Source organism: Natrix helvetica (assembly GCF_964273705.1).
Source record: "Natrix helvetica genome assembly, chromosome: 13".
NCBI classification, from domain to species: Eukaryota; Metazoa; Chordata; class Lepidosauria; order Squamata; family Natricidae; genus Natrix; species Natrix helvetica.
The window spans coordinates 17,347,227-17,489,771 of NC_138557.1; the positions used below are offsets into that span (position 1 = coordinate 17,347,227).

General features: G+C 49.7%; 1 protein-coding gene across 2 annotated transcripts; it reads left to right on the plus strand.

Moving 5' to 3' along the window:
• The first annotated feature begins 8,025 nt into the window (after positions 1–8,025).
• On the plus strand, positions 8,026–104,543 carry LOC309398476 (heparan sulfate glucosamine 3-O-sulfotransferase 4-like). Of its 2 annotated transcripts, XR_014176412.1 has the most exons (4): positions 8,026–8,809; positions 100,762–101,438; positions 102,825–102,969; positions 103,625–104,543. XR_014176412.1 is itself a non-coding variant. In XM_081965406.1 (3 exons), exons 1-2 carry the CDS (start codon positions 8,241–8,243, stop codon positions 101,399–101,401), a joined length of 1,209 nt encoding a protein of 402 aa, XP_081821532.1. In that variant the 5' UTR covers positions 8,029–8,240; the 3' UTR covers positions 101,402–101,438; positions 103,625–104,543. The 2 variants fall into 2 exon arrangements, 1 of the variants encoding a protein (XP_081821532.1); XM_081965406.1 differs by lacking the exon at positions 102,825–102,969 and having other exon boundaries at positions 8,029–8,809.
• Positions 104,544–142,545: the final 38,002 nt, after the last annotated feature.

Genomic DNA, 142,545 nt, shown 5'->3' on the forward strand with positions numbered 1-142,545 from the left:
GGGCGGCAAACGGGATCCGGGTCTCCCCCCAGGCCTCACGTGACTGCTCTGCATTAGGTGACTGTTCTCGAACTCGGGATTCTCGTAGTCGGGGCTTGTGTCCTCGTAGTGAACTCTGGTTTGCCTCGGTGCTGGCTGGTTTACGCTGGCCCCTCGTTGTATGGTCACCGATGATTTCTCCGCTGATTCTGACGCTCTTGCTTCGTTTAACGCTGTCTGTAGGGTTAAACTCGGGTTTGCCAACAGCTTCTTTTGCAACGAAATGTCTCTTATCCCACAGATGAGCCGCTCTAAGATGTGTTCTTCCAAATCCCTGTATTCGCAGTGAGCTGCTGCTTTTCGTAGGGCTGCAACATATTGATTAATGGATTCTCCCGCCTTCTGGGTCCTCATGTTGAATTCCTTTCGGCAGACATGGCGGGAAGGTTTTGGCGCGTAATGAGTTTGCAGAGTTTGTTGCAACGTCGTCCACGATACTGCCTGTATTGGAGTAGGCGCAGTGAGGTCTCTGGCCGTATTGAAGACTTCCTTTCCGCAGTAGCCGAGGAAGATGTTTTTCTTCCTCGCATCGGTGATCCCCGTGTATTCGTTTGCTTCGAGGAAACACTCGAAACGAATCATGAAAGCTTCCCATTCGTCGTTTTCTGGGTCGAAAGGAGCGGGGGGAGCATGCATCGCCATCTTCTCAGTTTGAATTTGCCGCGCTGCGGTGATCTGAGATGGCTGTCGGAATTGCTGCCGAATTCCTGGGCTGGATCAAATCCGGAGATTCTGGAGGTAGCGTTCTTCGTCCTATCTGTCTCTCGATCCCACCTTCGTCGCCAATGTTAGATCTGGGCAACGAGAGACAGACTGCGGACACGAAGTGACTTAACAGCTCTTTATTAGTAATAATAGTGATCCAGCTTGTTTGGTAGTCGGAGGGTTCCCCTTTTATAGGGATTGGGCACGCCCCTCGACCAATCAGAGGGATACCTGTTTCCCGCTGTAGGAGCGGACCAGAGGGAAGACTTATCCCGATATATGTTAATATCTAACAGCTGGAACCACCTGCAGCCCTCCAGGCCTCTAATCAGAGAGTGGTGCCCAGGCAACCTTGCACATCCGCAGGACCTGCAGGTGGGGAAGGGGCTCAAGCCAGACCAGCCAGAGCAGGGAAGGAAGCCACAGGAAGCAGGATCGGGATCAGTCCCATGGAGTGTTACCAGCCCCCCAGGAGGAGATCCATCTCACTTGTGGAAGGAAGCTGGTAGGGCTGATGGGGACGCAGGAAGGCCCACAACTGAACCAGAGAGAACTTCAGGGACCACCTGCTCCCTTTAGCCAGACCCTGCTACCCCCTTCCCCAAGCTCCTTCTGCCCGGCTACCTCTGGCAGCAGCACCCATCTGCTGGAACCCTACAGCCCAGGGGAGAAGTGAATAGAGAAGAGGGGCTACAGGCTGGATAGGACCCCCCCCCGAGTTGGAGAATGACCCCCATCCAAGCCCCAAGAGCTCAATGGGGTGCAGCCCCATGGTGGTTTGGGGGGGGGCTCATTGAGCAGTGCTGCTCCCCTGCAGACAAGAGCTGGCCAGACAGCAGCTTTGCCAGAACAGCCCCCCATCCTGCGAGGGAGGCTTTGGAACCCAGCTGTAGGCAGGCTGTGCCAGCTTGGTCATGCTCTGCCCTCTGGGATTGGAACTGAAGCATGGAGGGAGTTGGGGGGACAGGTGCTGGGAGAGAGGCCCTCCCTGGCTCTTGCTGCCAGGCGCACTCGAGGGAGAAAACGGCCAAGGGCTCCCCAGGACAGGCTGATCAGGGCAGCTCAGCTTCCCCCACACCTGCTGGCTGACGGGCTGGCAGTGGAAGGGCTCTTTGGCCCAACTGCCCTGGCACATGGGTGGCACACGGTTCTGGGCCAGCCCTGCAGAATAAGGCTTCCCCCCAAGCCCCCCAGAGCCTGCAAGAGATGTGGGGAAGGCAGCGGGGTGGGAGATGTCTTTCTTCACTGAAGCTCAGCTGGGTTCTCCCGCGGGGCGCAGGGTCTCAGGGCGTCAGGCGGGGGCGCTGTTGCCAGGAGAGAGGAAGCCTCTCCCTTCCATGCTGTACCACGCAGCGACTCCTGAGATCTCCAGAGATGTTTAAATTACTGGCTATGTCATAAATCAGCGGCAGAAACAAGATGAAGCAAGACTCCTGCCTGTTGCTGAGCTGCAAAAGGCTTCATTTATTTACTGCAATGGCCAAAAGAGCAGGCAGCTGCCACCGCAGTCAAAAAATTAATCGGCTCCCGCCTTGTCTTGTCTGCCGCCCTCCGTAGCCTCTTGGGGATGAAGTGGCGAGGTGCGCTTGGGGGCTCCGCACCAAGACTGTCCCCTCCCCCGAGGCTGGGGGTCGTCCCTCCCCCTGGGGCAAGGGGCTTTTGGCAGCCACACAGCACAACGGGGGCAGGCTGCTTGGCTTCGGCTTCAGACCCCTTATCCCACGGGGGCTTCGGGGAGAGAGTGGGGGGGCACCATTGGGCCTTGCCGTGCTCGGGATGACCACGGGGGGGGGTTGCTTCACAAGCCCTGCACCAGACCTTGGTGGCCGCCCTTCCTCCAGGTCTCTTTACCCTTTGACTGGCCAAAGGATGAATCTGCCAGCACTGAGGGGGGGGGGTCCCAAACGCTGCCCGCTTGGAAGGCACCACTGGGCTCACCGACAGCTCTCGCAGTGCCCGTCAGATGAAGAGGCGTTCATGTATAATGCTGGAGCATGGGGGAGCTGCATGAAGCAGACGGTTGTGCCAACTGCCAGCCGCATTTCCCTTCCCAAGACCACCCCTGGCGTGATCAAAAAGGCCACGGGCTGCTCGTCTGCCCACCTCGAAGAGCACCGGTGGCACCCAAGACGGGCCGTGGCTCCAAGGGCTTCTTTGGGCTGTGCTGAAATCGGAGAGGGATTTCTTCAAGGACCTCTTAGCGCCTGCAAAGGGTTGCGCACATGGAGACGGTCTTCTTTTGCTGAATTCGGGCAGGAAGCTGGGTGCCCCCAACCCTGGTGGCCACCTGGCCATCTCGACCTGTCCTCATGGCCCCCCCAGCTTTTCTGAAGGTCCCTCGTTGCCTCAACTGTCTCGATTCCCTTGGTCTTTGCGTGGACGTCTGCGACCCACCACATGTTTATTGGACCCGTGTCCCTCCTGGCTTGTACTGGCATCCTGGGAGGTCACGCGTGACTGGCTCCTGGGCCTGGTGAACGCCTCGTTGGGTGAGGGGTCTCTACCGGCCGCCTTGAAAGAGGCGGTGGTGAGGCCCCTGCTCAAGAAGCCTTCCCTGGACCCAACGGACCTAGTCAATTATCGTCCAGTCTCCAACCTTCCTTTTTTAGCGAAGGTTGTAGAGAGTGTGGTAGCACAGCAGTTCCCACGTCACCTGGAGGAAAATGATTATCTAGACCCGCGCCAGTCCGGCTTCCGACCCGGGCACAGCACGGAGACGGCCTTGGTCGCATTGGTTGATGATCTCTGGAGGGCCAGAGATAGGGGTTGTTCCTCTATCCTGGTCCTATTAGATCTCTCGGCGGCGTTCGATACCATCGACCATGGTATCCTGTTGCACCGGCTAGAGGGGCTGGGAGTCAGAGGCACCGTTTTACGGTGGTTTGGCTCCTACCTCTCTGGTCGGATGCAACGTGTGTTGACAGGGGAGCAGAGTTCGACCCGGAGGCCACTCACATGTGGAGTGCCACAGGGATCGGTGCTCTCGCCTCTCCTGTTCAACACATATATGAAACCGCTGGGCGAGATCATCCGTGGTTTTGGAGTGGGATATCATCTGTATGCTGATGATACTCAGCTATACATTTCCACTCCGAACCACCCCAATGAGGCCGTCGAAATGATGTCCCGGTGTCTGGAGGCCGTACGGGTCTGGATGGATGGCAACCGACTAAAACTCAACCCTTCCAAGACGGAGTGGCTGTGGCTTCCGGCCTCCCGGTTCAACCAGGTGCTTCCATCTCTGGCCATCGGGGGCGTCCAACTAGCCCCCATGGAACAGGTGCGCAATTTGGGCGTCCTCCTGGATACCCGGCTGTCCATGGATAACCATGTAACAGCCGTGGCAAGGGGGGCGTTCCATCAGGTTCGCCTGATGCGCCAATTGCGCCCCTTATTGGACCGGGATGCCCTACGCACAGTCACCCATGCGCTAGTGACGTCTCGCCTGGATTACTGCAATGCTCTCTACATGGGGCTTCCCTTGAGATGCACTCGGAGACTACAATTGGTCCAGAACGCGGCCGCGCGGGTGATTATGGGGAGGACTAGATACTCCCCTGTAACACCTCTCCTGCGCGAGCTGCACTGGCTGCCTGTGGTCTACCGAGTGCGTTTCAAGGTTTTGATTATGATCTTTAAAGCGCTCCATGGCACAGGGCCTAGTTATATGCAGGATCGCATCCTGCCCCACACATCCCTACGACCAATTCGCTCACACAGAGAGGGACTTCTCCGGGTGCCGTCCGCCAAACAGTGCCGGGGGGCGACACCCAGGAGCAGAGCCTTCTCTGTGATGGGCCCAGCCCTATGGAATGACCTCCCCCGTGACATCAGGATGATTTCCGATCTCCGCTCCTTCCGTGTACAGCTGAAGACCCACCTCTTTCAATTATCCGGCCTGGCTCAATCGCAACCGTAATTTTCCCATTCCTCCAAACTGTTTTTAAATTGTTCTTAAATATTAATTTTATTGGGTTTTTACAATTGGGGTATTTTAAAACAGATTTTTAACTGTCTATTGATGTAATTTGCTTCCTCCTCCGTGTATGTATGTGTGTTGTGTATGTATGTACGTTGGGTGTTGTTATATATGTTTCATGTTATATGCTCCATTGTACGCCGCCCCGAGTCCTACTTGGAAAGGGAGCGGCTAATAAATCCAAATTTATTATTATTATTATTATTCTTTCCTTCTACTTCTGGTCGTCAATAGTCACATGTCGTTTTTCTGTTATAAGGGCTGCTCCTTCTTTCCTCTTCTGAACCTTCTTTTTCCTCCACTCCAGCCTGTACAATGGGCTGTTCTTGTTCCCTCTACAGGCTCTTCAGAAGCAGAAGCAACTATTCCGACGGTCCCGTTAACCCTGATGTGTTCCAGATGTGCCCAATCAAAGGCCTGAATGAAAATGGTCAATTCAAAAGGAAAAATGAACTGTTTTCTATCTCTGGCCCTCCTCTCCACTGGGGCGGACGGTTCCCTTGGTCCACATCTTCTGCCCTCCCTAGTCCTTCTTGCTTTTATCTGCTACCTTTCGATACTTCCCCCCCTTCTCCCCCCCCTCTGGGAAGGGTTTGGATGCCAGCTCCCAACTTAAGGAGAACTGGGATGGTAGGTAACAGCCTCCTTTCATTTCTCGGGGGGGGGGGTAACCTGCCCTCTGCTTTCTCCCCCAGCCTAAAAGCTGCAGACCAGAGTTGGAAGCAACTCAGTGGCAAGTGCCGCCGGGGCTTCCAGGAGCCACAGAGTCAACTCGGCTTAGGCAGGCTGCTCCCTTGGATGGGCTGCTCCCTCCTGGCCTGGTTTGTCCAGAAGGGCTTTCTGGGAGGTAGACCTACCAGGCTGACTTGGAGGAGGCGGATTCTGAACAGCTCTGTTCATTCAGGCTCAGGCCCAAAGCCGGCCTTGTCCTCAACTGGTCCCTCTGTGGGACTTTCCAGACCCTGCAGGGGGTGCGGCCCTTTGGTTCCCCCACCCCACCAATCCAGGCATCCTTCTGGAGCAGCTCTTCAGGGCAACCACGGTGGGATTGATTGGCCGTGTTCTTCTCTTTGAGGGAGGGGGTGTTTGTATGGGACAATTTCTATATCTGGCACCCCACAGGTTCTACCTGCCCTTCAGGCAACTGGGGCTCTTCAAGAAACGGCTGAACAAGGATATTGAGGCCTCTGGACATTAACAGCACCTGGATGACTCCCAGCAGTGTTTGTCTTCTCTCTGGAAGCAGAGAAGATTGTCCAAGTGCCAGACAGCTGCCTAAGACTCCATAATGGATGGGATGATGATGGACAGGCTTGTCCTGGATTCAGGCACCAGCCTATTGGGAAGATGTTCCTTGGACAGGCTGAATCGGTCCAGCTCGGGACCTGCTCACATCTGTGGGAATGAGGGGAGTTTTAAAGCCAAAGAAGCCATCCCAGGGCAGGAGAGCTGAAGGCCCTGAAATATTTTGCCCTCTTGATGGGACCAGCTCCATTCATGCTTTTTTCGGGAACAAACCATTGGGCGGGTGTGCTTGGCACAAATCCCTCGGTTTCTGTGGCCCAATGGGATTGGCGGGGAGGCAGAGGGGGCCAGGCACCTGGGAAGTTGCAGGCCCATCAGGAATACTGGCTAAATTACAAAATTAACCCCCCCCCCTTGATCTTTGGGAAGGAGGGAGTGTTTGCCCTCTCTCTCATTTCTAGAAAAGGAACTTCCTGCCAACACAAGTCCTTGGGGCTGCTGATGAGAGGCGCTTTGAGCGAAAGGGTGGAAGACCCAGGGGGGATCCGCTGCCTGGAAGCCTCCAGCTCAAGCCAACCCCTGCTGGGCTTTTCAGAGGAGTCCCAGGCTGTTTTTCGTCCTGACCTCTTTTGCACGTCAGAGGAGATAATCAAAGGGGAAAGACCTGCAGAGAGCCTGGAGCAGCGTCCTTGGTGGGGGAGGAGGGAGCGGGTGGGACTACTGAGCCCCCTCCTCCCCACTCAGGCAGTATGGGAAGGGGAAGGAAGAGCCGGCCAGGGGTGCTCCTGGGCCACCGCCAACCCCCCCCTCGCCTGCCCGGGGAAGCTCTTTGTGCCACCCAGCAGCAGGAGGCAGGCCTGTCCACTTCGGCGACTCCACAATCCGGAGGCTTCCAGTGACACCAGCAGCTCAGAAGGCCTCCGGGCTGAGCAAAGGGCGGCTCGTGGCTTGCCCACCCGAGAGCAGCGCTGACTTGCATCCGCAGGCCAGGAAAGCAGCCAGCAGCCCAGCCAGGGACCCGCCAGCCCTTCCGCCTGACGCGCCTTCCTCGCCGGGCGCTGCGTGGATCCAGCGCAGCATCCCGGACACTGGGCTGGGAGGCGCCCCATTCGGCCAAGCTCTGCCCGCCAGACCCTCCCGAGGCCGGGGCTGCTGCCAGCCCTCGCACCTCTCGGGGAAGGCAGGAGGCGGCCCAGCGCCGGCGGGGAGAGCGGCGGAGGGGAGGCTGGCCGAGATCCCATACATCCCTACGACCAATTCGCTCGCACAGAGAGGGACTCCTCCAGGTGCCGTCCACCAGACAGTGTCGAGGGGCGGCGCCTAGGAGTAGAGCCTTCTCTGTGGCGGGCCCAGCCCTGTGGAATGACCTCCCTCTGGATATTAGGACTACGTCTGACCTCCGTTCCTTCAGAGTTAAGCTCAAGACCCACCTATTCCAAGTAGCTGGCCTGGCTCATCCATGATCCAACTATATCGCTCCTGACGGGTTTTTTATTAATGTAATTCAATTGAATTTATTTTTTGGGGTTTTAAATAATGTGACTTTTTAATTGTTTTAATTGTTAATTGTTTAATTGTTTTTAGCTATCAGCCTACCTCCTCCTTGTATATGTCTTATATACGTCCTTGTTATATGTATGTCCTGTCCAGATTTGTATTGTATTGTATTGTACTTTGTATTTTATTTGTTTTGTTGTACGCCGCCCCGAGTCCTTCGGGAGAGGGTGCGGCTTAGAAATAAATATTGATTGATTGATTGATCCCCGCGGGCAGCTGGGCAGGCTTTGCCCTTTGCGCCAGGGGGCACAAGCCGCGCGGGGCTTTGCAGCTGCCGCCGCACTTTGCACGAGCCCCGGAACCCGTCGCCCGCCTCGGCTTCCCGCGCCGCCCGCAGCCCCGCCCCCCCAAGGTTGCCTGCGCAGGGTTGGCGGAGCTCGGGGCGGGGCTTCCCCTCGCCAGCCTTTCAAGGAGGCGGCCAGCCAGCCGGCCGGCCCCCCTCAGCAACCGAAGCGCCGCCGCCGCCGCCCAGCCCCTACCCCGGGCCAAACTTTCCCTGCTCGGGCAGCTGGCGGGGCGCGGAGCCTGGGCCGGCCGGCGGTGTGGCTGACTGGCCAGGGGCGCCCGGGCAGCGGGCAGGAGGGGGCGGGCGGCTGTGCCATGCGGGGCTCCCCTCGGGCGGCGGCGGGGCGGGAGGGCGGCAGCGGCCCCTGCAGCCGGGGGGGCGGCGGCCGGGCTGACACGATGCGGCCGGGGCTGGGCGCGGGCAGGCGGCATGGCCCCCCCGCCTAAGGGCCCCCCCGCCCGCAAGCTGCTCTGCATGTGCAGCCTCTCGCTCTGCCTGACCTACGCCTGCTACAGCCTCATGGGCGGCCCCGGCACCCTCCGCTCCCCGCTGGCCGCCCAGGGCTCGCCCAGCCCCGCCGCGCCCCCGGCCAGCCGCCGCCCCGGCCGCCCCGCGCAGCCCCCGACCGCCTCGCCGCCGCCGCCGCCGCCGGGCTCCACAGCAGCAGAAGCGGTGCCGGCTCGGAGCAGCTCGGCCGCCGCCGCCGCCGCGCAGGCAGCCACCATCAGCCCTCCCACCGCCGTCCCCGGGCGACCGGCCGAAAGCCCCGGCGGCGGCGGCAACGCCAGCACCTCCGCCCCCGCCGACGAGCTGGCGGACGCCACGGCCACGCCGGCCTGTGGGGAGAAGCGGCTGCCGCAGGCGCTGATCATCGGGGTGAAGAAGGGGGGCACCCGCGCCCTGCTGGAGGCGCTCCGGGCGCACCCCGACGTCCGCGCCGTGGGCACCGAGCCCCACTTCTTCGACCGCAACTACGGCCACGGCCTCGACTGGTACAGGTGAGGCGGCGGGCGGGCGTGGGAGGCTGTCTGGGCGGCAGGCACGGAGCTCCGCGGCGCCGGTCGCCCTCCAGCCGGGCCGTTCGAGCGCCGCCGCTGCCTCCGCGCGCAGCAGGAGCCGCTTGGCGCCCCCGCCCGTCCGCAGGTGTGGAGGGAACCGCCGGCCGGCTGGGAAAGCGAAGCGGCCCCGCTCGGCTCTCAGCCGGCTGCCGGTCCGTCGGGCGCGCGGAGGTGGCGAGGCTTCCCGGCTTGGTCGGGCACCGCCGATTGCACCCGCAGCTGCCTCGGCACCCTCGGCGCGGCGGGCGGAGGAGAAGCGGGGCGCGGGGCGGGGTTGGGATCGGTGCCTCTGGAGGGAGCAGCCCCGGGTGGGCAGGAGGCTCGCCTGCCCGAGGAGCCTCTTCGTGTCTTAAGGGACCCCCGAGGGAGCGGCTGCTGGGGGAGACGGGGGGCAGCAGGCAAAACTCGGGGCTGAGGAGCAACCTGGCCGCTTTGGGACAGGCTCCCCCCCCCCCGCGACTTAATGCCTTTGCCCACCGCTTGGAAATCTCCCTCCCCCCTTGCAGAGTGGCCGCTGCTTGGCTTCGCGACGCTCCGCCGCCCGGCTTCGGCCCTGAAGATAACGGCTGCCTCTTCCCGGATTCCCCGGGGGATTCCAGGGCAGGGGTCTGGGTCGAAGGTGTCGTCTCTGGGGCTGGCAGCTGCTGGAAAAGGCTGCCCGGCTCGCTCCTGAGCCTGTGGGGGGAGCTGCACAAGGCTCTCCTGGCCCTCCCCAAGTTTAAGGCTCTGCTGGGCCTCTGAAAGCTCAGGAAGGAGGGGGACCCCAGGAGAGCCCAGCCTCGAGGAGGAGGAGGAGGCGGATAGTCTGCACCCTTAGGACTTCTCTGTCTTGGGAAGTCTTGGGCATTGCTGAGCAGAGGGGCCCAGGGAGCCCCTGTGGGGTGGCCGTTGGTGCTGAGCTTTGCTGGGGGGGGGGCATGGCTGCCTTCCTTGCTCAGCTGCCTGCTCACTTTCTGTGCCTATCTTTTAGCCCTCCCGAGGGGCACCAGGGAAGACGTTAGAGATGCCCTGAAAACAGGGGCTTCCCCAGAGCCGGTGGGTGACAAGAGGCAGGAAGAAGTCCCTACTTGCATCCTTACACACTTGCTTCGGCTACTTTGCTGTGTGTGTGTGTGTTTAGTGTCTGTGTTTGCTGCCTGGAGTCTGAAAGAGTCCCTGTGGCTCTTTGGGGTGGGAGAGGCGCCTCTTTGCCCTTCTGATGTGCAGTTTGCACCTAGCCGCCTCCAGCGTGGCTCCTGGGACGGAGGCTTCAAGCCAGGAGCTGCCTTGCCTGTCATGTGCAGAGTCTGGAGGGGCCAATTCTGCTTCCAGTCCCTTTGCACTGTGGGGGAGCTGCAGCCGGTGTGTGCTGCAGGGAGAGGCTGCTGGCCACCCCTGGGACAGCTCTCTCTGCTTCTGGCATGGTTTGTGTCACTCATGTGGCTTAGTCCATCGGCTTTGGCTTCCCTGAAATGGGGCTCAGTGTTTTGGGTGTCCTTGGGGCTGGAAGCCTGCTGAGGGCAGCTCCTGTGGCCCCTGACAAGCCCCTCATTCTTCAGTGGTGATGGGGATTCTCCTCTGGCTGGGGTCTTGCTGCCCGGAGTGCTTAGTCTTAGCCCAGCCCAGGGATTTGTGGCTGTGACTTTCTGGGGGAGCATTGGAGCACCCAGAAGGGGCTTCCTGAATGCAGCTCACCCCCCCCCCCTTCTCTCCTGGCTTCTAGGAAGTGCGTCAGGAAAGTCCAGGGCGTTTTGCATTGTGTGATGGCTCCAACAGAACTGAGATGATCCAGGATTCTAGGAAAGGGGTTGCCAGGGACTCTGTCCAGCCAATTCAACAAATGTGGGAGGTCTGAAACTGATCTGGTCCAAATTATTAAGCTGCCATAGATGGCCATCCGGTGCCAGGGAAGAACCTAGCCGTCCCGTCCCGTCCCGAGGCAGCCGCTTCATTGGTCAACTGCTGGCCCTGCTCCTTGCCTTCCGCCCATGCAGCTCCCCCTCCCCTGCTTTGGCTAGTGCCAGAAAGGCAGGTGGCCGAGGGGCCTCTCTGGCCAGAGTGGAGGCTTCCTGCAGAAGCAGCTCTTTCTTGGCTCATTTTTGCTGGCCCTGTGGCTTCAGCTGAATTGTCAGCTCCGTGGTCTCAAACTCAGGCCTGGGGGGGGGGGGGCTTTTGGATTGGTTCCACTCTGACATTTGCTCCGAGTGGCATGGCTGTGCGTGGGTGTGCATGCCCAGTTAATGGCTCACACAGCAAGAGGTGACACTGCTCATTCTGGCTTCGCCTCAGCCCTCCGTGGCCTCTTAGCACTGCCTGCTTCGGAAGATGTGGGCACAGGAGCCGCGATGCGGTTGGGGCGGGCCAAATTCCTGGAAGATTCCTGCAGCTTTGCTATTGAAGCTCTGCTTCTCAGCCAAGAGGGGGTCCAACTTGGCTGCCCGTGATGGCTGTGGGCTTTGTGCTGCCCCTCGAGATTGGGGGGGGGGGGGAGGCAGGATTGCTGTAAAAAGCTGGGTGAAAAGCCGGCAGGAAACGGGGGAACTTCCTGGCTGGAAAGGGAAGATTGAAGGTGGGGAGCGACGTGTTTGGGGAGGGGGCAGGTGGGGCTGCTGCGAGGGTGTGACCAACCAACTGACTCATGCTGGAGAAAGAGAGAGAGGGGAGTGGATGGAGAACACCTGGCCTGGCTGCTGCCCCCTCAACACAACACACAACCTCCTGAACCACAAATGCATTGAACACAGCCATCTAATCACCTTGGAGTGCTGTGCAGATGCCATGCTGGGTTTATGGCTGGCTGGCCAAGTGGGTCACATAAGCACAGCCCTCGTGGAAAACGGGACCAGAAAGTATTGGGGGGGGGAGACACCAGGAGATCCTCCTCTCGCTCTCAGATCATCCAGAAAAATGGATTGGTGGAAGGACCCCTCCCTTCGTCCACCCATTTGCTCTGCACCCGCCAGAGCTTTCAGCAGGAATAGACCCCAGATGGGTGCAGCCAAATTGGGGGGGGGTATTTCTGGGCCCAGGAAAGCAGCTGTGGCCTCCTTGCAGCCTCCCCTGGCTACGGGGCTGGCTCCTCTGGCCCAGAGCCAGCTTGGGAGAATCAACCTGAAGTGGACCTCTACTTTTTTGGGGGGGGGATTTCTGGCGATTCAGTGAACTTGAAGAGCTCTGGGCTCTGCCAAGGCAATGGGGATGGCAGTTGCTGCCGCGCTTCTTGGAACCCCTGACATTGGCAATAATGCAGCACATGGTAGAGGCGTGGGGGGGGGAGGCGAGGGGGCAGCCAGCTTAATTGCCTCTGGCGCTGGATGCAGGTTAGCATGTTCAGCTCCTCTGCAGTTAAGGGAGTTGACGTCTATCTGGGTGTTTCCCGACTGGCCGATTGAATTTTGTAGAAGAAGCAGCAGGATTGGGTGGCATCCAGCTGCCTCTGGGGCAGAGCAGGGGGTCAGCCTGACAAAAGCAGTGTTTTACTGCGATCTCCCCCTTTCCTGCGAGTGTCATGCTGTCACACAGAGGGCCTTAACTGGGGAAGCTGCTGGGAATTCACCAAGGTGATTCTCCAATTCTCCAGGTGAGGACAGCAGCAGCTGAAGTTTGCAGTAGTCTGAATGTGTCAGGAAGGCCTTCAAAGTACAAAGAAGGAGTCTCCCAAGAGGGAAGAGCAGCGTTTGAGCTGGGTCTGCAGGAGAGAGAAAGGCAGGCTGCTCCTGCGTGGCTCAGCTCTTCTCCTGAGAGGGGGATGGGGCTGGCTTCAGGAAGAGGAGGGGGAGGCCAGGAGTTTCCGAGATAGGTCCTGTTCGCTTGATGTTGGTCCTGGACAAAATCTGGGGACAAATTATTAAGCAGTCAGCATTTGGAAAAGAATGCGATTGCTTAGCAGATGTCAGCATGGATTTATCAAGAACAAATCGTGACAAATTATATTTGCTGCTGAAACTTCAGTTGACCACAGGAGAATTGTGGATGTGGTGACTAAAGAAGTTTTTGGTGAGTTTTTGATGGAAAAACTGGCAAAATGTTGCTGGATTATCCTGTGATTAGCCGGACCCAGAACTGTCTGAGCAATGAGTGCCGTTCTTTGGCTCTGCGAGGGTTTCTTTTGGCCCTGGGCTCTTCTCCATGTTTGCAAATGGCCTGGAGGAGGCATTACAAAATATTTGCGGACAACACAAAGATGGAAGAGTTCCAGTAGAAGAACAAATATAGCCCAGGGTTGAACTGTGGAGGTAGAAAAGAAAACATCTGAGGACGGAATTGGAGCTCAGGAGCATCTTGACAAGTTGAACAAGAGGCCAAAGCAGGTGGGGGGGAGCCCAACAGGGACAAAGGCAGCATCTTGCATTTGGGTGGGAACCAACCAGAGCAGAGAGAAGGAAAAGTGGTGCAACCTGAGGCTCCTTCTGTGTGTCAGCAGCCAGAGTAGCCAGAGGTGCTCTCTCTTTTACCTTGGTCGGGCTACAGAGAGGATGTTGTGGGCAGCTCTAGGTGGGCAGCGGTCCCGGGCTCAGCGGAGGGTGGGCTGGGGGTCCCAGAGATGATCTGGAGACTGGAAGGGGGATGTGGAAGCTCTGGGTTTCTTTAGCCTGAAGATGAGAACTCTGCAGGCAGGAAAGAATTGTCCAGGCCTGTTCAGAAGACGAAGGAGCCAGGGCTTTCTGATACAAAGAGTGGTTTTGGGTTGACTGTGAGATCTGTTTGCCAGTAGGACAGATCCTCAGGAGGTGGTGGACTGTTCTTCCTCGGGGGTGTCTATAAAGGTGCCCCCCAGAAAACCTGCCTTAGTTAGAGTGTCTACAGTAGACGCCTCTGCTGGGATTTTGGCTGAAGCTGTCACCAAGGACGTCCCAGGTCACTTCCTGCCTTGATGGATCTGTGATTCTCTGCATGGAGTAAAGATGGAGCCCCAGGCCCTCTCTCCCCTGGGGGGGGGGTCCTCCTTTTTCCCTAGTCATTATACTGTGCACTTCAGCAGATATTTCATGGTTTCAGGACTGGTGGGGTTCATGTGGGACTCTTCCCACGGCTTGTACGTAGCGGTCATTTCTTTCATATGATTTTTGCCTGGGAAGGTTTGCATGGATTGAGAAGGCTTGGGGTAGGAATAAGCAGCCACCGGCCTAGTGCAAAGAGCTGCGAAGGGAGGCAGATCAACATTTCACCATAGGAATTACCTTTGGGCGGCTTTACATACCGACAGTAATCCTGGGAACCGGCTTTGGTGATTGATTACTTGCAATCCCAGCGGACCCTAAAGCTTCCTTGGCTTTTTATTTTCCTATCCAGCTGCTTTCCAAAGTTGTAACCTTCATCCCGCAGAGCTCCTGGCAGGAGCTGCAGATGGAATTCCCAGGCAGATTGCAGGATTGGCTTTGAGAGTTCAGTTCCCCAGAAGTCCCGATCGAATTGCTCCGTGTTTCCCTAGAACTGGGAGTGTGAAAGACAGAATCATGTTGCAGTGTTGGGGGGGGGGGTGTTGGGGCTCTGAGCAGGAAGGCAGGAGGGCTGATTGGTTTCCATGGCTGCTGGAGAGCGGCTCAGAGGTGCTGCAGCGGCCGCTGCCCCTCCATACTTTTCCCTAGCCCCACAGCGGCCCCATGGCCTCACTAAAAGAGCCACTTGGTAGTGCAGATCCCAAGCTGCCCTGAAGGGGAGGTTGGGGGAAGGCAGCCCTGGACGCTGCCCTGGCCTCCTTCCAGATGTCCTGTGTGCAGAGGCTGCTCCCCCCCCCCCGTTCACCTCTGTCCAGGAATGAAAGGGAGAAGGAGGAATCGGAGGACCGGCAGGTTTGCTTCTGTCCACATGGACAATACTTTAGAGATGGTGACCTACACATCAGCCACGGTGCACCTCTGGAAAAGGCCAGGCAGCCTCTGCAGTCCCTGGCCCTTCCCTGGAAGGAGCCCGTTGCTTCTTGTGCAAGGCTGGAGTGCGCAGGGGTGCCGAGAGAGGGCGCCTTAATACGGCCTTTGGAGTGGCTTGACTCCTTTGTTCAGAATTATTGATTGCATTTTAATAGGGAGTTGTGCATTTAATTTAATTGGGTTTGGATTTTATTCCTTTTGCTTGAGGCCTCCCAGGTGTTTCCCCGAAGGAGAAAAGGGGAACGTGTCCCTTAAGAGCGAGGCCAAACCTCCCAGGCAAGTGGGGCGAGGAGGGGGCTTCCCCCCAAGGCAGCCCCTTTTCTTTGGCTCTGCTGCCAGGACCCAAAACCTCCTCCACGGTTGCTTTTCATCCCTAGCTACTGGGTGGGTTCAGGGGGGCAAGAGTCTGAAAGTCCATAGTGGGCTGGTCTGGATGATGTTTTTGCTGCTGGGACTGGATTTCCTTCTCTCAGGCTCCCTATAGAATTGTGGATCCCACTGTGGCAGATGGCCCTGTCCAAGAGACCGAGGGAGTCTGGAAGAAGAACTGCAGAGCTCAGGCACTTCAGGTGTATGGTGTTCTGCGAACCTCAGAACCTCGTTTGGTCTGGAGGTCCAGAGACCCGGAGAAGACCAAAGGCTGTTCCTCATCCAACTTCCCAGCTGGTCTCCTCAGTGGAGAGAGAATGAGACCTTGGCTATTGGTACCCTGTTCCTTGGAGACTATCCAGTCTGTTCCCCTGTGTTGCCTGCTCTCCTAGTGTGTCTTTGTGGGCTGTATGTGTGACACTTTGCCAGATCATTCTTCTGTAAGGGTCTTTGCACTAAAAATAGTGTCAGACTGGTGTCTGGCTTTCCTAAGCAGGAAATGGCTTCTTGGTTCTGGGACCTTTTTATTGGTGGTTGAGCTGTGGCTGACAGGGAGGCTGCTGCTGAGGTCCAGAAATGGTGTCCTTGGTGCTACTTCACCAGCATGTTGAGGCTGAAAAATTAGGGTGTGCATGTGAGAGAGGGAGAGGGGAGAGAGGAATGCCTTGCAAAAATTGGGTGAGCAGGGTGGGCGTTGCCGCTTTTTGTTTCCAAGCTTGGCGGTTTTATTCACTGATTCATTTTATGTCATATGTAAAAAAAAGAGGGGGGGGGAAGAGCGAGAAAATCCTTTTAAATATGCAGTGCTTGAGAGCGGAAGAAAGAGTGTGTATATTTGAGGAAAATTAGCTGTTTTTCCTTCCATGCATGAAAGTGTCCAACTTAGAGAAAGCATTCCTGTCCTGACTCACACCAGTTTTTACATGCTGCAGGCATTGAGGATGGGTCATAAACTTCTGGGCTCTTTACGACTTCAACTATTACTAACACCACTGCCCTTATATAACTGAAGGCATTTACCTTGACAAACTGTCCTGTGAATTCTTTTAAAAATCGTAATATGGGAGGTGGGGGAGGGTTAGGGTGGAGGGTGGGGCAATATATATATATGAATAAATTAGAAGATGGGATTAATGAAACATTGTTAGGCTAGGAGAAATTTATATTAAGAGTTATAGATGTTAAATTAGCTTAGAAAATGATCAATGTGTTATTATTAATTTAAGAGAAATTTATATAGTGTTTGTTGGGAGGAGAGGGGTTATGAGTAATCTATTTTAAGATGGGGGGAGGGGAGGGGGTAAAGTGTTTGGTATAATATTTGAATGTGAATTTTTTTGGGGGGGTTGGGGGGGTATAGCATTTGTATGAGATTTATATTGTGTGGAGGGGGGGTGAAAACGGGGAAAATTTGTTTGTACAAAACTCTTTTAATTAAAAAAAAAACGTAATATAAACAGAAGCAGACTACACCTTAAATTACTGTTCACCTCCAAGGTTACAGGATGGGTAGGTTGATAAGATGAATAAGATGAGCATGGAAATTATCTGAGGAGCAAGTATGGGAAGGAGGAGGGCAAGGGGGAGCTTGGAGCTGATGCAAAATCTTGAGCAAAGGGGAGGTGGCCAAGGGGATGCGTGGCTCCACAAATGAACATCCAGTCCCTGAGTAGATTCTTTGCAATTGGGGAGGTCTTATTATCCGGACATGAGCTTCTGAGTGAGCTGGATCAGAGACCAAAAGTCAAGTCGGTTGGGTCAGCTCGAGGGACCTTTCATTTGGTCTTTAGCTTTGTTGATAGGCTTTCAGGTGCCAATACTGGTGATAGACCAAAGTTGACCCATGATCTGATCACCGCTGGTCTCCCTATCCACGACTTTAAGTCGTCCTGACCAGTGGTGAAATTCTATTTTTTTACTACCAGTTCTGTGGCTTAGTGGATGTGGCAGGGGAAGGTTACTGCAAAATATCCATTCCCTCCCCACTCCCCACACTGGGGCCAGCCAGAAGTGGTATTTGCCAGTTCTTCAAACTGCTCAAAATTTCCATTCCCGGTTCTCCAGAACCTGTCAGAACTTGCTGAATTTCACCCCTGATCCTGACTATTTGTTCTGGAGGATCTGTTTCCAGGCTCCAATTGCCCATTGGAAGCAGCGAGGAGACTCGGCGAGAAGATTGTTCATTGCCAGTGGCTTTGCACTAATCTAGAAAAAAGTTATTTATATTTTCAAAGACCGAAAGCATCATATTGGATGAGTACAGTACATCCCGCTGAAATAAGGCTTAGTCAAAGACTATCTTGAAACTTCAGCAGTTCTAAAATATGATTGTTGATCCTAACTACATGAAACATCTTTTTAGTTTCCTGTAAATTTCTAGGTACATGTCCAAATGCCATGTCTGATCCATGAAATGATGGCAGCTGATGCCCAATTAACGTATGCAGCTGTTCCAAAATCCGAAGTTCTTTTTTGGATGCCTCCGTCGGTCATCAAGAGATGAAGTGGGTGAGATTAGCCAGAGGACCTTCACTGTAGGGGCACCCAGGAGGGCATATCCTCCTCTTGAGAGGCTCTCGGACACTGAGAGGGAAAAGGAAATATGTCAAAACATGGACGTTTCAGTCCGTTGTACTTGCCAAGAGGCCTGATGGTTCTTCACTTTAGCAGTTCTGAGAAACAAAATCAAACGTTTCCCAGAGGCTCCGTCTCAATTATTTCACTCAAGATTAGGGCTGGCATTTTGCTTATTCGGTTTTCAGGATTCTGTGTCCTGACACCTTTTTCCTGCCATTAAACCTGGTTTATAAATCTCTGTGTAAATCTTGTTTGGGGTTTGACAAAGAGTTGGCTTGCTACATTTTGAGAGCCATGTTATATTGATCTTCCCTATCTAGATTTCTGATGAACAGAAATTCAGCTTTTATTGTTGTGATTAATGTTCATGGCCAGGTTTGTTTTATTCCCTCTATTAATGTCAATACTTTGCAGCAATTTTCAATTTTTTTTCAGTGCAAGGAGATTGTCTGCTTTTTTTTTGGCAGAGTTAATCGGTAGCTTACAAGAATCAGGAACATGCGCACCCCCCTCCCTCCCTCTCTCTCTCTCAGCTCAACATTCCTGGATGGCTCGTCCCTCATCCTTCAAGCCAGGAATGTGTTTCCATATTGCCAGAGGCCTTTTGTAGAAACTTAAACCAGGAACAATCGATCCCAAAACAGGACCTCAGAGCTCTGACTAGTAAGGTTCATTTGAAAAGAGAGTGGGGATTATGACCAAAAACTTCCAGCAAGAGCTTTTCCTTTCCAATGAGACCTAGTTATTTGCCGTAGGAGCTTTCGAGGGTGGCAGACAATTTACTGTTATCAAGAATCTGTTGCATCTTTCCTTAAAATGCAGGTGGGCATCCTCTGATATCCTGAGGTTCAGCCTGTGGTTGAAGGTGAAGATGGATGGATATCAGTATTGCAAAGGATGAAAATAACACTTGGCCGCAAGTGATTTTCCAATGTCTCGTTTTTCTCATTCCGGGTCAGTCATAATTCAAAGCATCCTGCTTGCTGTAGCTGCCCAGAGCTGTCAATTTTCAGACAACCCCAGGGTGTCCTCTTCTCAGGCTGAGCCCAGCTGTTTGTTGCAGCTCTCCATAATTCAAAGCATTGAGATTCCTCTGGTCTGATTTCACCTTTTGTGATGAATTTTGAGCCCATCTGAATGCAGAGTAAAAGGACAGGACTTCCCTTCTCGGAGAAGGAGGCTGCCTTGCAAGCTGCCCTGTTCCCTGCTGGCTTCCTGAGATGATAACTAGGCAAAACACAAAAGAGGCAACGTAGAGGATGAGGATGATGCTTCCATTGGGCAAACTTTTTTGTGTGGAAAGAGGATTTCCAAAAAATGGGTTACGGTTGATGAGCAGGGGGGGAGGGGCATGATGAAGTTCCCAGGTTAGAAATCTTCTGCTGAACTTTCTGGTTCTTTGCTTGCCTGCAGAGCCCTAAAAGCTAATAGTAACTTTTAAATAGCTTCTTAGGAGAAATAAAAGCTTTTTTTGGAAAACCCCTAACAACCTCTTGGTCTTCTTTCTGCTCTGAAAATAACATGTCTGCCTCCCCCCACTTTTTCCCCTTGACCATCTGAAACACCCAGCAAGCAGTTCTGTTGGGAGCAGACTCTGCAGGTGTGTTTGTTCAGAATTTATGATGTATCCTCAGTCTGTGCTGATCACTGAGGAGCAGGTAACACAAGTGCTTTGGGTGTTTGGCTCTACATTACCCACATTTCTGAACCTTGACCCTGGTGGCAGTGGCTGATGGAAGCTAGGACCTAAAACAGCTGAAGAGCATCTAGCATTTTGGGGTAGTTTTCTTGTATCTGAGGGGATGAATTGGTACTTCCATCCCATGAGAAGGGAATTCTCCTTTTCTTCAGGTGAAGTCAGGTGCTTCTCTTCTGGAAAATGTCCCAACTATAGCATCTGTTGGAAAGGAAGGAATTCCTTCAGCTTCTCTTGGCACTACCTAGAGCCAATACCTGGTTTTGCCACAAGCCGCCTGGTGGGCTATTGGTGCAGGGCTCAGGCTTCCTGGCCGGACTTCTGGGCATCCAATGGGTGGGTTGGACTGCCAGGCCCCCAACCACAATGTGGCAAGCTGGGGAAGTGTGTCTTCCCTGCAAACTCGGCCAATCAGGAGATGCTCTTTCTGGGCACCAAGAAGACCCAGATGCTCTCTTTCCCTGGCAGCAGTTCAGGCCAGGCCCTCCTTCCCACTGTCCCTTCTGGGCTCCATGGTCCTGAAGCTGTGCACCCGTTGCAAGCAGGATCTGGGCCTGGGAGCCCCTGGCGCTCTGCCTTGGAAAGTCTTGGGGTGCCCGAAGGGGGAAAAGAACGAGGCTGAATGTGGAGTGTGGCAGTGGCGCTTGAAATGTCTCTGGACTGAGGTGAGGAATTGGATTTCCCCTCCTTTGTCCTTCCCCAAAGAAGAGAATTGCTGCCTTTTTACGAGAGGGATCCCAAGGAAAGGAGGCCATGGGTGGGGTGTCATCCTATGCCAATCAGCTGCCAGGCTTCCTTCCTCCTCCTGCCTTGTTCTTAGGAAGAAGATCCCCCCCCCCCCAATTGGGCCCTGAGCTGCTTCCAGATGGGCTTGGTTGGAACCGTCCCTGGCTGCTTCATCCTCCACTCCCTCGTCCACTCTGGGGCGTAGTCCTACAGGTAGAGAGGCGAGGGTGTTATTCTCACCCCAGGTCAGGAAGAGATGGAGCCCTGATGGGAGGGGGAGGCTGCTGTCAGGCAGCCTCAGACAAGCAGGACCCTCTTCGCTTGGGGCTGTTAAGCACCGCAGCGAGTGGGAAAATTGGATGCCACCTTCAAACTCCAGATGCCCCTTAAAAGCCATAATTGAAGCTTAATCCTGCCTGATTGGGGGTGGGTGGGGTGCTGATCTACACACACACACACACACACACACACATTCTCTCTCTCTCTCTCTCTCTCACACACACACACACAGACAGACAGACACTGGGGCAAGTGTTCCCCTCCACCCCACTTGGGGGAGACCAGGAATATTTAAGGAAAGCAGGAGTGTTGGGGCCCCCATTTGTGATGCTTTGGGGGATTTTAAGAGGAATGAGAACAAAAGGCTTCTGGCTGCAGCTGTTTCTTCTGTTTCTGTGTTTTTCAAAGAGAAAAGATTGGTTCTGAGGAATCCCTAGTTTTTAAAAAGATAGAATGGAATTATTTGCTGGCACTCCTTAGAACCAACAAAGAAATATAATACTGTGGTCAGTGACCAAAATTAAATATAATCTTTAAACAATTCAGATACGTGGACTATTATTAAGTAAAATAAAACAATTCTAAAATCTACCCAGATAATTTGGTGGATTACTAAAGCTATTAAGCAACCATTTAATTACTAAAAAATAAAAGAAACACTGATAGTCCTTGACTTATAACCATTATTTAATGACCATTTGAAATTGCCACTGAAAAAATGATTTATGACTGGTCACACTTATGACCCCTGTGGCGTGGTCATATATCAAAATTTGGGCACTTGGCAACTGGCATGTACTTATGATGGTTGCAGAGTCCCAGGATGACACGATCACCATTTGAGGCCCTCTGACAAGCAAAGTCAAAGGAGCAGGCAGGTTCACTCAACAACCGTCTTACTAGCGGTCTTTCTTTGCTAACTAACTTAAGTGGGGTGGGTGACAACAAGAAAAGTTGCAAAATGGGGCAAAATTTACTTAACAACTATCTAGCTTAACAACAGAAATTATGAGCTCAATTGCAGTCATAAGTCATAATACTTAGATCTGAATTCAGTAGGGACTAAAGCTTTGAGCTGCTTAAGTGGTGATTAAGGTTGGTCTGTATTTGTGTAGAAGCACTTGCAATGCTAACCAAAGGCTGTGTCTGTGTTGAAAGGATTGTTGGTGACAACACTGTTGCCCAGGGGAACACTTGTTCACCAAAAGTAACACAACCTCCGGGAAGGCTCCTTTCGTCCCCCCCCCCCCCCATCAGTAAGGCAGGCAAAAAGGAAGGCATTCCTTCCACTGTGGCTGGCCGTTAAAGAAATGCAGGAAGTTCCCGAGTTATGACACAACTGGGAACAGGTTTGCTGTCTCTAAGTGATGCAGTCATCAAGTGGCATTACAGTTGCCATGGTAACACCAGGATGCCTGGGTCATTAAGTGGGAAGCAGCAGAGTCCCAGGTAAGGCTATTGGGTGCTGGGGTCTGTGTGTGGATGGAGCTTGGGGGGGGCAGTGCAGGCTGTGTCCAAGGTCAGGGAAGCCATGGGGGGGGGGGAGCAGGGTAGCATGCCGCATAGGAGGCGAGGGAGGTTCAACCCGGCATCTTGCGACTTTCTCTGTTGGATTGCCCATTGACTTTCCTTGTGGGAAGCTGGGAAGGGAAGGGATCTTGTGAGTGCAAGCCAGTTGCCAATCGCCTGAACCATCCTGTGACTGTGAGGTGCTGGGAGGGCTGGAAATTTGAGGAATGGTTAGGCCTACATGATTAAGCTAGCTTAGCAGCAGAGGGCAGCAGAGAAGGGCCTGTGCTTCTGATCGTCTCTCCTCCCAGGGGCCTGGCGGTAGATGATCACGGAATCTCCCCCTCCTCTGGAGCTGAAGGTCAGGCATTGAGACGGTTGGCCAGGGCTTCGGTTGGGCTAAGCGCTCTGCCTGGCATGGCTCCAGTTTAGAGTGCTGAAGTCGTGTGAAGCCCAGCTGTGGGTCCAGGCCAAGGTGTGTTTCTGTGGTGTGCCTGATGGGGGAAGCGTGCTCAGGGCCATTCCAGGCCAGGTGGTGCTCCATAGGGTCTTAGGTGGGAATTCCAGGCCATGGAAGCATAAAGTTAGAGCATCAAAATGGCTTGAAGATGTCCACCTGAGCCAATAATGCACAGGCAAAGGCAGAATTGGAGCAATATAAATCATGGAAAAGCACCTTGAGCTTTTGATTTCGGAATGGATTTGGTTTAAACCATTATTAATTCACTTGTCAGGAAAATTCTGTAACCATCCTTTCCAATAAAACGGAATTCTACTTCTTTGATATAATCTAAATACACGTTCTTTAGCACTGTACTTAAAAGCAGATGTAGCTATCAATTTTGGAAGTAGAGAGTGTATAGAGAAATGATTTAGTCAGATTTTTCTCCAGATTATTTTTCATTAGAAAATAGAAAGTAATCATTGTGTCAAGCCAACTTGTGAGAGATCTTTGTGAAGTCATCAGGCACCAAACAGCACCAGCTCAATTAATTGTTGTCGATGCTTAGAGGATTTTTTGGCTGAGATGTGTTTGGAGAACTAACATCACTGGCTTTTCCATTGTACTAATAATATTTAGTTTTTTCATCAGCTTTTTTAAAAAATGACATTTTAAATTAACTGTTTTATTTATAAACTATATGTTTTTCAAGATGAAAAAGAGGCAATTTCAACCAAGGAAGCACCACTAATTTCAGGTGGCAGGTGGTCAGTAGAGTCTCCCTTTGTCTGTGTCTGTCTGTCTGTCTGTCTGTCTCTCTGCATGGGAAGGAAAGGCAAACTTTCTGCTTTTTACCAGTTGGGGAGGTCTAAATCCAAAGGGATTTGGATCCTGTTGTATTTAAATACCCCTTTTAAAAGAGATGTCGCGCTCTCTAAAGTCCACAGGGAAGTCACAGCCCATAAATGTATGACGCTCACAATGAAGGAAGGATGATGATTTTAGAACAAGTTTCCAAGAGTTCAATTTCTCTTAGCTCTGCTGAGGAGGCTGTCATGACGCTTCTCTCCCTTTTCCCCATGATTTTGGGAAGTTGCCCCCGTTCCCCAATGGCAGCAGAGGCATCCCAAGGGGCCTGGGGCTTCCTTTGCCCATTCCTTGCAGGACCCCAGGAAAAGCAGCATGGATGGGGCGGGGCTCTGAGCGTCTCTGGGGCCGGCCACCTCTTCCTCCTCTCTTGGTCCATCCCTGGGAATGAGCTTGGAGCCCTGCCCTTCCCTCCTTGTCCTCGGTCTCCCCCTTACAGAAACAAGGGGAGAAAGACTTGCACAGGGCTGGGTGAGCAAAATCACGCCCCATGCGGAAAAGTGGACAAGAAGGAGAGTTGCTCCTTCTGCAAATACTGGGGGGGGGGGGGGAGTCGCCCAGTGCTGCTGGATATTGGAAGGATCAGGATAAAGGGGTTTTGTTTTGTTTTACACAAAACAGGGAATTTAGCTTTGGGATTCATTGCCACGTGATGTGGTGCTGGCTGGCGTGGCTGGCTTCAAAAAGGGTTGGTCCTGGGGACCCCTGGCTGTTAACCTTGATGGCTGTGGGGCCCCTCTGAAGGCCACCTGCTGGGGCTTCCTTGGTGGGCCCTGTGAGGACAGGCAGCTGGACAAGACAGGCTGGGAATCCCACCCAGGAGGTACCACTCCTGAGTCGGGGTCTCCTAAAGGAGTAAGCTTGACTGTCCGGAGGCAGGGAGGCAGGGAGTCCCTCCCAAGTCAAATGGGGGGAGATTTTTTGTGTGCATTGAAGGACAGGAAGGGAGATGCCTGCAGGGCTCAGCCCACGTGGCTTGGAGGAGAGGGGTGAGGAGGAGCTGGGTGCTCCTTCTGCCCCCTGGTGCTGCAAGCTGGCTCAGCTTGGCTCTTCAGCTCCTTCCCTGCTTCTGTTGAGGAGGAGGGTGCAGTTTTATTTGGGGCCCTTCCCTTGGGGAATTAACTTTCTCAATAACTCAAGGCAGCAAACAGCTAATCCTCCTTCCTCCTCCCATTTCCCCCACCAGCGGAAGCCTTTGAGGTGGGTTGGGCTGATGGAGCGACTTGGCTTTCTTGCCCAAGTCGGGACTAGAGCTCACCGTCTCCTGAAGACAAGCCCAAAGTCACCCAGCTGGCTTTAATGCCTAAGTCGGAACTAGAACTCACAGTCTCCTGGTTTCTAGGCCAGCACCTTAGCCACTAGGCCAAACTGACTCTGCCCGGGCCCTGGCCATAAGAACAGGCCAGCTCGTAATAGGGGATTCCAAAGAAGCCTTGGGTTCCATCTGGCCTTTTATTTTTCAGAATTGACCTAAAAGAGTATTTTGGAGGGCTTTGCCATGTCCAGTGCATTAGCCACGTCTCTCCAAAGAACTGCATTAGAGGATTTTTGCAACTGGATGGCATTAATAATAATTCCTTGCTTTTTAAAACAAAACCTGGCCTTGGAATTACACATGAAAAAGCTGCAGATGGAGATTAGAAATCATTTTAGCAGAACAGAGGTCAAATTTTATTCTGCACTTGAGGTTCTGCATCCAATTGAGGGTTTAGCTTTGGAGACCAATGAAGATGCCGGAGTGGGTGCAGGAGATCAAGCCTCTGCGAGGAGCAGTTTGAGGATTTGCCCAAGCCAGCAAAAGAGGGGATGATCGAGCGATTATAGAAGGATGAGAGGGGGTCTCCCGCAGGGAGGGTGAGAGGGAGACTAAAGAGCTGAGATTCAGGTTGGGAGGAATTCCTGATGGAAAATGAATGGAACCGTTTCCTCACACTGAAGCATTTCAGGTGGTCACCTGTGGTGGGAGGAGGAGTTGGGGGAATGGACCTAGAAGGTCTCCTGCAGTTCGGATTCCTTCTGTTTCATGAATTACACCTTTGACTGAGACTTGTCAATATTTGGGCATCCAGGCAAAACCTCAGGGAAAGGGCGCCCTGAATTCCCAGCAGCTCAGAATCTGTCTGTCATGATCCCGACTAACAAACCCAAGTGAATCAGAACTCTGAGGCTGAGGTCAAACTTCTTCATTGGCTACACGATGAAATGGAAAACCAACTCTAAATGTTTCCCATGATTTCAGTATAATTAAAATAGGAAATAACTCCCTCCCCAAGTCACAAGTTTATGTTGGCCAATTAGTTAATTGGCGAGCTCCCTGTCTCTGTCCAACACCTGTAGAGATAACCTTAGTTCCCACGAGAAAGTTCTGTGTTTTGTCTAGCGACACAGTTCATCCTCCTTCCTCTTTCCCATTGTGCGAGTCAACTGAGGAATAGAAAAATGACTTCTGCCAGGTTCAATTCAATGTTGACACTGCCTTTCAGTCCGGCTGGATGTAACACTCTCTCTGTGTGTCTTTAGGATGTTGGCCAGTGCGCTGCACATGCTTCCCAGGTGGGGATGGGGGAGATCCTGGCCAACATGAGTTGGCTTGCAAGGCATTTCTTGGAGAAGAATGATAGCTCACTATCTGTGGGTCCTTTTGGTGCCAACCATGGGTGTAATTTTGGCACTCTGGAATGGGAGGGGGGACAATGATAAAGAATATGAATTAGCAAATCAAAGAAAGGAAGAAAATGACCATGTGATTCAGGCAAGAAGAGAAAGGTGTAATTGATCTAAAGGTGATTCAGGTCTCCTGGGACAGAGTGGTTGAATATGTGCAGGTCTTGAAGGTTTACTAATGAACAGAAGGGTTCAAATCCATGTCAGAGGATTTGAATTGGTTTGAGTTGCATGTCAACACTGAACAAAGATCATGGAGGAAGCAAAATTTGGAGAAAATTACACCATATTCTGAAATAAGGCAACCCAGGTGAAAAAGGTGTCAGGAATGGGAGGATGGAGACAATCAGGAGAAGCCAGACAATTATTGGCCATTTGGAAGCCCAGTCTGCATCTGGAGCAAAGCATGGCTGATTTTATTCTGTTTGATGAAAGATTAAGAAACTTAGTAAAGGATGCAAACTTAATGAGAGACCCTGGATGTGATTCAGGCCAGTTTTTGATAGTGTCAAGTACAAATATTGGGTAAAAACGGACACAGGAGGAAAGGAAAGAGACCAAGGAAATGAGACTGAAAGTGGAATGACTGCCAGTATGAGTCCTGTGTGAAAAAATACTGGAAGCTAAATTAATTTCCCAACAGAGCGAATGGAAAGTAGACATAAGGAAACAGGATGTAAATTCTAGCTGGAACAGAGGAAAGAGAGTCCTTTTCATGTTGGAGTGCTACCAAGCTCTGTAGAATTACACTGGTGGGGGAAGTATGAAAAATATTTCTTGGTGGAATGAGAATCGTAAAATTAGAAGTGATCTCAAAGGCGATCTAGTCCAGCTCCCTGATCAGCACAAGATCTACTGAAGCGCAGTGAACAGGTGGCTGCCTTGGCTCTGTTTGGAGAAACCAGTGAAGAGCAACAGACATCTTTATAAAGCAGCCTCTTCTACTGGTTGACACTCTTAATTATAAATGCCTCCTGGCATTGGAGCAGAATCTGCATCGCTCCAGTTTCAAGGCTCTTGTTTGGTTCTGTGCTTTGCAATGAGAGAGAAGTAGTCCATTTTCTCTTCTGATTGTATTTCTTTCCCTCCTTCAGGGCCTGGAGGCTTCTGCCCAGCCTTCCGTCACCTCTTCTGCAGAATGAACGTATCCAGGGGCTTTTAACTTTTCCATAAAGGGTGGATTTTTTAGCCTCCCAGCACAGTTGAGCCAGTTTGTCAAAGTCTTTTTGAGGCTGTGCTACTCAGAGGTGGAGACAGGAGGAAATGGGCTTGTTCTTGGTCATCCCAAAGGGCAGAACCAACAGAGGGGGTTGGTTAGAGGGGGACATTTACTTCCTGTAGTCTGGTCTGCTTCTCCCAGTCCAGCCTTCCCTCTGCCCCAGACTTGTGCCTTTCATTTTTTCGCCCCAGATCCAGATGTTTCTCCTTGTTAAATTTTTCTTTTGGCCCAAAGTTGGTGTTAAAAGTGTTGAACAGCAGACAATCCAGGAAGAGCCCTGTGACTTCCCACTAGATATTGCTCCCCAAGATGAGGCAGAGCCAAAGAGAGGAGATTAGCCTGGCCTTCGTGACCAATTCACGATGATTCCTGCTCATTCCAGCACATCTGTCCAAGTGCTCACAATCCTGACAATTCATAGCTGGTTGTGGGTTTGCTCAGGGCAGATGTCAAGCTGGTTGGTCTCTCGATTCCTGGGTCCTTGGTTTTCACTGATGGGAACATTGGCTCTCCTCCAGCAGCTCCCAGTCCCCAGAAGGTCCCAATTCTGCTGCCGCCTCTTTCCTTCAGTCCTCTGGGATATCATCCATCTGGCCTGAGATGTCAGTTTCTCTAAACTGGCTAAGTGTTCTCTTGCTCCCTCCTGGTCCCTCTTGAGCTGCAGTTCCCTTCTTCCACTCTGGCATGATGGTGGCCAGCTCAGGCTTTTCCCCTTCTCAGAAAAAAAGAGACCTAAAGGGGGTTCTCACCATCACCCATGATGATTCCAGCCATTTCTCCGTCTTTTTGTTTGTGGTATACCTGAAAAAGCCTTTTTTTTTTGTTTGGAGCATTTCTCACAAGCCTCAGAGTGTGTGTACTCCAGCCTTCTGGACACAATTCCCACACTTTTTCCAACAAGTGTCAGCCCTTTGAGGCAGACCAGACCCCCAAAAAAAGGTTCTCTAGAATGCAAATTTACTTGCGTTGGATATATTTGCAGACTCTTGTAACCTGCCCAAACTCTTCCTTGTCCCTTTTCATGGACCATAAGGTCAAGGTGGGCCTAACCCTAACCCTAAGCTTCCTCCTACTTTTCCAGGATGAACTGGAAAACTATTCTTCCTCTCCCACTTCCTTCTCAAGGCCCAAGTTAAGTTCCTCTCTCCACGTGGATTCTTAAATGCCTCTCTTGTTCTCCTCAATTAGGAAGAGTTTGTGACAATTGTGAAGATTTTCTTCCCTCCGCGAACACTCTTCTTCCTCCTTTCATTGGTAGGTGAACTCAAAGGTCTGAGTTCCTTTCAAGGCTCCAGCCTCTTTTCACTTCTTTAATTGATGTCTCTTTGTGGATGAGCATAATGTCCATCATAGCAGACCTCCTGGTTCCTCCTTTTCCATCTTCTGACAAATATTCCGCAAACCAGAGCAGCCACTGTCTCCTGGCAGAATTGGATGTCAGAGTTGTTGAAATTGTCACTGACGGTCAGAATAACCTCTGTGGTTCATGCCTCTGCAATAATAAATTCCCACAATGGTATATCACTTTTGTTTCTCCCTTTAAAAGTGCAAGAAAGGAAAACAAAGTAAAAGAAAAATAGAAAAGAAAGAAAAAGATTCTCACACCTAGTGTCTTCCTATCATCTTTACAGCCGTTATCAGTACAATTATAAATTTACCTCTTGCTCTACAGTTACAACATAACTCTTCTTTCTATAATCCATCCTGTCTAATCATCAAAACTATAAATCATAAGTTCATTTTTCTGTTTTACACAAAAAGTCTGTCAGGGGTTTCCAGTCAGCAATAATCGTAGATATTTCATTCTGACTGAAGACTTTCTCTGGAGGATTTCCATGTTTTAGAGCGTGAATTTCCAGGCAGGTTGTCTTCCTTCATGCAGATTGCTCCCTCCCTTCCCATTGAGTTTGTTCTTTTCAGTTGTTTTAGCCTTCTAGGACTCTGTTCCAATCTTAAGTCATCACACCTGTGGCATCCTATGTGTTAGATTCTCAGCTTCTCCTTGCTTGGCTTCCCTATTCTGTGCTTTGGTGTGGAGTCACCCGTATTCCCTTTCCCCTGCATTATTGCCTCCAGTCCTTCAGGGGGTGTTTGATTCTGGATTTTGCTCTAGTTTGGGACTCTCCTGGTGAGATTGGCAAAATGCCCGCCAAGCACATCCTTTCAATCTGTGTGAGACTCGTCCATCTGCTTGCAGATAACAAGAGTTCAGAGCCAAGGAGCCCTAATCCTTCTTGGGAGCACCATCTGTAGAGCCAAATCTTTTCACTTAGACCCTGACCTCAATGCATGAAAACGTCACTTGGGGTTGGCAAGACCTCCGGTTGCCTGTAGGGCCTCATGATTTCTGGAGATCTTCAAGGTGTGTTCTGGAAGCACTGCTCATCCCCACCTGTAATAGATAGGAAAGGGTAATCATTAGTGGACACGAAGCATCTCAGCAGCCTATCTGTCCCCTTTTGGATTCCTGGAATACAACACACCTCCTGAAAAACTGACCAGGTGTGTGTGGGGCTCTTATACCTCTCAGCATGACATGCCCCATCACAGCAACTATGCCCCTTCCTCCAGAAAGCAGCCTTTAACTCTGGACGGCCCAGGAGGACAACTTCTTGTTCTGTGAGACTTGAGTCTTATGCTTCTATTTCATAGTTGGTTTCCCTTCCAGTGGAATTATTTGGGATGAATATGAAAAGAGGGATTGTTAGTGATTTGTTTGGGAGAGAGTGAAATTGGAATTAAAAGTTAATATTCAGGAAAAAATGGATGAAATGGGTGTCATAAAAACAATAATGTTGGAAAATGAAAGGATTGCAGGTATACATGGTGTACACAGATAAATGTTAAAATATGGATAGGATTTGCCTTATGGATTAGCTGTACAGCTTGCTTAACATATATATAAAGCTTGAATTTTTGCCTGATAATTGGAAGAATGATGTCATTCCCCATTAAAAGGGAAAGTAGCCAAAGTGAATGCAAAACTGTAGGGGATGAGTTTGCAAAGCAAGAAATTTTACTTTGCATGTTGTAGCTTTGGAGTAAGTCACTAATGCAAAAATAAACCAAATTTAGTATGTAAAAGTGTGAGATGAGAACATAAAGAAAAATAATGGATTGACCACATTCTGATTGACGGACTACAGCCAAGGTCAGTAAACAAAGTTTGGGAAGGTGGAGAGCAGAGATCAGATTTTTGCTCATTGGCAGGACACCTTTCTCTTCTCTCTAGAAAAATTATTATACCTATGTTGACTTAGGGATGATAAACCGAATAGGCTTCAGTTATGGCTATGCATGTAGAACGGAAGGCTGGTTCTTGAATTCAAGGAGAGCAACGGTAGGGTATGAGAGTGAACTCAGGTAGTCCTTGACCTACGACCACAATTGAGCCCAACATTTATGTTGCTAAGGGAGAAATTATTTAAGTGAGTTTTGCCCTGCTTTGCGACTTTTCTTGCCACAGTTGCTAAGTGAATCACAGCATTTGTTAAATTAGTAACCTAAATTAGTTAAGTGAATGTGGCTTCCTCGTTGACTTTGCTTGTCAGAAGTTCGCAGAAGGTGATCACATGACCCCGGGACACTGCGACCGTCATAAATGTGAATCAGTTGTCAAGCATCCAAATGTAAATTAAGTGACCGTGGGAATGCTGCAATGGTCATAAGTGTGAAAAATGGTCATAAGTCACTTTTTCAGTGCCTATAACTTCAAATGGTCACTAAGCAAAGGGTTGTAAACAAGGACTACCTGTGAAATGTTTGGGAAGTGATTCAGCAGGGAGGAAGAGAAGGAGGTGGCATACCTACTAGGTGGTTCAATTTAGGGACACATAGATAAGAAATGCATATGAAAAGCCTGTGGGGACCTTAGAGGTGTGTTGTTCGGAGATGTGGATGTCCCTGTATTTTTCAATGCAGAGAAAGCCATGTTTGTTTTGCACAAAATATGAGATAGGATGCAATAAATAGGATGGATCTGGAAATAAAAGCTGCATTGTGCACGGAGACAATGGATTGGATGATGGGAAGTTATTCATCAGCAGGAAAAATCTAAAGCAGTTAGATGAATTTGTACTTTGGTAGAATGTTTACTAAAGACAGGAAAATGGGTGGAGAGAAATCTGGGCATAGAAAGAAAGAAGCTTGCAAGTGAGTGGAATGCTGTGGGGATGGGGGTGGTAAGACAAGAACGGATGAGGATGGAATACAGAAAAAGAGTGTTTAGTGCAAACCCTGTACACTGCAGTGGCTTGGCTGTACAGAGAGAATGAATTAGGATCAGTGTAAAAATAAATAGACAGGAGAAGAGTGGATGGGTTGAGAGGAAGACGAAGGCTGAGAATAGCAATAGCCCCGGACTTATATACCGCTTCACAGGCTTTCCAGCCCTCTCTAAGCAGATTACAGAGTCAGCCTCTTGCCCCCAACAATCTGGGTCCTCATTTTATCCACCTCGGAAGGATGGAAGGCTGAGTCAACCTTGAGCCTGGTGAGATTCGAACTGCCAAATTGCAGGCAGCCGATAGTCAGCAGAAGTAGCCTGCAGTACTGCACTCTAACCACTGGGCCACCGCGGCTCTTAAATTAAATTAAAGGAAATTAAAAGAACAAAAGGCAGTGAATGAAGTGATATATAGTATGAAGATGGTCCCAGTGAGGATGGGATGAACAGGTAAAGTGGATGGTTTGGGTGTAAACTAGATTTAGCTCATGTTTCCTTTTATTTTCTTACCACATGCTGTCAGACCGTCCTCAACTTGAGCTTTTAAGTAAGAGCGATCCTTGACTCCATTCGTTGAGAAAGGCATAGTTTACTGAAGATCAAGTGAAACACAGTAGAGCAAAGTCAGAACTGAAAAACGTGTGCCAAATCACAGAGTAACTTTCCCTCCCTTAGGTGCCCCCCCCTGCTGGCCCCCATTGTCCAGCCAAATTCAAAGAGATTCTTTTTGGAAGGATTCCTTCATGTGTAGGTCGGTCTGTTCTCAGCCATGTGACCTTAAAGTTGCTTTTCTGGCAGATAGATGCTTCTCTTGGTTACCCCGAATCCTCCCCCCTCCCAGAGATCATGGCAGACTGGCACCAGGTGATAGTAGAGATAGTAGAGCTTGAGGTGGCAGATTCTGAGACAGGCTTACATGCTTTTGTTATTTGATTTACTTTGCATACTGTTGCTTACCCCAAAAAGAAAACGGCTGATGAGAACAGCTGTGTGTGTCTATTGTGGATGTCGCTCCAGCCATCAGAGCTCAAGGTAACAATTTCCCGGTCTCGATTATTTCTTTCTGTGTTGCTGGGGTCTTCATTAGAACGGGTAATCCTCCTCCCCTGATGGGTGTGTTCTCAGCCATATGGACAGGAGATTTTGTGGTGTTTCCTCAGTTGATTTATTTTTATTCCAAGTTACTGTCTCTGTTTTCACATGGCAGGGCTTGCCTTCTCCGGTTCGGCTCATATATTAAGTCTTCCTGACCTGCATGCTGTGTCCAGGACACTGCAACTAAATAATGGATATAATTAGTACCGAGGACGGTATGGAAGAGAGTACAGCCATTTATTCTGAGGATGGAACCAGCCAAAGTAAATAAGTCCATGTAATTACCTATCCTTGGTTTGTTTGGAATTACTGAGGAGGGATGAAATTTGAGGGGAAACTCTGAATGTCTGTTTTAACTTCGTTAAACTACCTTTAAAAAAACAAAACAATTGTATTTTAATCAGGAAGAAGGATCCTAAAGCTCACTTGAAAAGCTGCTGCAGACCAGAGAAGCAGGCGGTTCTTCGTATGGTCCTCTCTGAGCTGAAGCATTTCTCTTAGGGAGGCTTTGCGGCCCTGATTTTCTTTCTCAACCTATTAGGATTTGGTGCTTTTACCTGTCACAACCTGAGTCTATTCAGATGTCTCTCAATGCAGAGGAGGAGGAGGAGGAGGAGGAGGAGGAGGAGGAGGAGGAGGAGGAGGAGGAGGAGGAGGAGGAGGAGGAGGTGGAGGAGGAGGAGGAGGAGGAGGAGGAGGAGGAGGAGGAGGAGGAGGACTGTGGGGTCCTTGGTGCTTGGTGGTTTTCTTGCAGGCGTTTCATGACCCAAAGTAGGTAACCTCATCCATGCTAGTATTGGTATGTTGAATGAATGTACTGCATTTTGTTCTCTGGGCTTTCTTTGTCTTCGGACTTTCTTAGCAGGCTTGTTAATTTCTCTCTCATTCCTATACTACAAGAGCAGTGGAATAAAAGTATAGTATTTGTTCATGATTATATTTTGAACTGTACATTTCATTAAACTTTTTAAGGCGTTTTAGAATTGTTCTGTATTTCTATAATGGCGTAGTCTTTTTCGTCTTATTATGGAGAGGGTCTCCCAAAAGGGCCCATCACTGGCCTTTGGATCAAGCTGGGGTGTGCAACTTGCAACAGATTTCAAACCTTTCACCTGATTTCATAAGCCCCTCAGGTGATCAGCTGAGTCACCTGGCCTTTCCTGGCCGTGGAGAAAGGAAGAGAAACAAAGAGGAGGAGGAGGAGGAGGAGGAGGGAAAGAGGTGGGCTTCACTTATGTCCCCTCACCCTTGCCTCTGGATTTGCCCATTTCCTTGGTCCCTCCCTGATGCCATCTTGTCCACCTGGCAGGTGCTTTTCAATCCTGGGAACTCCAAGCTGTTTGGAGCATTCTGGGCATTGGGGACCACCCACCTGGAGGGCACCCAGATGGAGAGCAGGAATGGGGCCAGAAGCTTTTTGGGGGGAGACTGGTAACCACCTCAGTTTCAGCACAGTGGCCTTCTTGCACTTGTCTCCATCCTACTGTCGGCTGTTTCCTTTCGAGGGACAATTTAGAGAAGTTCCCTGAGCCCCCCTCCCCCAGGCCCCCTGAGCCCCGACTGCCAGCAAAGCAACAGGTCCCCTTCCAGAGCCCTGGGGCTCCGAGGCTGGTTTCCCTGTGGCAAAGGTGGGGATGGGGCTCAGTGTTATTCTGCCTCATTACTCATTGCAGGGAGGTGATGTCTGCCCTTGTTTAACGAGCTGAACTGTGCAACCTGAGCTGAAAGCTTATTTGCGCTGATTCGGGCCTGATGCTTTATTGCTCCTAATTGTACTGATGCTGTTAGAGCAAACGTTGTTAGGCTTTCTGTTACAGCTGCTTAAAGCTTTACACCAAGACTTGGCCTGGCCGGCACACCCTTTTTTTCTGGAAACACAAAGGCTGCTTTACTGCATTTCAGGAGGGTGCCCGTTTCAATGGGGGAGGCCAGGAGGGGTTTTGCTTCGAATGCGGCTCCTCCACATTGTCTTAGAATCCCAGGAAGACCCCCTGAAGCCGTGGGGATCAGGGCAGGGACCCCAAAGAAGGCACCCGGATCATCTGAGTGACCTTCCTCCCATTAAGAAGCTCAACCGGAATCAGACCTTGTGTTCCGGCGTCTGGGAACAGGATCATGTCCTCCCCAGTGAGGTTGAAGTTAATGTCAACTTTCCAACTAGTGAACCCAAAACAAGGAAACACTCTCGGGAGATTTGAATTACCAAAGGGAAAACTTTATTGGGTACACCATATTGGTTCGGAAGAAACAAAACCAGCTCTGGTTTTCCTGCGCAAATGCTTGCCTAGTTAAACAATAGCTTCCTCTTCTCCCCATCCCTGGGTGATCACATTGTCCATTTGGATAATGAGATGTCCTTTTGTTATGGGAGCAGAGCATCTCTTTTGCCAACACCTGCAGCAGCAACCTTGATGATTTCCATGCTCTCACGCTCCCCATACCCTTTCCCCCTTCCCTCCCCCCAATTCTTTGGCAAATTGAAAAACATGAAGGTTTGAAAGAACAAAGTGTTTCAATCTTGATTGTTAAGTTTTGTGATGCCGCATTTTTATTTACAACTCACAATTAGTTGTGTGCTTGTTCTTTAAAGGGTCCAAAATGATGCCCAGTCAAGTGTCCACAGAAGGACCTGAAGCTGGTGATCAGCTTGACAAAAGCTGCCTCTTCTTTTGTTGATTAGATTCCCATCCAGCCTCTCTTCCAGAGCTTCACAGTGGCCTCCGGGCCACCTCTTCCCCTGGCTTCTCCCCACAGTCACCACTGGGGAAGGGGATTGGGTTGAGATGGGCTGCCCCAAAGGTGCCTCTCCCAAGGTGATTCCAGGGCTTGAACCCAACTGCCGCTCATCTGCTACCCTCCCTCCCTCCCCATGCAAGGCAATCCAGGGGGAGAGACCTTCTGGAGGCCAGAGGGGCCCCTGGCCCTCGCTGGGTAGTGGGCAGGGGCCGCTTCCTAGAGCTTGGCCTGCCATCACAGGGCCTCCAGGCCAGGGATGCAAAGATTGGAATGGATCAGAAGTAACCTGTAAACGCTTCTGGTTGCATCTTTCTGAGCAAGCAGGGAGTTACACTTGTGGTGGCAGCCGCTAGAGGCAGGAAGAAGGCCAGCCCTGCTCAAGCCACATGGAAAATTCAGATTTGCCCAACAGAAACCTTTGGGAGATGAGGTTTAATGTTGACAAGAGAGGGGGAGGGAGGAGTGATTGACCAGGACACTCAGGAGCCCTCCTGGCATGATAGCTGTGGAGGAACCAGGCTGAGGGACAGACCTCCCAGTGCTTCATCCTGTCCTGGGTACTGGGCACAGTTGTAGCCATTGGGATCTTCTGAGTGGAGCTCCTGCATTTGGAAAGAGGATTCTGAGCCTCAAGAGCCGTTCCCCATTGTGTGACTGAGTGGCATCCAAGCTTGGATGGATGGCCTCAAGGTTCCCTGCAAAGGAGCATGGCGCCAGGTGGCTTGGGATAGTACTGGGGGCAGAGAGTCTGGTCGGTCAGTCAGGGAGAGGCCTCGCCTGCCCTGTTTGGATGCCAAAGAGGGAAGGGTTTGTGCTTGCAAGGAGGGGCAGGAGCTGGCATACCTAGGGGTGGGCAGGCTGGCAAGCAGCCCCCTCTGCCCTCCCATCACACGGCACAAAGGCTTTTGCAGGCGGAAGGAGAGGCCGACCAGGCTGTAGGTTTGTGAAATGAAAGTTGTTCAGAAACGCAAACCACAAAAGATCTCTTTTGTGTGAGCACTTTTATTGCTTGACTCCTTGGTACTTAATGAATTCGCTGGCTGTTAGAGTAATGCATGTTTTTGTGTGGTAATTAATATTTGTGTTGCCCATGAAAATGGAGGCCCTGCACGGCCGTGAGTCAGGGATTGAGGGACAGGTTGAATTGGAAAGGACTTGCCCATTAACTAACCCCCTAGGGGGGCCAGCAACCTCCGCCCAGGTTAGCCTCCTGCCAGGCAGGGGTGGGATGCAAGAGCTTTGCAGCTGCTGAACATCTGGGCCACGGCAAGACTTTTGTGTGGAGTCCCAGAATGGCAGTTGTGCTCTGATGCTTGTCACAGGCGCCCACAGGCCAAGTGGGAGTGGGCAGGAGGGGCTTCCTTGGCACGAGTTGTTTTGTGCTTTTGGCTGACCGAGTGTGTGGAAACATGTTTCTTTGGGCTGAAGGTCTTTCCCTCAGAGTGGCTGATCTGCTTGGCTGAAGGAGAGCCTCACCCAGGCAGCCATTTTGCCTGGGAGAGAAGCAGACAGGCCTGAGGTGCAAGGAGGGCGGAAGAGGAGCAGGTCAGATACCTGACCAGTGATGGTAGCCCCCTCAAGGCCTGGGCCCTCTTCTGGCACTCTATTTTAAGAAGGAGCCCCACAAACTAGAAATGCCACAAATGGAGGCCAGAGAGTCGATCCTCTGAGTAGAGAAGGAGGAATTGGGCAGGCTCAGCTTTGGGAAGGGAGGCTGGAGGTGGCAGCTCTGCCCACGAGATCCAAGAAAAGGGCAGGAGGCCTTTGGTTAATGCCAGGCAGATGAGGGGGCGGAGGAAGGAGTTCAGGTGGGAAGTGGACATCTTGGTTTGGAATGCTGGACTGGGCCCCTGTCTCAAGTGGGGGTTTCAACTGGTTGGGCTCAAGGCCCCTTTCATTGATGTACACCTGAGGAACGGGGGATGGGCCACAGCTGGGGCGCTGACCACCTTGCAGCTTCCCTCCAGGCTAGACTGCGGTGTCTGCTCTTCAGTCTAGCCATGCGGAGGCCATGATCTTCATCATGATGCTGACAGCGATAATTATGGCTGCCCCACTGGTCTCATCCTCCGGGACTCAGAGCCAATTCTGCGGCTGCTGGGCATCCCACGGTTGGCCAGGAGAGGTCAGGAGAGCCTCCTCCGGAGGGGCCTATAGGACAACTTTCCACAGCCAACTCATCACAGCCAACTTGCGGTGCCAACTCACCACGGGGCAAAGGTTATATATGATCGAAGAAATGGTGGAATAGAATCATTAAATAAAGGATGAAATGTGAACGACAAAAATTAAAATATTTTCTTATTTATTTTAAATAATTAAATTGAATGGTTGAATTGTCCCGTTCTGCTTCCGGAGGGGGGCTTCTTCTTTCCTTCTCTCCTCCTCGTGGTTGCTGGGAAGACCCCCTCCTGTCACGGGTTCCCCTTTGGGTGGGTTTGATTTCCTCTGGCAGGGGGAAGGGAGGGGAGGCAGGGGGCTGCCCTTTCATTGCTTCCCTTCCCACCCTCCTTCCTTTGGGTGGCATTTGATGACGGGATTCCTCCAGTATGGACTCCAGATGGGGCGACCATTGCACAATCATCCCCCCTGGGCAATTTGAGGAGGGGTCGAGCCAAGGTTTGGGGCTGGTGGAGTCTCTGCTGGCCCCCAACTCCTAGTTCCCCAGAAATTCAGCCCCAGCCAGGACAAAAGGGATTTGCAGCTGGGAGGGGCTGGCTGGCCTTTGGCCTCTGAATGCCCCTCCCTCCCCTTTAGGTGTAAACATCTTTCTCCCCCTCTTGTTTCCTCTTCTTAAATGGCAGATTCAATTAGTTCTATTTGCTTCTTTAGTAATAAACCGATTCCCTCGGTGGCCTTAAAACAAGCTTCGCTCGTTATTGGAGCTCTCTTGCACACTGAGCAGAAGGCCTTGCAGGCTGGCCGTGCCCTCTGCTGCCCCAGGAGCAGCCTTTCCTGGCAGGGCAGGGCAGCTGCTAGGCTCGGAGGCCCTGGAGGGATGGGGAGAAGAGGAAGCCCTGCTGACGACTTGGGAGATCCCCTCCCCCTGCAGCCTTCAAGGGGGTCCTGGATTTCTCCATCCAGTCAGCCGCTCAAGTTCTCCTGGAGGTCTACACTCCAGACGGGCCACTGGAAGTGAAGCCTCTGAAAAGAGGTTGTGTCCATCAAAGACGTGAAATGCTGCCCTGGGACCAGGTCCCTGTCCTGCTTCCCCCTGAAGAAGGGATCCTGGCTAAGGGGATTGGGAAGTGTGTGTAGGGATGGAGCAGCAATGGTCTCCATATCAGGGGAAGTGTAACACAGAGAGAGAGATGGCTGGCACTGTTCCCATCATGCCTGCTGCCTCAGATGCGGGGGAGGGTTCCCAGCTTCTGATGAAAATATCCCCCTCTTCTTTTGGGGAGCAGGCATTGCTGAGAGCAGCTTCTTGATCGGTTGGGAGAGCGATTGCCCCTCTTCAGCAGGGTGGCCCAAGTTTTGGTGGTTCTCTTGGTCCCAGCAGCAGTTCTTTGCTTATACTATTCTTCATTTATTTTATTTGACTTGGACATTACCTGATCCTAAATGGGTCCAGGCAGCTCACAAATATGCAAAAAGCAACCAGATGGTAAAACCCATCCAGAAAATGGACATGCCCCCCAGGAGCTGCAGCCATCCCAACCAGCACCCAGGAGAAGAACCGGCTCTCTAAGGCCTCCAGAACACCTGAGCCCTGGTGGTGCAGTGCTTAGAATGCAGCATTGCAGGTTGACTCTACCCACAGTCTGGAGTTCGATAGGGCTGCTGGGCTCGAGGTTGATTCAGTCTTCCATCCTTTCGAGGTTGGTAAAATGGGGACCCAGATTGACGAGGGCAATAGGCTGACATTTGTAAACCACTCAGAGAGGGCTACAAAGCTCTGTGGAACAGTGTGTGTGTGTGTGTGTGTGTGTGTGTGTGTGTGTGTGTATCTAAGTGGTAATGCTGTTGCTTCAGATCTTGGGGAGATGCTCATTCCAGAGGGAGTCACCATGGTAGAGAAGGCGCACTTCTGGGGTCTTGATGGATGGCATTGCTTGATGGGGTTGGTCAGCATCTGCATTTAATACTTGATGATGATGATAATCTAGCAGTTGAGGTGACTAGAGTGGGAGTGGCTTTCCAAAGGGGCTTTCACTCTAGAAGATGGCATAATGGGTCTAACAAATGAAGTTGGGCAAAGGCCTTCCTGGCACAGCTGCCCTCTGCTCACTCAGGAAATGAGTCCTGGAAGACCCTCAATTTGTCTGCCATCATTGAAGAGGCATCCCATCCAAGGTCCGAGGTGACTTATCTCCAGATTTAGGTGCCTCTCCCATCCGTAGGCTTGGTGGAGTTGAGTTGGAGATGGTTTCTCCCCATCCAAACGCTACAGGCTCTGGGACAAGATCTAGACAGCCCCACCTGTCCAATCTGAGGCAAAAGGAATCATTGGGTACCATGAGGCTAGTGAGCTTCATATCAATGTTGACTACAGGGGGAGAGAGACTCGAGCTTTGTGGCATTCCACAAAGGAGGGGAACCCCCCCTCCCGACCAACTGAAACTATTCTTGGAGAAAAGAAGGGAACCCTAGTAATGGGATCCCTCTCTCCTTGCCTGGCCTCAAAGCCAAGGAGGAATTCTTGTGAAGGAGAGAGCCCCCACACCCCCTGCCCTTCTTCCTCGGAACAGAGAGGTTTAGCAGGACAGCTGCCCAGGTGCTACTTTGAAGGTAGCCACACTGGGGACATGGATGTGGTCTCCGTTCGGTGCAGGTCTGGCCCTGTGCTGTCTGTATTTGCAGTACCCCTGCCCCACAAAAAGTGGCTGGGGGGATCCACGGCATGCAGTTCCACTAAGGGGCAGCCTATGGCAGTCCTATGCCCACGTCCTATTCCCATCTTTCCTTTCCCTCTTGTTTTTTGTTTTGTGCCTTTCCTGGGCTTGGAATGGACCACTCAGACTGAGGTCATAAAGTACCAGTCCATCTGTCCATTGGTCTTGGCCTCTTCAGAGAGAATGCTGAGAGTCTCATGATGGAATTCAGCCTGGATCTTTTGCACTGCTAAGCCGGCATGGTCCTTGCTCCCTTGGGGCTTCTGGCTTGAATATACCTGGAGAAGTCCCCCTCCCTCCAAGAGCAGGAGAATGGGTTCTGTAGTCTTCTGAACCTCAGAAGGAATGTGCTGCAGACAGAGAGAAATGCAGGTGATTTTCTAAGAGAGGCCCAAATTAAAAATTCTACCGGCCTTCTGCGGAAGACTCTGGATAGAAGAAGACACAAAGCAATAATAATACCTCTGGAACTGGGTTTCAACTGATTGGAAGTAGCGATTAATAATCCAGTGCTGTGACAAAGCCACACAGAAAGAGTGTCCACTTGGGGTGGGAAGAAGAGCCACTGGAGTCAGATGAAAAATTGGGCGGTAGCAATGAGATGAGAAAGACATTCAAGTTAAGCAGTTAATCAAACGGACGGTGATGTGGAAAGGAAATAAATGTGATAAAAAGGATTTGCTAGAGCAATTACAGGCGCTCTTTAGGAGGAGGGCAAGGGGACTGGTGGGCCTGGGAATTGCCCTCCCCTGAGATCTTCCATCAGGTCAACATTTCTGTGACAGACACTTGTAAGGGAGGCCCGACCTGCCTCCGCCCTTCCCCATTGTCTGAGATGAAGCACCAACAGCCATCCATACATCAAAAGGCCCGGTGAAGAACTCCCTGGGCTGGAGTGTTCATTTCCCCAGGCAGGGAGGCAGGATGCCGCCCTGCAGTGCCCATGCTCACTTTGTGGCCAGCAGCCGTTTGGAGGCCTGGCAGCCTTTCTCATAAACGGTGCGGCTGCTCGGGGGGCGACAGCTACGCTTACTTTATTATACAACGTGTGTGTTGACTGCACAACCAACCTGCTTTATCGGCCTTTGCATTGACATACCAAGCCGAGATAGCTCTCCGCTCTGCTCTCTAATATGATTCAACTGCATTTTGTTATCTGACCTTTAAAGGAAACTTGCAATCTATAATAACACAGATGAATAGATCCAGAGCTAGAGAAGGAGGACAACCTCAGAGATGCTCTCTGTTCATCAATGTTGGGTCGTGGAGCTGCTCTTGAATTCCTCAACCATGGAGGGTCTGAAATAGAATAGTAAGAAAGGGAGAAGCCCAGCAACTTGCAGCCTTCCTCCTCTTAGGTAGCAGATAGGCTGCTAAGCTCTTCTTAGCTAGGAAGAGTTCCTGACCAGGTGGCCCTGATCTCTAGATGTCTTTTCCACAGTTCTCCCCACACCAAATGAGGTTAGTTTTCAGCAGTACTAAACTTCTTGGGTCTAAGGAGATGACAGTATCACCCAATCTTGTTTGATCTTAGAAGATAAGCTGGATTGGGCCTGCTCCATAGATGGGTGGGAGACCTCCACAAAACCCAAGGCCAGAGAAAGTCTAGAAAGCATCCTTGAAAGATGGCAGCAGCTTCCATGCTGTTGCTTAGATCATTTGCATCTGAGGTGGACTTCAAGACTTGAGATGCCCTTGGAGATGCCACAGTTGAACGTTTAGCTTGCTCGAGAAGCTCTTTTGCTTTGGCCTGCTGATGGAAAGTCCTTTGCAGAGCAATAACTGGCCGAGAGGGAGGGCGATGGTCACTTGAGAACAGCAAACTCAGAGGACCTGAATGACCAGCATGGGACCTCAGAAGGAAGACCTTTATGGCACTGAGGATGTTGCCAGGGTTGGTAGAGCATTGAAAGGGTGCTGAGGGTGATCAGGAGTTGGATTGTGAAAATGACGCAGTTCTTTCCAGGGACTGAGCAAATTTTGTGGCACATTGGTGGAAGGTCATAGGCCATTTCAGTGTTCAGCACTTTATGCATCTCTTGAGGCTGTTGTCTTCTTAGTGCCTTCAAGTCAGTCTTGTTTCCTGGCAGCTGCCTGGACAAGTCCCTGCCGTTGCCTTGGGAAGAGTTTCCGCAGTAGTGTTGCTTCAATAAGCAAATAATATAAAGAACCATTATAATTGGGCAGATTTGTAAATTATAAAATGTAGTATGCTCAAATATTAGTATTGCAAATGTATCATGGATTTATGTCATAGCTTTAAAAGCAATGGGATTAAAAAAATCACAAAAAATCTTGTCAGGCAATAAAATTCATTAGAAGCAGCTAGAAGTGTAAAAAAAGCCCCTTGAAAAAAAACTTGAAGAACAAATTTGCTCTTCAAGTTCTCCAGGAGGCTGGATATGAAGCCACAGAAGCCATGCCAGGAAGGGAAAAAGGAGGCGGAAATGGCAGCTAACAAACCTGGTTGTATTACACGGTTGCTTCTGGGATAGGTTGTTGGGAACAACACAGCATAATTTAATATCCTGCACCTGTGAGCCCTTGTGTCAGTATCATAACAAAGAAGCAGAAAAGAGCATCTAAAAGCCATTGAGAAACCTCTTAACAGCTGCAAAATTTTGTTAGGTTTTCCATACAGCGATAAATTGGCATTCCTACTTTAAAAGACTTAAGGTTAATTGATGAAATTAGTAGAATGTATTTGCTTACACGAAGTTAGGTAATGAAAGCAAAATTTTGAACAAGCACAATATTTATCTTACCTCTCAAATGACAAAATATGGGAAATCATGCATGTTGTGCTTTTTTATATAAATTGGGTAACTCATAATCTCTTCTCACCCCTCTGGCTTGTCTGTGTCCTCCTCACTCTCAGATCCTCCTCTCCCAGAGGGCCTTGGTGTCTGGGGGTTCCGTGCAGGATCTCAGCTGTTCCTTCTGGATTGATGTCCTTCCTCTTGGAGCCCACCTCCCAGCTTAGGAGTCACAGCCTTGAATGCTCCTACCACCATTGGGACCATTTTGCCTTCGTTTCTCCAGCATCTCCTTGAGACACTGGTCTTTCTCCAGTTTCCCATCCTTCTTTTTCCTCATATTGCTCTCATTTGGCACTGCTACATCTATCACCACCATTGTCCTCTAGTGCTTGTCTACTACCACAATGTCTGGTTGATTGGCTAGTACCTGCCTGCCTGTGTGGATCTTAGGCCTGTTAGCCCCATGACCTTCTTTGGAGTCTTCCTTCTGGACCTGAAAGGGTCTAGTCCTTACCTTGCAGATATGCCAGTTACATGGTTGTGCCAGTGTATGCTCTTCTTGTTTGCATCTTGCACGCTGCCACAATGTGTTGAACTGTCTCTGCATAGTCTGTGCCTTGGATCGTGTCTGGTGGGGTAGGCCCCTGCTTCTATGGACCTTGTGCCTGTTCTGCTGCTGCTATGCTGTCTTTTAGTCCAGCCCTTTCCAGCCACTGATAGGGTTTCTCAGTGCCCCTTACCTTGGTTACCTCTTGAAGGTACATCCCATGCAGGGCCTTGCTTTGCCATGGCCCTTCCTCTCCTTGTTCTTCCTCCCATTTCTGCTGCCGCCTCAGGCATTCCCTCAGCAGTTCTACTTTGGCTGCCATCTCATAGAAGCTCTGGCTTTCATCCAGGACAGGCCTTTGACACTGTTATGCTTTTTTCCACAATACAGTAATTATATATACGTACTAATACAAATGGATGTAAGAAAAGGAAAAGGAAAGAATTCAGAAAGAAAGCTAAAAAGTGCAAAAAAGTAAAACAAGTAAAATAAAAACAGGAAAAAAAAGATTTTAGTGGTTTCCAATTTTCTTTACAACAGTTACAAGAACAATTTCAAATTTACCTCATATTGTATGGTTATATCTTCTTTCTATAATCTGTCCTGTCTAATCATCAAACCCGTAAATCAAAAGTTCATTGTTGTCTGTTTCATACAGAAAGTCCATAAGGGGCTGCATCACCTCCTGTTAGCTCTTCAGTGGACGCTCCTTCCCTCCGCCTGCTTTGCCTGCTTTGCCGGTGGGGCTGCTGTCCCACTTACCTGCTGCCCACTTTGATGGCTCAGGAAGCGCCAAGGAGCTGCTGGGTCCATCACCAAGAGGGCGGCTCCCTTTTCCTGGTCCCAAAGCCTTTTGGAAGAGGCGGATTTTGCTTGTAGATGCGCTATGCATAGGAATGCCTGGCCTGGTGCTGTCCTTGGTGCTGAAGAGAGAGAGTGCTAATAGCTACTTCTCTAAACTCCTCTACACACAGGTGGGTTGTAAAGAGGGTTGTGGAGCAGACATACACATACCCCAGTGGGGGGGGGCAATAGGCCATGCCGGGTTGTCTGGGCACTCATAAAGGGAAGGCAGCCAGCACCCACACCTTTCTCGCAGTGTCTTTGCTGCCTAGCTGGGCTTCCTGGCTGAGGGCCACACATCATAACTATACATAATGGAATGTGAGGATGACTTTTGGGGGGGAGGGCAGGGGAAGAGATGCTGCCCAGGAAGCAATCAGACAAGAGAGGAGGGAGACCCCAGTTGTTAATGGTCAGAGGAAGAAACTGAGGAAGGACCCACCCTAATGGATCAAGCAGTTAAAAGTGGAGGCAGGTGGGAAGTGAGTGACTTCAGACTGGCAGGATTCTGGTAATGTAGCCTTACGATAAAGTAGAATTAGCTCATCTAGTTGTGTTTCCTGTCTGGTTTACTGGCACTGGGTTGGTGGGTGAGAGACCCTTGGATTTTTTCAGGGAGTGGGTGAGTTTTCTTTGTTCTTTTTAAGGGGAGCTTTACCTACATTAGAGTTTACACTGCAGTTTTCCTTTCACTGATGAGCAGATAGTTGCACAATCCATTTTCAGCAGCTGTTATCAAAACAGGATCGAGGACTAGGAAAAGGAGAGTTGGGGAGACATGTTGCTCATTCCTGCCTCTCTCTTTGTGCATGCTGAAACAGTCGTTTGCAGGGTTGATTCGGGCTTGGGGAAATAGCACTGAGCCATCTGCTTGCAACTCTCCAGCTTGTTCCTGCCTGCAACCCTTTTGAAGCACAAGGCTCAAAAACAAAACTTGGTTTACCATGATACCATCCCCCATTTGGCAAGGTGGCCCCTGGGGAGAAGAGAAGAAGGCTCAGCAGAGAGGGAGCCTGGCCACAGGTGGGCTTGTGTGAGAGGCGAGATAGGAGGGCAGCACTTTCTGGCCTAGGGCTCTGATGCAGCTCTCAGAATGCCATATTTCAATAGGCAAAGTGCTAGATCCTGTTGCCATCCTGGGGGAAGCAGTTCAGGTCTGTTCCGTTTTCTGGCAGCCTGGGTCAGGGTTTTGGAGGGGAAATCACCCAGGGGCCTTTTCCTGCTCAGGCAAGTCCAAGAAACGCTGTTGGTGGTGCTGATGGTGTCCCTCCCCATGGCCCGACAGGAACAGTGCAAGGAAAAACGAGTGCCTGTCCACATGCTTTGGTTGCTGCTCGGCTTAGGCAGAAGTGCCTCCCCTGTGTCCCCTGACTCCTTCCTCTTGCTTCTCAGATGCTCCCAGCTTCTCTCCCTCCAAGCTTTCTTCCCATGGCTCCAGCAGAGCATTTCCGCTTCTCTTCCGCAGAGCCACCATCTCAAAGGGTTGTTTTCAGGAGATTGTCTCACAAGACATTCACTGACGACGAAATATCTCAAATCTGCCCTTCTTGTTGTCTGCATCAAGATCTAGCAGTCTTCTGAGATGCAATATGAGTCAAGAGAATTGGAAGGAGCCCTTGAGGCCATGCAGTCCAGCCCCTACTGATTGTAATTTCAAGTACTCCCGAAAAAGGGCTACCTTGTTTTTCCTTGAACGCATTTAGGGAAGAGGAGCAAAATAACCGCATCTTGTGTCAACTTTCCCCAACAGTTTTCTTGAGAGCCACAGGTGCATTCATAGCTGGAGACCATTTCCTTCAACTCTCCCCAGACTAAAGAAAGAGGGGCCAAGTCTCAAAGCAGCTTGAGGGTCTCCATTTCCCCATAGTTTCCACTCCACCAAGTGGACTGATCTGTTCATCTGCCGTTCTCTTCAGTGCTCCACATTGTTCAGGGACAACTGCCCAATTGAATTGGATATCTCTGTTCAGGGTTGGAGGTCATGGGAAAGTACAGGGTTGGAGGTCATGGGAAAAGAAAGAATTTATTAGCCTATTCCTCTAAAAATATATATTGAAATGCCAAAAGGTAATCACATATGGGTATTAAATGATAAAAAAGACATAACACACACATTTAAAAGAAAGAAATTATCCCCAACAGTGAAATGTCAGCTTAAAAAAAGAAACAAGTGCATATCAAGATGTTTCCTACAAGGAGGATGGGGCTGGTAGGCTGAATCATAGGAGGGAATTAGCCGAGAAGGTTCCCATCACCTTTCTCTTTGACATGATGGAGCAGATTGAAGGGCTTCTTCTGAGGATCTGACACCGGAGACCGACAGACATTGGAGAACATGATCCCCTCTTGGGATTCCACGTGAAAACAGACTGAGGCTCAGGGAGGCTTTCATTGTAAGGGAATAATGTATCATAATCAAGTTTGAAGCCAGAATGATATTTGTTTAAATATTGGTATCATTCAGAAACCCCTGATGCTGTCCACTACATCACCTGCTCTTGGACTTTTTCTAAGCGTGGCATTGCGGAGGTGGCTAGAAAGCATTGTCTCGATATGGCAGGGGAGGATTTTCACAATGATTTAGCACAATAGAATAATATCGACTGCATGCTCATGAGATACATGACCTGGTTGCTCAATTGACCTGCATTTTAGATTTGCATAACACGTGCTCAGAGTTCAGAATACAGGGGCTGTTTTCTTCAGAGGCAGCCCCCATGGAGAACGTGACCACAGACCAGTCAGAATTGAATGGAATGTAAATCTTTCACCAGGACAGATCCGTCTTCTCTAGGAAAAGGGACAATTGGATCATGCTGATGAAGCCAACTCTCCTGGGTGCTGCTGAAATCAAGGATGAATTTGGAAATTAAGTAATTCCAGATTTTTAAGAGGAATGTAACTGTTCTGTCTGAGAGAAGCTGGAACTTGTGTCCTGATCTCTGATCAGGAACATTTGTTGGTGCTCAAAGCTGGCCAGGAATGGCACCTTCCCTTCTCATGCATCGTTTCCTCCACCGTGGCAGCCAGTCAGTGGATCTCCTGTCCATTGAGAAGGGCTTCAGAGAGAGATTCAGAAAGACTCAAGTTGGCTTTAGTTCTTGGGATACTGAATAGAGACCCACCTAACGCAAGATGAGAGAATCATAGAATTGGAAGGGAACTTGGAGGTCTCTTAGTTGCTAGAGTTAAGATTGAAAAAGAAATTATAAATTAGAGGCATTTGTTGATGACCTGGTGTTAATTTGGAAGATCTGCTAGAGGGAGTAGAAACATTGGAGGGAAAATGAAAGGACTTTGGTATGCTGGCAGCTTTTAAGATCAATAATCTGAAGATAAAAGGGTTAACAAAAATATGAAATTAGAAGATCAAATAAAGCTGATGAAGAAAACTGATTTTAAACTTGAGAGAAAACTAAAATACTTGGGAATTATGAGGAATATGAATTACATCCTACTTCAAATTACATTAAGACATTGAATGAAATTAAGAAGGATATTTTAAAACGGGAGAAATTAGAATGTTCTCTTAGGGAATGTTTCTGTAATAAACATGAAAGTTTTGTCTACATTGTTTTTGTTTCAGACAATATCTATTGACAACTGATGTGTCATTCAAGCAATGGCAAAGTGATGTATCTAAATTTGTATGGCAGGGGAAATCATGAGTTAAATATAAAGTATTACAAAATGCAAAGGAAAGAGGAGGATTGGGTTTATGGGATTTAAAATTGGCCTGGGTGAAAAAGTTGGGTGTTGATGAGAATAAGACTTTTAGAGTTTAGAAGGCCACGACCCAAGATCGATCAGGATTGATAAGGTTAAAATTAATGTGGATTTAAAAATAATGTCATTAGGTGGGCAGCAGACTCTATGCCATTTCAGACAAGTGGCTGTCCAGTCTCTTCTTAAAAACCTCCAGTGATGGGGCTTCCACACTTCTGAAGACACTGGTTGTAACTTAGGCAGTTTCTCCTTAATTCTAGGTTGCTTCTCTCCTTGGTTAGTTTCCATCCATTGTTTCTTGTCCTGCCTTCTGATGCTGCACATATATCTTAGAGAGAGATAGCATTTTACAGAAGAGAAACCAGGAAAAGACAAATGGTTAACCTACCAGGAATTATTGGAAAATCGTTAAGGGGAATATAAAATTAAATCAAGAGAGCAATCAATGGCAGAAGATATAATTGTCAGTGTTTTCCCATTTACAGTTTTCAGAAAGATTCAAAATGGATAAAAAGACTTATGGTACAAAGCATAAAGTAAGATAAGTAAAAAGCTTGAAGTACAATTATAGAACCAATGATGAATATGTAATTGCTAAAATGTATAAACTTTTGCTGAAATTTTAAAAGAGGAAGAATGATTAAAGAACATACAATAAAGTAGGCTAAGAATTTTGGTTATAATATACAGATGGATCAAAGGAAAAATATGTGGTAAAAAAGCTCAAAATTTGCATTATGTTATGATCTTAAAGAGAATTTGTATACAATGATGTATCATTGGTACATGATACCAAATAAATTATCTAGAATATATAAAGGAATTTCAAATGTATGTTGGAAACGTGAATAAGGATAATTTATCTCTTCCTAGATCCTTTCAATTGGAGTCCTTTAACTGACGGGGTCTGCAACAGACCTTCCCTGCCCAACCGGGTGGGATGGACCCATGAGATGAAGCTCTGTAAGGCTTTGCAGGACACAACCTTCAGTTGGACTCAGAGGCAGGTTTGCAGGTGGCTCAGCAAAGGTGTTACTTGCTCCCTTCTTTGAGTGCTCAAAATTGCCCGTATGGCTGCGTTTTGTACCAGTTGAAGCTTCCAGATACTTTTCAAGGATAGCCCCATGTGGAACATGTTGCAGTACTCCAAACATTGGGGTCAGTTGGCATCAGCTCTGAAATCCCCTAAGTTGCCCCAGTGAGACCTTTGCTGGGTTGGGCACAAGTGAAATGTAGTGATGATGTAATGAGGATTGTGACACCTTGAGGGGAAGTGCCTCTGCAGGTGGATTGCTGTGGGATGCTTCCTAGAAATGGCAAATATTTTAGGAACTCTCATTGCTTTGATTTTTAAATTAAGTAATCAGGCCCATCAAGGCATCTTCCTCTCAAGTAATCCTCTCAATTCTTTCTTTCCTTTGGTGCCTTCAAGCCAATGTTGATTCTGGCAAGTGGCTGCATTGGTCTGCAGATTTTGGGCAATCTCTTCATTTCCGCCTTCTTCCGGGGCAGAGGGCAGCCTTGCCCAAGACAGCCAGCTGGCAGAAGTAGAACCTGGATTGTTTTCTGCTGAAGCAATCATTTCTTTCTGGACCCCCCACTTCTTACTTTTCTAATAATTAAGTGATGCTAGATCTACCACGGAAGTACCAATCCTTCCCTTCTGGCAGATCAGAAGTTCTGACCTGGATATGTGGACAAAGGCGAGCGTGGCTCTTGTGGTATATTTTGCTATTATTTTTACCCTTGTTGCGATTATAAGAGGAAATGTTAGAGGAATGGTCATGCTGGTGGGGGAAAAAAAGGATTTGAGGAAATTAAATCCCTTCTTGGAAAAAAAAAACTTGAATCCCAGATGTCCCTCATGTAATTATCTTCAAGTTTGCATAATTGTATACTATTCATTCATCCATCCATTCATTTAATAAAAAGTAGCACAATTGCAGCCCTATTTAATTTGATAGGGAGGTAGCCGCTGCTTTCTAATGAATTGAGAAATTGGCTCTGGGGTATTTAACTCTTCAATAATTTCATCTGTAGTTATGTTGTTTCTCACATCCTGGGCAGATCATCCATGAAGTTGGCCAAGATGATCTCTCTGCCATAATGGAGCTTGAAGCTGAAGTCTACTTAGATGCTTCCTGTGCTGTAGGTCCTCCTGGACCTGGCTGGAGCTGAGTATGTGATTACCTGTCCGGATAATTCGTCTCCTCTAAATGTATCTCTTATTTCTCTTTTTTATCCTTTAATACCTGTTGTTGCCTTTTGGCATTTCAATATCTTTTGTAGAAGAATGGGCTCGTAAAGATTTCTTTCCTCCTGAAGAGGGTGTTGCATGCCAGACAACCCAGATCCTCAGTCGTCCAGTCCTGGGGCTTTTTCCCAAAGGCAACTGGCTTTTCCTTAAAGACATTTTGCTTCTAATCCAAGAAGCTTCAGAACGGAAGAAAATTATTGGATGAGAAGTGAAAGATCTTCAATGAGTAACAAAGAAAGTCCAGTTGCCTTTTCAAAGAAGCACCTTTGGAACAGACAGACAGATGTTGTTGAATGTTGTGGAAAGACCCATGAATGCTGCACTGAACCCAGATCCTTTGGCCCTCTGATATCAGACCTCTTCCCTGGTGGGATGTCTGCCTCCAGCCTAGGAGGGGCGGTGGAGGTGGAGGGCAAGTGGGGCCCCTTCCAGTGGTGGGCATATCCCAGTAATGGTGGTGGTGGTGGTGGTGGTGGAAATGGTCATTTTGAAGGTGCTATGCTGACTATAGTGCTTCAGCCTTACCAGGAGCATCTCTCTGTGCTGCTGTTTGTTCCTGGAGAGAGCCGGAAACCCATATTGCTAGGAGGAGGAGGAGGAGCAGGAGGCCAGTCTGCCACCCTCTTTAATGGATAGCTTGTTAACAGCAAACGCCGATCCACTCCATTAATCTTTTGCCCACTTGCAAGCCATTACTTGTTCCCTTATTAAAACCTCCTTGCTGTCTCCTGGAATCCTTTTTTTTTCCTCTGCTTTGATGCCTTCATTCAGAAAGGCCTTGGAAAGTGCAAGGGTGCTGGGGAGGAACCTTGTTTCGCCTCCCCTGTGCCCCCATCCATTTCATTCGTAATTACAAGGCCTGCTTTGAAACCCCTGCAGGGCCTGGGTCTCCCCTGGTGGTCTCCGGAAGCAAAGCTCTCTTGGATGCCCTGTTTGCTTTTGAAAAGGGCAGCTCCTGCTTGGAAACCCTTCTTTCTCACACACACAGCGTTGGGCCTTTCCCCTGATTAAGGGCTATCTCAGGTCAGCTGAAGGTTTTGCTCTGCCTTGGCCAGGATTGTCTCTTTCTGTCTTCGAGGAATTCTCTGTGAGATTCTGGAGTCACCACTACGAGGGCTTCTTCATAACACAGCACAACAACAATGTTTGAGTTACTTAGATGATGGACTCCTGGCACAAGGTGGCATGAGGATTTGGAAGTTTTTGATCTGACTGTTGTGGCCCGCCAGCTGCCAGCGGAGCTGGTGGCAGAATCGGACAATGAAGAGGTTGGGGAAGAACTTGGGCCAGTTATGGAGCCTGGGGAAGGCTCTGGTGGATGCTCATTGTTGAATACAGAAATAGAGCCAGGGCCGTCTGGCATTTCCCAGCCTCCGGAGAGGCAGCTGCCTTTGGAGGCTGAGATGAGTGAGGAGGAAGAACAGCTGGGACCTGTTCCAGATGCACATAAGCGCAGAGCAGATAGGAGAGGTGAAAAACAGAGGACAAGGACTTGACTCGGGAAGTAAAGCAAACGTGGATGCTGAATGGTCCCTTCTTGGCTGGGGAATAAATAGAAGGAAGGGGGAATGGTCGTAAGAGACAACAGTTTACATTCCTGGAGATTTTGCTCATTGTGTTTTGTGCAACAAAGACTGCCTTGCCAGAACTTAATTTGCAGCCTTTCGGCTGGGAGCTCACAGCTTTGCAATTATTGTACTGAACTGATAAGGTCGGCTGCTGCACTTAACTCCTCGCAGGACTCTTGCTTGGACTTTTGGTGGGTGAATGCAATTAATTCACAGGAGATAAACAAAGAGGGTTTTTATTGGTGAGGAGTCTGTCTCTTGCTTCTGCTAAGGCTGGGTTAGAACCCCGACTGCTGGAAATGAAAGTGGAAGGAATTGCCTCTGGAAAGGCCTCCGGAAGGGAGCAGCCATGGCGCTGGGAGAGGGCTATGAAGTGAGCCAGTGACTTTTCAGAGTGGACCCTACCTCATAAAGGTCACGTCCATCTTTGCCTACTCTCTAATGCCCAGATTATTGCAAATAAATAGGATGAACCTAGAACTCTTACTGCACAAAAGCAAGAATAATTTCATAGGTGTAACTCAGTGAGACTGGAACATCCAATTAAAACATAGAATTTCTCAAAAGGACAGAAATAGAAGACGGGCTGAAAAACACGGTGCATTGAAAGAAGCTGCTTTGTTTCAGAAATCCAAGTGAAGGAACTTGGTGCTGGAGAGAATGCCTAGAGCAGTGGTGGGCAACCCGCGGCTCGGGAGCCACATGCGGCTCTTTACACCCTTTAATGCGGCTCTTCTACGTGCCGGGTGCCCGCTCCCCTCCCTCCTCTCGGGCTTCGGAGGGAAGCTTCTGCAAAAGCCCGGGCGAGTGACAACCAATTTTGGTCCTATGACTGCAGAATGCTGCAAAATACCATAAATGCAGGCCAGTTGTTGAGTGTTTCAAATGTGATTGGAACACTCAACAAGGTGACCACAGTGTGTGTGTGTGTGTGTGTGTGTGTGTGTGTGTGTGTGTGTGAGTGAGAAAGACAGACAGAGAGAGGAACAGAGAGAGGGAGTGAGGCAGGGAATCAGAGAGAGACTGACAGACACACACACACACACACACAGACAGAGAGGGGGAGGGAGGGAGAGAAAGATAGACAGACAGAGAGACACACACAGAGTGAGTGATTAAGTGAATGAGTGAGAGACAGACACACCCACATACACAGAGTGACAGAGAGAGAGGAAGGGAGGAGAGAGAGACAGAGGGAGAGACAGACACACACACACACAGAGTGAGTGAGAGACAGACAGACACTCACACACACAGAGTGACAGAGATGGGGGAGGGAGGGAGAGAGAGACAAAGAGCCAGAGAGAGAGAAAGAAAAAGAAAAAAAGAAAGAAAGTGGGAGAGAGAGATGAAATTAAAAACAACAACATACAAACCTGACTTACTCAAACTATCCAAGGAAATGCAAGGCCAATGTTCACATTAGTGGTTGTGACTTTGTCAGTCAATGTCAGGATGTAATTTTCTCTACATTGTAAGGCAAATTTTACGGAATTTAACGTTATCGATAAATAATATCGTTCTAAAGTTTTTGTTTTATTAGTTGTGTTATTTGTATCCTCCCGACCTATGTGGATACTTGCATGCAGAATATTCTCAATAAAAACTTATTGAAACTAAAAACAGTGTACCATCCTATGTATTTTCGGGTTTAAAAATGTGGCTCTCAAAGTAAATTTCAATCGTGGTTTTGGCGAGATTTGGCTCAGTTGAAAAAAAAGGTTGCCCACCACTGGCCTAGAGGAAAGTAAGATCCAGGGAAAGCAATACTACTGTTGGCAACTGCCGTTGTCCACCCAACCAAAGGGAAGATGGGGATGACACTTTTCAAAAGCAAACTGAAGAGAGGCTGTCAAAGAGGCTTGAAGTAATAGGACAGGAGAGTGTAATGGCCTAATATCTGTTGGGAAGTAAATTCTGGCAAATAACATCTTTTTCAGACCCTTGAACTGTCTTGCTGACAACTTTCTCTTTCAGCAGATGGAGGAAAGTGCAAAACTACTAACTTGAGACTGACCCCTACAAAAGACTTATATCGTGGTATAAGTATTACGGCCACAAGTGAGCCCCCAAATTTTATTCCTAAGGAAGGTAGTTATTTTGCCCCCTTTTATGACCTTTCTTGCCACAGTTGTTAAGTGAATCTGGCTTCCCATTGACTTTGCTTGTCAGAAGGTCATAAATGGTGACCCTGGGACACTGCAACCGTCATAAATAGGAGCCAGTTACCAAACGTCCAACTTTTGATCGTAGGGATGTTGCAAGTCTGCAAATAACCATAGTCTACTTTTCTCAGTGCCGTTGTAACTTTGAACGGTTACTACTGTAAGTCAAAGTACCTGTAGTAAAGGAGACAGAAGCCACAGGAATGCTGTAGGAAGCGACGATCCAGTTCTTGATTTCAATGGGAGCAACACTGAGTGTCGTCCAATGTGAATCTTGGATTTCAAAAAGAAGAAATCAGATCTGCGATACATAGGGTGCAATGAAAGGGGAGGTGAATGGGAAAAGATGGGTGGGAATTCTGACAAAAGGAGCTACTGAATCATAGTTGCAAACAGTGAGGAAAAACTGGTGGCTTGTTGGCCAAGAAGTCAATCTGGGGGAAGGTCAGAGAACAAACACAGACGGCCCCAAACTGCTAACCGAGGGCATCCAGAAACCCCTGCTGGAGTTGAGTGGCGTTTAGCAAAGGATGTCAGGAACCACAAACAGGGATGCTTTAAATCAACTCTGAATAAAAGGAAAAGATGCAGCTCACCAGCTGCTCAGTGAAGGTGGCTGCATGCTAGCAGGCAGTACAGACAAAGCTATTGTGGTCCTCCTACTCTGGGCCATTCTTCTCCAGCAAAAAAGAAGGTGTCCTATCAGCAAACTGAAGAGGCAGGATTAGCCCTTGGGCAGGGAATACTTCTTTGAATGAAGGAATGAGCTGAAAGCCTGCCCGGACTCTTTAAATATTTCCTTTGAGAAATCCTGCTGAAGTGCCAGATAACTGGGGAGGGCAGATGTTCCCCTGTCTTCCAAAAGCAGCAAAGGGAGGATTCAGCAAGCAACAGAGCAGTCAGACTCCCACTCATAACTCAGAAGATTCAGTGTAATAAAAAGACCGACTTGTAAGCAGCTTGAAAATAATGTGAGAATTAACAGGTCAGCATGTATCTGTCAAGAACAAATAGCAATAGCCCTTAAACTTACATACCGCTTCACAGTGCTTTCCAGCCCTCTCTAAGCGGTTTACAGAGTCAGCCTTTTGCTCCCAACAAACTGGATCCTCACTTGACCCACCTTGGAAGGCTGGAAGACTGAGTCAATCTTGAGCCTGGTGGGATTTGAACTGCCAAATTTCAGGCAGCTGGCAGTCAGCAGAAGTAGCCTGCAGTACTGCATTCCAGCCTCTGCGCTACTGTGGCTCTTAATATTAACCTGATTACATTTTTCATCAGATAGATTGTGGGAATGTTGTAGAGATAATATATCTTGTTTTCATCCAGTTTTGACGGATTTCCCCATTACAGTCTAGTTAGCAACTTAGTTAAGTATGCTGGATTGGCATGACAATTAAGAAAAGAAGGTGCCCCAGATGCTGTACTCAGACGAGTGTTCCCCCCCTCCAGGTTCTCTTCAACATTTGGATGAAGAGGTTGGGAGAAGGCTTGCAGATGACACAATATTGGAGTAGGAGTCATGCAATTTGCTAAAGAGTATTTTCCAAAAGAGATCTTGGATTGTAGCTGATTGCAGAGTGAATGTAAGTCATTAGTGTAGCATGGGTGCAAAAACAGCACATACAATCCTGGACAGCTATTGTGCTGCAGGTGGCCACTTATCTCATCACAAGTAGCAGCAGGAAGAAAGGTTATTTGTTCCCTGCTGCAGCTGCAATGGATGGCTTCATCGGCAAGGAAGAGAAAGAACGTTGGTCCTTACCTGAACGATTCTTTTCTGTAGCGTAGGCAGGAGGGGCTACCGCTGGGTTTAGTCACAGCCTGATTGGTCCAAAGACTGAGGAGTTTTTCTTAAGTAACTTCCTTTTCCTCCTGGCTCCCAGTTTCACAAGGTCGAATGGAAAAGCTGCGAGCGGTATGTAAGGAAAACCAAGGCACACACCAATACATTCCCGACCGCCCCGACCCCTACTGATCAAGACAATGGGTGGGATGTAGCCCCTCCTGCCTACGCTACAGAAAAGAATCGTTCAGGTAAGGACCAATGTTCTTTTTCCTGTAGCTTCGGCAGGAGTGGCTACAGCTGGGACATACCCAAGCTAGGTCCCAGGGTGGGAAGTTGACCCCCGGGGAGGGGAGGTCACCACTTGTTGGAGTAGTCTGCGGCCAAAGGCCGCGTCCGCTGAGGCAAAGTGGTCCAGACGGTAGTGTCTGATAAAAGGGGATGGAGAAGCCCAAGTGGCTGCCCTGCAGATATCCTCTAGTGGGGCCCTGGTGGCCCAGGCGGCCGTGGTAGCAGCGCTCCTGGTGGAATGGGCCATAATCCCCTGAGGTGGAACCTTATGTGAGGCCTCGTAGGCCTCCTTAATAGCTGCCTCAGCCACCTCCCAATGGTAGCTGAGGAGACCCTGGCTCCCATCGTGCTAGGTTTAAATGACACGAACAGGGCCTCTGACCGCCAGAAGGAGGACGTACGCCTTAGGTAGATGCGCAAGGTGCGGTGAACATCCAGGTGGTGCCAGATGACTTTCCTCTCGTGCGAGGGAGAGGGACAGAAGTTAGGGAGAATGAGTTCCTGTGATCTATGGAACATGGAGTTAACCTTAGGGAGAAAGGTAGGTTCGAGTCTTAGGACTACTCTGTCTTGTTGAAATTGACACAGCTCCTCCTTAGAGGATAGGGCCCTCAACTCTGAAATCCGTCTGGCCGAGGTGATGGCTATGAGAAAGGCTACCTTTAAGGTGAGAAACCTAAGATGAACGGTCCTCAACAGTTCGAAGGGAGCCCCCGTGAGAGCCCTAAGTACCAAGGGAAGATCCCATGTGGGAAATCGATGGACGGGGGAGGACACAGGTTTGCTGCCCCTTTTAGGAACCTCTTGACTAGGGGGGACTAGGCTAAGGACAACCGCCCCTCCCCTGCCAGGACCGAGGAGAGAGTGGCCGCCTGTCTCCATAAGGTATTATGTGAGAGACCCCTATCTATCCCGTGTTGCAAGAACTCGAGGACCTGGGCTACCGAGGCTTCGGGTGGGGAGATGTGGAATCTCTCGCACCAGGAGACGAACGTTGACCATGTTGAATTATAAATGTGCGTGGTTGAAGGGCGCCTAGCAGCCTCAATGGTGGAGATTACTTTAGCCGACAGGTTTTCAGCCCTTCGGAGCCACCACTCAAGCGCCAGGCGGTCAGCTGGAAACATTGGGGCTCCGGATGCAGCAAGACCCCCTGGCACAGAGTGACCTCCTCCTGGGGAATCCTCCAGGGGGGAGAGATGGACAACTGGACTAGATCTGCGAACCAGGGTCACCTCGGCCAGAATGGGGCCACTAAGATGATGTGGGCCCTCTCTAAAACAATCTTCCTCAGGATCCCCTGAATGAGAGGGAGGGGAGGAAAGGCGTAAAGAAGGCCCGGAGCCACGGACTTTGGAGAGTGTCTGTGTTCTCTGCATTGCGAGCTGGGAAACGGGAGAAGAACCTGGGCAGTTGGGCATTGGATGGGCTGGTGAACAGGTGCCGAAGTGAAGGCAGATCTTGTCGAAAAGTTCTGGAATCAGTTGCCACTCGCCATGGTCGACCGTCGCTCGGCGCAACCAGTCAGCCTGATGGTTGGAGATGCCTGAGATGTGTTCCGACATGATAGAAGCTAGGTTCTTCTCCGCCCAGAGCCTGAGCTTATGGGCTTCCAGCCACAGGTTCCTGGAGTGAGTCCCCCCCTGACGATTTATGTGGGCAGCCACATTATCCGTCAGAAGCAGTACGTGATGGTTAGCTAATGAGTCTCGGAAGTGGAGAAGGGCCAGGCGAGCTGCCTTCAGTTCCAACCAATTGATATTGTGGCGCAGGTTGGATCTGGACCATCGACCCCGCGCTATGCTGGTGTTCATCACAGCTCCCCAGCTGAAGAGGCTCGCGTCTGTCATGATGATTGTGCGTTCTGGTTCCCAAAATTCCGCCCCGCGGTTCAAGGCCGGAGATAGCCACCATCTCAGGGACCAACGGAGGCTTGGGGACAGATGAATTGAGCGCAATTAATTGTTCATGCATCGTCGTTGGAACGGAATGAGCACCCACTGAAGCATCCGGGAGTGTAGCCATGCCCACGGAAAGATCCCAATGCACGACACCATCTTGCCCATCAGGTGGGCCAAGGTCAGGATGGAAGCTGACTGACTTGCTCAGATGTGTCGTGCTAGGGATTGAAGACTTGTCAGGCGCTCTGGAAATAAACGAACTAGCCCTGATCTTGAGTCCATCACTGTGCCTAGATGAAGGATTCTCATGGAGGGAGACAGATGGCTCTTGGTGAAGTTGATGGAAAACCCTAGGGACTGTAGAGCTCGGATGGTGATGGAGAGGTCTTGAATGGCCTGGTTCCTTGACTGGGCTAGGACTAACACGTCGTCGAGGTAGCAATGGAGTCTCAGCGGGAGAGAGCGCAGGTCACCCGCCAATGCCGCCAGGACCTTCGTGAACGTGCGGGGGGCAGAGGCTAGGCCGAATGGGAGAGCCCTGTACTGAAAGTGCTGCCCCCCATAAGAGAATCAGAGAAATTTGCGATGGGCAGGCCAAATCGGTATATGTAGGTATGCCTCTGTCAGGTCTATTGAGGCCATGAAGTCCCCCCGCCAGATCCCCAGGAGAATGGACTTAAGGGAGGACATTTTGAATCTCCTGTAGACCAGGAAGGAGTTGAGGCGCTTCAGGTCCAGAATAGCCATCCATCCCCTGGAGCTCTTCGGGACAACAAAAAGGTTGGAGTACATACCTAACCCCCGTTCCTCTGGTGGAACCGGCTCAATCGCCCGGATGTCCAGCAGGTGCTGAATTGCCAGGATCGTTAGGCGTCTCCTTTCCAGATCCCTGGACGGGGGGAAGGTCCTGAAGAGCGTCGGGGGAGGGAAGAGAAATTTGAGCCGGAGGCCTTCCCTGACAGTTGACTTGACCCATGCATCTGATGTTATCTGGTCCCACTGATCAGCGAAGAGTGCCAGGCGGCCACCTATGGGTTGACTCGGATTGGAGTCATTTCCCCCTGCATAAGGGGAGACTGCCCCCCCCCCTGGAAAGGGTCGTTTGGACTGCCCCTGATACCTGTTCCTATCCTGGTAGAAAGGCCTCTAACTCTGCCTATCATATCTATAAGGGGCAAACTGTTGTTGACGGTAGTCCTGGTCAGGGGCCCTGAAATAAGAAGAGAAAGAGGCAGAAGGCCTTCAGTAAGAAAACAGACGGGAGTCCAACTTCTTAGAGTTAGAGGGGAGGACCTTCTTCTTATCTTTATTTTTCACAAGAAGGGGATCAAGAGGAGCCCCGAAGAGATTGGGACCAAAGAAAGGGGCTGCTGCCAAGTTCCATTTGGACTTGTTGTCCATTTGCCAATTGCGAAGCCACAAAAGGTGCCTCGAGGTAACCGAGGTGGTCAAAGCTCTAGACGTGAATTTTATAGAGTCTAGAGTGGCATCAGCAGAGAACTGGACAGCTGAGATAATCTTGGTGAGGTCTTGGTGAAGATGCTCATCTTGCAGCGGGATACGGTCTTGTAGCTGGCATAGCCACATGACCATAGTGCGATTAAAATAAGATGCTGCTGCAGCAGATTTGATGGCCCAGGCTGAAGCGTTATAGTTTTTGTGGAGGGTGAGCTCCGCCCGCTTATCCTCTGGTTTTAGTTTGTCTGCCATGTCGCCCGACACGACTGTGGAGGCATTGGCGAGAAGGGCGACCGGGGGGTCCACAATGGGAAGCTGAAGAGCCTGGGTGAAGGCCTGTTCCATATTATAATAGCATCTATCATTGCTCCCAGGGTTAGGTAGGGAGGAAGGCCGGGACCATTGGTTCCTGACCACTTCCAAAAACGGGAGGAGCTGGATTTATGAACATGGCCAAATTTGGATCCCTGTGTTGTGAGACGGCGGGAGCCCCCGTGCCAATTTGAGTAGTCTTTTTGGCCTTGTGTAGCAGAGGCTTGAAGGCCGGAGGGGGAAAGAGACCTGGGATGGGGGTGATTCGGGAATAACCAGGTCCTTATCCTCTGAGAACCCCAACTCCGGATGAGCCACCTCCCCCAGAACAGAACCTTCACTGACTATAGAGGGGGAAAGGGGGCCTAGGATCCCTACCCCCTAGAGGATGATGGGGATCTATGTCTGGAGGTCATAGGAGGCCTGGATGGTCCCTGAGGTTGATGGTCCCATTGGGCTAGGCCCGAGGAAATGCCTCTGGAAATGGCAGCAGAAATGAGTCTCCTAATACTATCTGGTAACAAATCCAAATCTTCCAGATCTTCCTCTGAAGGCCCTCGGGAGGAGGAGGGCCCTCGGGGGGCTAGCTGGGCTGCTGGTAAATAATCCCAGGAACACCCCTCTCCCGGATCCTCCACATCCCCCTGAATGATCTGGGGGAAATAGGGGGAGAAGGGAAAGTCACCCTTCTAGGAGGCCTTGCTGGAGAGATGGATGGGGAGGAAGGACTGGAGCCCCTAAGAGGGGTACCCGAGTGGCGGGAGCTAGGCCCTATAGGAGATCTGGATCTACAAGGGGATTCAGGCCTGGTTGCTTGAGCCAGTCTCTCTGCCCTAGCCACTTGCTTTTCTAGGGCTTTTCTAGAGCTTTCTGCCTCCTGGTCTCATCTCTAGTGGCTGCTCTGGAAGGGCGGTTTTCAGCTGCAGGCTTGGAGGCCGCTGCTCTAGGCCGAAGTCTGCCCTGGGCTTCCTCCACCACTTCACCCGGGGCCTGGTTGGGATCTGAAACTGTGGAGGCCATGCCTCACTCACGTGTCCACTGTTGTTGATATCAGTGATGAATGAAGCCTTCTTTAGCTCTGAGTGCGGGCCGCAGTCCGAGAAAATGGCCGCCACCCAAGAGGTTGCTCCAAAATGGCCGCCGCGCCTCGTGGAGTGAAGAAGGAGAAGACGGAGGCAGGTACTGTTATAAATGGCTCTGAGGTGTAAACCTTGCGACGAGCCTCGCCCCAACACTTTGAAATCTTTATTTTGCCTCTCTCTCCGTAGCCGCTGCTGCGTTCTGAGTAAACCACACTCCGCGCGCTGTTTGCGAGGGCTTTCCAGCGTTTAAAATGGCCGTGGCGGGTTTTTAAAGCCTCGGCGAGGCTCCGGCGGTTCTTTGACGCGAAGAGGAGGCTTGTGGCAATTGAAAAACGCGATCTTTGGAGCTACAAAGAGCTTTCCACTCCTGCGCCCCCAGGAATCAGTGCAGTTCTTGCTGGCTCAGGGTGGGGCCGAAGCCCTCGATGCCCTGAAGGGGCTTTATCAATTCCCCTGGCAGCACTTAATTGATCTCTATTTTAAAGTTGTTTTGAATTTGCCAATTAGTCAAATAGTCGAATTCGTTGTATTAGATTAATTTATAGGAAACGATACCTCGCTGGAGCCACAGCTAATGCTTGGACCAAAGACTGAGGAAACTGGGAGCCAGGAGGAAAAGGAAGTTACTTAAGAAAAACTCCTCAGTCTTTGGACCAATCAAGCTGTGACTAAACCCAGCTGTAGCCCCTCCTGCCGAAGCTACAGGAAAAGCAAGTTCTCAGGGATTCCAGTAGAATCAGAGAACGTAAGAGTTGGAAGGGATTTGGAGATGATCTAGTCCTCCAATTCCATGGACAGCACAAGAATCCACCACTGCAGCTTTCCTGACAGGTGGATACCCAGCCTTTGTTTAAAGTTTTCCAGGGAAGCGGAAACCATCCCTTCCCAGGCAGGCTCTTGTACAGTCTAGCCATTTCCCCCCCGATCAATAATGACAATTAACTTCCGTATCATTTAAATCCATTGCTCCTTTTCTGTCTTCTGGAACAACTCTGAACAACCTTTCCTCATCTTTTTCTCTTCTCTTTAACCAAACACAGCTGGACCAATACCTGAAATTGCTCTTCAAGTTTCCTTCTTTCATCAACGTTATTTCTTTCTTCTAGATAGGTGCAGTGTTTTCCTAAAATGAAATGCCCAGAATTAGACACAATTGTCTAGGTGTGATCTCACCAGGGCAAAAGGGCAATAATCACGTCTCTCGATCTTGACCTTCTGCCTCTGTGATTACAGCCAAGAACGGCCTTTGTATCCCATTGTTGGCTCAGGTTCCGCCTGTGAACCACCAAGCAACCCAGACCCCCTCCTCACCTACTGCTGCCTGGTGCGATTCCTTCCATCCTTTGGGGACACTTTTGGTTTTCCTGTTCAGCAGTTTGCCTTTATCGCTGCTGAAACTCAGTTCCGCTAGCCTGGCTGGTTGATATCCTCCTGAATCCTGTTATTGAGAGGTTTTTGCTAGCCCGCCTGTCTTTGTCTTACTTGCAAATTTGATACTCTAAACTTTGGCGCAAGTGATTTCTAAATATGGTGAGTGACTCCAGGATAGAATGGCACACATTATTCACTTCTTTCCCGTTTGATGTGCAACTTTGTTGTAGGGTTGTTCAACCCTCTCTCTCTCCACCTGATGGGAGCATGGAGCATGGAGAAGCCACATGTTGTCATTTCTCCACTAAAGTCTGTTGAATCCTTGGCTGGCGCCCTGCGTCCATACTTTCCACATGTGAGCTAAACTGGTCAGGCTGTTTGCGAAAGGCTTCTCCCTGGCAAACCCATGCTGGCTCTTGCCAACCAGGCGTTCTTGGCCAAATGGTCACCTGTTCCAGACTTCCCACTGCAGTGGCCAGGCTCCAGTTACTTGGGTCCTCTCTTTCTCTCTTTATGAAGCCCCAGAACAATACTTGCCCTTCTCCAACCTCTGGAACTCCATGGATTTGCACTCTGATTTCTCAGCCACCACCTCCAGCCCTCCTCCCCTCCCTGGACAGAAAATGCAAGGCCTCATTTGCAAGCAGGGGGTGCATGTGTGGGCTGGACTGGCTGAGTCATGGACATTCTCTATGGACTGCACAATAGTCTGAGAAACCCTCTTTCGGCCTGACCCCTTCCTCCGCATCTTAGATAAAAATAGTGATGAAGGCAGAATATTTTGAATTGCTCTTTCAAATGTTTACAGAGCCTCTCAACACCCCTGTAAGGTAGGCCAGCATCCCCAGCTGGGGAGAAGCTGCACAAGTGTGGCTACTTAGGTTTCCACAGACAGCTGGCAGTTCAAACCCCATCTTTCTCAAAATCTCAAACCAGTTATAATTTACCTAAGTATGTTTTATTGGGAAACAGTGAATTGTTCAGCAATGTTGATGGACTTGGAAAAACATTTCCAAAGCAAAGTTCTTGAAGAGCTTTGAAGAGCTCATCTTCACGGGGAATTATTGCTCTCTGCAGAGCCAGAAGTTGATCTAAAGCTGTACCCAAAATACAATGTCTGGTTGCTTTAGCAATGGTTTGTGGACTTGGAGAGGTTCACAGAATGATCCCACCTCTGCCTTTTAGTCCGCCAAAGCCAGGGAGGGTCGGCTGCCGTCTGAGGACCCCAGCCCCCTTCCGGGCTCTGAGGCACCCCTGCTCTGCTTCTGGGTCAAGGGGCCCCAAGAGCCCCCAGGCAGCTTGGTATCATGACTGGCCATAGGCCTAGCAAGGACCTGCAGAGCAGCCTGCATTGGCTGAAGGAGGGTCTAGTCAGCTCTGGGAGTGGCAGGGGTTCTGCATTCTGGGGGGGCTCAGCCAGTGAGATGCCATTCGCCTCTTGTGGTTCTCTTGCCCTCTGAAGGCTGCTTGGCCTTCCTTTTAAGGGTTGCTTCTGACAATGTTGATTTCCCCAATGGAAGCGGCAAAGGGCGATGGGCCAGTCTGTCCAGGGGCGAGATGGAGCTCCTGCCACCCCACTCGTCTCAGCTGTGAATTAGTGAATTCATTTCTCACATGCCTGTAATTAAATGCAGCATAGCCACGAGACAAAATTGCAGTTAAAATCACAGTATAAAATAAGGGCTTTTAGACTAAAAGGCTCAGGACAAATAATAAAACCAACAACTGTACAAATTAGTTTCTTTATTTTAAATTTTAATGTCTTCATAAAGGCAAGGCGTGTTTTAGTGGTTATTTTAAAACATTGAGAGGTTTGATTCCAAATGGAATTCTGCTGGGAGATTGGCTCGTGAGGCTCCATCAGAGGAAAGAATGCCAGCCCTCCCTGCTGGGCCTTGGGGAGCCCATGGAGATGGACGGTCCCAGCAGATGGAAAGCTGCAGCCTTCGCCCAGTGGCAAAGGGCCTTGCCAGGCCATCTCTGGGCCGGGGGCATTTGGCACCCGATTCCATCGACCCCCTTCCCTCCTCCTCCACACCTGGGCCCGCAGGAGGGTGGCAGAGGAGCCTCTGATGCCCGTTTGTTCAGCACTCTGAGCCCCGTTGGCTTTCTTCATTCAGAGCCAGCCTGTGCATTATTCATTGGCTGATAAGGGCTGCTGAGCCAGTAAATAATACATCCATAGAATAGAGAGGGATTAATGATCTCTGCTCAGAGAAGGGGCTGTGGAGGGGGTGGGTCCCCTCATTGCCCGGCTTCATCTGCAGGGGAGGCACTCTCATTCCCGGGCATAATTTGCAGCCGGCCAGAGGCCACTTGGTATCTCCTGTCCTCCTTGCAAAGGCCTGCCGGGCGTGGGAGACGCAGCCCTAGAGGGGAGGGGACTGGGTGCTGCTCCTGCAAGAGGGCCGAGGGCCGTGTTCCCCAGCCCATCTGGGGTCCCTGGGGCGATTGCAGCTGGTCACAAGCCACCCTCTCCTTCAGGGCAGGATTGGTGGAAACAAAGCATTGGCTGACCTGAGCAGCTCCCTGGGGTGTCCGCTACTGTTCCTGGCGCCTCCTTTGGATGGTGCCCCACTCCGGCCGCACGGAAAGGGCTTCTGTGAGGAGGCAGGTGCCAAGAAGAGGACTCAGCCAGGGAGGGGCCTGGTTGTAGGTCTGGCCCTGCTTGGTGGGCCTGGGAGCTCTGGCCGATCTTGGTTGAGAGACTGAGAGGGACCCATCGCCTCACCCAGCCTTAAGAGTGGGCAACGATGACCTCCCTGCCTCTGCCCATCAGGAGCACTGGGCACTACTACCATCCCCAACCACTGTTCTGCCCCTCCCTGGAGCTGCTGGGCTGGGAGGATTCAGCAGAGCCTCGAGGCCTCTCTCTGCCGCAGCTCTCAACCGCGGGAGGCGGCCATTTTGCAGTGCAGGCCAGCCTCAAGATGCAGCGACCCGAGGCCTCTAGCAGCAGCTGGGCCATGGGGGGTGGGCCAGGCTTCCTCGCCTCCATAAGCACCCTAGATTTTATTGGGGTCCCTGAAAGACCAGCAGGGCCTCATTTCCGTCCAGGTCCTCGTTTGTGCTCCCCACACAGCGCAAGCCCAGCCGGCTGTTGAGAGCTTCCCGCAGGGCCCCTTTGGTTGCACAGCCAGAAGAGCGGCTGGGGAGCTGCCGTCTTTTGACTGGGGCTGAAGCGGCATTCCGGTGGAGTCGGGCGAAGCAAAACCACGATTGCAGGCGGCCCCAGCCTTCCTGGTGCGCCTCCCTGCTCAGCTGCCGCTGTTGCTGAGTAAAAATTAGTCATTTCAAGCTGAATTAAGTGGGTGAGTGTGAGATCAACATGACAAAGATTAGTGGGCGGTGTTGAAGAAAAATACAGATTCCACTCAGGACGTGTCCATTTTGTGAAAGTCCTAGCACTGCTTTTTGCAGCCCGCCTACAGCCCTCCATCCCCACCCCCCCAGGCGATGCTTCTCTGCCCCAGACGCTTCCCTTCCCTGCCAGGAGGGCCAGTGCAAGCAAGGAGCCTGGGCAGAGCAAAAAGAGGCTTCAGGGACAAACGTTAACGCATCAAGGAAGGTCAAAGAGAAGCTGGGAAATGAGCAGAAACACAGAATCTCAAGAGGCAGACCTTGTGAAAGGGCCATCGGGCGGTTTGCAAACAACCTCTGCAAAAGGGGGAGAGGCTCAAAGGGCGCAGGGGAGCGTCATGCAGGAGGGGAGGGCTTTTAGGTGGGCGGGGAGCCAGATGGCATCCTGGGGGGCAGAGGAAGCCCTGCACTACTTCTTCCCTGCAGGGCCAGGTGGCGGAACAGCTGACCACCAGTCCTGGCCGAGCCACAGCTGCCCCCACATTGTTGCCCAGCTTTTGGGCAAGATTGAGGGGAGCCGGTTATGTTTCGGAGCCCGGCGTCTTCTGATGCAGGCAAGGGGGCTTCTGGATGCCAGGCAGGCCGGCAGGCAGGACCTCTCTGGTTGGTGCTACAGAAGCTTCCTTTTCACTGGGGATGCGCTCAAGCAGAGTGCCTGTGGCTGATGGGTCAGTGAGTCGTGTAGGGCGTTGGCCAAGGGAGGCTTGCAAAGCTGCTGTTGCTCCCCTCAAAGATGGACCCAGGCGCTCCGATGCTGCCTGAATAGGAGGGAATAGGAGGGCAGTGGGGCAGCCCCCAGCACTGAAGAGGCTGCCAGGAAAAGGTCCAGGTCCATCCAGGAGAGAGGGGTGAACTCCCCCTCCCCCATTTATCTGTCTGTCAGGGCCCATAGGAGGGGCATGTATGCAGTGGATCGGTCTGCTAAGGAGCTCCATTGGGCGGGACCCAGAAACAGCCTTTTCGGCTGGGTACCTGGCCACTGAACCCCCCCCCCCTTTCCCGGGTGAGATTTGCCCTTATCCGTTGTTCTTCTGGAAATCCCTTGAAAGCTGGGGCTTTTTTCAGCAGCCTTGGGGATCACATTAAAATGTGGATTATTAGGATGTTGGTCTTACTTATATTATCTTTATGGTTATTTATATTTAAGGTTTTTTGTTTTTAATAGTTGTTTAAACTTACTTTTAGTGGTTTATCTTATACACTACCAGTCACCTTTGTGAGATGGTTGACAATCGATAGACAGGTAGGTATGTAGGTAGGTGGAGGGATGGATGGATGGATCAGACAGACAGACCCAGATAGAGGCCTCCAGCAGAGGGAGGAGATGGGCGGCTGTGCTGGATTCCTGCACGATGAAGGCTCAAGAAGGGAGAGATTCTGATTCTGGGAGCGTTAATGCCTGAGAAATGGAAGCCCAGATTTCCCTGCAGAAGTGTGCGCTCTTCCTTCCAAGTGGCTCTTCCAAGCGTGGCTGGATTCTTGAGCTGCTGCAAAAGACCAGCAGTTCCCGCAGGACTGGGATGGGGGAAAGCCTGGCACAAAGTGGGCCTCCCCTTGGTGGTGCTTTTGCTCCGAGGGGTGCCCCTTGGGGCAGGGCTGGGCCCCTGCAGACACTGCCTCCACCCAGTCTCTGGCCGCAGAAGAGACCTGCTTCTGTGCCTCGGTGAATGCCTCTTGCCCGTCCACGCCCATCACAACACACAGCCTCTGGTGACCCTGAACTGCCTGGCTTGAAAGGAAATTAATGAGCCCCCAGCACCCCCCTCAGAGCTCTTAAAATAAAGGCTTGGTTATTAAAGATGAAGTAGGCAGCCTTGGAGCATGTATTGCAGGAGCGAGAGTCATTAAACATTTAGCAGAGGTTGTAAATAAATCAAGCAAATTAGAATCATATGTAAAATACCATAAACACAGAAACACAGTAATTCTGTGAAATGTTAAATGAAAATAATATTTTTATTTTGGGGGGAGTTTGACTAGAAAACTACATCTATGCCAAGTCTAGCAAAGAGCTGTAGGGCTGCTTCGGGGGGGTGGGGGTGTATTGGGGGGGGAGGGATGATGGGCAGGGAAGAAACTCATACAGGAGGAAGGACCATTGGAAGCCTGGAAGCAAGGATTCTCCTATTTGGGGAGGAAGGAGGAGGGGGCTGGGATCAGTCCAAACGCAAGGCTAGTAGCTTTGAAAGGGGGGAGGGGGTGGAGTAAAGGATTGGAATGGAAAGATTAGGTAGTCATGTTTGCAAATAGAGGGTTTCATGAGGAAAATCTTTCAGGAGACCAAGAGGAAGCTGGACGGCTTACAGACCAAATCAAAGAAATCAAAACTAATCCAGATATAATTTATGGCCTCTTGGAAGATCCTGCTGCCCACAGAACTGTTCCTGGAGAACTTCAGCCCCAACTCTCTGCAGGCGATTGGGGAGCCCTCAGAGGAGCAGCTGGGCTGAGAAGGCTGCCTGGGTGGCTCCAATGGGCTCTTTTTCAGGTTCCCCGAAAGAGGAGAAACGGGGTTGCAACTTTGCCTCAAACATCCATCAGCCCACAAATTGCCTCCCGGGACACATGTGGACAAGTTCCCTGACCAGGAATGTCTCACTCCCAGGGCAGGTCTCTCCCATCCTTGCAAGCCGGTGGAGGCTCCTGAGAAGCAGATTCATCTGGCCAAACAGCCCAGATTGTCAGGAAGGGCGTGTAGGGGTTGCAGTTAAATTGGTCAAAGAGCTCCTTGGAGAAATTTCACACCCCTGGAACATGGGGAGGTCAACCCTCACCTTTGTGACTCGTGGGTGGATTTAGCCTGGCAGGCCAGGATGACGTGGAGAAGTTACTTTCTCTTCCGGGCCCTCTTGTGTGCTCTGGAAGTCCAGCAGCTTTCACCTCCTCAGAAGATCTCCCCAACTTCCTCTGCTCCTGAGCAGTGAGAGCTTTCTTCCCAAGGGGGCTGGTGTGTAGCTGCAACTTGTCTCTGGAGCTTTCCGTATAGCTATTACATGGGGCTCCCTTTGAGATGCACCCGAAGGCTACAGCTGGTTCAGAATGCGGCCGCGCGGGCAGTCTCGGGAGTCTCTAGCTACTCCCACGTAACACCTCTCCTGCGCGGTCTACACTGGCTACCTGTGGCTTTTCGGGTGCGCTTCAAGGTGTTGACCATCATTTTTAAGGCGCTCCATGGCACAGGACCTAGTTATTTGGGGGATCGTATCCTGCCCCATACATCCCTCCGGCCGATTCGCTCACACAGAGAGGGACTCCTCCGGGTGCCGTCCACTAGGCTGTGCCAGCGGGCGACGCCTAGGGGAAGGGCCTTCTCTGTGATGGGCCCGACCCTCTGGAATGACCTTCCCCCCGACATTAGAATGACTACGGATCTCCACTCCTTCCGTCAGAAACTTAAAACCCACCTATTCTAGCTAGCCGGCTTGGCCTAATTCCACCTATCCCACCTCAGTTCAATTTTTAAATTTTTAAGATTGGTTTTAAGGTCTCTTTTTTAATTTTTATAAATTGTACAGGGGTTGTTTAATGTGATTTTTACTTATGTGTATGTTTGTTTGTATGTTTTAAATTTATTCCTGTACACCGCCCCGAGTCCCTCCGGGGAGAGGGGGCGGTCTAGAAATTTAATTAATTATTAATTATTATTATTAGAGAGGCGCTTCCAAGGAAGGACAGAAAGGAAAACAATCTGCGAAACTGTCATGGAAAAGAATGCAACAATACTTTTTTTTTGGGGGGGGGAGCTCTCCCAGCTGTTGATCCCCTTGGCAGAGAAGAATTCCATGAGGTTCCTTGGAAAGGACCCAGGAAGAAGGAAGGTCTCTTTGGAGGAGGGTGTGCACAAAGACCCCCAGGCCAGAGATCCACAAGCGAGGGAGAACCCCGTGGAAGCGCTGCTCTTCTTCCTCCCTTCCTCCCAGCCATGGTCTTCCTCAGTGGTTGGAGAAGGGGAGGCTTTGAATCAAAACATCAAAGGGAATTGGATTCAGGGAAGCTTTGATCAGATCTCCCATCCAGGCAGATTAGCAATTGAAGCTACTTCCAAGAAGTGCTTCACAGACCCCACCCTAGTTGTGTTTCTGGGTTTGTAGCAGACGGCACACAACGCAGCGTCTGCTTTTCCATCCCAAGAGGAAGGTTGGGGGGGGGGGCAGGTTAATGAGTGTGACGTACACTCTCTGGCTTAGACAGGAGCATCTTGCCTGTAAGAGTTCTTGTCAGTCAGATCTCTGCAGAGAACCAGCCTGCTAGGCTCATCAAATGGCTCTCAGCTTCCCAAACCTCCCTCCCTACATACATACACAATTGTGCCCTCTCAGGCTGGTGGATTTTGCAGCTTGAGTTGGTTGGCCTCAGCTCAGCTCCTGCTTTGCTTTGCTCTGCTCTGTGCTGAAGGAGGAGCAGCCCAGCACACAGCCTCAGCTCTGGTCTTCTTGGAATGCTGCACACCTGGGGCAGGTTTCAAGCTCCCAACAATGGAAGCGCCCAAGGGTGGCTGGAACAGCTTTTATCATTCAAGATCCCAAAATAGGCATTTTCTGGTGGCCAGGCTGCCACCCCCCCCCCCCTCAGCAATTTCCCTAACCTGTTTCTGCTTCCTCCGCTAGCTGAGCCAGCCTGAGGATTTCCAGCAGGGCAGAATCCTGGCTCAGCCAAAACTCCGGCTCTTACGGCCCTTTGGAGGCTGCCGTGCTGCGGCTGCACTTTCTGGGACCTTGCCTCTTCTGCCTTGGAAAGGGTCCTGGGAGACCTTTCCCACGTGCACTGCTGCTTGATAGCATCCTGATGACAGAGTTTCCCCTGAAGGATCTCCTAGCCCTGACTTTCATCCTGTCCTGCCGCAAGGAAGAGGCTGCCTCCTGCAGCCCTCGGATCCGTAGCTGCTTCTGATCAGATCTGGAAGGAAGCAGCTTGAATCAGAATGGCTGCCCTCTCATCTTGGCAATTCAAAGGGAAACATGCCATCAAATGCAAACAGCATCAAGACTTAATATTCAGTCCTAATCAGTAATATACACAGAAGGGAAAGGGGGGACCGTGTTGTTTTTCCACTTGCTCTCTTTTGAAAGTGATCCAAGAAAAATACAAAAAGGGATGTCAATAACAAAATCCTTTTCTGCTTTCTAGTTGCACCCTCCCCTCCAATTGTCTCCTCGTCTCTTCCCCCCGTCAGTTCCAATTCTGGACTGGCTGGTGTTAATAGCCGGGTCTTAAGGACTTGGCAGAAAGCCAGCATGTTTGGGGTTCTGGTGGGGGGTGCTGCAAAGGCCTTGTCCCATGGGAGACAGGGTGACTTTCTATAACAGTGGGACCTGGCTCGTGCTCCTTTTTCCAGGCCTGATGAGATGAGTGGAGATATTGGAGAAAGCCCCATGCCATGAAGGGCTCTCTAGGTGAGAAGGGGTCTACCAGCAGTTGGTGTAGCTCAGAAAGCAAAGCTGTCATGTGGCATGCCCCTCATGGCTTTTGCTGCCACGTTGTGGACTAATTTCAGCATCCAGATATTCTTCAAAGGTGTCTCCATTTGGAGGGCGTTGCAAGAGCTCACTCAAAAGCTGACCAAAGCATGAGGGGTCCTTGGTGCTCTCTGAGCTTGGTTGTTTCCTGGCAGACATTTCATTATCCAAACTAGTTAACATCATTACTAGCATTGATTATGTTACCTAGTAGGGTGAAACATCTGCAAAGAAACAACCAAGTTCAGAGAGCACCAAGGACTCCTCGTGAGCTACGAATATTCTCCTTTATTAGTACGGATAAAGGAGAACATTCATATTCATGCATAGTGCCTCCTAGTCCAGGAAGAGCTTCGATTGGCACACAACATCAAGCAGTGTAGAAGCCCTCCTGGCCATGTTGCCACCTTCCCCATGACTCCAGGAGGACCCCTAAGGGCTCTCTCGGGAACGCAGCCCTTTCCAGAACCGGTCCCTGCACCAGAGGCTCAGCACTGCCACTCCACCTTGCTAAGGTGGAGCTGAGGGTGGACTTTCCTCCTGCAGACCCCAGTGGAATTTCCACGTCATCCCTTTGCTCAGCTCAGGGCAGGGGGCTGTAAGGGCATCATCAGCAAAGCCAACATGATCAGGAATTTATGCCAACCTGCATTGTAATCCCACATGCATACATAATGCTGGTCATGGTACTTCCAAGAGGGGACTGTAGAGCTAGACAAGATTCAGAAAAGGGCAAGCGAGATAATCAAGGAGCTGAAGCAATTTTCTTTAGCTCAATAAAGGTTATGAGGGTTTTAATTTAGGAGAAAGGGAGATAAATGAGCGGCTGATGATGGCGAATGCTGCGGGTGAGAGGATCATACTGTAGAATGTAAAGATTAGAAGGCGGCTTAGAAGAGAGGATCAGGCTCTACGAATCCCTGCCCAGCCCAGCCCAGCGATAAAGGCTCCCTCGGAAGACGTCCATCTGATAAAAAAGCTGCCCTTGAGCCCCTCTGGGCCACTGTTGAAAGAACTCTGGCTCTGAGCAGATTTCTGCTGATGTCTCACTGCAATGGACTCTCCCGTAATTTAACCCTTTGCTTCATGTCTGACTTCTGGAGTAACCATAGACAACTCTGCCCACTGTCTACCTGAAAACCCCTTCAGGTGCTTGGAGAAAGCCATTGGGCTTGCCTGCAATCTTGGTGTCTCCAGAGTAAACCTAGCCAGTGCCTCCAACTGCTCTTAATTTCTCCCTCCTTCATCATCTTGTTGCTTCTCCTCTGGGTGGGCTCTAAGTTATCCATATTCTTCTCAACATGCAGTGTCCAGATCTGGACACACAATTTTCTAGGACAGTGTTTTTATTTTTGTAGCTGCCCCACCCTGCTGGGTCTTATTCAGTCTATGATGTACCAAGAAATATCTCTTCCTTCCCCCCTCCCCATCTTCCCAAATATTCAGACACTGGGATCACATTGGGTTCAGGATGGAATAGGAGAGGGTCAGATAGATTCAAAGACAGGATCAGTAGAATACCAGTTAATAGCCCAAATCTGCAAAGCTAAGACCCAGAATGAACTATGACTTGCAATAAATATCAAACATAATTCTAAAAATATTTCTTTCAAAATGTAAAAAATAAGAAAAAAAATCAGGGGAATGATTGATCCACTATTGGGAGGAGATGGGAAGGAGGTAACAGGCAGAAGGGAGGAAGTGGAATGGCTTCATTCATTCTTTGCATCTGTCTTTATACAAAAGGAAAAAAATAGTCCATACTAACAAAAGCAGTGCAGTGAAAGACAGATTAGGAATAGAAGTCAAAATAGGTAAGAAATGGTGAGACAACACTTCTCCATTCTACATGATTTCAAATTACCAGGCCAGAGGGATTCCATCCCAGAGTTTTGAAGAGCTGCCAGATGTCATCTCAGAACCATGGAACCATATCGTTCAAAGATCCTGGTGCACTGGGAAACTCGCAGAGGATTGGAAAGAGCTGCTGTGGTTAGGGTTGGCTTCAGGGGCAGGAAAAGGCCCCTTCAGACGGCAGAACAAGGCTGCCTTTTGGCCAGTGGGGGCAGCTCCCTATGGCAACCAATGTGTGGTTGCAGGACCCACGGGGTCTCCTTGTGTCTCCTGTGCTGCCATCCCCAAAGGTGGCTTACCTGTGTTTTGCATAGCGATGCGAGGAGTTGCTGGTGCTGCAAGGGGTCTGGCAGCAGACTCACTGCTTGGGCAGTGCCCATCCTCTCCCCCAGGCACAAGGAGCCGGGGGCCTCCACCCTGCTCTTGGCCAAGGACTGAGCTCCGGCCATTTCTGGCTTCTGCTCTGGCCTCCAGAACAGCTCGGCCGCAGCTGCAACCCCGAAGGAGCCGCTGTGGTGGCCAGAGGCCCTTTCTGCCCCCCCCCCCCCCAAGGCTGGCTTATTTCACATTCGCTTGGCAGAGCCTGGAGAGCAGCTTGATTTGAAGTGCTTCACCTGTCAAGCCAAATTGATTTCAGCTCTGGCTTTGGGCGATAACGGCAGAGCGGCTGAGGAGGGGAAGGTCCGCCACTTGAGAGCCTGTTTCGGACCTCCAGTGGCAAGGAGAAGCGAGGACTGACTGCCCAGAAGGTGCCAAGGCCTGGCTGCTCTTGCGTACTGCCACCCTCCCTGGCAGCTGAGCGCTGGTGGCCAACAGTGCCCAGAAATAAGAGGAAGGCAGTGGCATCATTGGCAGAGCAGCACAGAGGGATGGTTAAGATGTTGGGCCAGGAAAGGGAGACCCGGGTTCAAGCCCACCCTAACCACATGGAGTTGCTGGGTTGAGTCCCTCTCTCAGCCCAGTTTACCTTACTGGGCTGGTGTTGTGGGGGAAATGGGAGGCAAAGGATCTGCAGCCAGTGCTGAAGAAAAGGCAGAGACACCTCTCCCCAAGAGAGCTGTTGGCCTTCAGCCGGAGCAGGTCCTCCTGCCTCAACAGCTCCCCAGAGCAGCTTCATTGCACAATGAGAGGCCTCTAGAGCAGCTGTCCTCCCAGTCTCCCCCCCCCGCCCCCCTTGCAGGGATAATTCAATCAAGACAGGTGGGGAAAAACAGTCAGGGGTTTATTAAGACTCGGGGTGAAACAGTGAAACTGCTTAGAATGACAGAAGAGTCAGGAGAACCTTCGACTCCTTAAATGTGGCCCTTGGGGTGAAAGGGGGGGGGCTTCCAAAAGGGCCAGACCAAGTTCCCCCTGGTATCGCTGGCAAGGCAAAGCTCAGCTCTGGCACCGTTGCCATCTTCTCTTTGGCGCTGCCAAGCCTAAGCCCTGCGAGACTTCCAGGCCCCTCCAGTGGTGAGAGTGGAGGGCCAGAAGATGCCCAGAGTTGGGGTGAGAAGACCCTCCACATACAGGGGGCCCTGGTCTCTTACTCAGTCTCCTTCCTCTCTCCCCTCCCTCTCTCCCTCCCCCTTCCTTCCTTCCACCAGGCACTTGTGCCAAAGGAAGTGGGCGTCTGTCAGCCTCCGTGTGGGTGGGCAGCTGATGATTTAAGTGTGGGTGAGCACTTTTTCTTCGTCTGTAATAAAGCCAGTCACATTTTATTGCTAAATTGCCCTCCTAATGACCGCGTAACTGCTGGCGGGAGGGAAGTGTTCAGCCCTGCAAACGAAGCGGGGGGGGAGGTGGGGGGAATTGTTCATCTTGGGGAAAGGCAGGGATTTCCGTGGGGCTTTTTTTCTAGCCAGAGAAGGCTGGGCCACTGGCCCTTCCCAAACTGGCCTTGATGCGGAGTGCCAGGGGTGGGGGCCTTGCTTTGGGGGTGGCCATTTGCAATGATTTTGACTTGCAGTCCTCCTTTTCCAACACACACACAAATACACCCAGTCACACACACAGGCCCAGCCCTCTGCGGAGGCTCCTGAGGCGAGGGTCAGCAGGAGGCACAGCAGAGGTGCTGCCTAATCAGCCAGGCCTTGGGGGCTCAGCCGCTCCAGCTCTGGCAGCCACCTGGGCGGGTGGAGAGCAGGCTCCATTTCTGTGCAAATCTCCAGAAATCTTCCATTCTCCGTCACCTGGTTTAAAGGAAAGGGGGCATTTTGGGGAAAACCCCAAGGAAACCAAATTGTGGGGAATTCAAAATAGACGATGGAGGTTTGATGGTTATGCAATCCTAAGCTGTCATCTTTAATGTGTCAGTCACATGGCTGGGCCTGAGACCCAGCTGTGGGGGCTTGGCTGAGGGGGGCTTCCTCCTGATGCCATTCGCTGTGCCCATGGTGCAGAGCAGGGAAGGCTTTGGCCTCACCAGCGGTTTTCTCGGGCGTTGGAGTCAGCCCAGTGGGGTCCCCAAGCGCTCCGATCCAGGATGGTCCTGGCTGTGTTCCTTTCCCAGGGAGGTTCTGGGCTGGCCCAGGTTGGCTCTTGAGATGATGTCTGTCAGTCCCCTCAGGTCCACAGCTGCAGGAGATCACTGATGGCCTCTCTGTGGCTTTCTGGGCTGACGGGATGGCTCTGTAGAGGACGGGGAGAGAAAGCCTGCATCGTTTTATGTCAGTCATACAGTTTTGAGAGGGAGAATTTGCTCTTCCAAAGGCGAAGGGAATAATAGGTGAAATTTTCTAGGAGGAAGATGACTGTTCTAAGCCGCCTTTCCTGTCCGGTAGGCCAAAGAATCCACCTGCTCTTTTATGGGGTGATCATTTCTGCAGGATTCTGCATCCACCCCGTCTTTCCTACACTGGGGATGTGGGAACTGCTCCCTCCGCATTGGAGTGCTTGTGTTCCTGCCCCCCCCCTCGCTCTTAAGGTGTCTGAGGAGGGATCCTGCCAGCCTACCAGGAGCCGGTCTGGGTGCCTGGAGCTGTGCTGGGAGTTTGCAGCCCCAAAGGCAGAAGAGAGCTGCTTCCCCCTCCTCTGCCACCTGCCTCTCTCCTTTAGCCCTCCCCTCCAGCAAATAAAGCCCTGGCCCCAGAAGGCAGAGGCAAAAATGGGCAGCCTCCCCACCCCAGCTCCTGTTGCAATGACTGCCAGGCTCCATCGTCTCCACTGTCCTGGGTGGCATCCAACCAGCCAGGCTGGAAGAAGATCCAAATCTGGGCCGTGGCTCCCTTGGGTAGAGGCATATAACTGGATTAAATATGAGGTCCATTTATCAGGCATTCCTCACTGCCAGGATTCGGGGATGCCATTTCCAGCTCAGCTACAAATCAACTGGAGCGCCCCCCCCCCCCCATCACCTCCAGCTTCAGAGGGGAGTTTGAGCACAGGCGCGGCAGGACGGGGAGCGATGGGGAGGGGAGAGGAGCCCCTCGCTCCTTCAGCGGAGACCCTCGGAAGGCCCGTCTTCCCATTCTCGAGGAAGAGACCAACGACAGGGATAAAGGAAAGGAATGCGGCCGGCTGGAGGCGGCAGAATATTCGGAAGGGAGGCTCCACGGGCGGCCTCCCTCCTCCTCCCTGGGAGGGGGGGTCCCCTTTCTAAATCTCGGGGTGTCCGGAAGGCGCGCTTCGAGCGCAGCCCCCCCAAAGAGGAGCCTTGGGCGCCCTGCTCAGTTTTCCGAGAGGAGCCCCCCCCCGGGGGGCTCTGAGTGGGGGGAGCCCGAGCGGGCCGGCTCATTAGGAGGCAGCTGTGACGACGGGCGCCGCCAATTGCCTCTCGTTACGGGCAGAGGAGCGGCCCCACCCTCGCCGGAGAGCGGCTTTCTCATCCGCCCGAGCCGCGCCGGGGCTCAGCCAGCGCTGCCAGCTGCGGAACAACACACCGCTCGCTTGGGCCGTCCCCAAGGAACTCCCCGACGGCAGCACCAGGAGCTTCTTCACCCAAGGAGCCTTCCCCCCGCCCCCCAAAAAAGGTCGTTTCCAGCTGCGGAGAGGAGCTGGCTGGCAAATGCCCAAACCCGCGAGATTCCTTTTGACTCTGGGCGGGCCTCCGACCTTCCCGGCTCAGCCGGAGAAGCCGCCGCTTCCACCGGGCTGGTGACAGCCCCCCCCCCCCCGTCAGCACCACCGGCCCTGAATTTCCCTGGTCCTCTTGGCCCCCTGGAGGGCCCCGTTCACCTGCTCCCTTGTGACCCCGTGACGGGAGCTGTGTGGCGGCTGGGATTCAAGGCAGGAGGCGGCCTCTCGCTCGCCCCCCTGGCAGGCAGCGCCCAGCAAAGTGCTGCTTGTAGCATAAGAGGAACGGGCAAGACTCGCCTGCCATGCCAAGCCTTTAGGGAAATTATTGGAAAGGAATTGGAAATATAAATATTAAAATATTTCTGCATGGGCTTTGGAGAGAGATGCAAAAGGTGAGAATTATGCAGTAGGCGTTTGTGTCTCTGCTGCTCTGCTGTTCCATTGGACTATGGGATCTGCTGCTTGGGTCCATCCTCCATATTAATCCAGCCCGGCTTCGTGCTCTGGAGAGGATACTCCAGCTTTGAACTCTTTCCAGAGCACGAATGCATGCACACATACAAGGCAATTCTCATTCAAGGGCCATTCAAAGTTATGATAGCACTGAATGATTGGGGGGGGGGGGCATTGAAGTAGCTGTCACAGCGTGATGACCATTTGCAACATTCACTGGTGGGTTCCAGGAAGCAAAGTCAGTGGGGAAGCCAGGGGAGATTGTTAGATCAGGGGTGTCAAACCCGATTTCATCAGAGTTATGTTTGACCTTGGGGGCATGGCCTGTGTTGGCCTGCCAGAGAAAATGGGCTCCCAAGCTCCGTTTTCCATTGGGAGGGCCTCCTGCAACCCTCTGCCAGTGAAACCGGAGCTCGGGAGCCCCACTTGCGGCCCTCGCAAGTTCCACTTTGGCCTGAGATGGCCTCCTGCAAGCTTTTGCCAGTGAAAACCCAGCCCTCCCGAGCTCCATTTTCATTGGCAGAGGCACCGTGGGCTGGTCTTTTGCTGTTTCCTGGGTGGCTCCACAGGCCAGATCTAAGAGCGTGCGTGCGCATGCACGCACATGCATACAAACACCAAATCCCCAGGCCTTGGGTTTGACGCCCCAGGTCACAATGACTGCACAGGATTCGCCTAAGGACAGCAACTGGCATTGCTGCAACTGCTGTCTTATACCAATAGACTTTAGGATGGAATTCCAGTCCCAATTATCATCCTTCAGCAAGGATTACCTGTAATTAATCCCCCAAAACAGTGATAGAAGGAATGAAGTAAAGTGTATCAATTAATGATAATTTTTATTAAGAATTTTGTTACAATAATATCTAATCTTAAAGAAAAATTGGACTAGAAAGGTGTGAAAAGTGAAAAAAGAATACAATAAAGAGAAAAGATAGATATAAAGAAGTTATTTCCAACATTCATTACAAATATAAACAAATTTAGTGAATCTTCACCCCCTCTAAGGTTGCCAGAAGTAACAACATGCCGTATTTTAACCTTGACCAAATAAACCCACTTTATATTTCTTTTATTTCTAATAATCTTTACTTCATCCAAATATTGTCCCTTTGATTTCATTTCTTCATTGCCCCATCGCATGGAGTTCTTCAAGGCTTTAACAAGAGTCTTTTGTACATCTAATAAAAATTATCCAGGTTGCTTTCTTGGCTTACCATTTGTATTTCCCTTTTAGATTTTAAAATCTCAGCCAGATTTTTTATAAATCAGGGAAATAACCTTTCTAAGTTATTCTCTAACTTGCCAGTTATAAATCCACTTCTTGATACCATCTCTATCTTGCCAGCTAAAATTGGTTCTACATCTGTCATTTCTTCAATAAATGTTTCAAATATAAGTTTATCCATAGAAGCAGATGGCATTACTGACTTTGTTGATATTGTGGCTACTGCTTTCTGATCCCATTCTTCAAAAGTCTCCTTCAGTACTTTTATGGTTATGTTTTGCAATGTTTTACACGCTTGTAAACTTTCCCCTACCTAAAACTTTAGTCCTGTCTAGTGTCCAATTTTTGAAATCATGAAATTGCTTCTTTGTTGACTTGTAAAAACCAAAGTAGAATCTATTTCTTACACGTGTCCATTTGTACTTTATAATTACAAAATCTTATTGTAAAAGTTTCAAAATTTCAAATTTATTTGAACCCTTAGTGCATTTATAACTTTTTAAGACCAAAATCTTATTTAGCTCCTTGCCATTTATTTCAGTTTCTTTAAATTCTTCTTTTTCAAGGCTACACACACACACACACTGTTAGATATTAGCATATATCAGGGCAAGTCTCCTCTCTGGTCCGCTGCTACAGCGGGAAACAGGTATCGTTCTGATTGGTCGAGGGGCGTACCCGATCTCTATAAAAGGGGAACCCTCCGACCACAGAGCAAGCTGGATCACTACTACTATTAATAAAGAGCTGATAAGTCACTCCGTGTCCGCAGTCTGTTCTCTCGTTGCCCAGATCTAACATTGGCGACGAGGATGGGATCGAGAGACAGATAGGACGAAGAACGCTACCTCCAGAATCTCCGGATTTGATCCAGCCTAGGAATTCGGCAGAAATTCCGGCAGCCATTTCAGGTCACCACAGCGCGGCAAATTCAAGCGAGAGAAGATGGCGATGCACACTCCCCCCGCTCCATTCGACCCAGAGAACGACGAATGGGAAGCCTTCATGATTCGTTTCGAGTGTTTTCTCGAAGCGAACGAATACACGGGGATCACCGACGCCCGGAAGAAAAACATCTTCCTCGGCTACTGCGGAAAAGAAGTCTTCAACACGGCCAGAGACCTCACCGCGCCTACTCCGATACAGGCAGTATCATGGGCGGGGTTGCAACAGGCTCTACAGACTCATTACGCGCCAAAACCTTCCCGCCATGTTTGCCGCCAAGCATTCAACACGAGGAACCAGAAGGCGGGAGAATCTATCAACCAGTACGTTGCAGCCCTACGAAAAGCAGCCACACATTGTGGATTCCGAGACCTGGATGAGCAGATTATGGATCGACTCGTTAGCGGGCTGAGAGACATTTCCCTACAAAAACGGCTGTTACCGTGTTTCCCCGAAAATACACCATGTCCTGAAACTAAACCCTTGCGACATTTTTCACGTGCGCAAAAATATAAGCCCACCCTCGAAAATAAACCCTCTGGACAATCCCCCCCCTCCGACCAGGCAGAGCACCGCTCGCCGACCTAGCGGTATCCCGAAGGCACCAAGCCACGGGAATGAGGTGGGGGCAAAGGCGCTTGCGTTGCTTGGTGCTTTCGGGGTACCGCTAGGTCAGTCAGCGGCGCTGTGCCCAGCTGAAGAAGGGGGGGTTGCTGGGCAGCTGCTCTCTTGCGAGCGGGCTCCCGAAGAGCCGGGCACAGCCTCAGGGTCGAATGGCTGTGTTGCGCTGTCGCAGCAGCAACGCAGCAGCCATGAGGTGACCAAGCTTATGAGCAGCCGCCCGGCAACCCCCCTTTCCAGCCGGGTACAGCGCCGCTGACCGACCTAGCAGTACCCGGAAGGCACCAAGCAACGCGAGCGCCTGTTCACCGCCCTCCGCGTCCCGTGGCTCGGTGCCTTCGGAATGCCCCTAGGTGAGTGAATGGGGCTCTGCATGGCTGGAGGGGAGTTTCGCAGCGGCTTTTCCTCTCCCCGCTCGCGCGAAGGGCATCTGCGCTGCTGGCGCCGTCCGCCGCTTGGGTTTTTTTTTCAAAGCAAGGAGGATGGATGCCGCTCTGGAAGTACGCTCTATGGTTGTGGATTGAAACAAAAAAAGCATCCGATCCTGCAACCACGTCTAACCAACCCGAACTGCGACGCTCCTCCCGAGTAAGGCAAACCCCAACATACCTAAAAGACTATGTTACCAACCGCAACGTTCCGTCTAGGAGGGGAGGGGTGTTAGATATTAGCATATATCGGGGCAAGTCTCCTCTCTGGTCCGCTGCTACAGCGGGAAACAGGTATCGTTCTGATTGGTCGAGGGGCGTACCCGATCCCTATAAAAGGGGAACCCTCCGACCACAGAGCAAGCTGGATCACTACTACTATTAATAAAGAGCTGATAAGTCACTCCGTGTCCGCAGTCTGTTCTCTCGTTGCCCAGATCTAACACACACCACAGTATATTAGAAGCAGGAATATTTACTGCAATTTAAGCAGATAACAGCAGCCAGGAAAATGCCTCATAAAGAATGCTTGCCCGAAGGGAGCCAAAATCAGTCCAAGAAGCAGGAGCATCATCCAAAAACGTTTCCAAGAATCACAGGATGCCAAATTGGATAGTCAGTCAGTCTACGGGTCAAGAGTCACAAACAAGGAGCAAGAACATAACTTGGAGCCAAGACTTGAGAGCCAAATGGTTGTCTCTGACAAGGACTGTAAACACAGGAGCCAACTAAATCTGTCGGCAGCCAGCTGGCTGCAATTACTCATATCTTGGTGCCCTTTGTTTCATAAGAAGGTTCACTGAGGAACATTGTTCTTCTCGCTTCAGTACATGCTTGGGGATTGTGCCTTGTCATCTGACACTATAGCCGAACAGGAGATTCCTGTGCCTGATCACCTTCAGTTGAATTCTGGCCTGCTGGGTCCAGAGGCCGACCATCCTGAAGCATGGGCTGACCTGAAGTAACATCATCAAATTCAAGGTCAGAGACAGACTCTGAATCGTGGTTCATATCAACTCTTCAGCTTATGATTAAAATTTTCTTTCAGGATTGAAGGCCGACTCATCTGGTGTTTTCAAACTTGTCATTCCAAAGATCTCCAATAATTAAGAAGTAGTTAATGAGCAATTTCCAAAAATGATTAGAAAATGAAGTTAGCAAACTTGGTGTCCTTTAAAATTCTTCATGGTTATGAGCAAATTGCCTAATGCCATCTCATGCCTGATGCTCATAGCTGTGGAAAACCATGTTCCCATGATCTCCTTGCAAGGAGCAGACCCCCAGAGTTTATGTGGGCAATCTCCCATCCACTCCTTATTTGGAAATGTTCCAAAGACCTGGTTTATTCACCAGTTCCTTGGTCTTTGATGTGGTGATCAGCTCCACTTTTGCAGCACTGTCTTCAGTTCACCAGACCTCCCCTGGAAGTCCACAGAAGGGATGATATTTGAAATCATTTTGTGCTGACACTGGCCAGAGTTTAAGTTAGCAACCTTCCAGGCAGGAGGGCCAGTCTCTACTTGGATGCAAAGAGTTCAGCCTGGGAGCTTGACCAGTGGTATTGCTGTGTGGAATCCCTCTGCCCAGCTGCCTCCACAACAAATTCTATTGGAAGATTCCTTTGCCACTCCTTGGGGCTTCAGTCTGCCCGTGTGAGAGCCTTGCCCAGTGTGTGCTGAACCAAGATGATAATGAGTTTAGCTAGCAATGCAACGGCCTTTGTTGAAAGACCAATGAATCTGCCAGCATTGGACTATGCACCACAAAGCAGCTGAATTAATCCTGAAATGATGCAAAATCTCAAGCTGACTCTGGTGTTTCCCTGCTGTCCTCTACCCAGACTGAGCAAGCCCTCCTCCTCTCCAAGGATTCCTAGCCAGCTTTTCCTTTCAGCTCTTCGCCATCTTGATTGCTCCCATTCAGACATACTTCAGGTGTCCCAAACTGGAGGCAATAGTCCATCCAACACAATTATAGGTAGGAAATGATGACTCTGAACTAAGCCATTGTTGTCCAGGGTTTTACCTGCTTGTCTTGAAGTTGCATCATACTCTTGGTGCAGGTTCAGCTTGTGATCCACTTTGCCCAGTATTTAGATTATGCTTTGCATTTACTGCTGCCCAACATGTCATCCTCTGCTTGTTTCCTTGATTTTTCCTACCCAATGTAGGACAGGATGTTTGCCAGTTGAATTCTGATGAAGTGATTTTTGCCCAACAAGATGAATTTCTATTCCAGCTTGTCAAGATCCCCCTGAATCTTGACATTGTCCCTCAAATGGTGATATTCCTCTCCACTTCATCCCTCTCTTTATGTCCCCTCCAGTTTAATAATCCCACATCCACATCCGTCATATATATTGAATGGGCCAGGGGTGGTGTGGAGTCCTGCAGCCCCTTGACGTTTCCCTCCAGGGTGTTGCAGGGCCCATGAAGCAATCAAACTTATGGGCAGGATCATTCAATCAGCCCTGCATCCATGCAATGGCAGAGCCACCACTGTCTGGTTATTGAGTGACAGACTAGGAATGCAGAGATGCAGCTTACTATGAGGTGCTCCAACTTTTTCAGGCCTTGGATTCTCTTTTTTAAAAACTTCATTTTACAACCTCCTTGCTAGAACCTCATGGCAGCCTTTGTCAAATGCTTTGTGAAGTCAAAGTATGCTGGATCCTCTGTGTTCCTGTCTTTAATTAAAACGACCACTTTATGAAACAAAGAGATCCGGTTGCTTTGGATCAATTATTTCCTGCAATTTAGGAAACAACCTTCCTGTTGCTACAGCCTGAAATGGCACTTGCGTTTTGTCTAGCTACATTGGAATGTTACTTCAAATTCACTTTCTAGTTAGCCACTGTAGCACAATCCTTTTCACCAGAACTTCTGCCCAGCAGGGCTTTCCCCATCGTATCCTTATGCCTTCTGTTTCCTAGATGGAAAACCACCATTTTCATGATATTTGGAGGGAAGAAGGTGGATAAAAGAGTGGTCCAAGGATCTGCAAAAAAAAAACACCACCCCAAAGTAATTGCAGTCTGCCATCCTCTGTACTATAAACTACCCAGAGTTTGTAAGGGAAGAGAGACCTTTTGAATTTCAAATGACATCAAACTGGGGGTTTGGTTAATACCACAGAGATGGCAACACTGTTCAACAGATGTGAACCAAATCCAACAAGAGGATATTCAGTGATGACAAATATCCTGCATCTGGCTAGGAAAAATCAGCTGCAGGACCGAGGAGGCTTAGTGTAGTTTTAGAGCATGTAAAAGGATTTAGGGGCCCTGGTGGACCATCAATTCTATGAGCAAGCAGTTTTGTGTGCATGAGACAGAAATCAAGACTCTCTTGGATTCAGTAGCTGAGATCAAAGCAGCCACCTCATGGGGGGGAGGGGTTTCTTTGATTTCAAATCAGTTCTAGCATCATTGCCAGCATAATAGGATGGCTCCTCGGGCCCCAAGGAATCAGCCAGGCCTCTATTTGATGACCTGTCCCAATGCCTTGGCATAGTTCTCATTATAATGATGCACAGAACATAGAATAATAGAGTTGGAAGGGACCTTGGAGGTCTTCTAGTCCAACCCCCTGCTCAAGCCGAAGGCCTGGTAGGAGAAGGGCTGCGTTCCAGGAGGCTGCTTGGAGGCTGGGGGGGAGGCTTGCTGGGAACTGGCAGGCTTGTTGGGAACTGGCAGGAGGTTTAACATCAGACTTGGCAGGGGAGTTTTTACCCCCTGCCAGCCACCTCCTTGACTGTTCCGTTTACCCCCCCCCCCTGCTGACCTTTGGACTAACAACTGCCCCTGTTTTTCATCCGTGCGCACCCTGGAGGTTTTTACCTCCTTATCTTCATCTGACTGACCATCTGCCCCTTGCCCATTATCAAGCAAAAATCCATCTACCCCTCGCCATCCACCATTGACCACCCACTAGCCCCCACTTACTGACCGGCACCTGACCATCTTATTATCATCACTACCCCCCCTCATCTTGGACTGGACGATTCTCTTTGCACCGGAACCCGGCTTTTTCAATTTTATTGGACTATGGCGTATGACCACACCATCTGCAGCACAGAGCCTAGGCCCTGATGAATTTTTAACAGCATATGTACTCTAGGCTAGACCTAATCCTACTGCGGGAATCCCCCCTCTCGCAGGTGTGGCCCTCCGCCCTTTCAAGGGCCCACCTTGATGACGGATTCATTAATCCCGAGAGGTGGAGGAAGCGGAGACTTAGGGGGTTTTTAGTTAAATGTTTTTAAAATTCTTTTAGGGGTTTAGGGGTTGGGGGGTGGGTGGGTCAGATCAGGAGCGATGACAGAGCCAGGTCACCAGGTGGGGTCTTGAGCAGAAGGAGCAGAGAGGAGGAGGGGGGAGAGGATATCATTCCTATACAGGGCTCCTTGATTCCAACAGTCGTAGGGAGGGGCAGATACGAGGACAGATTAACAACTCGTAGTCGGTTGGGAGACCGTGGGTGCTGGTTACACCCGGTCGCTTGTACCAACCCCCGCGTTCTAGGTGGTCAGGATCTGCAGGCCCAGGGCCTGAGGCTGTTGTTATGCAATGCAAGGTCCGTTGTCAATAAGGCCCCCCTCATTCATGATCTAATTTTGGAGGGGGAGCCGGACCTCGCGGGAATAACGGAAACCTGGTTGGGCCACGAGGGAGGGTTACCCCTCGTGGAAATGTGCCCACCAGGTTACCAAGCATTTCACCAGCCCCGGGCCCGGGGAAGGGGCGGTGGGGTAGCAGTGATTATCCGGGAGGACTTGGAGCCGAGGGAGTCCACTGTGCCACAGACGTCCGGATGTGAATCCCTTGTTGTGAAATGGGGCCCTGGGAGGGAGTTGGGCTTGCTGATAGTATACCTGGCTCCCCGCCATACATCAGCGACCCTGCCTGAGCTCCTCGAGCTGATCTCATCGGTGGCGGTTGAGACCCCCAAACTTTTAGTGATGGGGGATTTTAACCTGCCGTCGATGGGAGAAGCATCAGAGGGGGTTCGGGAGTTCATGGCTTCCATGATAGCCATGGACTTGACTCAAATGATTCAGGGCCCGACACACGAGGGAGGTCACACCTTGGACCTTGTTTTTGTCTCTCGCCAGTGGTTGAGTGATCTGGGAGGAGTGAATTTAACCATCACTCCTCTGTCATGGTCAGATCACTCACTCCTCCGACTTGACTTCCCTGGTGCTACCCCTCGCTGCGGGGAGGCGGAACCGGAAAACACTAGATGGTTCCGCCCCAGGCGCTTGATGGAATCAGACAGGTTCCAGACGGAGCTTGGGCCACCTCCTGCAGCCCTGACCCGCCCTCAGGTAGAGGACCTGGTGGCCGCGTGGAATGATGCGACTACCGGGGCCTTGAACCGGGTGGCGCGTTTGCGGCCTCTCCGGCGGCAACGATCCACCCTGGCTCCTTGGTTTACCGAGGAGCTAAGGGTGATGAAGCGCCACAAGACATGCCTAGAGAGTCGTTGGAGATCCTCCCGATCCGAATTTGACCGAGCACAGGTACGAGCCCATTTAAGGACGTACCTAGTGGCATTGAGAACGGCCAAACGTCAATATTGTGCCGCTCTCATTGCATCCGCAGAGAACCGCCCTGCCGCCCTGTTTCGGGTGTCCCGCTCCCTTCTGTTTCAGAGGCCGCGGGAGGCCCCTTTACAGGGTAGGGCAGAGGAGTTTGGGAAATATCTGCAGGATAAAGTCACTCAAATCCGGAAGGATTGGGTCCCCTTCAGTGGCCCAGTCGAGACGCCAGTGGCGAGTCTTGAGAAACCTTTTTGGGAGGAGTTTGACTTGGTTGTCATCGAGGATTTGGACAGATTGCGTGGACGACTGCGACCTACCACATGTTTGCTGGACCCGTGTCCCTCCTGGCTTGTACTGGCATCCTGGGAGGTTACACGCGACTGGCTCCTGGGCCTAGTGAACGCTTCATTGGGTGAGGGGTCTCTCCCGGCTGCCTTGAAAGAGGCGGTGGTGAGACCCTTGCTCAAGAAGCCTTCCCTGGACCCTACGGAGCTGGCCAATTATCGTCCTGTCTCCAACCTTCCCTTTTTGGCGAAGGTTGTAGAGAGTGTGGTGGCTTCTCAGTTCCCACGACATCTGGAGGAGAATGATTATCTAGACCCGCGCCTGTCCGGCTTTTGCCCTGGGCACAGCACAGAGACGGCCTTGGTCGCGTTGGTAGATGATCTCTGGAGGGCCAGAGATAGGGGTTGTTCCTCTATCCTGGTCCTATTAGACCTCTCGGCGGCTTTTGATACCATCGACCATGGTATCCTGTTGCACCGACTGGAGGGGCTGGGGGTCTGGGGCACCGTTTTGCGGTGGTTCGGCTCCTACCTCTCCGGCCGGACGCAACGTGTGTTGGCAGGGGAGCAGAGGTCGACCCTAAGCCCCCTTACTTGTGGGGTGCCACAGGGGTCGGTCCTCTCGCCACTCCTGTTCAACACATATATGAAGCCGCTGGGTGAGATCATCCGTGGTTTCGGGGTGGGATATCATCTGTACGCTGATGATACTCAGCTGTACATTTCCACCCCGAACCACCCCAACGAGGCCGTCGAAGTGATGTCCCGGTGTGTGGAAGCCGCACGGGTCTGGATGGATGACAACCGACTCAGGCTCAACCCTTCCAAGACGGAGTGGCTGTGGGTTCCGGCTCCCCGGTTCAACCAGATAATTCCATCTCTGGCCATTGGGGGCATTCAACTCGCCCCCGTGGAGCGGGCGCACAATTTGGGCGTCCTCCTGGATGCCAGGCTGTCCATGGATGATCATGTGACAGCCGTGGCCAGGGGGGCGTTCCACCAGGTTCGCCTGGTGCGCCAATTGCGCCCCCTATTGGAGCGGGACGCCCTACGCACAGTCACCCATGCACTGGTGACGTCTCGCCTGGACTACTGTAACGCTCTCTACATGGGGCTTCCCTTGAAATGCACTCGGAGACTGCAGTTGGTCCAGAATGCGGCCGCGCGGGTGATTATGGGGAGTACTAAGTACTCCCATGTGACACCTCTCCTTCGCGAGCTGCACTGGCTTCCTGTGGTCTATCGAGTGCGTTTCAAGGTCTTGATTACGATCTTTAAAGCGCTCCATGGCTCAGGACCTAGTTACCTGCGGGATCGTATTCTGCCCCATACATCCCTACGACCCATCCGCTCGCACAGAGAGGGACTTCTCCAGGTGCCGTCCACCAGACAGTGCCATGGGGCGGCGCCTAGGAGCAGAGCCTTCTCTGTGGCGGGCCCAGCCCTGTGGAATGACCTCCCCCCAGATATTAGGACCACTACTGACCTCCGCTCCTTCCGTGTCAAGCTCAAGACCCACCTTTTCCAAATAGCTGGCCTGGCTCAACCATAACTTCGTAACGCTCCTGATGGGTTTTTTAATTTAGTAATTTTATTTAAGGGGATTTTAAATTGTGTTTTAATTGTCTTTCACTTATAAGTCAACTCTCCTCCATGCACATATGTATATGTCTCTGTTCCTTTTTGTATATATGTTTGTCTTATGTGTATTTTTATCCGTTTTGATTGTACGCCGCCCCGAGTCCTTCGGGAGAGGGTTGCGGCTAATCAAATAAAATAATAATAATAATAATAATAATTATTATTATTATTATTATTATTATTATTATTATTATTATTATTATTATTATTATTATTATTATTATTATTATTATTATTATTATTATTATTATTATTATTATTATAAGCAGGAGACCCTGTACCATTTCCAATCTCTTGAAAGCCTCCAGTGATGGAGCACCCACAACCTCTTGAAGCAAGCCGATTGATTGTTCTCACTGCCAGGGAAGGCCTCCCTAGTTTTAGGTTGCTTCTCTCCTTGATTAGTTTCCACCCATTACTTCTCATCTTGCTTTTTGGTGCTTTGCTATCATGTCACACACTCCCTTCTTTTCATTACGAGAGATAACCAGTTCCTGCAACCGTTCTGCATTCATGCAGATGACGCTGCATTGGTCTTCTATTCCGTATTAGTCTCCTCCTCTGTTTAATCATGATAGTTTTCTACTTGACCATGAATAAGAGAGCCTTTAACCAGCCATTGTTTTCATGCCTTTAAGACATTCCTTCCTCACAATCCTCCAAGGCAAATTTCACATTTACCTTTTAGCTTCCATGTAGATTGAGTTGGATCTGCACCTTCAGGTCCCTGTGGACTGCAGAACAGTGCAATTACTTTAACTGGAGGGTTTCTGCATCATTAATCAGTACATAAAATTCAAGGAAAGCTTTCAAAAGGCAATATTCCCAAGGCCTTTTCTATCCAGTCATCTCCATCTGTATCGGCACTTGAAATTCCAGCTGAAGATGAGACATTTTGAGCCCCTTCTAAGGGCAGATGTTCCTGGGATGAGTGGATGTGCTGAATGGGACCTTCTGTTAGTGTGAAAGTTCAATTGTCATTTCAAATGGTTAAAGACTCTGTTTACCAGTAGCTGCATTATTCCAGCACTTCTTCTTGTGTTCCCAATTTTGATTAAATTAAGGACAGAAACATTCCTGACCAAGCTGTCCATTCTTCAACAGCTTGGCATGTAGAGGATGTTAGAATTAAAGAGGGGAGAAGCCAACTCTCATTTCAACATTTTGTCCCAATTCCGTCATAATGATTCTATTAATGGACCAATCATTTCCTTGACTTTTTTCTTGTTTTTTACACGTTGAAAGAGCTTTTTTTGTTGTTTTTGACTTTAGTCGCAAGCCGTGGTTCAATTTGAGCCTTAGCTTTACTGACATCATATTTGCAGGCTCAGGCTATTTGCTGATATTCAGGTACCTTAGTTATGTGCCCCTCTTTCCACTTTTTATGCTTGTCCTTTTTGTCCTGTGGATTGTCAGCTTCAGGATTGTTAGTCTCAGGATTCATGAAGCCAGGATTCATTTGAGGCTGATCAGCCACCAACATTTCCTATTCAGCTGGAGCAGTCAAACGATGGGGCACGAACCAGCCCACTCCAGCTCCAGGTCTAGGCACAGGCAGTGGCAAGCAGGACAAGGCTTCTCAATGAGGCTCCTCACTAGGCAGAGGGCAAGCCTTGAGTAATTGCGGCCAGCTGGCTGCAGGCAGATTTAAGTAGCTGCTTTGCTTTGAGTCTTAGTTCAGTGTTCTAGCTCATGACTCTTGGAGTGGCCAACTCTCGAATTGGGCGTTCTGTGACTCCTGGAAAGTATTGAAACTGCTTTCTTGCTTCTTGGACTGCATCTGCTTCTTTTCAGGGCAGCGAAGCACTCTTTGCTAGGTATATGAATTACGATCTGTCTGCGGTTATCTGCCTAAACCGCAGTAAATACTTCAGCACAGTGGTGGGATTCAAAATTTTTTACTACCAGTTCTGTGGGCATGGCTTGGTGGGCGTGGCAAGGGAAAGATACTGTAAAATCTCCATTCCCTCCCCACTCCAGGGGAACTTTAGTGCAAAATCCCCATTCCCTCCCGATCAGCTGGGACCGGGGAGGCAGAGAATAGATGGGGGGGGGGTGCCAGTCAGAGGTGGCATTTACCGGTTCTCCGAACTACTCAAATTTCTGCTACCGGTTCTCCAGAACTTGTCAGAACCTGCTGAATGCCACCTCTGCTTCAGCACCTTAGTAACTATGTCGGTGTGCATAGAACCTTGAGACAGGTTGGTGAAATGCCATGGTGTTCCGGAGCTGATTTCCCCATCCTTGGTTACCATTAAATTGCCAGGGTTCCATGGACAGAAGCAATTCCATTTCTGTAAAAGAAACCAATGTTTTCTCAAGAGGCAACTGGACTTTCTTGTTTTTCTTTGAGGACATTTCGCTTCTCGTCCAAGAATCCGGGATGACTGAGAATCTCCACAGACATTCCAAAACCAGAGTTGTCTACCTCACCACCACTTCTCTCACCCTTCATGGTGAGAGCCTGACATGACTCTGTCAGGCCTCCATCTTGATTAGACATCTTGATTAGACATCTCCAATTGTACCTGATCATCTGCATTTGTTCAATATATTTTCTTAATCATGGGACTCATTTTCCATCTTTCCCACAAATTTTCCTTATCAACATAGACTTCAGGAATTTGACCCCAATTTCTTCCATTTAACAGCCTGGAAGCTCTCAGATCTCTTCAGAGCCAAGGCATAAGAGATCCCGCTTGCTCCGTGCAAGCCCATCTACAGGGGATTTTCATTGGAGCTAAATGAAAATTCTTTTAGGTCTTTGCAGAATCTGATTTCTAGTTTTTGGAATTTCTTTTGCAGCTGAAATGGCCTGACATGATGCCCTCTTCTGTTATTATATAGCTGCAGGTGTGGCTTCTTTGTACACAACTAACGCAACCCATTTCCTTCAGTGTTTGGTGGAGGCCTGCCTTGTCTCTGCTCACTGGTTTATCTGACCGTTTTTTCTTGGAGCCTTTCCTTCAGCCTCCAGGAGTGTCCATATGTTTCAAAGTCTTGGCTAGCTCTCTACGGTTCCTAGGAGCCGTGACTGCACCAGAAAAGGATTCCAGGCCTGCCATGGGGGTTCCCTTATTTTTCATAGCATAGGGAGACTTCTACTCCCCCCCCCCCAATTTTCTCTACATTCCATGGGAATCAAGATGTTTTCTCTTGTGCCCTGCTTGGAGGGGAGAGCTGCCTGGTCTCCAGGTTGGCCAAACGGAGCTCATGCAAAGGCATCGGCATCCTGGTCTTAGTTTTCCTTCTAAGGAGCAAGGTCTGTCTTCTCCTCAATTTCCGAGTAATATTATCCACTTGTGGACTTTCTTACCAGTGTCCAATCATAGAGCTGGAAGGGATCTTGGAGATCTTCTGGTCCAACCCCCTGCCCAGGATGGGAGTCCTATTCCAACCCTGTCCAATGGCTGTCCAAACTTTTCTTAGGCCTCCAGCGATAGAGCTCCTCCATTGACTAATTGTTCTTACTACCTTTCTTAGATCCAGGTTGGATCTTCCTCTGATGGGCTTTGTTGCTTCTTGTCCTCCCCTGGTGCTTTGGAGAATAAATCAACCTGCTGACAGACCTTCAAGTATAGGAGGACAGCTACTTTCCTTAACCATTCATTATACAATTTAGCCTCCAGACCCCTAATGGTCTTTGTTACTCTTCTCTGTACTCTTTCTAGAATGTTTTTTTTTTTTTTTGTATCACGGGGACCAGACCGGGATGCAGTATTTGAAGGATGGCCTCAGTAGCACAGATAGAACGATACTGTCACTTTGCATGATCTTGATGCCTTGATTACTAAATAATTTCAAATAAACTCCTCCACCTCCTATGCTAGTCATTTCCCATATGGGTGAATCTCAGATACTTGAGGAAGACGACGTGGTCATTTGTCTGAGGCTGCTTCTTTAGTGACCATCTGGGGATTCATATCCTGCCTCGGGATCTTTCTCAGTCCTGAGGGGCCTTGTGGGGAAGGAGCTGAGCATCTGGCTCCAGCTGAGATTATGTGGAGAAGAAGAGAATGATGGGGAAGGAATAGTTGTTGTGGGGTTGAACCAGAATTGAATCTGTCCACTGTGAACCTCTGGGAAAGGCTGTTGACTCTTCCCCCTTCTGAAGGGAAGGGGACTTGGACAAGACGTCAAGTCAGGCTCAAGCTCTGTAGTCCCCAGAGTCTTTTTCCTCCCAGCCTTTCCTCATCTTGCTTTCTTCTGGATCTTTTAGGCTTCTCCATGTCCTTCCTGATGTATGATGGACAGAACTAGACAAGAGCACTTTGGCCCGTGCAAAAGAGAGAAGAAGGGCGACTTTTCTTGGATTTGACTACTTTGTGTCACTCTTGTTTCAGGGCAGGTTTTATTCAGTGAAGCAATGCATAGAAGCCAAAGCAAGCCCTCACCCCTGACTTGGGGATATTGAGTGCCTGGACGCCTGCAGTGGAGTGTCAGGAAAACACCTTTGTGTTTAGAAAAGGACAAAAAGGAAAAAGGCATAATGAGAATTTTGGCCCTGGGTATAGCTGGAGGCATAGAGTAAATTTGTGCCATTCCAGCATGCGTGTATTGACATCCTTGTGTCCACTGTTGGGAAGCAAGTGTGAAAACTAGAGTTTATCTGCCTTTACAATCAACAACTCATCGGAAGCTGCCTCCTCATCCTTTCCCAGACTGCTTTTTCTCTGCTTCAAAGGGTCCGTCTCTGCTTTCCTCTTTCTGACTAAGGCATCAATGGAGCCTTTCTCTCTCAAGATGCAGCCTGAGCTGGCAGGAGGAAGGAGGGGCTGCTCCCTGCGGCCTCTGCTCTCTCAAGCCACAACCGGCTGCTTTTTCCTTGGGAGGAAAATCCTTCAGGTGCAGATCGCTCGGAGTTGCAGCCCAGTGATATGGAGCTGAAATTCAGACTTGGCCTGCTCGGCTTTCTGGTCGACTCCCCCTCTTGCTAAGGCTCTCCTCCTCCTCCTCCTCCTCCTCCTCCTCCTCCTCCTCCTCCTCCTCCTCCTCCTCCTCCTCCTCCTCCTCGCCCACCAGAATTGCTTCAAGGCCTGTGAGATAAGCCAGTGTTTGCAAATACGAGGCTCCTCTGAACACCAAACATGCCTTTGATTACCTCCTCCAGCTAATGAACCATTGTTTATGTGGGAGACGTGTTCGCTCCTTGGCATGTGGTGAGATCTGCTCTCCTCCGGCATCTCAGCGGGGAAGGATGGCAGAGTGACATTTGCTTGGCAGCAGATGGATTTCAGTCGCGCTTGCCTGCTCGGAAGAAAATCCGGGAGGCTGGTTGGCAGGATCCGTCTCCGAGAGATTCTGCTTGCCTGCGGGATGGTGTCACCCTGTCAGCCTCCCTGGCATAGCATTCTTGGTGGGCAGGGACTGCGGAGACCAACCACTGGTGGGCACAGGTGCCTCTTTGAGCTGGCAGAGCGAGGGGGAAGCCCAGTGGTGCCATTAGCAGAAGAAAGATGCCTCTGGAAGGCTGCAGGATGGGCCTTCTTCTGCTAATGGCAGGATGCAGGAAGGGCCTTCAGTCTCTAAGCACGGAGCAGAGCTGGTCCGATGGATGCCGAGAGGGAAGCCAAGCTGTTCCAGGCAACTGAGTGGGATCCAGGGCTGGAATGACCATCATAAATCTTGATTATTCTCTGTCTCAGCTGAGGCGAACCAAATGCCGCAGACAGGGATGGAGGCCACATCTTGCTGAAAACAGTGAAAAATCTGATTAAATGTACAAACGTATCTAAATAGCATTCTGTCTACATCAGGGCCTGAACTGTCACCCTGGTGGGCGTCCACAGGATGGCTGTTTTGCTGGAGCAGACCCCTCCCCACAAGATGGGGCAGGAGCTGTCTGAGCCCCTGGGGCCTCTGCTGCAGTGGCGGTGGGTCATAAACATCCCCTGAATTACCAGCCAGCCGGGGTCTCTCTCCTCAGTTGCAGTGGAGCATCTCCCCCCTCCCCCACCCCCAGCAGTAAATGAGGCAGAGGCCATTATGCAGCCAGCCAATCCACAAGGGGCGAGCAGGGCCTCCAATAATGGGAAGCCGAATGCTCTGCGGTGATGCTGGGGAATTGCGCTTCTGCATGCATAATCAATGGGAACTGGGAGGCAGCCTGGGTCAGAAAAAGGGGGTGGTGGTGTTGGAGGAGGGAGGAGGGGGTAGCTCTTTTGTGCTCAGGTGCAGCTGGCCTTGAAGCTGAAGCCAGCCAGCCAGGGTGAGCCAGGCGGGGCCAGGCTGGACGTGGCTGAGCTGCTCTTGTGACCCCAGGGGGAGGGGAGGCTTCAGCCCAGCAGGCAAGAAACGGGGGTGGTGGTAGTGCTGGAGGGAGGGAATCCCCAGCCGCCAGGAAGGAGTTTACAGCTCAGGGTCAGAAGATGACATCGGAGGGCCTAGGGGGATGTTCTTGCCATGCCTTGCTCTTGCTTGACCAATGGACCACCAGGTTTCCTCCGGAAACCACCTCAGCCAGGGGAATCTGGATTGTCCTCTGCCCAGGACACAGCACCAGGCGACCCCCTCCCCTGGCCCAACATGGCCTGGGCTGTGGAAGAGCCGTCGGAAGGCTGGGTTGGGAAGGCAGCATTGGGCACTGGCTGCCCTGGGGGTTACAAGTGCTTGTAGAGCCCCTGGTGCTCCCTCCAGCACCTCCTGCACCCCAGGCCCTCAGCACTGTGAGAGGGCTCCAAAGCGCCTTCGGATCAGCGGTGTCTAAGAGGGTATCTGGACCCCCATTGGTGCCTTTGTCCCCTTTTATCGCTGGAAGGAGCCCACAGCTTATTTGGAGAGAGGTCTCCCTCCAGCTGCCTCTCAGGGGGATGCTGTTCCTGCTGAATTTCCTAAGCCCACCCAAAGCCCTGGAGAAATTAGGTCACATCCCCAACAGGCCCCATCCGTGGCTCATTTTTCACTTTGTGTGTTCAGTTGTGGCTTTTTCCCTTAGAATGGATGCTCTAAGAGTCCCAGGCTGGCTTCATTATTGTAAAATATTCACACACGATACGTGCACTAACTAGGATTGTTGACTATTTTTACTTTTACTATGATGCTTCTGTTTTAAACTTAGATGGGATGGTATAGGTTAATTTCCCATGATTTGGAAATTATACTTCCAAACAATATATTTGCCCTTCTTGCAGCCACATCAAGCTGCTGACTCATTCTCAGCTTGTATCACTGCTGGTCCAAAATCTTCTCACATATTTGAAGCATCTCAGTCTCCTTCATCCGATATCCAGGACATTTTTCTCCCTTTCTCGAGTAAAGAATTTCCTAATGATCTGTTAAAACTCAGCCCATTTCTCTAAGCTACCAAGACTTTTTTTTGTCTTCTACACTTCCTCCTAATTGTATCTCAGACTTGATTGACGTTCCCTCCAGCTCCTCTACTAAGTCATTAATGCAAGCATGGAAGGGTAAAAGGCCCGGGAGCATCGTGGGCATTCCTTCTGCTCAGCCACTCAGTTGCCATGCCATCCAACTCCACCCTGGGTGAGACGTTAATAGTTTAGAGCACCAAGTTCTTAACACAGGATCCCTTTCCAGAGGCTCCATTCATTTTATTTGAGAATATCTCCCACATTCAATGCTAAGACTTTCCAGTTTTCTTCCCTCTGAATTTTAAGTAAAGGAATGGGATGTGGGAACTTCCCATCTGTTATGGAGGTGTTAGAAGCTGCCAGTTGCCTTTCATGGGCTCACTAGGGGCACCTCTTGTGTTGAGGCCAAAAAACTGATTGTGTGTACAAGGGACACGCAGTGACCGGAACTGAAAGCGGCCCTCTGGTTCCCATCGATTTTCTTCTCAGTATATTTTCCAGATCCATCTGGCAGTTGCTGTAGCAACTTGGACCTTCTCATCCTCCTCCTTCTATTTTGGATTCTACCAATTTACTGCTAATGTTAGTATCAGAAAACCTTGAAAAGTCTGTGTTGAATGTGGGGAGGGAAGCAGCCCTGGTGTTTTTAGCACACACCTTCATATTTTGAGGGATAACTCCAGGTTGGCACAGGAGGCAGCTGGGTTGTGAAAAGAGATCAGCCACCAGTGTTATGAGATCAACTCATATTGTGCTTCTTCTCAAAAGCGGCAGCTGTTTGATATGACTGGAGGCTTCTGGTTCTTCAGTGGCCTGGCCTGCAGGAGTGGGCATGCTGCCTTCTCCTCTCCAGGGTGTAGCCACACTGTGATGCAACAATAAGATGTGGCGGTACTGGGGAAGACTTAAGAAATTAAAAGAAAAAAAATAGTGTTTTTCTCTTGTACAAAAATACTTTCTCACGGCTGTTGGAAGAGTCGTCTCTTCCTTTTTACTCCCAGAATTCTGGAAAATGAATAAACCGAGTAGCTGGAAATTGGGTGGCATATAAATTTAATAAATTATATAATTAATTATATGACCAGTTAGGATAGATAAAGAGGAGAAAACAGATGGCAACATACACCACTTGGAAACTGCTGATCAGGCAGATAGAATCAGGAGCTACAGAAGCTTCAAAGGGGCTTCAGAACTTAATGTCACCTTAGCTGGAAAGAGATAGCTAGTGAGTCAGGGTGGAAACTTCTGCTAAATCCAGAGGCTAAACCAGAAATTAGGGTGTAACGTAACAAGCAAAGTTTATGCAATGACTAAGTTTGCCATGCTCTCCTCATCCAGCATCAGAAGAGGTGCTTTGAGGATCCATGAATTGGGGGACAACAGGATGGCCACCTGATCTCCGCTTCCCCTTGAATTTCTACAGAACGATTCCAACAAAAACAGGCACCCAGATATGCTTGCAACAGCTACAATTGGAGCAGGATCTTGATTTCATCTCATGCTGGTTTGCTGGGCTTTGGTTTACCATGTTGGGTGAAGCCAGCCATTATGGTTTGGAGCTGTGTTGGAAGCCAGCCAGTACGCGGGAGAGGCACGGGATGTGTGTCTTTTCTACCGTGAAGCTTTCGAGTGCACAGCCTTTTGGGGGCTCCAGAATGGCTAGGAGCTGTTCATTTGTGCTTGGTTGAAGTCACCTAAGCAAAAGCCTGACTGTCCTTGGAAAGAGCAGTCGGGTTTTGTAAAAGCATCAGCAACCTGGCCTTCTTTTGAGTTTTGATTTTGTGAAGACAGGGATGATGGTGGTGGAAACCTGCCATTGTGCGATTTCTGTAGAGATGCCAGGCTTGGGAAAATGGGGCATGGGGTAGGAGTGCTCTTGTGGACGAGGTTTGGGTGGCACTAGAATAAGGAGGGTCCACAGCTGCAGGTGGACTGGCTGCCCTCGGAGGGTCAATGTGGATGACTCCGCATTAAGGCAGGGATCGGTCTTGGCAATCTGATATTAATCCCCCGCATACGTGCCGTCTGATGAGCTGTTTGTGGATAACATGAAATTGGGGAGTCTTGTCAATGCTCAAGATGGCAATGTGATTGCAACTTAATCTGACAGGTTGGAAGACTGAGCTGAGAGGACAAAGGTGTCCTTCAGTACGGTGGAAAGTATAACGTGTAAAAAAAATTAGGGCATCTGAGAAGCATCTGGACACTGAGAACAAGTTGAACATGAAGGAGAGGGGATAAGACAGGTCTGGCTGCATTTGAAGAGAAATCTGTAACATCTGGAATGCTGTGTACAGTGCTGGGCGTCTGTTTTCAAAAGGATATGATAGTTTAGAAGAAGCCAAGAGGAGGACAATGAAGATGATGCAGGATCACTGGTGGGATTCAATTTTTTTTACTACCGGTTCTGTGGGCATGGCTTGGTGGGTGTGGCAGGGGAAGGTTACTGAAAAATCCCCATTTCCTCCCAATCAGCTGGGACTCGGCAGGCACAGAATACACTGTGCCAGTCTTAGGTGGTTTTTACCGGTTCTCCAGAGTACTCAAAATTTCCCCTACCAGTTCTCCAGAACTGGTCAGAACCTGCTGAATGCCACCTCTGTGAAGGACGTTGAGGTTTTGCCCTCAGAGGACAGACTGAAGGGACGTGGGAGCAACAAAGACTGAGGGGAGTGTGACAGATAGCTCAGCTTTATAAAGGGAAGTCAGGGAAAGAACCAGAAATAATGAGGACAAGTTGCAACTATTCAGATTTTGCTTGAATATAAGAGAAAACTCCCTAAGGGGAAGATCTGCACCACGGTGGAATAGGGATTGCTGCTTTTCCCACTCTGGAGGTTTTTGAGAACCCAGGCAGTCATTCCCAAGAATGGTTTTCCAGATTTTCCTGCACATTCTCAGGAAATGCTGGGCTAAATAAGCCACAGAAACCACCTTCTTTTCAAAGAGAGTCATTGGGAAGCCATAGTTTAAAGTCTTGGTTGGGGGCTCATTCCTACATCTTATGTTCAGGCCAAGGTGGCTTGCTGTTTGTCGAGGGCCACTGTGGAGCTCCATCTTGGGGCCACCAAGAATGGCAGAAGCCAGAACAAGGGAGCCCAACTGTAAAAGTCCTTCAGAAGTGGCACCAGCACCTGTGTAAGCCAACATTCTCCAGGACTGGCCTGGAAGAGGACCTGAAAGAGGCCAAAGTCTATGGGACTTCTCTGGTCCCTGAGAAGCATTTACTCCCATCTCTCCATTGGCTGCTTCTGCTGTGGCTCTAGGGAGCACAGAAACGCCCACACAACTGTCTCCTCCCCACTCTCGTTCAGGGGCAATGGCAGCTTTGGGGAAGGGGCTTCGTGACTTACCATCCCCCACCAGACAATCTATTCCTTCCTTCGTTCTCTCCCTTTCCAGTAAAGGGGGGGGGGCTTGCAAGGGAGAGACAATTGGTCCCAGGCTTACTAGGGAGAAGTGGTGGTGGTGGGGATTGCCCACATTCTCTGCTCCTTTGACATACCTCAGCTGTTCCCCTCATGCAGACTTCTAGCAGGCTCAGGAATTCCCAGATGTTCTGGGTACCTTCAATCTTTGGCTACCATTCAACCTCTCCAGCTGTTTCTGGTTCCCCTCATCTGTGTTCTTACGGCTTCTCTCAATGCCTGTTGTGTGGCTGGCAAACAATTATTTTCCACAGGCACGAGCTGCCCAGGGAGATACACCAGGCAGGCCAAGGAAAGAGCGAGCAGCTTCTCCTGTGCCAGGGCTCCGTGTGAGGCAGGAAGGGCCTCCCTGCCATGGCACACAACCCAAGGGGCCAAGCTCCTTTGGCTCTAGTGGGGTATCGTCCTGCAGAGTTGCCCAGGCAGGTGCCTACCAGTGGCATCCATCAGATCTGTTGCTTTCATCCAAACACAACACAACTCCCACCCACCCCCTTTGAGATACCTGTCCTTGAGGTCATCAGTCTTTGATGCATCCAGCGTCCTGAGTCAGGCCAGAGGGCGACCCACATGCTGCTCCCCCCACCCCCCAGAATGGCAGCTGCAGAGTTTTGGTTGCTTACTGGCAGAGACTGGAAGGAGGGATTGAAGCAGTTCTCAGCATTAATGCTTTTAGTCTTGAATATGGATTCGGAGATCAGAAAGAGGCTTACCAGATGCTTCATCTGTGCAAAATGGAACAGCAACGGAGGGGGTCCTTTCCTTCCAGTTCAGTGGGACAAATTCAGCCCCGGGAGTTTGGCTTCCCTGCAGCCTCAAATGGGCTCATCCCTTTGCAAAGATCCTCACCAGGAGACGTGGGAGGGAGGTCCCGACTGCAACATGAGATTTGCACCATTCCAGTCCTCCCCCATTTCTGGCAGCCCCCCGTCTGGTTTCCCCTTCCGCCCCTTCCCCCACTCCTGAATAATGACTAGCCTGCCCAGGCAGAGAGGGTGACCCACTGGACAGGCATGAACTGGGGGGGGGGGGAGAGGCGGGAGACATACAAATGTAGGCAGGCTCCAAAATTGGAACAGCCCTGACAAAAACATCCCTTCCTCTCCAAGGATTTTGATTTTAAAAGCAGCCTTTGCTGAAACCAGGAAGAGAGAAGAGGCTGCTGGCGCGAAGCAAAAATCCAAACTGGAAATGTCGGTTATTTCCCATCCCAGCAATTGGGAAACTGGGGCTCCCTCCAGCGAGGGGGGGGAGGTGTTCCTAATCTCAACCCAGACCCAGACAGCCCCACTGAGGGTTGGGGGGGGGAAGCCCCTCCCTGACTCAGCCTTGCTCTCCCAGTGAGGCAGGGCCTCCAAGGGGGTTGAACCAGGATGGGCGATGGGCATCAGGGCAGGATCCTCTGTTGGAATCATCGTATCTCCCTCCAAAGCTCAGGGCAACAGAAGCTGCAGAGGGAGAAGCCCAGCTTGTGGCCCCATCTTCCTTCCTTCCTCCCCCCCCCCATGGCAGAGGTCCATTTTGGAGCCAGCCAGTCAAGGAGCTGAGGAGCCACGTTCTGGGAGGGGGCCCAGCAATGCCGGACAGGCTCTGCTGAGGGGGCTGCTCCATGCAGGAGCCCTCCTCTGTCCCCCAGTAGGTGGGCCTCTTTGGAAGCTCTTCTTCCGCTCCTGAGCAGGTCAGAATTGAGCGGCTGAGTTTGAGGCCATTGTCTGGCAGGAGCCCCCCCCCTCGCCCCCCCCCCCCATTCCCTGAAGTGGCTGGGAAGTTCCTCTGGAAACCCCACAGCCATTAATTATTGACAAGGCCTGGGAAGGTGAGATAAAAGGCAGTCATTGCTCCTCGCCTGTGAGATAGTAAATACATTTAATTACGGGACAAGCGCTGAGGGATCTCTGCCTATATTAAGTTTATTAGCAGAGACATTTAAAAGCATGTCATCATAACAAAAAGGTCTCGTGTAATCCTAAATGTTCCACTTTGATGCAAGACTCCGAAGTGAATAGACTTAATTGAGCAGATGGCGGCTGCTGCTCGGGCTGGGATGGGCGGCTTTTATGGCCAATTAACTTCTGCCTGCCGAGCCCCGCGGCGAAGGGCGGCCTAATGGCTCCCCGGGACCCCGTTCCCGTGCCCGCCCAGCCTGGAGACGGCGGGCCCTGATGCCTCTCGCCCTCTCTCTCCCTGCAGGGAGCTGATGCCGCGGACCCTGGAAGGCCAGCTGACCATGGAGAAGACACCCAGCTACTTCGTGACGGGCGAGGCGGCCGGGCGCATCCACGCCATGGCCAAGGACACCAAGCTGATCGTGGTGGTTCGGGACCCGGTGACGCGGGCAATCTCCGACTACACGCAGACGCTCTCCAAGAAGCCCGAGATCCCCACCTTCGAGGTGCTGGCCTTCAAGAACCGGACTCTGGGGCTGATCGACGCCTCCTGGAGCGCCCTCCGCATCGGCCTCTACGCGCTGCACCTGGAGAGCTGGCTCCAGTACTTCCCGCTGGCCCAGATGCACTTCGTCAGCGGGGAGCGGCTCATCTCGGACCCCGCGGGGGAGCTGGCCAAGGTGCAGACCTTCCTGGGCCTGCGGAGGGTGGTGACCGAGAAGTACTTCCATTTCAACCAGACCAAGGGCTTCCCTTGCCTCAAGAAGCCAGAGGAGAGCGGTGCGCCCCGGTGCCTCGGCAAGTCCAAGGGCCGGACTCACCCCGTCATTGACCGGGACGTCATTCAGAGGCTGCGCAAGTTTTATAAGCCCTTCAATGTCATGTTTTACCAAATGACGGGCCAGGATTTCCAGTGGGAGCAGCAGCAGCAGGCAGGGATGTGATGCAGCCGTGGCAAACGAACCGGCTTTTTCTCCAGAGGTAAATAATGGCTTCCTCCCAGGGAGGAAACCCCTTTGTGGCTGGGGGGCAGGTGGGGGGGAGCAGCCTTTGTGAACATTTACAGTCCCGACCCTTCCCCTCGTTCCAGTTGGGACTCCAGCCACACTGGCCCTCCCACCTCAGGCCAACAGGTTGGGGAAGCCTGCCCTGGCGCTCCTTGGCGTGCAGAGTGCCAGAGTGGGCTCTGCCATGCACCAAGCCCCCTTGGTCAGGAGCTGTCTTCACAGGCAGGGCACCAAAGGTGGCATTCACAGAAGCCCAGCAGCACACAGAAAAGGTAAGGTGGCAAGAACTTGTGGGATGGATCAGGCCTCTGACCTGCGAGCACCTGTGGCTTCAGGTGCAAAACAGCAAGAGGTTTGTGTTCCCACTACAGCAAGGTGATGGCTGCAGCACACCAACTTTCCGTAATCTGCTCAGATTTGAGTCATGTTTCACTCTTTGTGGCCTTCCGCAAGATCACAGAATTGCAATTACCTAAAGACGCCTCAGGCTTTGGGCTCAAAGTCCAGCCTCCATAACTGCCCGCAACTTTCTTGATCTCCTTCCTGCTGTCCCCCTCCGAAGCCCCGCTCAGCCAGCTTTGGGGTCCCAGCCCGACTTTTCGAGATGGCTCCCTGTCCTGCCTGCAGCCTTGTGCTTTGACAATCGGGGGGTCTCCAAGGAGAAATGTGCGCTGGTGCTGCTCTCAGACGGAAGGGGTGGAAATGGGCTGCTGCAGCCGAGGCCAAGGAGAAGGGGGACATCACGTTTGTGGTTGGGGTAAAATGGAAGCTGGTCCCCCTGTGAGTTCTCTGTTTTTATATAGGTAACTACTGAGAGCTAGTCTGGTGTGGCTGTTAAGGGAGCAGGCCAGAAACGGGTAGCTGTGGCTTCTAGTCCTGCCTTAGGCATAAAATCCATAAATTGTAAGTTTATTTTTTTTCTTTTTTGTGCAAAAAGTCCATAAGGGACTGCCCAACAGCAGCAAATTCCATCATCTTCACCAATTGTTCCTCCAGTGAGGATAAGACCGAATCTTTCCATCTTTGTACATACAATAATGTCATTGCAACTAATTATCATGTACAAAACAAAATTCCATGATTTCCCCCCCCCCCAACTGTTTGTCTATCAATCCCACTAGAAAAACCTCTTATCACAATTGTTAATCTTTCAGATCCTGTACATAAGTATTTCAATCCAGAATTTTCTAGCTTTTTACACTTCCGATAAACATGGTAAAATGTCCCTTTTTGTTTACCTTTCCAAACGAAGTCTATATATTCTAGACAATTTTTCTGAGGACAATGCCAATAGTAAGTACATCGTTTTATAAAAAGTTCTTGAGATTCCAACATAGTGTCCTTACTCTCTTCTCTTGAGGAGGAAAAGCAACTATAAATCTAACAAACAAAAAATGAAGTACGTGCTAGAGCTGACTTTCACATATGATTAAGTTCTGACTTCATCTATTAAATGAGAACGATGTTGTCACGCAATCCATTTTGCCAGGATTTAAAGTGTTCAGGTAGGTGACTTTGTAAAAAAAGAGGAAAGGAACCGTCGGTTACGGTCTGAGTGGGCTGTGCCACTTGCTTCCTCCTCCCCACCCCCAGGCTCCCACCGGGGCAGCTTCACATGTTGGAGGATTTGGAGAAGGCGCCTGCATTCCCTCCCGATTCCCCCAGGTGGACCCAGAGGTGGGCCCCCTCCTTGCTTGCTGGCCTGTGCGCTCCGCCAGGACCAGCAAGCCTGGCCTATGAACAAGGTGGCCAAGGCCACCTGTCTTCTCCTTCCAGTTGATTCAGTATCAGCTGATGTGGTTGATGAGTGAGGTTCTGGCTCGCAGCCTCAGGCACATTTGCCTCTCTCGTCTGCCCCACTGACAGAAGCCACAGCCCACCTCTCTTTTTGCCCCTGACAAAAGGGGGTAAACAGGCACATGTCTCGTGAGAAACGGCCAGTGGGACCTTTGACCAAAGAGCCTGAAGCTCCTGAGGAGCAGGTGTCAAGGGGGATGGCTAACGGGGGTCCTGGGCGATGTCTTCGTCTGCCAGACGGGCAGTGGGTCATCCCAAGCAGGGGTTCCAAGTCCGTGGGGGCCATTCTCTGAACGGGCCGCTGCTGCTGCTGCTGCTACTGCTCATGTAATGGGGCGATGCTTCTTCTTTCCCTCCATGCAGATCTGCCTGCAGTGACGAGAGCCTGGCCTGACTTCCAAGGGCCAACTGCCCCCTCCCCAGTGTTGGGGGTGAGTGCTCAGCGGATTGAAGAGGCTTCAGGAGATCCCTTTGGCACCCGATTCCTCCCACTTTCCGAGACCAGGAGGGCGCCCCGAGAGCCCCAGCTCTGCCCTGGAGACACCTCTGCTGTCTGGAGAGAAGAGGGGGGGGGCTGGGTGTCCTTGCTCCCCACTGGGGAAGAAGAGCCATTTCACACGTCCTGCATCCTGCGCCGTGTCTTCAGATGTTTATTTTTGCTATGGTTGAGCCGCTGAGCAGACGGAGGAGATCGCCCTGTTCTCGGGGAGCCCGTTCTGGAAAGTGGCATCCGGGTGGGGGAGGCTGCCCTGGTGTTTAATGGTTGGTGTGGCCCTTCCCAACAGAGGAGCGGAGGGGGCCAATTCCGCTGTATGAAATGCTGCCGGTTTCCTGTTTTCTGGACGGCTGGTGCATTTCCTCTGCCAGCCTCGCCTTTCGCTGTGCAAGAAGACCGTCTGTCTTCTGAGGAAGCCACCAGCCCAGGAAACGTTCCTTTTTTCTTTTTCTTTTTTCTGTTTTGTCTTCCCTGTTTAAATGTCAGCCTCCCTGGCACGGAGAGATTGAATTTTCTATTTGATTTCAATTAGCAAGGCATAAATTATACTTAATTTTCTGCTCCCAGAGACGGAATGAGTCATTGTCCCAGAAAGCTGGCAATGTTATAGTTCAGCCATTGACAATGGAAGGATTCATTGCCTGGAAGGGAAATTGCCTCTCTGCCTCCTCCTCTTCCTCCTCCCCTGCCCCCCACCCTCCTCTGAGTCTCCACCATCCACCTGAACGATGTGGACATGCGAAGCCTCCACCTGGAGCTAAACTCACCCCACAATAAAAACTTGTAACAGCAGCTTCTTCTCTCTGCTGTGTTTATCAGCTCTGGGGTGGGGGGTGGGGGCATCTGCCTTCTGGAAGGGGGGGGGTTCACACGGAGGGGCAGGTGGGGCACCAAAGCTGAGAAAATATTACTCCCTTTTGGCTCTAGAAGAGTAAATAAAATGCAGGCAGGTGGTGAAAAAGCACAAAACCCTCTTAATGCTCATTTTAATTTTCATCAGAGCCTCTTTTATCTCGACAAAAAGAGGTCTTAACACCGAACAGATCAAACTGATTCTCACTAACCCAGCTGTATGGGGGGGAGGGGCACAGTGCGACCTCCAGCTGTTGCCTAACCACAATGGCGATCAGCAAAGGCCACAGAGGGGGATGCTGGGAGCTGTAGTTTAGCAACATCCTTAATCCTGGCATGGCACCCCACCCCCCATCACCCTCTTTCCTTTGGAAATGAGCAGCATTGGGCAAAGTGCAGAGTCGGAGAAAGCCGAGATATTGCAGGAGAAGAAACACACACCTGGATTCTCCATTGGCCACTTTTGGTCTTTGCCTGCCTCTTCACTCGTTCGTGCAAGATTTGGTTTGGGATTTCGTCCTCATCCTGTCCTCTTTACCTCCCCAAACCACCTCAACTATTTATGCTTCTCCTGAAACATCCATCTCGTTGTTCTGCATAATGGAGTGGACAAACGCATGAACTCCCAACACCGGCCAGCCATTATATTGGCATCAAAGCTTGTATGCCTTAAAATGTCTCCCTCCATCCTTCTATCCTTAGGTCTCACATTCATCTAATTTAGGGGTGTCCAAACTTGGCAACTTTAAGACTTGTGGACTTCAACTCCCAGAATTCCCCAGCTGGGGAATTCTGGGAGTTGAAGTCCACAAGTCTTAAAGTTGCCAAGTTTGGACACCCCTGATCTAATTGTTCTGTTTTCTCCTCCTCTCTCTATATAACTTGCATTCATCAATTCCATTTTCCTTGCCAAACCCAATTTCTTGTCTTTTATAAATGAATAATTCCTCTGTCCCCATTCTACTTCATCTTTCCACGCGCTTGGGACAGAGTCCTTTTGTTGCACTCCTGGACTATCTCCATGGCCGTCCCAGGAGCCGAGTTGAGAGGCGACCATTGGAGCCCAGGTACCAACGTTTGAATGCCCAGCCTCAACACCGGCCTGATGCTGCTTGGCGGCAGGGTCCCTGGGGCAGAAGTGAGGCTCCATTCAGACAATAGGACATACCATGGTTAGTAGCAATCCTAGTTAGGCACCCGTATCCTTGCTCACCTTCACTAACTCCTAATTCTTCCAGTGGCAGGTTCCTGGTGCTGAGGCTGAGCCTCTCGAGGGGGAGTTGTGTGCTAGCTTCAGAGTTTAAATTCCAATATTTGAGGGGGGGGCTACACAGAGAGGGTCAAGCTATTCTCCAAAGCACCTGAAGGCCAGAGAAGGAATAATGGATGGAAACTGAACAAGGAGAGATTCAACCTGGAAATAAGGAGGAACCCATGGAACAGAAGTTGCCTTCGGAAATTGTGGGAGCTTCATCACTGGAGGCTTTCAAGAAGAGACTGGACTGCCATCTGTCTGGTGTAGGGTCTCCTGCTTGGGTGGGTGTAGATGACCTACAAGGTCCTGCCCATGTTTGGAGTAATGCCTGAAGTGAGCCTTGGAATCTGGCTGGTCCAGGCGAAAGAAACTCCACGTTGCTCAGAAACTAGTCAGGACAGATCAAAGGCTCCCTGTGAAGCCGCCAAGCCTCTTCCTTTTGCTGCTTAATGCAAGCAGAACCTCTTCCATTTATTCTCTCCATCTCTGGTGTGTTTCCAGGCTGTCATGCATAATCCCTATCTAGCAGGTTGGGGGAAAATTATTTTACCATCTCGTATAATTGTGCCACTGGAAAAAAGCAACTGGATTTTTTTTAATCAACAAAATGAAGAAGTAGTGAACTATAAAATTGCTAATTATTTTCTAGTAAATTTACTTTTGAATAACTTGAGACACCAATTACAGGGACCATTAAGCACCATTAGCGGTGGGTGTGCCAAGGCTGGACGCCACTCGCAGCAGGAAAGCTAGCGGAAGCTTTGATTTCCTGCTTGGAGGCGGGCATGGACTGCCTGCCCTCTTGCTTCTCTCCCATCCTTCGCCAGGAACTTAAAAAGTCATCAGATGTTTAATTATGTATTAAATTAGAATAGAGGGGTTTTCAGAAAAAGAAAAAGGAGCCTGATGTTCCTGTACTGGGATTCCAGCATTCCTCGAGGAAAAAACACTCTTCACTCAGAGCCTGGCACGCAAGGGGAGGGGGAAATTCAACTCTTCCCTTTGGGTGCCCTTTGGAGAAGCCGAGGGGCCCGTCCAACAGCCCTCCTGGCTGGCTGGCAGCCTCCTCTTCCATTGCAGCCCAAGCAGAATCTCCTCCAGCTCCAGTTCGGTTAGTACACCCCAAAAGGTGACGATGTGTGGTGGAGTGTCCAAGGCTTGTGGCCACCCGCCCCTCCTGGGCCAAGGACTCAAGGCTGACGTGCCCCTCAAACTGAAAGGGAGGCAGCTCCTCCCCCTATGGCCATGACTTCTCTTGTTGCATCAAGGTGACCCCATGTCTCTTTCCACTCTGAGAGGGTCAGGAATCAGAAGGCCGTGTTTCCAAGCATGGAGCCCCATGTTGGGTTACTCATCTACATTCAGGCCAGTCCAGGGTTTCATGTGCTGGAAAAAAGCAGATTCTTTCAAGGGGCCGAAAGCAGCCAAAGGCAACACTCCTGATCCGTGGCTCCCCCTCCCCTCCCTCGGGGGGGGGCAGTGAACGAGGCCTTGTGCAGTTCTTCTCTCGCCATGCAGTTGGGACCCGATTCCCATGTGGGGCTGCTTTCAGCCCCCAAGTGCAGCTTATGGCTGGGGGAGGGGCACAACAAGGAAGGGCCAATATGCCAGTCTCAAAACTCCAACTCCGAGGGATCCTCAGGGTTTCTTCTTCCTCATCAAACTTGAATGGGATGCCCCGAGTTCAGGTTTGGACTCTACTTAAAAAATAAATTATTGACTGAGGTGAAGAGGTGAAGGGAATGCTTATTAAATTTGCAGACAACACAGAAATGGACAGGATAGTGAATACCTAAAAAGACAGAGATAAATTTCAAAAAACCTTGGTAGAAAAATGGGTTGAAAATAAGAGATTGAAATTTGACAGATAAATGCAAATTGCTGCTTAGGATAAATATATGAAGCACACAAGGGTAATACGGGATCTTGGACTAATAGCTGAACTAAACGTAGAAGTTACATATCCTTTCAAAGATTGTAGGACCAGCTGAGTGTATCTTAAGTTGATCCTAGCCTCCTTCTGGATAACATAGAACCATAGAATACGGATGGCTTCACAGTTGGCAGAACAACGGTGTCCAGCGTGTGTTTTTAAGGTTCTGGGTCTACCTGGAGAGAGGCTTGCTGTGGGGCACCCCAACGTTTAGCCCTGGCCCCCCTGCTTTTCAATGTTTTCCTCAATGATGCACACAAGTGGGTGGAAAGACGATTCGTATGGGCAAACACACAAAACTGGGGCAGGGACTGCTATGACTTCAGAAGATGAGCTCAATGTTAGAAAGAATCCTAGTATAGTTGAATATTGGGGCCTCTCTAGCACTATATAATTTAATGGAGGGAAGTGCACAGTTCTACATAACAATAAAAGAGAATATTTGTAGCTCAGGATTGAAATGTCCTTGGTCCTTGGTGCTCTCTGAGCTTGATTGTTCTCTTACAGACATTTCATTAGCCAAACTAGGTAAGATCATAATTTGACATTGATTATGATGTTACCTAGTTTGGGTAATGAAATGTCTGCAAGAAAACAGCCAAGCTCAGACAGCACCAAGCACCCTGCAGTGCTACATTTCAGTAGGGTAAAACCAGAGGTTCACAGGTCCAAGATAGGCAGGGCCTGTCTCAACACTTGTGAGAATGGTCTAGGCACCCGGGTAGAACACAAGCCAACCATCTCCTTCAGCTGCCAAAAGAGTCAATGCAGCCATGGGCTGCATCAACCAAGACATAGTACGGAGGTCACGGGAAGTGATAGTTCTGCTGTAAGCTGAGCTGCTCAAACTGCACCTGGAATAACTGTGTACGCTTCTTGTGGCAATAGAAGAAGAAGGACATTGAGGAAGGGAAGGGCGGCAGAGACAAGTAACAAAGGTGGTGAGGGACTTGGAGATTAAGTCATATGAAGAGCAATTAATGGAAGTGGCTGCGTTTACCTAAAGAAGAGGAGAGTGGGAGGACGGGGAGACAGACCTGATAGCAGCCTTCCACTATTATCACAGGGAAAGAGGCTCTGAATTCATTCAACCTGGTGCCTGAGAGTAGGACAAGAACCGATGGCTGCATACGCTACAGTGAGAAGTCCAAAGTCAAAATAAGGTGGAATTTCCTTACCATAAGAATGATCAATCATTGGGGGAGCGGCCTGCCTCCTGGAGTCCTGGGTGCCCCATTACTGGAGGCTTTCAAGGAACGATTGAACAGTCCCAGGCCTCTAGTTTGGCCTGGGCATGAGTTGAAATAGAAGATCTCCAGGCTTTCTTCCAAATCTATAATTCCATTATCATCCTATGATGATAATTTAGAAGAAGACGAAGACCTGAATAGGACCCAGATTATTGGATTTACTGTAGGTTCTAAGAAGGCAGATTGTGACACAACAGTGTGGCTAAGTCCTTTCTGCCATCCGGTCACATAATCTTCCGGATAGGCAAGCTGTGCCTGGAGATGATGAGCTCAGTCTAAGAAACAGCAGAGAGTGAAACATGGAAGCAATTCCACACCCAGGGATTTCTCACTGGGGCTGGGAGGAGAGAAAGGAAGCGAAGTTGCAGATGGATGGCCAGGGAGGGGCAGTTGCCCCTGGAGTCTTGCGAGGAAGAAGATGGCTAGCATCAAAATGGATCGATCTAATCACAATGAATACAGACAGCCTTTGCTGCTGAAGACCTGCTGGTTCTGGGATGGACACTGAATAATTTTAGGTGGAGAGAAAACTAATGAAGGTAAAAGGGGACCAGACTTTGAAGGATGATGCCTACCTGAGCAGAGGAAGGAGAGTAGCAGAAGAAAGAATAGGGACTTGAATATGGCAGCCATGAGAGGTTGTCAGCTAAGCATAAATAAAGCCCTTGGTTAACTCTGGTGGGAGTTTTAGGGATAGTTAGACATAGAATGACAGTCTTAAATTAAACCCTGCCTCATTAGAAGAATTATAGGGCAGACGGGAAACCAGATAATCTAATAACCTAGGAATGCTAGACCAAGCAATCAATTAATTCACTGGTATTTTTACTGCATATGAAGCTCCTTTACAGCCCCAACTATAAGAGACTTTGGACAAAGACATTTGTTTGGGTAAGATAAAGTAGAGCTCACCTGATTCGCCTGGCATGAGTGAAGGAGAAACCGGTGTTCTTTGTGTAATGAATAAAGCAGAACAAAAGGAAGGCTTTCATGTGGAGTTCATCTGATTCACCCTGCAAAAACACAGCCTCCAGGACAATGCCTTGGCAGGGGTGGGGCCTGAGAGACAAATGGCACAGTGTTGCGAATAAAAGCCTGTGGCCAAGATGGAAAGGATGGTTTGGGCTGAGCTCTCCTGCTGAGATCCAGAGGCTTTGCTTGCAAGCCCCAGTGGAGTCAGAGGTGAGTTCCTGCAGGTGGCCTTTGTCAAAGGTGGGCAGAGATGCTCCGAGATGCAGGCTGGGTGAAGCCAGGACTAAGGAGCTGAGGCTGCAGCGCTTGAGGGAGGAGAGCCATCCGAAGTTTGCGCTCCAGGCCAGAGCAATTTTCAAGGTGGCAGACCCAGAGTCAATCCAAGGCAACGGACAGCAATTGAGGGTGGAGACAATATTTCCCAAACTGCATCCCCATCTTTGCATGGAGGGTGAGGGGAACGGTTAGGACTTTTCCAAGAAAGCCTTACGTAGCAACAGCAGGAGGAGGACAGACAACTCTCCAGGAAGATGCCTGTAGAAGAAAAAGCACTTAATGAGGCCAAACATCCAGAATGGGGTTAAGCCAAGAGAGAGAGAGAGAGAGAGAGAGAGAGAGAGAGAGAGAGAGAGAGAGAGAGAGAGAGAGAGAGAGAGAGAGAGAGAGAGAGAGAGAGAGAGAGAGAGGAGAGAGAGAGAGAGAGAGAGAGAGAGAGAGAGAGAGAGAGAGAGAGAGAGAGAGAGAGAGAGAGAGAGAGAGAGAGAGAGAGAGAGAGAGAGAGAGAGAGAGAGAGAGAGAGAGAGAGAGAGAGAGAGAGAGAGAGAGAGAGAGAGAGAGAGAGAGAGAGAGAGAGAGAGAGAGAGAGAGAGAGAGAGAGAGAGAAGAGAAGAGAAGAGCAGAAGGCAGAAAGAGCTGCAGGATCCGATGCCAATTGCAACGGTTGGGCCAGGGAGACAAAGTGATAGGTTCTGGCAGCTGCTGGGGGCTTTTGCCTGCCGGATTAAAGTTCCCGAGTTGGCAGACAGAGGTGAGGCCAAGACTTTCTCTGCAATGTTTGGGGGACCTGCCTCAGTCGATGTCCAGATTCACGCCCACTTGAGAGCATCTCCTGCTCCTTCAGTCAGAGAGGAGGAGAATGCAAAGAAGATGATGCTGGCCCTGGTGAAATAACCAAGGATGCATCCAGCAGGGACACAGAGAGCCCTCTGATGACCATAGGATGAGTTAGGGAGAGTTTAGGGCAAAGTTACTGGATTTAGGAGTCACATGGCCGGGACAGAGAGGTAGTAGAGTTACCTTACAAGCAGGCCTTGCAAGTCCTACCAAGCCCAATCTGATTCTGTCTGAATAAAAAAGAGGCAGGGAAGCTGGTGGAGAATTATTCAGCAGCCAGGAACTCAGAAGACCCCTGCAGTGGAGTTTCAAATTTGGCCAAAGTCTCAGAGCAGGAATAGACAAAATTCCAAGGGAAAAAGTAATGAACAAAACCTCTTAGACAGCCTGAACTAAAAGGAAGAAAATTCCAAAGAAGGCAAAACCTGTTAAGGAGAGGGAAAAGTATGCAAAATGGATAGTCTGCACATAGGACAGCGTTTCTCAACCTTGGGAACTTTAAGATGTGTGGACTTTAACTCCCAGAGAGAATTCTAGGAGTTAGCAATAGCATTTAGACTTATAAACCACTTTACAGGCCTCTTTAAGCAGTTTACGGTCAGCATATTGGCTCCAACAATCATTTTAACAACCTCAGAAGGATGGAGGGCTGAGGATCAAACTCCTGAACTGCCGGCAGCCAGCAGCCAGCAGAACTAGAATGCAGTACTGCATTCTAACCACCAGGGCTCTTCTGGGTGGGAGTCTTAAAGTTCCCAAGGTTGAGAAACACCAACATATAATTCAAGAATACACTGAACTAAGCTTCCCCAGCAGAAAGGGGGCGTGGCATCCATAGAAGTCCCTGCCAGGACCTTGGACACTGGCAGCAATTGAGCCAGGCAGAACATCTCCCAGGTGAGCTGAGAGAGGCTGTCCCTGCTGTCTTTGGGCAAACAAAACATTGTCTGCTTTGCCGTCAAATCTTAAATCAGGTGAAGAAAACCAATGCTGATCTTGTGACTGAGTTGCCACAGGAAGGAACTCTTGGTATTCAGCTACCAATATGTGGGCAGCTAAGAGCTAAAGAAAGAACTCTGCAGCATCTGCAGGAAGGAGAAATAGTTTATCCGAAGAGAAAATGGTAGAAAAGCAGAAGGAAGATGGGGAGGCAGAAGGATTGTCTGCATTTTTACCTTTCCATCTAAATCACATTTATTTATTCATATTATTTATTAATCAAATTTTATGGCCCATCTCACTACGCTGTATGTGACTCTGGGAAGTTCAATAAAAAGAGACCATAGAAATCATATAAAATCATACAAAGTGAAAAAGAGCTTCCACATGGCCCCAGCCAGGGCTGCCGCTCACGCTTCAACCCCTGGCCAGATGGCAGAATCTGCCTTAACTCTCTTCTGGAAGGCCAAGAGCCTTGGGGGCCAACCTCACTTCCAGGGAGAAGATGTTCCACAGGGTGGGGCAATGGCAGAGAAAGCTCTCCTCCTCAGCCCCACCGAAGGGGTCCATAATGTGCCCCCCCCCCCCGCTAGATAGGGTGGGATGAGTTGAAGTAATAGGGATGAGATGGTCCTTCAGATAACCTGGTCGCATGCCATGCAGGGCTTCAAAGGTATCTTGAATTGCACCCGGAGGCAAACTGGCACTCAGTGCAGTTCATGCGGCAGAGGCGATGCATGGGCAGCCAACACTGCCATAACTGCCCACACCACCACATTTTTCATGAGCTGAAGCTTCCAGATCCTCTCCAAGGGCAGCTCAGTGCAGAGCATGTGGTCCATACAGGAGAGGACCAGGCCTTGAGTGACCAAGATGACTTCCTGATCCAAGAAAGGGCATAAGTGGCACACAAGGCAAAGAGGAAAAAAATGTCCTCTTTTCTAGGATCAGGATTTGCAAGATTATGAACAGGGTCTACCTGGGGCAATGCTACCCCATCCAGGAGCAGAGATGATAAGCCTCTAGACACAGAAGAACTGCCCACCCACAGCCACTCCATCTTACCAGGTCCAGGAAAGCAGCCAGATAAAGAGAAAAAAGCTCTTAGGGATCTGGCAGAATCAGAGGCCAGCCCTTCAGGATGAAATGGGAGGTGGATGTAAGACACTCCCCCCTTTAGACCCCCATCGGGGGCAGGGCTGGCAAAGGATCATGAGAGGAAAGGTGGACAAAACTCTTGTTCCACAGAGCTTCACAGCCCTGACTGACCACTCCTGCACAAAACTCCTGTGCGGTTTGTGTGGAGCAGACATGATTCTAATAAGACTGAGAGGCAGATTTTTTGACCAGCAGTGATCAAGGATGAGGAACACATGGCCAATCCTGCCCAGAGGGCCACTACAGCACATGAAGCCAAAGGACAAGCAAGGACCAATGCTCCCCGGTCCACTTCATGCATCGCCATGGTTTAGATGCAATGCCAGTCAAAGAAACCAGCATAGTTGGCTTATCTGTGACTCAGCCACTAGAAAGCTCCAGGCAAAAGTTTGCACCAGCAGCAGCAGCAGCAGCAGCCGTGGCTGATGAGCTGATGAATAGCCGGAGATCCTGGCAGTTCAAACCACACTCTTTCCGTCTGCTGTTTGCTGTTCAGAACTGGAAAATTTGGAATCAGAGCAAACCCACCCCATGCTAGAGAGAGGACAGAGAGTCTTAACCGACTCTGCAAAAAAGAGATCAAGTAACTGTGCAGAGAAGGACCCCGGGTGCTATTTTGACATGCTCAGCCCTTTTTAACTCTTACATGGAAAAAGGCTGGGCCTGGGGGAGGGGGGAGGGGGGACTAGAGTGACTATGGAGGAGAAGAGTGATCAAACATACATACATACATACATGTATGGGCCAGGACTAACACTGGGGGGGCCGCTGAAGTTGGGGGGAGGCAGGCTACGATGGGGCTTGCCCTTAAAGAGCTATGCTGGAGCCTGGCAGAAGGAGGGAGCCCTGTGGCACCAAGGGCAGGACAGGTCTGTGCCCAGGAGGTTGGCAGGAGGCTTCCACTGGCAGGAGGTTTAGTGCCAGGAAGAGAAAGGATTTATCAACCCCTGCCATTTACCTGCCATGGCTAACCCACCCGCTTGTCACTTGTTTACTTATTATTTTGACTATCTATAACTATGGACTACTGTGTGTGCCTGCGGGACTACCCCCCACCATCTTTCACCAGCTTTCACCCGCTTACCATCAAATTTACCATCAATTTTACCATCAAACTCCATCAAATATCTACTTAGACTGCCTGCCCACCCACACCACAGATTGCCTATTGGCCTCCACCATGTACCATCTACTTTCCACCTATTTGCCATCTATCCACCATCTACTTATTATCCACGTACTGACTTACCATCTGATGTGGAACCTGGCTTGCTGACTTAATTAACATCTATAGCACCCTGGCCCTTGCTGCAGCTCCCCCCAGTATACACTCGAGGTCAGATTTGCTCCTGCTGCGGGAGTCCCCCCTCTCGCAGGTGTGGCCCTCCGCCCTTTCAAGGGCCCACCTTGATGACGGATTCATTAATCCCGAGAGGTGGAGGAAGCGGAGACTCAGGGGGTTTTTAGTCAAATGTTTTTTAAATTCTTTTAGGGGCTCAGGGGTTGGGGGGTGGGTGGGTCAGATCAGGAGCGATGACGAAGCCAGGTCACCAGGTGGGGTCTTGAGCAGAAGGAGCAGAGAGGAGGAGGGGGGAGAGGATACCATTCCTATACAGGGCTCTTTGATTCCAACGGTCGTAGGGAGGGGCAGATATGAGGACAGATTAACAACTCGCAGTCGGTTGGGAGACCGTGGGTGCTGGTTACACCCGGTCGCTTGTACCAACCCCCGCGTTCTAGGTGGTCAGGATTTGCAGGCCCAGGGCCTGAGGCTGCTGTTATGCAATGCGAGGTCCGTTATCAATAAGGCCCCCCTCATTCATGATCTAATTTTGGAGGGGGAGCCGGACCTCGCGGGAATAACGGAAACCTGGTTGGGCCACGAGGGAGGGTTACCCCTCGTGGAGATGTGCCCACCAGGTTACCAAGCATTTCACCAGCCCCGGGCCCGGGGAAGGGGCGGTGGGGTAGCAGTGATTATCCGGGAGGACTTAGAGCCGAGGGAGTCCACTGTGCCACAGACGTCCGGTTGTGAATCCCTTGTTGTGAAATGGGGCCCTGGGAGGCAGTTGGGCCTGCTGATAGTATACCTGGCTCCCCGCCATACATCAGCAACCCTGCCTGAGCTCCTCGAGCTAATCTCATCGGTGGCGGTTGAGACCCCCAAACTTTTAGTAATGGGGGACTTTAACCTGCCGTCAGTGGGAGAAGCTTCAGAGGGGGTTCGGGAGTTCATGGCTTCCATGACAGCCATGGACCTGACTCAAATGATTCAGGGCCCGACACACGAGGGAGGTCACACCTTGGACCTCGTTTTTGTCTCTTGCCAGTGGTTGAGTGATCTGGGAGGAGTGAATTTAACCATCACTCCTCTATCATGGTCAGATCACTCACTCCTCCGACTTGACTTCCCTGGTGCTACCCCTCGCTGCGGGGAGGCGGAACCGGAAAACACTAGATGGTTCCGCCCCAGGCGCTTAATGGAACCAGATAGGTTCCAGACGGAGCTTGGGCCACCTCCTGCAGCCCTGACCCGCCCTCGGGTAGAGGACCTGGTGGCCGCGTGGAATAATGCGACTACCGGGGCCTTGAACCGGGTGGCGCCTTTGCGGCCTCTCCGGCGGCAACGATTCACCCTGGCTCCTTGGTTCACCGAGGAGCTAAGGGTGATGAAGCGCCGCAAGAGATGCCTAGAGAGTCGTTGGAGATCCTCCCGATCCGAATTGGACCGAGCACAGGTACGAGCCCATTTAAGGACGTACCTAGTGGCATTGAGAACGGCTAAACGTCGATACTGTGCCGCTCTCATTGCATCCGCAGAGAACCGCCCTGCCGCCCTGTTTCAGGTGTCCCGCTCCCTTCTGTTTCAGAGGCCGCGGGAGGCCCCTCTACAGGGTAGAGCAGAGGAGTTTGGGAAATACCTGCTGGATAAAGTCGCTCAAATCCGGAAGGATTGGGTCCCCTTCAGTGGCCCAGTCGAGACGCCAGTGGCGAGTCTTGAGAAACCTTTTTGGGAGGAGTTTGACTTGGTTGCCATCGAGGATTTGGACAGATTGCGTGGACGACTGCGACCTACCACATGTTTGCTGGACCCGTGTCCCTCCTGGCTTGTACTGGCTTCCTGGGAGGTTACACGCGACTGGCTCCTGGGCCTAGTGAACGCTTCGTTGGGTGAGGGGTCTCTCCCGGCCGCCTTGAAAGAGGCGGTGGTGAGACCCTTGCTCAAGAAGCCTTCCCTGGACCCTACGGAGCTGGCCAATTATCGTCCTGTCTCCAACCTTCCCTTTTTGGCGAAGGTTGTAGAGAGTGTGGTGGCTTCTCAGTTCCCACGACATCTGGAGGAGAATGATTATCTAGACCCGCGCCAGTCCGGCTTTCGCCCTGGGCACAGCACTGAGACGGCCTTGGTCGCGTTGGTAGACGATCTCTGGAGGGCCAGAGATAGGGGTTGCTCCTCTATCCTGGTCCTATTAGACCTCTCGGCGGCTTTTGATACCATCGACCATAGTATCCTGTTGCACCGACTGGAGGGGTTGGGGGTCCGGGGCACCGTTTTGCGGTGGTTCGGCTCCTACCTCTCCGGCCGGACGCAACGTGTGTTGGCAGGGGGGCAGAGGTCGACCCTAAGCCCCCTTACTTGTGGGGTGCCACAGGGGTCGGTCCTCTCGCCGCTCCTGTTCAACACATACATGAAGCCGCTGGGTGAGATCATCCGTGGTTTCGGGGTGGGATATCATCTGTACGCTGACGATACTCAGCTGTACATTTCCACCCCGAACCACCCCAACGAGGCCATCGAAGTGATGTCCCGGTGTGTGGAAGCCGTACGGGTCTGGATGGATGACAACCGACTCAGGCTCAACCCTTCCAAGACGGAGTGGCTGTGGGTTCCGGCCCCCCGGTTCAACCAGATAATTCCATCTCTGGCCATTGGGGGCATTCAACTTGCCCCCGTGGAGCGGGCGCGCAATTTGGGCGTCCTCCTGGATGCCAGGCTGTCCATGGATGAACATGTGACAGCCGTGGCCAGGGGGGCGTTCCACCAGGTTCGCCTGGTGCGCCAATTGCGCCCCCTATTGGACCGGGACGCCTTACGCACAGTCACCCATGCGCTGGTGACGTCTCGCCTGGACTACTGTAACGCTCTCTACATGGGGCTCCCCTTGAAATGCACTCGGAGACTGCAGTTGGTCCAGAATGCGGCCGCGCGGGTGATTATGGGGAGTACCAAGTACTCCCATGTGACACCTCTCCTGCGCGAGCTGCACTGGCTCCCTGTGGTCTATCGAGTGCGTTTCAAGGTTTTGATTACGATCTTTAAAGCGCTCCATGGCTCAGGACCTAGTTACCTGCGGGATCGTATTCTGCCCCATACATCCCTACGACCCATCCGCTCGCACAGAGAGGGACTTCTCCAGGTGCCGTCTACCAGACAGTGCCATGGGGCGGCGCCTAGGAGCAGAGCCTTCTCTGTGGCGGGCCCAGCCCTGTGGAATGACCTCCCCCCGGATATTAGGACTACTACTGACTTCCGCTCCTTCCGTGTCAAGCTCAAGACCCACCTTTTCCAAATAGCTGGCCTGGCTCGACCATAACTTAGTAACGCTCCTGATGGGTTTTTTAATTTGGTAATTTTATTAGGGGATTTTAAATTGTGTTTTTTAACTGTCTTTCACTTAAGTCCATCCTCCTCCATGCACATATGTATATGTCTCTGTTTTTGTATATATGTTTGTCTTATGTGTATTTTTTATCTGCTTGATTGTACGCCGCCCCGAGTCCTTCGGGAGAGGGTTGCGGCTAATCAAATAAAATTATTATTATTATTATTATATAAAATCACATAAAGGGAGTACAATCTCAGGTAAATGGAGAGACTGCAAAAACATAGTGGCAGCAGAATCTGAAGGCTGCTCAGCAGAATCAACTGTTGTATGATATAAAAGTCACCGTAGGAGACAAAGCGGCGCAGTTGTTGCAAACTCAGGAATCCAACCTTGGTGGTGGCACAGAAGAGATTCGGGAGGTGTCGAGCAGGGTCTACCTTGTACGTGAAACCCAGGGAGGAAAGGAGAAAAGCGTCCACCAGAGGAAGGTTTTGCAGAGCAAGTGTTTGTTTGACTGGCCCCTCGCTGTGCAGGGAGACAAGTCCCAGCTTAACCCCGCAGCAGAAGCTGATCTGGGAATACTCTCAGAGGAACTGAAAGTGTTACAAGCAAGCCAAGGACCAATACACAAAATAAACACTTGAGATGCAAAATCAATAAGGCAGAAAGCTCACCATATTCTGGAAAGAGCTGCAGACAGTCGGGGAGAAAAAGTGCAAACCATGTTACAGTTTGATGTTGTCAAACATTCACACAATGAACACGATGCCCCAAAGCTGAAATTAGGGCGGATCTCTGCTCTTCCAGTTGTGGCCAAGTGAAACAGATTCCTTCAACACTCCCATCTCAGAAATGTCTCTCTCCCCCTCCCTCCCTCCCTCCCTCCCTCCCTCCCTTTCTTTCTCTTTCTCTCTCTCTCTCTTTCTTTCTCTCTTTTTCTTTGTCTTTCTCTCCTTCCCTCCCCCCTCTCTCTTCAGGATAAAGAGCTTTATTGAAGTAAATAAAAATATGCTCATATGGCACCCTGCAGTGGGTATAGCCCTTTGGGGAGAGTAAATGGGAAACGGCCCCTTGCCTGATGAGAGAAGGTGGGTGAAGCTGCAGCTTTGATTCCTCCCTCCTGCTTGCGCTGGAAGCTTTGACTCTGGGCCTCCCCTGGAAGGTCTCTGAAGGCCCTGCTTGCTCCTCTCCTGGCCTCCTTTTCCTATCTGGAGTCTGAAACTCTTTAGCTCTGTCCCGTAGCCTGGGGCATTTAAGGAACTTTGTTGGCCCCTCAGAGGGACATGTAGGATGGACTTTGTAGTACATGCATTCGCTTTTATATTCCTCCATCTCCTAGCAAAGATGAGAGACATGAGGAATGTACGTTACACGTGCTACCAACTCATGTTCCTCATTGTCTTCCTTCATGGGCTTGTCCTTCAAAGCCTCATTCATATGGTGATGCACATCTCACTGCTACACAGCTCTGATAAGGATAAAATGAGGCAAAAGGGGCCACGTAGGATGGACTTTGTAATACTTGCAATATGGGTTTTGTAGTACTGTTGCACTGACTAACTAACTTGGGTTTTCTTGTATGTTAAAGTGGCCTTTTTCAAATGTATTAAGCCTTAACCTTCCAGAAGAATGCAAAAAGCTTTTCTTTTTAAAAAATAGAACTGGCAGAGAAATATTTGATATATTGTAGATAAAATAGCTTCATTTTCAGATAATCCACAAAGCGAGTATTGAAACCTGGTGTTGGGAAGCAATGTGAATGTATGTTACTGACACCCATTCTGAGTTTTCCCCCTTGCAATTTTTTTAATTTTTATTTAGAATACAAGGCTCTATTTTATGGCTGTGCTCACAATTCACTGGATACTTTAATTCTTACAATGTACCTGGACAAATGATTATTTATAAAGCAATCAACTTTTACTTTAAAGTTTCTTTGTTGTGCTAACTATAAAAATAAATGTAAGCCATTTTTCCAGATTCCCTCTCTATTTCATAGACAGACCCTCTTCATCAGAGTTCTGTAACGAAGTCCTGAGTCATCTTCTGACTCAGTTGCTTATTGGAGGCAGAAGCTATGGCCAGATCTGGCCTTCAGAATGAAGATCTCTCTTGAGATAAACCCAAATCTATTTGCTTCTGTATATATCCCTGCTGACTAAGGATCTCAGTGAACCTACTGGAGGATTCCAACCAGGTTTTCCAGCAGAAGTGAGTCATAATTCAAGTACTACACCCATCATCGTCCCTGGCTGTCATTGGGGGAAAGGCTTTCCTGGAGTCACGTCAGGAAGGCAGCCCAGCAAAATGTCTCCTGGCTTTTTGGGTGCCAAGCGGTAAGAGAAATAGAGCTTCTGTGGGCCTTTGAAGCTTGAGTGATTCTCATCTTCCGGGGGGAACCGCCAGAGGACTGGAAAAGAGCGGAGGCAGTTCCCGTCTTTCAAAAGGGAGAAAAAAATTATCCAGAAAACCACAATCAGTTTGACATCAATACCTGGGGAAATTCTGGGGATGATAATCAAGCAGTGGATTCGGAGGACTGTCAGAGGGAAGAGTGGGTCGGTTTATTCTCCGTAGCAGCTCAGAGCAGGACAGGGAGCAATGGCTGGAAGCTGCTCATAGGAAGATCCAACCTGGGACTGAGGAGAAATTTCTTGAAAATGAGAACTATGAAGCATCCACCTGTACTTTCCTCTTGCTGATGCAGCTGAATAGGCTTCCACTTGTGGCTCGCCAGACATGCTTCCCTCTGAAGCCCCTATCAGTCCATTGGAACCCCGAGGAAGGAAGAAGAGGCTGCAGGGAGACAATACACCCATTTATTTTGCTTCCAACAAGAAAAAATGCATGTAAGAGTCAGTAGGGTATGATACTAGGGATGGTTGACCAAATGATAGTTGCTTGCAAAATCTTCCAAATTTAAAGCACCAGGAGAGAAAAGCGGGGGGGGGGGGCAGTTCATATGAAATGTCCTGACCTAGAACTGAATGGCCTCCTGCATCAAACCTGGACCTGGAATCGTGCAAATGCAGGAACTCCTTCATTTTGGGCCTGTCCTGCCTAAAGTGAGGTGGAGGGCCAACCTCTGCCCTGGGATTGCCAGAGAGGAAGCAACCTGCAACAGGAGGCTCGCCTTCCCCAGTCTCTTCCAAGAAGGGAAGCCACAGCCCCTTGGCCAGGGCCCCCACAGAATCCCTCTCTCTTTGGACCAACCACTGTCTGGTTCCTCTACAAAGTCCCCTGATGAGCAATTCTAATTTGGCTTTTTTTTAAAAAAATGCAACATTTAATTCATGTGCACCATCTCCTTCCCCCGAGGAAACACTTTCTGGCACCAGCTAATTCCAGCTTATTTCTGCTGCCTAGCTTTTCTTTATGTTATGGAACAGTAATTCTGAATTAATTTGTATGCAATTCTTCAGTTATGTAGCTAATTTGCATATTTTACTTTCTGGATGCAAAATGTTTCTGCAAAGGTTTAAGAAAGCAAGGAGGAGAATTTCAGCAGCCAAACAGCTGCAGTTTTGTGCCTTGCGGAAGTGGGCATTGGCACTCTGAGCATGTTGGGGGAAGCAGTAAGATAGGAGGGAGGGAAAATGGAAGAGGAGGCTGCAAAGTGGAAGAGGGAGAGAGAGAGAGCGCGAGAGCGCTAGGCCTGGTTCCCAAAGGGCCCCCGAGTCCAGTTTTTGGGCCCTCCTTCTTCCTTCCCCAGCAGCAGCTGAAAGCAGTCCGGGGTGCTTCTCCTCCTACAAGGAAATTGGGGGAGTTGCTTTTGGGGAGCCCAGGGCTGGCCTGAGAGTGGGGTTCTGTAGCCAGATGGCTTCCCTTGAGGGACCCCTTGGGGAGAAAGACCCCCTCCTGGGCAGTGCTGAAGGAACATCAGTGCCTCTCTTCCCTTTGGGCCCCCTTGCCTGAGGGGTCCACACTTCCTTCCAGCAAGGGGCCTGCCGGCTGCCTGCCCTGCCCTGCCAGCGTGACAACCTGATGTTCTGAATGTTGGACACCAATCAGGTTTAGTGCTGAATCCAGGTATCTATTTTGTGCCCCATCCTTTCGGAGGCAGAAGGTATTATCACACGTGGCCGTGAAGAAGGGGAGAACTGAGAAACTCAGATTCCTTCCTTGGTGTTTCCATGCTTTATTTATTTAGTACTGATTATTTATTATTAGTTAGCTTTGGTTGCATACTTCCTCCCAAGGGTCCCTAAGTGATTTGCAGGAGCATAACACAACCTCCTTAAATAAGGCAATTACAATAAAACAAACAAAGTTTTAAATCAATACACTCAAATAGCCCTTTTTTAAAAGCAGAAATGATAAATAATTAGCAGATGACCGTGAGATGAAAGTATTGGGGGCGGACTCATTGTGCCACTTGGATAAAGGCAATGGCCTCAAAATTGTAGTCAGAAACAGTTTTGACCTTGCAAAGTGCCAGGAACTCTGACACCCCCCCCCCCCCAGATCCAGGGAGGCACCCGGGAACCTCCATAGACCAGCCAGCCACACAATCCTGCTGAGGCAGGAAGCCAGACCAGAGAGGCTGAGCCCAACTGCACCCACAGATGTCCATCTATTCCCTCCACAAAGGGACAAAGACTGCGAAAAACCATCAAGGAAAGTCAACGGATTGCATTGAACTTGCCTGTCATATTCATGAGTTGAGAGAAGTTGCAAAACGTGGTGATATCAATGAGCAATTATTTTTCAGACCAATTTTATGCCCTGATGCTTCTGCCAAATTGTGAGAAGTATCTTTGCAAATTAATGGTCCTGAATTAGGCTTTAAAATTAGTACAGGAGCTGATGTCAGTCTGATTTCAAGACTCATTCTAAAGAAGCTCTTAGCCAGCCTGCCTTGCCCAGCAGATAACTGCTTCCCTTAAGGTACCTAACAGAAATAACAGAATAACAGAGTTGGAAGGGACCTTGGAGGTCATCTACTCCAACTCCCTAGACCATTCAAGACAAATGTCTGTCCAATCTCCAGTGATGGAGCATCCACAACCTCTGGAGGAAAGGCATTTCCCTGGTTGATTGTTCTCACTGTTGGGAAGTTTTTCCTTAATTCTCGGTTGCTTCTACTTGACAGGAAGCACAAAGGCCATGAGTGGTCCACATCCATGCTCCATGCTCAGACAAGCAGCGCTCAGACGCCTCAAGATGCCTCCTGAGAAAGTGGAACATTGTGGGTTTCTTCCATAAAAATTAAAGAAGGGCTTACTTTCCATGGATGCCAGGGTGTCTTCAGTCCTATGCTGCACACGGTCAAACCGAAATGAGCAAGCCTGGTCCAATCTCGATTCATTGAAGTATCCACTGATATCGTATGCTGTCTCTTGAATCAACATCTTCTCCTTACTGGAGATCTTCCAACAAGGACTGGGTTTGTCCACAGCACTTGAATGGACCACGCATTGAGCATGAACAACATGACCATGTCTTCATTTGCTGGTTTACCCAGATGTGCACATCCACCTCACATACAAGTAGTCCTTGCTTACCAATGGTAAGTGGGAGCTCTGTGCCGAAGGATGCAGCTATAAGGTTCAATCCCACGTGGCTGTGCCAAGTTACGACAGCAGTTTCAGCACTCCCAGTTTGGAGTCCTCCAGTCACAGCGTCCTGCAGTCCCACGATCGCCCTTGGCCTCCTTCTGGCTGTTGGAAGCTGTCAGTGAAAGTTGCAAATGGACTTCAGATGACCGGGGAATGCTGTGATAGCCACAATTACAGGTATCTGTCATTAAGCCCACTAATTTTGGTTGCTGAACAAGTGAACATAAGCAAGGACTACCTGAATATGACTCTTGGAGGCTCACAAATCTTCATTTATTTCAGAAAATTTATATGGCTGTCCAACTCACTCTCAGTGACTGGGTGGCTTACAAAGATAAAAACCCAAAGTAAGAACAATGAAAAGCAAACAGTAGTCAAGATGGAGGTGACTAGGAAATGAATAACCGTCCAGAGAGGCTTCCTATCCAGGGAAGGGCGTCACTGGCACACAACCCGCAGTTGCACAAAGGCCCTCCTGGCCACAACTGACACCTGCTCTCTAGCAGGAGCCCTGAATCCAAGAGACCCTGGAGATTATGCCCAGGGCAGTCTGGGGCAGGGCCGCCCCATCCAAGGCCAGGGATGGAAATTCTCCCCGAACCAATGAACTCCCAACCCAGAGCCATTCCATCCTGCCAGGGTTTAGACTCAGCCCATTGCTCCCAATCCAGTCCTTCACAGACTCTCTGTTAAAAACAACTGGAATAAAATATAAAACACAACAAACACAGAATGATATTGAAACCACCATTAAAAACTCCGTTAAGCATGAAACATGTCAGTCAGCCGGTGAAGAATGTAAATCATAGGTCCCTTTCATAGAGCTGCTTCCCAGGCACAACATTACTGCCACATGCAGTGGGGGGGGGGGGGGGGAATGTTCCTCAGACATCAGGCATAAAAATCTCTCCTCCTGAGCCCCATCAACTGATAATAATAATAATAATAATAATTTTATTTGATTAGCCGCAACCCTCTCCCGAAGGACTCGGGGCGGCGTACAATCAAACAGATAAAAAATACACATAAGACAAACATATATACAAAAAACAGAGACATATACATATGTGCATGGAGGAGGATGGACTTAAGTGAAAGACAGTTAAAAATACAATTTAAAATCCCCTAATAAAATTACCAAATTAAAAAACCCATCAGGAGCGTTACTAAGTTATGGTCGAGCCAGGCCAGCTATTTGGAAAAGGTGGGTCTTGAGCTTGACACGGAAGGAGCGGAGGTCAGTAGTAGTCCTAATAGCCGGGGGGAGGTCATTCCACAGGGCTGGGCCCGCCACAATGATATTGCTTGACAGGCATGTCTTCCCTGCCAAGTCTTTTTTTTTTGTAATATTTTTACTGAATTAAAGAAAATCCAGAAAAAAAAGTGAAGAGAAAAAAGTAACGAAAGAAAGAGAGAAAGAGTCTGAAAGATAAAGACAGAAAGGAAATATAAACAAAGACAATAATCAAGAGTAGCTTCTAACTTTCATCACACCTAGCTCAAGCTAACATGGATCTGCACCCTCTTTTAAAATTGCAGACAAAACTTCCCTTATTTCAACTCTCACACAATCCAGATGTTGTTATCTTTTCAATCCTGATTCAGCAAAAAGTCCATTAGAAACTGCCAGAAATATCAAACACATAATTTACCACTGATTAAATGCTTCAGCTTTTTATCCTTCCTTTTGCCCTTCACAATCTTGGCCATTAATTCCTGCCAGTGGTGTTGCCGGATTTGACCATCCATCAATCTTTGGTTCTCTAAAAGATTCTTCAGATTTTTCTCCAAGCTACTTCATAAATCCAGTAAAGAGGTCCAGAGTTTCTTGTCACAGTTGCTCTTTGTCCAAGTCCTTTCTTGATTTTTCTTGAATTTCTTGGTTTAATCTTCTTTTCAGTTTTATTATATTCCATGCTTACAAGTACTAGTCCTGTGACAGGAATGTTGCTTTTTAAAGTCTCCCTTAACAACTTCTCAAGATTTAACTATTGGAACTGGGATGCTTTCCAAGATATTAGTTATTAATATCTCAGCCCATGTTTTCAAAGAACTCTTTAAGCAACTCAAAAATATGCCAGGGTTGGCCATTTTAAAACCTTGGTTTAAAACTTGATAAATGCACTTTCCTTTCCCCCCCCCCTTCTTCTTGGTCCTTTAGTCCCCTCTAGTGTCCATTTGCAACATTCAAAGACTCTCATTTCCTAATATAAATTTAATTTGTTTTGTTTATTTCCCACCAATGTATTATTTAATTATATACTTATTTTTCAAATCTAAGAGAAAAAATACAAATTTTCCAAATTCACCTGGTTTCCTAGTCTGTTTATAACTTTCTTAAATCCTTTTTTTCTTTTTGTCAATTTATTTTGTTTTTAAACTCTTAAGTCTCTATTCCTAGTATTAAAAATGAAGGTAAAACTCACCAGGTGTCAAATTAAACTCAGTATTTTGAAGGTCTCTAATATCTATGAGATAGTTAAATAATCCTTTCTGAGAATGATTGGAAAGTGAATGCAGCTGGCTCAGCCTCCTTTTTAAAGACTCTGTTGTGGCTGAGAGCAAGATATTGTCTCCATCATCTCCTGATGACCAGTCCCACGTGGTGGTGGGGACATTGTTCTATGAGCCCCTCATGAGAAGCTACCCATTGGAGTGCTTATGGGCAATCTCCAGTCTTCTCCTTCTCTGGAGAGGTTCCAAAGGATGGGTCTACTTGCTCAAGTTGTTGTCCCTTGTTCTCTATTTATTTATTAAATTTATTAAATAATTCTTGTCATCATCTGCACTATTCACAGAGACCTCTTCAGTCACCCATGGTGCACCTGGAAGCTCCTCTTCCTTGCTGGATCTGATAAGGACAGGTAGGTGTAACTGGGAGAGGTGATCCCTCAAATATCCTGTTCCGGTGTCATGTAGGACTTTATAGGTCATTACCAGCACCTTGAATTGCACCCAGAAGCACACTGGAAACCAGTGCAACTCATGGACCAGAGGTGTAAGGAGCCCTGCTCAAGCAGCAGACGTAGCTGCCTGTGCTGCCACAGGGGGCGCCCTTGAAGTGCTTTCGGTGATTCCATGATCATCACACCATTTTGGTTTTTTTTTTTTTTAGAAATCTCAGTTTCCAGAGCAAGAACACAATGAAAAGGAGGACAAATAAATTGGGGAAAAAATATTGTAAATAAAAGAAATATTTTTTTCATTGCAACAATAATATACTAAAATATGATATGTGCATAATAAAAACATTTGTAACATTTTATATTGTAATTATGCTTACATGCCTGTTAATCATTATTTAAATGAGTACTTTTCCATTGAATTAATATTTTTGTCAATGTATCATCTTCTAACAATATATTGGAAGTATCTGAACAAGAAATATCCTTCCTATTGAATTTTACGGCAAGTGCTGCAGCTGGAGTATCAACATTCAATCTCGATTTCTCACTTGTCCAAAAATCACTGGCAATTGAAAAAACTCTTTCAACTGCTGCATTAGTTCCAGGGCAGCACAATGTAAATTGAACAAGTATAAATAAATTTTCATAGAATATGTTCATTTTTGAAATGGCTGAAAATGTCCACCATCTTTTATCAATTTCAACATGTTGATTTTCCCATTGTATTAATTTTTCAGAATTTAAATATACATTCAGTCTTCTAATTTCTTCAAAGAGACAATTGTCGTCTATTTTAACATCTGGCATTTCTTTAGATAAAAACTCAACACAAGATTCAATATACTTACGATGAAGTCAAAAAACACCTTTGAAAACTGTTATTTCCCGTGATATTTGTTTCAGACCATTCTTTGATATATTGAAAACATGTTTGGTAAAAATTCTGCACTTCTTTGATAAACTTTTCCGTTATGCCCAGATTTGATTCCTCTAAGTCAATTTTCTTTTTATAATTAGAGGAAGAAATTTATCTTCAAATCGAGATTTATATTGAAGGATAAAGTCATTCAAATTAAGACTAGCTTCTGTAGCTAAAATGTATTCACCTTCAATCTTTTGAATCGTTTTGTGAAAAATAGATGCTTGATTATGTACAAAATACATTAATATCTCAGATATTTCATTATTGAAAAATGATTCCAGGATTTTAGGACATTTGTCTAAACTTAAAAAATAAGAACGGAGAGGTTTAAATAATTGTAGAACACGCTCTACAGCAGGTTAGAGCAAGCCATGTAACTTTTGAATATCCTAAAAGTTTTTTGTATTCAACATTCGCTTCTTCACAAAATTGTTTTAAAGTAGCCACACAAACGGTAAAACGACTAAAATACAAATAAATTGTAGTTATTATTACTTCTACATCAATTGGCATGGCACATGACGCCGTGTTGATTGCATTTGACAAAATATGTGCATTACAACCTATTCCTAGTATTTTCTTTTGGAGTAAATCTTGTAATTTTACATACACATTATTCACCCCTTTGCGTCTTCGCCCACCAAAATTTGTGTTTGTATTATCAGCTGTTAGTGCAACAACTTTGGATTTCAAATTGTTTTCATTTATTACTCTGTATAGATGGTTTGAGAAAATTTCAGCAGTTTCACCCTTAATGGATTATAAATTTAAAGTTTTTACTTGAATCCCCTTGGTAACATTAAAATATCTTATTAGTATTGGATACAATTTGGTTTCATTATGATTTGATGCATCAGATAAAACCGTTACAAATGCTGCAATTTTCAAGTCTGCTGTAAGTATTTTATCACAGTAATTTTTAAATACTGATTTAATAATAGCCTCGCATTTTGTCCTGGCGCATGAAAATTTAGCATTGTGAAACTTTTTCAATAATTTAGTTGAACAATCCATACTACAAAAGCTTTGAGTGTGAATTATGGTATGAAATGCAAATATTCCCTCCATTGCAGCTAACTGTTTTTCATCTTCAGAATAATTTGAAGTTTTAAAAAAACCTGTTACTTTACGACTGGAAGCTGATGCATCTAATGATTGCTTATGTTTGTTGGTGGACAAGTGTTTCGTTATAGCTGCTCTGCCCCCAACTGCCATACAAAATTCTCCTCTGCAAATATTGCAGAAAACAATGGCATCTTTCTTTGATATGAGGAATGGAAATTCCTTTTTCAATTGATCGTTGAAATAGCATTTCCTCTTTTTTTATTTTTCCATCCCTAAATGAAATTTAAAATTAAAAATAAAATATAAAGCTACACGAACAATGCAAACACATTATGAATAAATAAAATTAATTATTACAACTGAAACTTTAATAACATAAGCGAATAAACTTCACTAAAATTTAAATTATTTTACACTTCTGTTGACAACAGGGTTGTATAAACTTGTAAATAAAAGTATACATATTTGGAAATTATTAAATAGATAATGAATTAATAAAACATGAATTGTACTTACCTCTGTATAATTGAATATTCACTGAGAAAGAAATAATTGCCGTGAGTCATTCAATTGCTGACGTGCCGTGAGTCTACTGCGTGCGTATGTGCCGTGTCGTGTTTCGGTAAGAAGTAAACAAAGCCACTTGCACGCGGCGCTCTCTCTCAAGGTCTTCCATGCGGAGCGCATGCGTCTCATAATCGCGTCTTATACCGCACTATACTGAGCCTTGACGAATTGTCATGTCAAATACAAATATGTCACATAACGCGTAACAGATTAGTCTTCAAATATCGAAAAGGAGGACATGTAGGAGGACACTTTTCGAGGGATGACAGAACTTACAAAAGAAGGACTGTCCTCCCTAAAGGAGGACGATTGGTCAAAAGCAAACCAAGCAATTAATATATTTATTTACTCTAATGGAGTTCAATGGAAAGTCTCAGGCCAGTTTATGATGAAGACTGAGCTCTTCTGGGCCACCCAGACCTGCTGGATTCTGGAGCACAGATGTCCTCCCCATTTGTTGCTAGGAAACGGTTGGAAAAAGAGACCCTCCTCCTTGTGTGGAATCCCTCCCCAACCAGAGAAACTCTGCAGTGAAACCTCACTGACTTTGAGCTCCCTCTATCAGGGGCAGCCGTCTGCAGGGGAGGCTTTCCCTGAGACCCCTCACCTGAGCAGGAATTAGGCTCAATGGCCAATCCTGCCTCACCTGCTGCTGCGGCAGGCTCCCTCCTGCATTCCTGCCCCCTGTGAGGAAGCCAGAGGAATCTGGCTGGTGGCACAGACAGTGCCACTGCGATGCCACTCAGGCCTTGCCCACCTCTGACGTTCTATGAGTGCCCTTCAGATTGGCACCTCCCTTGGTGGGGAGCTCCCCTCGATGTAGAGATGGGTTTCAGCGCTCGTCCAGCTTCCTGCTAGGGAGTTTTATAGAGTCCAAAGCCATCGTGCCCCTGAAGACTGCCAGGATAACCATGGGCCATATGCATCTCAGCGTTCAAGATTGTGCCCCTCCCAGTGTTGGGCTGTTGTTTGGGGGACTGGGGGTTCAGCCGCCCAGAGTTGCTTGACAGTGAAATGGGCGGCATGTAAATGAAAGAAACAAACAAGAAAAGAACAGATGTGATCTACACCAGAATCCTCTGGCTGCCATTTGCGTCTTTCCCCATAAAGATACCCAACCTCGGGGCCGTGGCGGGGTGGCCTCTGCCCAGCCTGGAAAAGACTGCCAAGAGGGAGGGTCCTCTGCTTTGCTTCTTGTCTCTCGGAGTGGTGGGTGACCACTTTTCCTTCACTGCTGGCCTCTGGGGCCAAAGGAGGGGCCCCACCCTGGACAGCCTAGCCTGCTTGACGAGGGATACGGAAAAGGCAACATGAAAACGGGAGGAAACAGGCAGAACTTGCAGCCTATTGGGGGAGGGCAGCTCCCTGCCCCCGGGTGGGCCAGTCGTAGAAGGACAGCAACAGCCCATCATACAAATGGCGCCTGCTGTGGCTGTTGGAGACATGCCGAGGAGAGAGCCAGGCGAGTGAGGGGAGGGGAGGGGGCGTGTGACGTGTGGCCTGCCTACGACTGGAAGCGCTTGACACCTCAAGAAAGAGGCACTTTAACATTTGGAGGGTTCGGAGCCATAAATCACAGGCCAGGCTGCTTGAAAAGGATAGAATACATTCAATTTTACAGGATATTAAGCTTCATCTAATTTGAACATAGGAATGGACCAGCAAAATAAATGACCAATTTTTGAAGGAGAAATTACCATTTGGCTGGTGCCATTATGAAGCTGCTGGCATTTTATCATGTTCTTAACATAATATTGCTTGTCTATTGATGCATAGTTATAATGCCAGCACAAATTAGAAGGTGGCGAGAGAGGAGAAGATGGGGGCCGTGGAAAAATGGGCATCATTTGTCAAACTTTCCTCCCCAAATCTTTTGTGCTGTCGATGATATGCAGATTAAAGCAGAAGGAAATGGAGGATGGGGCAACACCAATTGAGGGAAGGGACTCCTGTTCAAAGGGGGGGGGAGGGCACACGAGGCCAGAAGGAGAGAAGGGTGACTCTCTGGAATCCCTTGCTCTTCCTTGGAGACCTGCAACATGGACTCTGCACCAGCCCTGGACTTCTGGGATCCCTCCATGTGGGGAGAAGAGCTTCGGAGACCTGCAAATGGCAGCCCATGAATATTTCCTGTGACGTGTGGCCGCTCCACAGAGCTTCCACGCAACCCAGAACAGCCTCAAGCAGAGCAAAGTGGCTGGACAATTTCAATCGCTTTCTGAGGAACCACAAAGAAGTTTGGCTTTCACTGACAATCAGACGCTCACAGCATAAAGGATTTTTTTTAAAAAATATGATCTTTTTCCCAGAGGAGATGAAGGATCTTTTTTGTTTGTTACCTCGGGATCTGCAGCAGACCAGGGCCAGGCAGGAGCTGACTGGTTCTTGGTGTTGTCAGGTTGACAGAAAGAAAATGGTCTCCAAACTCCCTTTAGCAGTTGGGAAACGGAACTGAAATGCACCCGCAGAGAAGTCCGGAGTGGAGACGATCAAAAGGGTGTATTGATTCCTGGTTTTCTTGGCTCCTCTGAAGATCTCCCAGCCCCCATTAGAAAACCAGAGGTATGGGAGGGGCCCCTGGCCCTGTCAAATGCAGCCCCCCCCCCGCTAAGTGCAGAAGGAGAGAAAGCCAGATAGAAGACGGGCAGGCCTCCATTTAAACATTCAAGGAGTTGATTTGAGTATCAAAGGTCTTGGTTCAAAAGCCTCCCCCCCCCTCCCTCCAAGGTTTGATTGGAATCTTCCTTCCTCTAACTGGCATCTGTTATTCTGTGTCCTCCTGCCCCTCCCCCCAAGCAAGAGACGACAATCCCTGATCTTGTTCTATTGCTATTAGTCATTTCTCTGAAAATTAAACATTCCCAACTTCTTCAGTCACTCTGAATAAGACGGAGAGTCTTGTAACTTGATGATTTAGTTGCAAATGTTTTTAAACTTGTTCCAGATTCTTGGACTAATTCTAAAAATGTATATATTTAGTGTAGTCACCCATTTTATGTGTGATTCTGCCAATCAAGATAACAACAGGAATAATAAAAAAATAAACAGGTATCCTAAAATTATGATTTAAAAAATTAGTAAAACACAACGACAGTCAGCAACTGAAAATACAGGTAGTTCTCAACTTATGACCACAATTGAGCCCAAAATTTCTGTTGCTAAGTTAAACATTTGTTAAGTGAGTTTGGCCCATTTTACAATGTTTCTTGCCACAGTTGTTAAGTGAATCACTACAGTTGTAAAGTTAGTCGAGCTATTGTTAAGTGAATCTGGCTTTGTTGTTAAGTGAACTTTGCTTGTCAGAAGGTTGCAAAGGGGGATCACGTGACCTTGGGACACTGCAAACATCATAAATGTTACCAAGCATCTAAATTTTGATTACGTGATCATGGGGCTGCTACAATGGCCATAAGTGTGAAAACTGGTCATAAGTTACTTTTTTCCAGTGCCCTTGTAACTTTGAGTGGTCATTAAAAAAGCTGTTGTAAGTCGAGGACTACCTGTAAATCATATGTCCATTTAGTACAGCCGCTGGAAATACATCTACATGGAAGTAAGGAAACAGTGTGGTACCCAAGGTTTTAAGCCCAGGGCTCTTCAATATTTTCAAAAATGATTTAAATGAGAGAATAGAAGGGGGAATCATCAAATTTGCAGACAAATCTAAGCTGGCAGGAACAGCCAAGACCCCAGAAGACAAGCTCAAGATCCAAAAAGATCTTGACAGACATGAACAATGGGCCCCGTTCAACAACATGAAATTCAATCTAGATAAAAGTAAGGTTTTACACTTGGGCAAGAAAAACCAACTGTATAGCTGTGCACTAGGTGAAACTTGGCTTAATGCCAGTAATTGTGAGAGTCCTAGTGAACAGTCACTTAAATATGAATCAACAGTGTGCAACAGTAGTCATAAAAGCCAATGCAATCCTAGGCTGCATTAACAGAGAGATAGAATGAAGATCACACAAAGTGTTATTACCCCTTTATAAGGCCTTGGTAAGGCGACACTTGGAATGCAGCATCCAGTTTTGGTTATCACAGTGTAAAAAAAGATGTTGAGACTCTCGAAAGAGGGCAGAGGGGAACAACAATGATTAGGGGGCAGGAAGCTAAAACATACGAAGAACGTTTGCAGGAATTGGATGTCTATTTAATGAAAAGAAGAATTAAGGGTGACGTGATAGCAATTTCACAATATTTGAGCAGCTGCGACAAAGAAGTGGGGTCAACTTATATTCCAAAGCACCATAAGGCAAGACAAGAAGCAATGGATGGAACTAACCAAGGAGAGAAGCAATCTAGAAGTAAGAATAAAATTCGTAACGGTGAGAGCAATAAACCAATAGAACAGTTTGCCTTCAAAGGTCCATCACGAGAGACTTTCAAAAAGAGACTGGACAGCCATTTGTCTGAAATGGTACAGGGTCTACTGCTTGAGCAGGGGGATGGACTAGAAGACCTCCAAGGTCCCTTCTAACTCTGATGTTCTATGTTTTATGCCAAGGCTCACTCACCATGACTGCCAGCCAGTCAGGCACAATGGCAAAGTGAAGCCTTTAGGCCCTTCCTAGGGGCCAGTACAAGCTCTGGGGAGGGGGGATGTTCCCCAGGGTCCCATCAAATGACATTCCTTAGTAACAGGCCTCCCCTGCTGGATCTGCTGGGACAGGTAGATGTAACTCATCGCGATACACAAATCTGTTGATGCAGCCCAGAACTGCCTTTGCTGACTCACATTAAGTTGATGATCCTAAGATCTTTTCTGCAATCCTATTGGCAAGCCAGGCATACGGCTGCTGAGGCCAGAGCTAAGGCTCAACGGGACTGTTGATAAAGGTGGGAGAGGCAGCAGGCTGGAGGTCTCAGGAATTAGCTCCTCCAAACAGGTTCAACTTGGGGGCTGCTGGGCGTGGGCAGCGCTGGGGTCCTTTGCTTTACCCCAAGCTGATCTGCACATGTTCTGCTTCCACAATAAAATTTGTTTACCAGGCTCGCCATGCCCTTGAAGCTCCGGCAGTTAGCTGCTGAGCTCAAAATTGTTTCTGGAGATTGGAGATTTATTGCCAGGTCTACTGTGAAGTCTGACTCTGACATCCCTCATCCTATCCCTGTTCATTTCATCTCTATTTCCTAAATGAAGAATTTGGCACTCGTGTCTGTTAAATTTCATCCTGCTACTTTAGCTCATTTATCTAAGCTATCAAGACCATGCTGAAATTTATTTCTATCCTCTGGATCAGAGGCTGTCAAAGGGTGGGATGCTGGGACCCCCTAAAACAATGAATTCATTTCCGTGGGCATCCCACCTTGGATGGGACTGTCAGGCGCTGGACTGGGAGCACTTTGCTCCAACAGCTGGTTGGGCTGGTTGGGTAGAGCAGCGTCTTGGTCTGGCAGGATCCCTGGGAAGCCCAGAAGGACCCACCGGGTGGGGAGTGGGGGGCAGGGAGGCAGAGTTGGGGCTCAGAGCAAGAGTCGGAAGGCAGCATCCTTCAAGTGCAGATCTTGAGCTTCCCAGCACCCACAAAATGCTTTGGGGTGAAGGAGCCCTGAGGACTTGTTGGCTCAGGCTCAGCCAACCCGGTAAGACCTCAAAAGTCCTCCGCATGCTGTGGATGGGCTTGAGGAAATGAGGCAGGAAGAAGCTGTGATCCTAACAGCCAAAGGCCTGGCGGGCAGGAACTGGAACTGTGGGTGGGGGAAAGCACCGGCCATCTTTCCAAAAGGGTGGCAGAGAAGCACATGATCCAACTGGCTCCTTCATCCTCAGAGGCAACAGAGGGAATTTTGGAGCCCCATTTCACCTGGGCCTGGCCTCCCCCAGGCAATCCAGACTGCCCAAGCAAGATCAGCTTCCCAGGACCCCAATCCCTCAACTCCCAGGTGCCAGCTTCCCCTGCCAGTGCAGGACTGCCCCTTCATTGGTTTGTGGGATGCTTGGTGCTCTCTGACCTTGGCTGTTTTCTTGCAGACATTTCATTGCCCAACTAGGTAATATCATCAGTGCTAGAAGGGAATGAGGCTTGCTCTCTGTTTATATACAAATGACTTACCCTGGCAGTATTGATGGGAGTGTTCTTGGTAGTTGTTTACTGTTAGGTTGGCTATCTGAGTTGGTAGTTCCTTGATTGGGGTATTATTTACTGCTTGTTGGTCTGGTATTAATCTTGATGTCCATCTCTGCTTATCTGGGTGTTGATTGCTGGTGAGGAAATGTTTTGGTCTTTTAATTTCCTTTTTAGCTTTTTGGTTGTCTCTTTGCAGATGTTGTTTATCTCTGTGTGTCTATTGATGGCTGATTTGTCTGAGTGTCAGGCTTCCAGGAATTCTCCAGTGTTTTTGCACTTGGCTTGGTCTAGGATGCTCACAGTTTCCCAGGCGAAGCTGTGATCTATCCGTATGTTGTGCAGTTAAGGAGTTTTCATCACGTCTTCTGACTGCTAGTTTGTGTTCATGGATGTGGTCTATTAGTCTTCTGTCTTTTTGTCCTACATAGTGCTATGCCATTTAATATCAACTGGACATTTCATAAGTATTCCTTTTACCTCTTTATCCCGTTAATGAATATATATATATTACACACACACACACACACACACACACACAGAGAGAGAGAGAGAGAGAGAGAGAGTTTGATTATTTCATTGTAACTGTTAGGCCGCCTTCCCTCTAGGAGGTGCTCAAAGTAGAGTGCTTCCCATTCTCCTCTTCTCACTGTCAGAAAAATCACCGAGTGCACTTCCATAGTTGATATGGAGTGGAACCTGGATCTCCTATCTAGCACCTACATCCCTGCTCCACCCCTTGGTCACCTCCTGAGAACAGAGGACTCAAGGTGAGCCTGGTGGCCCTCCATTTGGTTCTCCTCCTCCTCCAGTTCAGTGAGGACCATTGATCAACTTTCCTCATCCCAGCAATTTAGGACCCCTGTGGCCTTATGCTGGCCTAGTTGGACATCCATTACTGTCCACGAAAGATAGCTGTAACCCAATGCTTTGAAGGGGGAGGGCCTGAGATGGGATCTTCAGGACTGTCTGCCTGTGACTGTTCTTGGGGCCTTGTACGACCCTGGAGACCTTACCCAGGAAGGGATCCAGTCACTTGAAGAATCTGACCAGATTTGTCATAACTTTTCCCATCTCGGTCCTAACGATGAGATAGGAACTTGCGGAGGCAGTCCTTAAACTAAGGGCCAAGGATTTGGGAGCTCAGCCAGAGCCGATGCCCTATCCTGGGATGTGTTCCTGAGCAGCCATTCACTCTTCTTCAAGGCAGCTTGATGGCCAAGCCAAATAACCAGTTCCCAATCCAGAAGGGGCCCAGCCTGGCAAGATTAATGCCCTCCCAGTAGCTGTTCTGAAGAGGAAACAGAGGGAGAAAGGCTGCCCCAGTGAGGAAGGAGCAGTGAAATGCCAACTCACCTTTTTTGTGCTGGTCCCATGGCAAAGATGCCCCTCCCTTGCAGCTAACAATATCCCAACGGCTCCAAACTCATTTTGCTTAACGTGCTTTGCTATTTCTAAAATATGTCATTCATTGACCTCACTGGTTTTATAATTATAGGGTTTTACTATGTTTTTTAGTTGCTGTTTCACTTGGGGTTTTGTTTTTTTAAAATTTTTGAGTTGTGACTGTACTAAAAGGCCTTCTTTTGTTTTCTCTTGACAAGGACCAAGCATCCCTTCAGTTCACAGGGGTCACCGGCACCATGCCTGAGAACGCTTGAAGGCAGGAAGAAGATTCCTGTGCCATTCGATTCCTTCCCCACCTATTTGCCTTGGGTGGGCATTGCCTGCTGATGTAAACTTGGGCTCTGGTATTGAGCACTTCCCTCTGCAGGGAGAGATTCGCTCTTTGTTCCTGCCATCCAAAGGCTACATCAGAACAGCATCGGAGGTTATTGGCATTTCTCCCAAAAACTTCATTTCTCATTTCTTTTTCTTCTAGTCCAGCATTTCTTAAGATTTACTCTGCAGGTTAGATTAAAAAAAAAAGCAAGACAGTGCAATCTTGGAGTCTTCCTGGCCCCATTTTGAGCCATTCATTTGCTTCAAATTCCATTTGGTTTCCACAGTTGCCATTCAAACTCTGAGAGGCAATTGTGATCAGGGCACCCGTGTTCCAGGGCTTGCCACAATTTGTTGTGATCTCACAACCAGAGACTGTGCATAAATAATAAAGCCAAGGCAGGTGTCTTTCTAGAGGTCACTTGCTCTTTCCATTGTCCCTCGGCTGTTGGCAATGCCACCTTGAGTACCCCTGTCTCTTCGGATTCCAGCAAGCAGTTCTTGTTCCAGGAACTATAGAACTGGGATTAAATATTTCTGGCTACCTGGCCCCTGAGCTAAGTTCAACTGTTCAATACTTGAGCTTCTTTAATGCTGCCCCTTTTGGGGGTTTGGAACATAAATAGATTTTTTCCAGCCCTTTGGCCATTCTGTGCTTTCCGTACCGCTTATAAATTGCAAGAAGCTCTTTAACTGCATCACCTTGTAAAATCTGAAACAGCCCTGATGCTGTTTCATCAACTCTTGCCGTTTCGGTGTTAGCAATATTTTTTAGTGCCCATCCGGGCTGAAGCGCCTGGCAGACATTCAATGATCAAATCTTTGTATGTAGTATTGATTTGGGGACATTTTCTTCCATATGTTCACCGTTCTCTGGTTTATATCTTCCATGTCCAATAGATTAGTCTGCCTTTTGTGTCTTTCATTGTGCTGTTTCTGCATAAAAGTTTCCCTGAAGTTTTATTAAATATGTATTTTGCCTTTGCTCTTTGTTTCTTCCTCAATTTTTTTGCATTGCATATAATTTTGCATCTCTTTGTGAGAACAATTAACCAGTGGAACTTCTTGGCTCCAGACGTTGTGGGTGCTCCATTGGTGGAGGTTGTGAAAAAGAGATTGTACAGACCCTTCGACCAATGAGATTAAACCTCTGTTCCCGCTGGAACAGAGGACCTTGGTGGAAACCATTATAGCTGAAGCTAGTATCTAACACCCCTCCCCTCTTAGATGGAACAATCCTATTGGTAACGTAGTCACACAGGTAGGCAGTCTCTTGGGTAGCTCTGCCAGACTTGCACAGTTCAGTCAAAGGGTGTTCTTTGGACAGGTCAGACGGACCTGTTTGCTCTGCAGCTCTGCTTGGTGGAAGCTCCTGGAACCTTTCACAGGCCGCGGCTGGAGCTTCTAGAGCCGGTTCGCTCGGAGCTCGCTGTGGGTCTGCAACATAACCAGATAAATTTCCCGGTACCCCCGGGCTTGAGCTGCCTGTGGAAGGAGTAAGTGTTTGCTCCGTTTGGGTAGGGCTTTGGCTAACTCGTGCAGGAGTTACCTCTAGTTGCCTAAGAGTGGAGTTGGAGAGGCAGCCACGGAGTTGGTCAACATGCCTTCTCCAATTCCGACCGTCCTCGAGCTCTAAGAGTTAAGAGCGAGGCCCAGTGATGCCTATCACTGTGGCAGGAATCCACAGAGTTCCCCCGGCGTGGTTGTGGGCGTAAACTGAATCCCCTACACTAAAGTTCCTAATTTTGCTTGTGGAATCAGGGGCCGATGCAGCAGAATAGTTTGGGTGTAGCCGGTCTAAGTGGGACCTTAGCCGGCGACCCATGAGAAGCTCGGAGGGGCTTCTCCCTGTAGTGGCACTGGGTGTGATGTGCTGAATGAGCAAATAGTGGTCAACCCTTGTTTGCCAATCTCCCAGGCCCATCCTAGTGAGGGCCTCTTTTGCAGATCTCACCATTGTCTCTGCTTGACCATTGGAGGCGGGATGGAATGGCGTGACCAGGGCATGCCTGATTCCCTGTGCTGCTAAGAAACTCTTGAATTGCATGGCCGTGAACTGAGGCCCGTTGTCCTAGACCAGGACATTGGGCAGGCCGTGCATGGAGAAAAGTCTCCGTAGCACCTTGATGACAGCTTCTGCTGTAGTGGAGGTCATCAGGACTACCTCTAGCCCTTTCGAGTAGGCATCCACAACTACGAGGAATGTCTGGCCATGAACTGGGAGAGCAAAATCAATGTGCACCCTAGACCATAGTACTTGAGGTCGCTCCCACTCCTTAGCGGGCGGCTCTGGGGGAGCTGGTCTGGACTTCTGGCACGGTGTGCAGGTAGCCACCCATTCTTCGATCTCCCTGTCCATGTTAGGCCACTACACATAACTCCTAGCCAAACACTTCATCCTGACAATTCCAGGATGCCCTATGTGTATAGCCTCTAATACTGCAATGCACAGTTTGGGTGGAACAATGACCTGGTCCCCCCACAGTAAACAGCCATTTACATTACGCTTGCTAAAATACATTTTGAAATCAGCCCCAACAGGCCCCTTGGGCCAGACCCTCCACACCCAGTTCAAAATTTGTTTGATGGTGGAGTCCTTTGCAGAGTGGTGGGCAACGTCACTGGATGAGACAGGACCAGTTTCAAGGCAGTCAATGAGGAGGACTGGTGTCTCGGGGGTAGGGTCAGCAAGAAGTTCAGGCAGCGGGCAGCAGCTCAACGTGAGTGGAGCCTGGTCGGTGGATGAGAGGATAGGAGTAGGCAGCTAGGAAGATGGTCCATCTGGTCATCTGTGGTGATAATGACACTGGAGTAGGTCGGTCCCCAGCCAGTAAGCCCTGTAGCGGTTTGTGGTCCAAAATCATGGCCATATAAGTACTCATGGAACCCCTTTACTCCGGCCACTGCAGCCAAAGCCTCACAGTCCAGCTGGCTGTAGTTCTGCTCGGCAGTGGAAAAGTTTCTAGTAAAAGACCATGGGAGCCTCAGTTCCATTGGGCATGCAGTGGCTGAGGATGCCACCGATGCTGAACAGGGAAATGTCGCAGGTCAGCAGCAATGGCAGGGTCTGGCTGTACTGTACCAGAAAAGGGTCTGCCAACAGAAGTCTTCTTACCGTGGCAAATGCAGCAGCCTCGGCTCTGCCCCAGGACCACTTCACATTCTTTGTCAAGAGATGGTGTAAGGGCTCAGCAATGGTGGCTTTCTGTTTAAGAAAGACGCTGTAGAAATTAAGGAGCCTGAAGAACGCCTGCAGCTCGGTTTGATTGCGAGGTGTAGGGGCGTCCTTGATTGCTTGAATTTTTTGGATAGTCGGGTGAATCCCAGAGCCATTGATTAGGTACCCTAAATATTCAACCCTTGGCATGTTAATTTGGCATTTTTCTTTTTTGAGATGCAGGCCTTTGTCTCTAATTCTAGTCAAAACTGTTCGCAAATGTTTGAAAAGTTGCACCTCATTTGCAGCCGATACCAAGATGTCATCGAAATAGGGGACGACTCCTGGAATCCCCTGCAAAAGCCGTTCCATGATGCTTTGGAACAGTCCAGGGGCGATACTAATGCTGAATTGCAGGCGGTGACATTTGAATGCACCCCTGTGTGTCACAATGGTTTGGGCCTCCACCGTAATGCCATCTACAGGCAATTGTTGGTATGCCTGTGCCATGTCCAATTGACCGAATATTTTTCCGGGGCCTAGAGAATGCAGTAAATGCTGTACAATGGGTACAGGGTAAGAGCTTTGTTGCAATGCTGTATTGATTGTGCATTTGTAGTCAGCGCAGATGCGGACAGACCCATCAGATTTGACAGGTGTTACTATAGGGGTCTCCCAGCGTACGTGATCAACCGGCTCTAGGATTCCCTGGCCTATGAGCTTGTCAATTTCCAGATCAATTTTGGGGCGGAGAGCGAAAGGTACTCTCCTGGGTTTTAGCCTTATGGGGGCTATATTGGGGTCCAAATTAAAGGAGATTGGAGTCCCCACATACTTACCCAGACCGGTGCTGAAGACGTCCTAGAACTCCTTAAAAATGACTTTGGCGCCTTCGTCTTTCAAGGCGTTGATACCGGTCACTTTTAGGCCCAGGGCTTCTAACCAGTCCAGCCCCAGGAGGCTCTGCAGGTCCCCGCTGACCACCGTCACTGGGAGTTGGCTGCTGAAACGTTTGAATTTCACCCAGAAGGTGCCTTGGCCCAAGATGGGGACCCGGTTCCCCTGGTAATCGCGAAGGCGGATGTTAGGGGGTGCGTAGATGTTGTTTCTTCAGGCCAGGGATAGCCTGCTTGAGGGTAGACCATGGCATGATGGTCAGTGATGACCTGGTGTGGATCTCCATCTCGCATGGAGAGTCCTCGATGAGGATTGTGACCTTCGGCTTCTTTGGCCGCTTGGTGCGGACTTGGCTGATTGACGTATGGTAGGTGACTCTAGTGTCGCCCTCTGAGCACTGTGGTGGCTTCTGCCAGGCCCCTTGATTGGGCCTCTGCTGGAAGTTTGGTATGCTTCTTGGCTGCCAGGTAGTAGCAGGGAGTTCGCTCCGGCACACTTTGGCGATGTGCTCCTTTCGCTTGCAGCGCCAGCAGGTAGTGTTGCGGAAACGGCAAGCCGATCTGGCATGGTCTCCTCCACAGCTAGCGCAAGGCGGGAGATGCAGTTGGAATTTGTGCGTTGGCTAGGCACGGCTACTGCACATGCGGCAGCTGTCATCTTCCTCGTCTTAATAATAATAATAATAATTTGAATTTATTAGCCGCTCCCTCGTCTTCTGAGCTCTCGGTCTCTGCAGCCTCGCGATGTACGTGTGGACTCTTTCGTGCGTCTTGTGGAGCACTTTGGCACTGGAGAGTTTCAGTGGATTTGACGGCCGATTCGGATGCCCTGGCTTCATCTAAGGCAATTTATAGAGTGTGGTTAGATTTAGCAAGTAACCTCCTCTGTAAATTAATGTCCCGCACACCACATATAATGCGGTCAAGAATAAGCCTGTCTAGGTCTCGGAACTCGCAGTATGCTGCAACATACTCGTTTCGTAGTGCCGCAACATACTCGTTGATCGATTCGCCCTCCTTCTGGTTCCGAATGTTAAATTCATGCCAGCGAACATGCTTGGATGGCTTGGGGGCGTAGTGGGTTCTCAGCATTTGCTGGAGCACGGACCAAGCAACCAATTGTAGCGGCATTGGTTCAGAGAGGTCCGTTTCGAACACTTCCCGGCCACAGTATCCGAGGAACATGTTCTTCTTGCGGCCTTCAAAAAGGCCCATGAGGCAGGGCAAGATGGCACACTTCCGTTGTCTTTATGAACTCTGAAACCTGACTCCACCTTTAAAATTCAGGCTTCCGGTCTTTGTCTCTGTGTCTCCCAGAGGAATCTCTTGTGGATTGGTATTTTTTAAACCTTCTAGGGGAAATTTTCTATCTATTGCCAGACTTATTGGAGAGACTCTCTTCTGCCTGGTTCTTCTGCTCCCGGATTCACCTGGCTACCCTTCTTTTCTAACTGTTTACTTCATATTTGGACTGAACTTCTAACGTTATAAAGGATGGCATCCAAAATACCCCCTCCTGGAAAACCTGGCTTTGCCACTTCTGCTCCAACATCCGCAACATCCAGTCCAGCCACACAGTCAAAGATAACAGAACTGATGCAACATAAGACTACAGAGATGGACTTTCAACAAATGCTTCAACAAATTTTACAGGGCCAGGAGGAAATCAAGAAACAGCTAAGGGAAATGAAAGATGAAATTAAAGAAAATCAAGCCCAAATATATAAGAACTCACAAAGACTGAATCTTGTGGAAGGGGGGGGGGGTAGAAGCTGTGGAGAAAGGGAACAAAGATCTTGACATCCAACAGATGAAAATAGAATTTGAGAGAATGTCCTATTACCTTAG

Bases quoted from the DNA above. Each gene is read 5' to 3' on its own strand.
- LOC309398476 (XM_081965406.1), top strand. From the start codon at position 8,241: ATGGCCCCCCCGCCTAAGGGCCCCCCCGCCCGCAAGCTGCTCTGCATG. The intron at 8,810-100,761 runs GTGAGGCGGCGG...CTCTCCCTGCAG, and splicing joins CACGGCCTCGACTGGTACAG to GGAGCTGATGCCGCGGACCC.